Source organism: Dipteris shenzhenensis, chromosome 1 (assembly GCF_047967505.1).
Source record: "Dipteris shenzhenensis isolate YYH24624 ecotype China chromosome 1, Dip_SZ_1.0, whole genome shotgun sequence".
NCBI classification, from domain to species: Eukaryota; Viridiplantae; Streptophyta; class Polypodiopsida; order Gleicheniales; family Dipteridaceae; genus Dipteris; species Dipteris shenzhenensis.
In genome coordinates, this window is record NC_141596.1 from 13,563,242 (window position 1) to 13,684,793 (window position 121,552).

At 43.2% G+C, this 121,552-nt stretch overlaps 2 protein-coding genes and 1 pseudogene across 3 annotated transcripts; 1 reads left to right on the forward strand and 2 right to left on the reverse strand.

The window, feature by feature from the left end:
- The window catches only part of LOC147905416 (pentatricopeptide repeat-containing protein At1g06140, mitochondrial-like), a 2,536-nt pseudogene extending 1,096 nt beyond the window's left edge, over positions 1-1,440 (reverse strand).
- A 10,494-nt stretch (positions 1,441-11,934) lies between these two features.
- On the reverse strand, positions 11,935-13,525 carry LOC147905417 (uncharacterized). Its single transcript, XM_087380813.1, has 3 exons — positions 12,335-13,525; positions 12,177-12,230; positions 11,935-12,090 (listed from the first exon to the last, which is right to left on the reverse strand). Exons 1-3 carry the CDS (start codon positions 13,523-13,525, stop codon positions 11,935-11,937), a joined length of 1,401 nt encoding a protein of 466 aa, XP_087236939.1.
- A 28,038-nt stretch (positions 13,526-41,563) lies between these two features.
- On the forward strand, positions 41,564-89,010 carry LOC147905418 (receptor-like serine/threonine-protein kinase At1g78530). Of its 2 annotated transcripts, XM_087380795.1 has the most exons (14): positions 41,564-41,792; positions 41,974-42,109; positions 44,052-44,123; positions 44,246-44,317; positions 44,422-44,493; positions 44,658-44,729; positions 53,985-54,056; positions 54,476-54,547; positions 59,349-59,455; positions 81,844-81,984; positions 87,602-87,934; positions 88,144-88,398; positions 88,550-88,680; positions 88,774-89,010. In XM_087380795.1, the coding sequence occupies exons 1-14, from the start codon at positions 41,711-41,713 to the stop codon at positions 88,981-88,983; spliced, it is 1,827 nt and encodes a 608-aa protein (XP_087236921.1). In that variant the 5' UTR covers positions 41,564-41,710; the 3' UTR covers positions 88,984-89,010. The 2 variants fall into 2 exon arrangements, with proteins under 2 accessions (XP_087236921.1, XP_087236927.1); XM_087380801.1 differs by lacking the exon at positions 81,844-81,984.
- Positions 89,011-121,552: the final 32,542 nt, after the last annotated feature.

Consider the following 121,552-nt stretch of genomic DNA (forward strand, 5'->3'; position numbering starts at 1 on the left):
TCGAACACTTCCTGTGCTTTTGGAAGCAAGCCACACTTGGCATACATATCAACCAAGACGTTACCAACAGACAGATCTCTTTCCAACAAGCCCTTTCCTGAAATCTCAGCATGTATTTCTCGGCCCTTGTCTATGGCTCCTATAATGCCACAAGCTTTCAAGCTGCAAATAAATGTGACCGCACTTGGAGAGACGCCCTCCAATTGCATCTGTTCGAAACAGTTCAGTGCGTCCTGACCAAGGTCATGTTCAGCATACCCTGCGATAAGTGCATTCCACGAGACTGCATCTCGAACTGGAAGTTTGTTGAACACTTCCTGTGCTTTAGCCAGCAAGCCACACTTGGCATACATATCAACCAAGGTGTTACCAACAAAAGCATTTATTTCTGACAACCCCTTTCTCGCAATCTCAGCATGTATGTCTCGGCCCTTGTCTATAGCCCCTATGCTGCCACAAGCTTTCAAGCTGCAAACAAATGTGACCGCATCAGGAGAGACGCCCTCCAATTGCATCTGATCGATACAGTTCAGTGCGTTCAGACCAAGGTCATGTTCGGCATACCCTGCGATGAGTGCATTCCAGGAGACTCCATTTCGAACTGGAAGTTTGTCGAACACTTCCTGTGCTTTTGCAAGCAAACCACACTTGGCATACATGTCAACCAAGGTGCTTCCAACAAAAGGATTTCTTTCCAATGACCCCATTCTCACAATTTCAGCATGTATTTCTCGGCCTCTTTCTGTATCTCTCAGCCTGGCACAAGCCTTTAGTAAGGCCACGAACGTAAAGCCACTAGGATGTACACAGTCCTCCTGCATTTTCTGGTGCAGCACGAAGGCATGCTCTAACTCCCCACATTCAATATAACCAGTGATGAGTGAAGTCCAGGAATACTCATTCCGATCAACCAACCTATCAAAAACCTGCTGGGCATCACACATGCTTCCAACTTCCACCAACATAGGGACGAGGTAGTTCCCGAGTGACTTATGAGCTTCCAGCCCACTTTTGCGCAGGTAGGCATGCAAGCGCAGGGCATACACTGAATTTTTGTGTTTTCTGCACTTGCGCAAGATGCATGTCAAGTTTTCAACGGAAGGCCGCTGGGGCATGCGTTCCAAAGAAGCGAGTGCCTCCTCTAAGCTAAGCTCTGGCAATTGTGCTATGGGGTTGTGCATGGCCTTGTTTGCAGTCTCCATTTTCTCGAGCGTGCCTTTAACGCAACTTGAATTGTACCAGGCGTCTATCCAGAGCCAATCCTTGGTGAGTTTCTGCTTGAAATCTGGGCTCTTGGGCTGCAGACTCGTCAGAATTAATCTACAGCTAAAAAAGTTGAGTTGGGCTCATCGTGTTTGCTGTTTCGATTGTCAAACCACTGGGAGGTACTCCTTCCATAAGTGCTCGGTAGTACAAGATTGTCGTACAGTAGTTGTCAGCATTGGCACACAGCCCTCTGAATCTGGCGAGCGGCGAGCTGATGGAAATAGCGATCCAAAATCATCATGCAATGCAAAGTTCATTAAAAAATCTTGCATGCAATTGCCCAAAATAATGAAGACACCACCCAAGTTAAACTCAAGTAAAGCCAAAAAGAAACTCCAGTTTGGTATTCCAAAAAATCAAAATAATACATAGATTTTACAATACTTGGTCCAAACACGTCCAAATGCCTTCCAATTCCACTGTCTCTAATGAGCCATTGCTAATAAATGTAGACCCCTTTATTCTTAGCTTGCTTGTTTAGTGTGTGACCCATGCATTTTCTCATGCTTGGTGGTTCGTAACCACACTAAGGTTGATAATACTCACTGGCCATCCTCGAAAAGATGGTGTAAAGGGATGATTTCCCTTGTTGGTCCAATGGTCCCAAGCACTAACAAAGAGATTTGCATCCAACCCATGAAGTCTGTGCACTCCATGGCCAACTCTTCCAACTTCTACACAAATCACACGTTGGTGACAACTGTTGGGTGATGTGAGCCACCACATCCACCAATTCTATTTCCTCTTTCATATGCATGCAATTGGTCTTGACCCACCTTGTAGTAGTCATTGAGGACCTCATTTGCTGGTCTCTAGGTAGTTAATACTCGTTGCAAGAGTTGGTAGAACTAGGCCGCATAATCCTTGACATCCTGATCATCCTGATTAAGGCACTCTCTAGAGTTTGCAGAATTGTCTTTTCATTGTGAAACCGCCTCAAGAATGCTGCCTTGATGTTACGAATTGGTCCACCAAATACTCTGCTAGCCACCTTGCTACCTTACCTTTGAGAGTAGACTCAAGCAGTGCCTCCTTGTGGGCTGCATTGACCACACTGTTCAGTGTGTAGACTTTGTTGAATTGTTGAATGTGAGCGTCCAGATCTTCCTTTGATTTTTCGACAAATTTTGTGTACTTCACTTGCACTTGTGTTGCCATTGGAGCATGCCTTGGACTCGCTAGTGTGAACTGCTATTGTAGGGCTCGTTAGTGAGTCTAGTGCACTCCGCACTCTACGACCATGCTTTTGCTATCGGAGCGGTGGGCATGAACTCGCTCGCCTTCTAGAGACCCTGAGGGTGTGCTCTTTGCAATTCCTCCTTTAGATTGTTGCAAATTTGGGTTCTCTAGCCGAGAAGCATTATTGGAACCACTAGGTCTGGTGGTCCTTTTGAATGTGCGTGCATTGACCTCTCTGAGATTTTCCTATGTGATTCCGTTTAGAGCACGTATCTCATCATGGATAGCACGAATGAGATGTTTGAGTTTCAATTGAGTTTGTTCATCAAAGGAACTTCCCCATCCAAAATGGAGAGGATTTTTTTGCACCAGATAAGCTCCAACTGTGCACGATAGCTCTGACACCGCAAGTGCTGAAGTTTGGATAGGGTCTCAAAAGGAATGGGTTATGTGTTGCTCGGGATCACATGTCATGTGCTATAGCAATGGGAGCACTGATGATTTGACATGATTCCTGAGAAATACCTCACATGAAGAATTGCAATGAGTTGTGGTCACCAAAGTGTAGTGCCTCTACATGGAATACATCTAGAAAACACTATTGGGTAGTATACTATGAGGATGTAGCAAAGAGCATATTCAACAGTACTATAGATATAGGCATGAATACCCAAAGAAACAAGGAAAACACATATGTGGAAAGAGAGATTGTATCCAAATGTCTGATTGATTGTATTCCAGCAATGAGTTATCTGTAGACCTATGGAACAAGAGTATATTGTGGTTCCCAAACGGCATATCTATGCTGGAAGTTGGTTACAACTACTCGCACCTCGAGGTATCCCCGCAAGGATCCGTAAATAAAGGGTTGTTTATACCTTAACATTCTTGTTCTAGTATCTCACTCTCGAAATTGGCACCCTATAGTCTACATCTTGTGTTGTGCTCACATGTCTCTGGTTCCTCAGAACACTGTTGCACTTGCACCACATTCATCCTATGTTCAAACTGTTGTATTAGCTCTAACAACTCGCCTACAAGCCTCATTTTTTCTTTTGATACCATCTAAAACAATTGGTCTACCGTCATCTGTACTTGTACCTTGAATGCTGCAAATAATTTTGCCGATAGGCTCTCCTCCTCAGGGCAACTATTCAGAATTACCATTAGCTCTGCATGTTGTAGAGTACAACTTCAGGAAACATCCAATCCCCATCCTTCGTACTTTCTTGGGTTTGTCTGCTTCTTGGATCCTTTAAATTTCCTTCAAAACTCCAGTACCTAATTCTTGCTAGTACTTCGAGCGCAAGCATCACTCCCTCTTTGGGGTTTCCTCTTACTCTGGGTCTCTAATCAAACCTTTATATTGTCACAACCAGGACATTGACTTTCTCCGATGCCTTTTCTTCTATATATCCAATTCACATGATGAACAAACACATTGACATACTTCATATACTAGATAAAGGCTGTGAGATAGGAAAGTTGATATACTCAATTGAGGTATAAAGACGAGGTTGAAGGCCATGTAAATTTCAGATGATACAATTTCCAAGCGGCAATGGAAGACACATTTGCAATGAATGCAAAGGGAGAGACGCACTAGGAAAAATGCCTCCTTGTTGAGTAGCTAGCCTTAGAGGGAGCAAATGCACCCATCCAAGCAACGCCATCACACCAATTGGCATATTACAAATAACCTTCTCAAAGTCTATGGAAGAAGTGGAGGCATTGTAAGCAATTTGAATGAAAATTCATCTTTTCATTTCAAAGCTCATAAGGATTTTGAATTCTCAATACAAACCTCATACAAACATCAAAATAGCTCAACATAAGCAATTCAAGTTTTTCATTCAAAGATTGGCATGGTCAACTGGGTCCATTCAGTTACACTGAATTTATTCGATACTGTAGGTGATGTCCATAGGTTGGATCCCATAAAACATCTGAACCTTTTCTCCATCCATTCCCTTGTCTCTACATATGTAGGCAAAGGAAGACGGAAGTATCACAAGTCTTCAAATTCCAATTCATTGACCAATCTGCATTATGAGAATCTTCCCACACCCAATGCGAATTGCTATACATCTCTATATGACAATACAAAGCAAAACCATTCCAAGTGCAAGTAGAAGGACAAATTTTGAAGACTAGCATGCTATAGCTTATCAATCTAGATTGCATATATTAAGAATACAACTGAAGGTTGTTCTTGCCCTCTAGTACACACTTCCCCCACAAGAACCAATCCCCATACTAATCTCTATTTACATAGACTCATATCGAACCAAGCAATGATAAATCGGAATGCAAAGGACCATACGGGAATCGTTCCCCACAAGCTTTAAGACAACTGAGCAAGCCAAAAGCACAACAAGCAATCCAACTCTGTTGAATGCAACAATGTCAGGTTGAAATCCAAAGACATCATGCAAGATTGCAAATACACAGAATGACACTTCTTTTATCTCCGCAAATTTTAGCTTTATGGTGGATGAGGTCAAGCCATTGAAATCATGAAGGCCATGATGCACCCTCTCATCCCATTCATTGCACATGCAAGGAATCAAACACAAAGCTACACTACAAAGCCTAGCTGCAGCTTCTCAGTTGAATGTTTACACATATAAAAAATACAATTGAAAGCCACTATCCAATGAAATGACCTTCACTCTAGAACACCCCTACCACAGACACTCTCAAACCCAACAATAGCTAATCAGAATGCAGAGGACCACACAGTGAGTACCACATAAGAATCTGGGTGCAGAGAATCCTATAGCCTTTTTTTTTCCTACAAGATTCAAGACAACTGAGCAAGGAAACATTACAACTAACAATCCAGTGAATGTAGCAATGCCAACTTTGAAATCCAAGGCAACATTGAAGATTCCAAATAGATAGAATGACATAATTTTTTTAATTCCCACACGCTTCAGTTCAAAGGAGGAAGATGAGCCATTCAAATCATGAAGCCTTCCACGATGCACCATCTTAGCCCATTCATTGCACATATTAAGAATAAAAAACAAAGCCACATTATAAAGGTCAAGCACTACCTATCTCATAGACCATGCTTTCGTATCCATCTCATACAGTAAAAACATAGCTACTATATCTCCCACAAAGGGCAAACCCCACTTATTTATCTCTGTCTACAAAGTGCCTTATTGCATAGAACAACAAGAAATTGAAAGCCACATGATCATACAACAATCTGAATTGATAGAATGTTATGATCTCTTCTAAGTTCTCTCTTTTAAGATTCCCATACTTGGAAGTGCTCATAAAGTTGGAGATTCCCCCTTGCAAATCTACAACACCACAAATCCTACCTGCACAGATAAACATACTTCAGAAAGAAAAAAGAAACCTAGCTAGAAATCCTATTCTAACAAAGGCCATATTGCTGCTGCTGCGACCATCCAATTAAATGGCTATACTCCAATCTTTAAAAAATTGATCAAACCCAAGGATGAAGATAAGACATACAATTTTTAGATTATACTGAGCTCAAAAAACCCCAAGGACATGCAGAGTACAGAAAACGACCAATGAACATTTAGATTATCTCGATAAAGACAATAGTAACTTCAATTGTTAATTCCAAGAATTGCATCAAAAGACTATCGACAATCACGTATCAGAAGACTATCGATGGACTAATCCTCATGAATGCAAAGCACAAACTAGAATCAAAGATTTAACCCCGCTATATGAAAAGAAGCACATGCAATTTAATAATCCAATGGATCTCACTTGCACCACCAGAACCTGATGTCAAACCCCCAACTCTCGCACAACTCCCTCATGCAAAGCGAAGACAAGATTCATTGCACCACCAGAAGCAAATCTTCAAAGATGCTTCCTTGCACCAATAGAACCGAAGTTCAAACCCTCCAGATAGAATGTAGACCAGCAGAACCAAACACTCGCCGAAACATAGACTTGAGGTAGACACACTTCACTAATCCGAATCTTGAAGCCAACAACACTGCAAAACGTGCAGTCACACACAAAATACAAAGCCACAACCTTCCTTTCAAACCGCCCATTGCAAGAGTAACTACCACATCTGAAGCAGAAGGCTTCATGCAAAGTCAAACATAGACAACGACCTAGAACTGAGATGAAGAACAACCTTCCCTTCAAACCCTCCACTATAAGAGTTGTCACTAACGGCCGAAGGGGAAACCTTCATCCAACCACATCAAACCTTGGTAGTCGAATGAAGAGCCGTCTAGATGACGCTAGAGACCCACCAATCCTAACAATACACACAGCCACCTGAATGCTAGAGGGCCAATGGGAGGTCGAATCATGAACCAAGCACCACTAGGCAGAGTCATGAAGCTAGACAGCCACCACCAGTCAAAGAGCCACCACCAGGAAGAACTACTTCTCCTCAAACCCTCCACACAAGCTAGGCTATGTGTGTTGAGGGAGAGCCGCCAAGAGGTTGCCTCCTCTCAATAGACACAGCCCCCCAATAACCCTAACAATAGCCTAAGTTAACACAATTGCCACCACCAAGCCTAAGTAACAACCCTAACTAACTTAACCAACCTTTAAGACTAACTTTGACATTGGCACACTTAGGCACACTTCCCATAAATAACATGAAAATCACCAACGTTCGCTTAGCCCTTGCCTTGGTAGGCTAAAAATACCAAAATAAGAAGCCCTACTCCTTCATGGCAGGCCAAAAAATGGACTAAAACAAGAGCGCATAAGTGGGCATGGGTGGGGTTATTAAAAGGCAAATTTTATAGGGTATTTCATAAATGGCAATTTGTAAAACACAATTACCTAGCCATTAGGCCACACATGGCCCCCATATGGTGTCCAAACCAGGACCTACTGGATAACCGAGCTACTCAAATGCCTTCTCTTTATATGGAGGGCTTACAAGTAGAGTTAACTAGTTCTCGCATAGTTACATGAGAGTGGAGCATTGATATCTAACAGCCCCCCTCAATGTCCACCCGCAAGTGAACTTACTTTTTTGGCCCAATGCCAAGTCGATGAAGATGCCTCTCCAGCAAGTCTCTTCCAAGAGCTTTCGTGAAGATGTCTGCAACATTCTCTGTAGTCAGAGAGTACACCAAGTCGACCTCTCCATCCATGAGAAGCTCGCGTACAAAGTGATATTGAATCTCAATGTGTTTTGTGCGAGCGTGGAACACAGGGTTCTTTGCAATCGCCATGCAACTCTGATTGTCACATGATAACTATGTAGGCTTGTTCTGTACTGCACCCATGTCCCCTAAAATCCTCCTCAACCATACTACCTCACAAGAAGCAAAACATGTTGATTTGTACTCAGCCTCGGTAGAAGAAAAGCAACTGTAGGTTGCTTTTTGCTGACCCATGACACAGCTCCAGATCTAAGTGAGAAACAGTAACCTGTCACTGATCTCCTGCTGTCCACGTCTCCTGCCCAATCCGAGTCACAGAATCTGGTCAAGATGTTGCCCTTGGTATAAGTGATGCCATAATCAAGTGTGCCTATTTCAGCACCCGCATCCCTGCCCTCCAATGGGTCTCCCGGGGCTTATTGGAAAACCTGCTTAGTACACCAGTCTGGAGTATCTAAACAAAAGATGGTGTTGAGATGCAATCTTTATTTTCATTCAATATAGCATACAATAGTTACGAACCCTTATTGGCTCACGCCATGTGGAGGAGGAGTCATGGAAAGGTCCCAAATTTGCTTCCAATCTCCTACAGTGAGTGACTGTGGGAGGACTTCATTCCAAGGGGTGACATATCTAGGATGATCAGGTGGGAGAAATTGATGGTGATTCTCATAGATGACCTTATTCAAGTCCTCTGGCCGTGAAGCAACTAGCAAAGGACCACAAACATGACATGCATGGTAACCCGATGTAGTGAGACCTAAACAATAGACACAATTGCATAAGCAAGGTGGGTTCCCAATGCCACATCGATTGGCTACTCATAATTAAAAGTTCAATGCTTACCTGAACACTCGCCATAGCCTGGGAATTCATGCATCATCCATATCAAAACTGCCTTGCATGTGAAGTCTCATGATGACGAGGGAGGCCTGCTTACGTCACGCACCTCCATACCTCTCCAAAGTATCTCCAGTTCATTAATCAAAGGCTCCAGATAAACATCCACGTTTTTGACTTTATGTTTCCCTGGAATTAGAAGGGATAACATAACATGTCCTTTCTTAATCGCCACAGAGGATGGAAGATTATAATTCATCAATATCATTGGCCATACACTGTAAGAGGTGCTTTTGAGACCAAATGGGTTCACACCGTCCATATCCAATCTAAGTCTCAAGTTTCTAGGTTCTTCCTTGAAGCTTGGCCACGTGTCTTCAATATGCTTCCATGCAAGAGATCTCCACTTGCCATCGGTTGATCGATGGGAGGAATGCTATGACATGAGCTCTGCAAATGGATTTGCACTTGATCCCAAAGGCGAGTGCCCATCGTAGTAGCTCGTCATGACATGGCAGTAGGCATAGTAGCAAGGAGAGCTCTGGTACAGGATGCATGGCACATTGCTTTGGGGACATCACTCGGGGCGGGGAGGATTCAGATGTAGACGTGCCAGAGGGTGATGGTACGATCTACTATGATATCACTTAGATAGGCGACATCTTGCAGGATGCATAGGGGAAGGGTCCTTCATGCGCTATGTAGTTCATAACAACTATAGAGATTGCTTTATTCCATTCAAAGAGCAAAAAGAAAGTTTGGTTGAGGATACCATCAAGACTATACGCAGGAGGTATCCCAATCCAGAACGTATTGAGTTCACTAACAAATAGGAAAAGACAAAGATTACCACTATTCTTGCCAATAAGAGGTCTTTGCTTAAGAGGCAAGCAGTAGCCGAGATTACCTAGAGAGGGAGGACAAGCACCAAGGGACTAGCCATACACTGCTCATAAGTGTGAGTAGAAGAAAGCGATGAAGGTAGCGAAAGAGGACCTCAATCTGTAGCACACGGAGGCACGACGGATCTAGATGGAGCGATATGGAAACGTGCATTTTGAAGCAGGGGGTATTGCATCATGGGAGGCCCAATTTATAAGCATCGATCTCAAATTATATTGTGTCTATGTGGTCTATTAGGAGGTTGTTCCTTTGTACTAACCCCTCTGTAAATTGTGTCATCTTGCACCTTGATATCGTGGACAAATACCCTACTCCTGCCGAGATAACCTACCATTGTGGACATCGCAGGCGACATACTTGGAGGCACTTCTATGATGAGAGTTGATTACTAAGAACTCAGGAGTAGTATATCCGAGCTACTAGAGTGTCCTTGCAGGTATTTAAAAGTACATAAAAAATATCAATGTCGTAAATAAAGATTTAATTTTTCATACATTGATACATGTTATCCCTCGTTTACAGGGTCCTAGGGATATTGAGGAGAAAAAAGATGAGGATACTGAGGAGGAAGAAGGAAATGAAGAAGGCTCTGATGATGGAAGCAAGAACGAGAATGCCTTCGATTAGTCATAGAAGTACTGCTAGCTATTCTTTTTTGTACTTGAAGCCACAAGATGCTTGGTTTCGTGCTATATGTATATATAAGCACTTTTTGGGCTATGAATTAATATACACTCCTCTTATTTTCTGTACTTGAAGCCATAGTGGCTTGGCTTCGTGCTATATGTATATACAAGCACTTTTTGAGCTATGCATTAGTATACACTCCTCTTATTTTTTTGGCATTCAATTTCCTTTTGCAATGTCTTATCAATGAATGTTTTGTGTTTTGGAGTTGTAATGTTTTATTTGAAATTGTAATCATTGGCTATGGACGTGCGTGGAGTCATGTAAATTAAAATGCTGTTAGCTGTAAGAATTATATTACACACTGTAGAAGTGGGGTTTTTACAACCACATAGCATACACAACATTCTATTCAATCACACAACATTCTATTCAATCACAGATCATTCAGTTTTTTTAAAAAGAAAAATTCTACAGAGCATCTATAAGCATGTCTTTTCATAAATTTTTTTTTTTTTTACAGAGCGTCTATTAGTGCTTCTATACGCGCATTTCTCTGTTATATAGATGCGGGTCTATAGACACATTAATAGACGTGCTAATAGACGCGTCCCTCAACTTTTTTTTAAATTCAAGAAACGCGTCTGAAAACGTGTCTATGGATGCAGTGTTGTTGCGTTGAGTGGAAGAAATCCAAGGATGATGAATATGATTCATTGACACATAACAATACATGAAATTTGGAATCATTACCAAAAGGAAGAGAGGCCATAAGTTGCATAGATGGGTGTTTAGAAAAAAATATAATACAAATCATGGAAACCTACATAAATAAAAGGCAAGACTCAAAGCTAAAGGGTATTCACAAGTGCTAGGGTTAGATTACAATGAAACTTTTTCACTTGTAGTAAAACTCAAGATAGTTTCTACTCTCTTGGCATATGTAACTCAATGTCAAGATCTATAAATTCATCTTGAGTAACATTTTTGAATGGTGATTTAGAAGAATTGATATACCTAATGCAACTTCAGGGATAATTATGTAGATAAGGATAGTTTGGTTTCTGCTTGTCATTGATAAAATTCTTTTTGTGGCTTCAATGCAGGTATCTAGAGCAAAGATGGTTACTTATTTGGAGAGTGTGGGATTTCACTTATTTGAAGAGTGTGGTATTTCACACTTCAAATGTAGACACCCATCTCTCTATGTGAGTTTTAATGAAGGTGATGTATTACAACTCGCACTTCATGTAGATGACATGTTTCCTTTTAAGAATGAAATAAAGGCTATTGAAGATATCAAAGCAAAACCGCATGGTTTAGTGGATGTGGGGGAGTGTCTAACAAACATATAATTCGTGTTTCATAGCGAAAATATATGGAATGCAGTATTGTAATGAAGTAGTTACTCCCATGGAGACAAATTGTCCTCTCAAAGCGAAAGATGATGCTGGGCAAAGGTACGACCTGGAGTTCAGATGATGCTCTCGAAATGCAAGACATGGTATGTTCTGCTTGGAGACCAGAATGGCAAAGCGTGTCCTGTGTTATTTGAAAGGCACATACAATCATTGGATTTGCAAAGATGCAAACTCGGGTGGAGACAAAGACACTTGCACGTCAACATGATGATCAGGAGAATGTTTTATGTTATGCAATGCTACTGTTAGTTTCGGCCGAAATGCTGTCCTACGTTTCTGTACCATATTATTACATTCCATGGAGGTAGGTTTAGTTAATTTGTTAATGAATCGAAACGTTCAAACGTTTATCTGCTCTTCCATTGTTGCATCCAATGTTATCGATCTCTCCCTCCTTGCGATTGATCATCAATATCAAACAGCCTTTACAACTGGTGAAAACGCGAACGCGTGAAATGCTTAGCAACAACACATTATACAATGATGCACGTGCCGAATGCCAGCATGATTGTCCTCTACCCCTGCCAGTTTTGAAGGGTTTAAAAGACTCACTTGGACTTTTACTCTTCTGGATTCAATTGATGAAGGCATCGAAAGAGCTGAGAGTGGAAAAAATGCAGTTCTTGATCGAAGTCATCTTCTTCAAGTATTCGAATGATCCGTCCAGACGAAACGTCTGTTTGACCTTCCTTTATATGAAACAGGGACCGTCCAAACTGCGCGCAATTCAGCCTATATTAACATCGAAATCTGATGAAAACGTGCGATGAGCAGCCCCACGAACAACATGGCTATGGCTTACTTTTGTGAGGTACGACTTCTCACTAAAAAATATGGCCAACGTTGCGTCTGGGATCTGCAAGCATCTAAACGCCAAATCCTGAGAATTGTTTGAGACATCTAAGAATTCTTCGTGGGAGTCCAGATGCAGGTGCGGTATTCAACTTGAGACTAAAATACCTCTAGTATTTCGGTCCGCAAACACAGCCTAGCGCAAGCTCCCGCTATGCGCATCAGGCTTTGCAATGTTAATAACGACACATCGTCTTCTTCCTGCATACACTCCTTGTTCTTCCTCATGGCAAGGTAATAAGATCGAATCAGTTCGTGAGCTCCACTAGTTATACTGATTGACACAATGCTCGAGGCTGCAAACAAATGTTGTTGCAATTCTGTTGAGAGATTGCTTTTCTTTGTGCTGTCGTTAAGATCCAAGATTAGATCTTGCAGGATCTCGCAGTCGGAGTGTCCATCACCCGGATCAGCCAAAATAATATCAAAACTTCGCAGCAAAGCTGGATGGAGTGGTTTTGTTTTGGGAAATGCAAAAGCTTCGCAAAATGGAAGTGGATCATTGGCGCGGTTTCTAGGAACGTCATGCGAGGCCCAGACGGTGATATTCCATGGCAGAGAAATGTCAGGGCTCCGTTTCTGTTTGATGGCGGGATTCTCCATTGCATCGCATAAGATCCTAGACTTTGATTTTGAAATTACTGATAGATCAAGAAGGAGAACGCCCCCGCTACTCAGCATAAGGCTGCCTGAATAAAGCATGTGCTTGTCTTTAGAAGGATCTTCAAGCTTGATCTTATTCAGAAAATCGTCATTTCCCGAGCTGTCATAAACGCTTCTGGTCGCATAGAGCGCTGCGCCTTGCAAAGATTGAAGAGAAACATTGGAGGAAAAGCTGGGGGTGGCAAGTAAGACATGAATTTGTTTTCGACATGTTTTGGCTGTGGGCAAGTCGAACAGGCTGTGAGCGACATCTGGATGAGAGCTAGAATCACTTGCTATCAGACTCAGCAAAAGAGCGATTGGCAAGAATTTAGGCCAAAGTTTGGTCCCCGGACCATGGCAGATGGCATTGCTGAGTTTTTCTAGGGAGATCATACCGTCCTTTCTGCGAAATTGGCTATGAAGAACACGGGAAGCGAAAAGTTTCAGAGAGTTGAGATTGTATGGAGCGATGATGTTGTTGGCCTTGATTCGTAATTCGGCAAAACGGTAACCGTTCGTAGGCAGCGGTGCTGTAGCAACCATAGATGCATGACCAATCACTGCCACGCAATCACCGAGTTGAAGCTTGTCTGTAAGATCGTCAAAGAGAGAAACCGGAATCGTCCGAGAGAAAGGTCTCCCTGATTCCTGCATTGCGACGGTTGGCACCGGACCGAGCAAAAGCTCCTGTGTTCAAATGTAAGCGGGTTCTTATAAGAAAAGCTCCCAAGATTCCGGTAGAGTAAGGCTGAAAATTGCAATCTCGATATTACACAGATTGGCAACCTGGTGCGGAACGCAGTCGTGGGAGCAAATGTCTTCTTGCAGCCGTGTGTAACAGCAGCCCGAAGGAGGCCGGAGTTCGGTGCCGTGATAGAAGTCGCATGCCTGGTTGCAGATTTCGCAAACGAATCTCCGCCGGAAAACAGTGCGAACATAGTTCGTCAAGGACAAACGTTATTACTCTCGAAGACAAGCACGCTGCAGCAACGGGACCATTAAAACAGCCGGGGGTAGATAGAGATGAAGATGTTGGTGCTTCAATTAACCAGAAGAGACGAACATCTGACGAAGTCTCCAAACACCACGATGCAAGGGAAAATATATTGGACAGAAACGTTTCGACCGTAGAGTCCAGATGAAATAATGCAAAAGTACGGTCGCAGAGATTAAGGAGGCGGGATGAGGACATGCAAAGCTCATGGAAAAATAGAGATCAAAGGGATATTACTACTTACGATTGTCAAATCGCAGCTCTGCGCATGAGCGGGAAGCAAAGAAAATGAAGAATGCCGAAACAAACATGCAGGTGTTGGAAGAAATCCGAAGGTGCACACAAGAACCGAGTTTCGGAGGCCAGTAACATGAGCATAAGTTAAACATGCAGGTACCTTAAACATGAAATTGCAGAGCATACCTTAAGCATGAAATTGCCGGAAGAAATCCGGAAGCCAATTCCTAGCATGAAATAGCAGTACTAATTAATGGCTTCAGAAGTGGAAGGATATGTTCTGGAGACGGAAGAAATGGCGTAGACGACGCCGTAGACATGAACGAGATGTTCCCGGCCTGTGAATCCGGCAAAGCTTCGATGCTGGAGGGAATCGACGGGGATGGCAGGGAGGGGGACGGAGGAGAGGCGGATCCAGAGGCGAGAGCCGCGAGCGAGGCCGCCATGGCCATGGATGCAGGAAGAAGGAGGGGCACCGCGCCAGAGCTGAAGATTTGCAAGAAATTGGAGGATGTGCTCCATGAGGTGTGTGGCAAACGCATCAGGATCAGAGAGCAGGGAATTACCGAGATGTTGATCATGCTCCAAGAGTTCCATGGCGTCAAGGTTGAGCACGTCCATCTGCTCATCGCTGCTCGCAATGCTCTCCATGATCTCCTCCATCGTCTTCCCTGCAGCCAGTTTCTGCTCCAGCCATTGCTCCGCTAGCTTCTCCACCATCAGGCTCCAAGAATCGCTGCTGCTGCTCGCCTTTGCTGAGTACATCGCCGCCATAGCCGATGTCGGCATCGGCATTCTCCCCTCATCAAACAGCTCCCCGTTGTCTGCCTCCTCCTCCTCCTCCTCTCCTCCCTCCTCCTTCTTCTTCTTCTTCTTCTTCATCCCTGCAATCCAGCTCTGCCTTCCATCACTCCCGTGCTTTGATCCTTGCTTGGTTATCCAAGACATTTCGACGCTTGCCATGGATTTCCCCCCGATCTCTGCCTTGTTCGGCCTCTTCCTCTTCATCTCTGTACCGCGACTGCTACGTTCCATGACTGTGATGCCGCTGCTGCACGATCGTGCTCCAGAATCGTTCATCGCCACCATCCTGCAATGACACGCCTCTCTCATCTCCTCTTGGCCGCAATCTAGTTGTAGGCTTCTTATAGTGAATTTAATCTAAAATTTAAAGGCTTTCGTTAAAAAATAAATAAAAATAAATGCCCACTTATATTGCTAGACAGGGGGAGGGGGAGTACCCCAATAAAACTCCCTTAACACATAGGGGCAATGCCCTGACCACGCATTTCAATTGCGCCAAACATTGGCCTTCTAAAGATTGCGTGGACTCAAGGACCTTAGAGATGTCCACTAGGGATGTCTTAATACCAGCCAATATGAGACCCTCAATGAACACTGACTCCCCAATATTTCAGAAGGCTAACTGATTCCTTACCAGCCAGATAGAGCAGCAAACCACACCCCTGATATACGGCCAACATGCCTTTAGGGTTGAGGGCAGCCCATGAGAGTCACCAAGCGGAACTAATTTCCAGTTGCTACCAATCTTGAACTTGGTCATCAACCCCGATTTTCTAACAGCAGCCTCTATCTTACCCCAAATATTCCTAGACACCGAGCATCTCCACATCAGATGTTGAGTAGACTCAAAGGCCACTTCTAAACAATGGGCATTCAAGATTTACACAAATCCTTTTCGCTAATTTTGCTCTAACCGGTAACGACAGGTGGATCGGCTTCCATAAGATAAAGCTATATTTACCACAACGACTACCACACCAAATCTCTTTAAATTTGGTTCTCCACCACCCGGCTGTTCTGCATAGACCCCATTTGGTATTTAAATCATATGCCACCAACTGACCATTCATCAACCTCTTATATAGGGTCCTTGCCATAACTTTCCTTAACTGAACCTTTCCCACATACCACTGCAAGCCACGCCTATCCAAAACAGTTGGAAGGCCAACTCTCAGGGATTGTTTTCAGGATTTGATGCATGAATGCAGTCTCTTGAACTGTCAAATGGAAGTTGCAGCTTATATCAACCAATGGGTACCGATCTCCCTTCCTGGGATTCCAAATCTAAAACCAACAGTGCAAACCTTCTTAAAGATACTTCTGGCAAGAGGCAAATTCAGACATGCTACCGGCTAGTTATTGAGCATCACCGCCTTACTCCACCAAATGGACTCATATAGGCTTGCATCCCCCTCAAGCCTTCGGAACATTTCCAACTGTATTTCCCTATAATCATCTTCCAGGCTGATACTAAACCCCCAATCAAGTCAGAACCATTTATTTTCATTGGAAAATCAGAAAAGAGGCAATCATATGTGGTAAGACCTTTCCAAAACCCCACTAAGTTTGGGTTGTAACCATTCTCAAGGAACCACCTAGTCAACTCAATCCAAGGATCCACGTCTTTAAACATACGGGGGAGCCACTTATCTATAAGAGAGACATTCTCGAGCGCCACATCCGAAAACCCTAGGCATCCTTGAAATTCAGCAGCTTTAAGCAGATTCCAGGGAATATAATGCATCCTGCACCGCCCATTATCCTCTGCCCAGAGAAAGGAGCGGAGTACCTTCTCTATTTCTAGCCACTAGCTATTACGAAAGTGCCATACCAATGCTAAGTAGGTGGTGCTTGCTGAAAGAGAATGCTTAATCACTAAAGCCCTTGCATTCCAGCCCAGCGGGAGCCAGCTTCTTAGTTTCGCTTTGATCCTATTATGAACCACTCAAAGCGTTGTTTCATTGTCACTCCAATGCCTAGCGGGGCACCTAGATATCTTACCACTTTACCATGCGGGATTATTTGAACTGGTAAGGCATTCATCCACTCCAGGATATTGTCTTATGAAGACCTCATAGCATACGACTTCAGCCAACTACAAACTAAACCAGAAGCTTTATAGGAAATAGCAATAATATCCTCCAAAACATGAAAGGATGCCTGCTCCTCTTGGCTGAGAGCCACCAAATCATCAGCAAACATTTGGGTGCAGAATTGTCTACTTGAAGGTAGGACTAAACCTTTCAACCTACCAGCCTCCTTAGCCATATTGATACCATTCAGTAGCGGTATAGAAGCAAGGGCATATAAAAGGGGAGCTATAGGACATTCTTGCCAAATTGAATGTGTGAGATTGAATGACCCAACTACCCCACCGTTGATGCAAAGAGCAGCCGAAGTAGAGCATACTTATCATTCTTAGGAATTCTTTCCCAAACCCAAGCCTTTCCATAACACCAAGAATGAATTCCCAACACACATGGTTATACGCTTTGTCTAGGTCGAGCCCTAACAGAAGACACTTTTGACCAGCTGAATGGGCATAATCCAGAGCAGCACTAACATTCAGAATATTATAGAAAATATCACGACCCTTAACAAAACCCACTTGTTCTCTATCCACCACTTGCTTGCGTACCTCCCTGACTCTCAATGCTAGGGCTTTAGCAATAATTTTATAAGAGGTATTTAGCATCGAGATAGGGTGTCAGTCCCCCACATGTAACCAATCTTGTCTCTTTGGAAATAGTTTCACCAATCTTGTATTGGCATCCTGTGACAAAGACCCCTTGCAAGCCGAGGCATTAGCCATCTTCACAACATCTTCACAAGGTTACTGATACATCCAAAAAACAGGCATAAAATTCTGTAGTAAGTCCATTTGAACCAGGACTTTTATCCCCTTTCATCTTAGACAGTGCCATTTTTAGTTCATCCAATGAAAAAGGAACATCCAACTTCCTTCTCTAAACCTCAGAGACCCAGGGGTTTAAACCCTCTAAGCATTGAGCCATGTCTGTCTCCCAGTTGGAATCACAAGGCTCCCTTGCTCCTACTAAATTGCTAAGATGAGAGAGAAATATATTTGCAATGTGCCAAAATTCAGTTTCAACCTTACCCTCAGGTCCCATAATCCTATCAATTGTCTCCCGCTGCCTTTTCCTTTTAATTGCCTGGAAAAATAGTTTAGCTTTAACCATAGCTATCTACTATAGGTCCTTGCCTTAGAGGCCTCTTCCAACTCCCTACACTGGATTTCATGTTCTAATTCAATAAGTAGGGTCGATGAAAACTGATCTTCTCGATTTTCCCTCAAGACACCCATCAGAGAGTTCCTTACCCCAATGAGATCTTTGAATTTCCAGCAATTAGATCTCTCTCTCCTCTCCCAAGCCATAGCTTCCTTGACCACCAATCTAATGGAATAGTCCCACCTGGCACAAGGCTCTTCCACTTGAGCATTGTCAGACCTCCAAATATTTCTGATATGGTTACAGAAAGCAGTAGAGGCTAGATATTTATTCTTTAGTTTGAAAGGCATGTCATAGGACTTGCCTACCCTAGAGGGAATGCAGAAACTCCAGAACAGTGGTAAGTGATCTGATAAACAAGTCGAAGTTATGTATCCCCCCCTCATAGGGGCATCCACCAACCCTCTCCAGAAGCATACACCCTATCAAGCCTTCCCGATCTGTACTCCCCTCCTTTCCTTCTATTGCTCCAAGAGTGTCCTTCCAACTCACCTGGAGATATCTCCGCACAATCTATTAACCCATGCTTCAAGCATAATTCCTCCCACATCTCCAGCTCCACAGTGTTGGAAGATCTCGAGGGCAGGGACCTATCTAAGTCTCCCTCCATAAAATTCCAATCTCCCACTATCAACCAATCATCAACAACCACAACTGTACTCAGCTCTACCCAACATTTCAAATGATCCCTGGGTGAGTTACGAGCATAGACACAAAGGACATTAAAATGGAACCCATTGATCCCAACCTTAACATCAATGTACCAGCCCTCTTTACTTTTCGCCAATTCTTTGCCCTCCAAATTATCCTTAATCAACACAGCTGAGCCTCCTTTACCACAGGCTAGACAATTGCAAAAGGTAGTGTATCCAAGCTTGTTCACCATGAACCAGTACTGATCGTGCTCCCCACATTGTAGTTCTTGTAAGCATACAACATCCGGGTTCACCTTCCTAATCACTTACAAGTATCCACTCTGTTTAGATTTCATTTCCTTTGTGATGCATATCGAGCTATCGTGATCCTCCTCTGATGAATGGTAGACGAGATGATTTAAACTCGGTCAAGATGCTCTCTTGGAACATAAGGGGCTGCTGTAAAATTTAAAGGCTTAAGTGTTTAAAATGCTGGCTATGTTATAATAAACAAGAGGGACCAGGTGCAGTAGCTTTGAGGAGACAGCCGCCAGAGATAGAGACGTAGGCTTTGCTGGCAAGAGCGCGGACATCTTCGGGGACAATCGTTGCATTAAGCGGGTCTGAGCGAATGCATATGAGAATAACGGGAATAATTTTTCCTTCGCCTGGGAAAAGAGAAATGTGACCATGCAAGGACAGAAACCCAAAATACACTTTTTCTAGAAAGGCTAGTGGTGCTCCCAAATGGAAGCACCGTGGGTAGAGACCCGATTGTTTGCTCGCACGACAACAAAGTAGGTTTGATGGTAATTAAAAAAAGAGGCAGAGGTGGGGCAGTCAATGTTGTGAAAGGGAAGTAGGTGTTGATTGACGAAAGGGAGCCATTGCAAGAAGAGCAAGTGGACGACAATTTGGTCTACGCAGAGCAATAAGAGCAATTTGGTATGTGCTTGGCAAGGACTCGTGGGAATGGTGTTCCTCGGGACGACTCACCATGGTTTCTTACTTCATACGAGCCATCCCCAGTGTCAGGGACATTTGTTAAAAGGCAGTAGGGAATCGACATTGGGAGCCGATTCCCGGGAGGAAACCGGTGGCACCCGATGATAGGTAGACCGAGAGCTGGTGGCTCGATTTTCGATCGGATATCAGCGGTGACCGATGTTGATTTCTAACCGTCAATAGCAACAGCAGCTGGGGGAGTGGGAGGACATATGTCAGATAGTGGTTGGTGGACTTGACGGCCGTCATTGGTTGGAGGACACATGTCGTGTGCTATATTGGTGACCGTGAGCCGTTGGGGGAGTGGGAGGACACGTGTGTTCTTGCAGTTGGTGGATTTCGATGGCATGTGGTAGTAATGTGTAGATGCGTGTTTCTTTGGTATTCGTTGTTTGGAACGTGGGGTGACTGGACACGTGTGTTGGTTTTGTGTGATCCATGTGCTTCTTTGTAGTTGGTTGCCTTTTTTAGTCTAGGATTTTCGATGTTAACTGTTAACCGTTGGATCTAGATTGATCCAATGGTTGTTTTTGTGGTATTTTAAGGTGCTTATGTTTGTGCTTTCTGCGGGTGTCATTTGAGTTTTTTTGTGCATGGTGATCAGATGATCAGTGTTTGGTTCGTCGTGCATTCTCGAAGTGGTTGTCTGTTCGATGAGGATTGTGGGCTACATAGGAGAGATTTAAAATTTCAGAGGCAGTCGATCAAGTAAGTGATGTCGAGTGAGCAGGACCAAATAAGCAAGCAAAGCAAAAATGGTTAGGCTACCAACACATAATCTCACTGTATGTATGTACTCATCATTAATAAATATTTATAGTGCTTCCTCAACATTGAACATGATTATAACATAAAATTGCAAGTGCACATTAGTAATAGTGTTCTATATTCTACGAGATGAGTTTAAATAGAAATACTTTGGCTATCAACAACAGGTACTATATAGTTGAAGTGCATCACTTGAGAAAAACATAACCTCACTATATGTATGTACTAATCATTAATAAATCTTTCTAGTATCACCATAATTTTGAAGATGATTATAACATAAGCTTGTAAGTCTACATTAGTGATAGTGTTATTTAGTCTCATAAGATGAGCTTGCATAGAAATGCTTTGACTACCAATAAGTAGTATACACTTGAAGTGCATCATTCAATAAAAACTTTAACATTGAACATGATCATAACATGTTATTGAAAGTCAACCTCGGTAAAAGTGTTCTATATATTTCCATCCGAAGAACTTGCATAGAAAACATTTTATTGTTTTTGTCTCAATATATAGATAGAGTTCTAACATGCTCTTATTATGAGCGGCCTTGCTCTAAAATCTAGTGCAAGAAACTAGAAAAAATTCCATTCAATTAAATTTTGATGCATCAAGTTTTACTAAACGGTGTAAGAGGTCATAATAATCATTTAAATCATGCCTTGCCATTCGTTTTGATATGTAACATGACCCCATTTGGATTTGTAAATCAAAAGATACAGGACATCAAAATTTTCATCTTTTGGACCAAAAGTGGTAGTGCGTTTAGGACATCAAAATTTTCATCTTTGGCCCAAAAGATGAAAATTTTGATGTCCTGTATCTTTTGATTTACAAATCCAAATAGGGTCATGTTACATATCACTTGTATCTTTTGATTTACAAATCCAAATGGGATCATGTTACATATCAAAATGAATGGCAAGGCATGCATCTTAAATTCTCATCTTTTGGGCCAAAATAGGCATCGCGTTAACGTGCTCCCTCTTTTGGCCCAAAAGATGAGAATTTCGATGTCCTGTATCTTTTGATTTACAAATCCAAATGGGGTCATGTTACATATCAAAACGAATGGCAAGGCATGATTTAGATTATTATCATGACCTTTTGCACCAATTAGTAAAACTCCATGCATCAAAATGTGAATTTAATAAACAATTAGCCGGTTTCTTGCATCTGATGTAGAGGAAAGATTACCTAATATGGACCATGTCAATATGTTATCTATTTTGGCTTCTACCACCATTGATTTTTATAAGCAAAGATTGATTTGTTTTTGGAATTTAATTCATTTTAAAGAAAGGGATGTACTTACTCTTTAGATTTTGTTGGATTGGTGGGATGTGAGAGTGATTCATTAGGGAGGGTTTTTTTGCAAATAGAAAAACATGGGTTTTGTTCCAAGAGTGAATAGAGTTTCAAAAACCAAGCATTTACACATGCATGCAATGTGGACTATTCCACTCAGAAGTCTTATGAAACTTTTGATTTGTGTGGAAGATTTCATTGGTGTTCTCACTTATGTTGGTGGAGAGAGAGAAAACTTGATTATAGAGGATTATAAAAAATTGAATGAGTAAAAGTGAGCGAAGATTGGGTGCATCGTTACTAATGATGCCTTGACAATGACATAGGTCCAACTCTCTCATGGATTTTTGAAGAAATTAGACAGCTGCTAAAATAAGGATTTGTCAATCTATTATTATTTTGTTTTGATTGTTTTTTAAAGCTCGCTCACTTTTCCTTGCTCACTTTTTTGGTTCGTTGACTTTTCCTCGCTCGCTTTTTGGTAATCTCAAAATTTCATTAAGTGTCTTTATATATGGCTCCTATATGCAGATGTTTTGCATGGTTCTCCTCAGGACTAGATGGGCTGGATATTTTGTCTTTCTCGTTGGGTGTTCTGGAGGTTGGGGTGAGTGCGTGCATTTTTTCTATTAGTCCATCGGATTCTGCTGTGCGTCCTTTTGTATGTGTGGGTTCTCTTGCATCTATTGGCAGTGGTGCAGCGGGTGGTTTACGTGTTTCCTCAGGTGGTGTAGTGGGTTCTACAGATGTAGAGAGTGTTGGTGTTCCTTTTCTTCCATTGGATGAGGATGAGGAGAGATTGGTTTTTGAGGTCGGTTGTAATCGTAGCTTGGCTAAGGATGAGTGGGCGAGGCGTAGGTTCGATATTTGGAGAAAGAATGGATTTTATGACATTGTGATGATTGAGGAGCTCGAGATGCGTGAGTTGAATGAAATATTGAAAAGCTTCTTCTTGTAGGTTGTGAAATGGGACGGTTTGCTTTATCCTCCTGAGTCCATTATGGGACTGTTTCATTGCTTTGATTAGATTTTGAGGCATGCTCAAGATGTGTGCATAGCATCTATGGGTGTGACTGAAGTCCCATTTGATATTGTGAAGAATCCGATGTTTAAGGCTTCATAGAACGTGGTGGTGATTTTGATGAATCGGTCTGTTCAAAAGATTTCTTCAAATGAAAATGAGAAGGAGTGTGTTGTTGGTGTGGGAGAGGAGCTTAAGATCTTGGATGACATTGATTTCTCGATGTACCATCCTCGTGGTGTTCAAAGGAGATTTGCTTATTATTGTCTCTCCAGATTTTGTATTCGAGGTGGCAAGGCGCTTCATTCTGTATTGAGATCTGATTTTCGTTCTGATACTAACTTGATTTTTTTTCTGCATGTCTGGTTGGTTTTGTTGGTATTGTAGTCCATGTTAGATTTTGTTTGTTGTGCATGTTTGGTTAGATTTTAGTTTCAGTGGTGTAATGCAGGTATAAACGAGAGGATGAGAAAAAACTATGTCGTGAGCTTAACTTGCTATCAGAAGAGCGATTTTCATCCTGGAGTCCGTGTTCACGAAGTTGATGTGGTTCGCACATATGTTCAGCTTGTATGGCATTTGCCTGCTATTGACGAGTCTTCTGCGAATTCCAAGTTCTTATTCTTACAAGTTATTGACAATTTTCGAACAAAGGTATGTTGTGTTGCATTTGTGTGTTTTGTTTGTGTTCTGATTTGAAAGTGTGTGCAGGTTTGATTCAATATTAATTGGGTGTCTGAGAAGTCCCTAAACAATCTTGTGCATTCTATGTTGGCCACGATTGGTGTTCGTGGTGTGAGGAGAATGAACAAGAGTATCAGGGTATTTACTGCTACTAGGCTGAGTCTGTGTCAGGTGCCCGAGGAGGTGGGTCAGCTCGATACTATGGACATAAAAGGCTTTTTCTTGAAACTTGTTATTGCTCAAAGTATCATCTCAAAGCCGTATGATGATTTTGGTGCACTGAGGACCTATCCAAAGGTTCTTGAGAAGAATATGAGGGTCTGTTTGGAGAAGGTGGATGGGATTGTTTCTTGACATGTAGATGTAAATGTTTCAGGTTTGATCTGTAAAAATTCTGCAAAAGGTATGTGGTTTTATTTATGATGTTTTGATTCTTGTTTTTTTTCTTTTCGTTGATTTTGTGTTCAAATGTTTTAATTTTATTTATGTTTTGCGGGTTTGGAGCTGGATGTTTCTATTGCTCCTGGTGCAATTGAGCATTGTGATGATCTTGATTTCTTTGGTAGGAATTCTTCTGGTGCGGTTGGTGGTGGGAATTTTCATGTTGATAATACTTGTATTGGCATTTCGGATGTTTGTGGTTCTCCTTCCCCTGTCGTTTTTGGAGGTGGTGGAATTGATCCGGGTGGCCACTGTTCCTGTTGCAGTTGCTACTGTTGTTGCTGCGGGTGGTCTTCGCGACGGTGGAGATCTAGCTAATGGTGCTATTGGTGATTCTGTAAAAAATGCCGATTATGGAGGGAAGTCTTCTACTTCTACGGAAGGTGTTGTTCCTGGTGGTGCTCTTCCTGCCGGTGTCGCTGCTGATGGACAAGTTTCTCTTGGTATTGGCATTCATGATTTCGATTATGGTGCTCTGTACAGTGGCGATGATTCGCAGATGCTGGACGAGTTATCTCATGTTTCACCAGTTGATGTTCGTGCTTTGGGACTTTCGTATCACGGCAGGCCTGTTGTTGTGTTGAATGGTGCAATTTTCAATAACTGCGTTGTGCAGTTCGTGAAGAAAGAATGAACTGTGTGCTGCTTCTGTTGTTAGAATTTTGATGCCGTTTTTGTCTGACGACGAAGTTTTTTGGGATCAGATGGATGCCATGGGTTACCGGTTTAGCCTGTTATTGTAAATATTTCTATATGGAATAAATTCTAAACTCTTGTAAATATATTTTGATGCAATAAAATGACTCATGGTTTGGCTGTATTTTCTATTTTTTTAATTTTTTGTTTATTTATTTATTCATGAAATAAAGTGTGTAATTTAGTCGGTGATCATCTTATTTAAAATTACGTCTAAAGATGTTTTTAAATCGTATGGTTGAGATTAAAACTCCCGCGACCCCCGCCGTTGTTGACGGATTAGAAGAAGGCATTGAGTGGAGATTTGAGTTATGCTTGGACAACGAAGAATTGAATGTATGACCACCGCATACGAATAGGTTAGCCAATACAATATTACCTTCATTCTTGGTTTTGTATGCTCCGCGAGCGTCGTCTGAAATCTTGGCCTTCCCTTTCTCTGAGGGCAACGTTGTTGCTTGGTTCTGAGAATCTTCGACTACATCTATAGCACCAGGTGCGATTTTAACGGGAGGAACAAACCAACGGAACCACTATGAGAATCGGCCGGAATAAACAAAGAGAACATGAAAGCGAACAGCGTATTCAAACATAGGAAATGGAAAAATGACCCCGGTAACATGAAGTAGCTTCTTCAGCGCATCCTGCTCGGCTATGCTCATCATGTCTATGAGCAACCAACAAAACCAAAAAACCAAACGCAAAACGTGAATATCGAAATGAAATTTGCAAAGAAAGCAAGCATGGAAACTAGAACCAATCGGTACCGTTTTCAAATTGCCCACTACTAGTGTCCATTGAATCTCCAAAGCCTTGCCGTTCTGAATTCGCGGATAACTCATTCTCTTCGACATCGCCACCCATAATCAGGAACAGGACAAGGAAACTGTGTAGCGCTACCAACATATGAGGAAGCTGTACTAGTTCACGAAATGGACGACATCTTGTACCCCGTTTTTAGAATGGCATGTTGGAGGCGTTAAGGCACTAGACACCCACATAGTAATTGCAGCGTTGAACCATCCGCAACTTCATTACAGAAACAGAGCAACATTGTACACTGCCCCTGCTGAGGAAAGCACCGCTGGTAGAAGCGAAGAACATATTCTGGCCAAGCCCATGCTGAGATATGGAGAATGCCTTTCCCATCCGGCATCACCACGGCGAAAATGAAGCAAGCAAGCATAAACGGTTGCAAAGAGCCTCTCCAACGAAAAAGCCAAGGTGGTGAAATGATGCAAGAGCATACAGCCAGGTTTGGTGCAGGGTCTTGGGAGGTTGGCACGTGCCGAGCCATGCATGGCGTGCGGACCTCACATTGCGTGGCCAACAGGTTGTGGGATAGCCACCAAATGGAACCAATGGTAAAGAAAATCCAACTAAATTCTTTTTCATTCTTTAGTTGTGGCCTTCACTATGACCTGCACCCACGGCAGGCACCCACGGCAGGCCAAAAAGGGGGGTTAGTCCCACGTAAAACCTATACAAAATTTGGCTCGTGATGACAAGTGGCAAGCCTGGAGCCTATGCTGCAAATTGATGTCATTCGAGGTACAAGCACGATTTGATTTCTAACAATGCCCTACTAACCACCGGATATGATCCAACTCATATCCCTTATGTTTGCACTGGTCTGGGCTAGGATAGCCGACTCTTTAGACACCGACTCTCGTTGTTGGTCAAATACCAATGGTTCCTGCTCTCCCAAATGGCCGCAATTTACTAGTTCTTAAGTGCTTAGTGTGTCTTCTCTAATCTTATTTTTGTATGATGAGTTAGTCTATGCAACTCTTGTGAATCTCCAAGTGATTTTTTTAAGAAATTTAAGTAAATTGTGTTTTACAAATTGCCATTTATGAGATACCCTATCAAAAATTTAAGTAAGTACACTGCCAACTAGGCTACATGCAAGTGTGGGAAGGCATCCCATGACTAATCGCACTGAGGGTAGATGGAGCATTTCCCGAGGCAGTCCACTCTCGAGTTGCGGGCCCATTTGGAGCCCCAAATGATCTCAGATGGAATGGAGACCATAGGTGTGTTGATCTATTTTGCACCATGGTTCTATCGTGTGGTCGGTGGCCTATTTCGGGGATGACCCCTAATCGGCCGTTTTGGGCGGACTGGGTTAGTTACCCAATTGGGTCTAACCGACTACGACTAGTCGCTATATAAGAGCAAGCCCGTGAAGCCCATTTCATCACTGGTTACAGCAACCCTGATTCCTTAGCATCCAGCCTCCATCTTCTACTGTTTCTAGCACACCATCGAAGTTTCTCTCATAAGAGCGCACGGTTGGGAGGCAGCGCCATCTATTGTATCAGTTTTACAGTAATCAAATTTTTTAGTCTCCATACTATCTACTTTTCTCTCTTGCATGTGAGATCCTGTTATCTGTTGAGCACAGACGTTGTATTATTTTCTTACATGATCTTGAATGTAGCATTTCTAACATCTTCTTGTAAGCACCCTTTTATTGTAATTGGGAGGATGAACTATCAAAGCAACAAAGATGTCATGTCAACAATACAACATAATCATAATTATGCCAATGCATCACGATTATCGATACACTAATCCTACAGCTTAGAATACCTGTAAGACCTTGTGCCAATCATGGGACTTAAGCCCACTAAGCTTATCGTTCTTTGAAAATGCTCCTTTCAAGCAACACATGTACCTAGTGGGTGTTTGAAAAGAGGCAATGTCTGCCTTGACCGCTACCTACTCCCTCGTAGAGAGGATCCACGTTGCTTTCGGGAGGATAACTTTTCCTGAAGTATGCACTTGGGGCCACAAACGAGACATCCGATTCATAGCACGCAAGTCTTCTCGCACTCCTCTCAAGTCTTTGGAACCAACCACAAGTGTGCCCAAATAGTAGCCCCCACATTCTTGAAGATATGCATGGGATCTAAAAGATGATTGATTTATAACTAATTCGAATAAGGAAGCTCATGAAAGATCGATAGCCTCTTCATACCAAGAGGAGGTTCCTCTCCATTTGCCCTCCAAACCTGAATCCAGTCACTTGCCTTCAAATATGATGGTGGTGGATCAAGCTGACCTCCACGCACGAGATGGGGTCTAGCAGAAGGTATCAAGCATGACCTTCATAAACATTTTTCCTCATATATTTGGAGTATCGTGCAAGCAATTTTAAACCCGGTCCACAAACAGGACAAGCATGGTACCCACTTGTAATAAGTCTTGCACGCGGCATGAATGTGTTAGTATAAGACATGCGTGCGAAAGCATAATCCTATATTATACATGTAGAGACACAACCACGTACCTGCGCACTCTCCATATCCTGGGTAGTCATGCATGGTCCACATCAAGATACCCTTGACCAAAATATCATTGGTATGTCTAGGAGCTCTGGAAATATCAAAGACCTGCACTCCTCTCCATAATATATGTAACTCCTCTATCAAAGGTGCCATGTACACGTCCATATTTTTTGCCTTGTACTTCCCTGACACAAGTAGTGCAAGCATGAGGTGTCCCTTTTTTATTATTAGCCATGGTGGGATATTGTAATTCACCACGACTATGGGCCATGTTGAGCGTAACCCGAAAGGATTCACGCCGTCCATGGCGAGCCCAAGATGTAAGTTGTGTGGCTCCCTTGCAAAGTCTGGTTGTCTATGTGCTTCCAAGCTGTGCTTCCAAGCTGCACAATCTGCGAGAATCCTCAATGTGTCATCAGTGGACCGATGAGATGCATGCCATGTCATCAACTCCACTATGGATTTGCATCGGAACATGTGCTATATTCTTGCAATGATGGGAAAGTGTCTCAAGATCTTTACCGACCTGCAAGTCATCTCTATATCATTGTTCCCCACATTTTGGACAACTAGCCAAATCTCCATGCTCACAATGAAAGAGAATACAGTCATTACGGCAAGCATGGATGGTATCATAATCCATACCCACCGTTGTTAGCATCTTCTTTGCTTCATCTCTTGATGCGGCATGGTATTTGGTGCAAGCAACATCTTCTGAAGCAACCTATCACAATTCAAACATACATAGGCTTCGAATAATGATGATTCGGTACACTAATCCATACATGATGATTCTCAAAACAAACAATATCCAAATAATGAGTCAAATTAATGCAGGAGCTAACCTCATTAAGGCTGAGACACTTGTATCTGACCACACATACTTTACTTGTAGATTCAAGATTGAGAGATAAGCATGTAGTTTAGACATCCTAACACCCTCGTACAACTGTGTTGATTGCAACTCTCGCATTTTGACCTCAGACTCTGACATCACGTGTATATGGGATGTAGTGCCCCTAAAAATAGAATCCATCATGTACCCTCATCATCATCCGAGAGACTATAGTCTTGCTCAAAGTGTAAAGATATATGTGTACCCTCGTCAGCCTCATCATCCTATTTTAAGATTTTGTGTAAATAGAAGATCTTGTCTCAAGGTTTCATATCGTAATAGTATCCAATATTAACCACAAACTCAAATAGCTTTGTCTTACCGATAATCCATCAACATGTACAACACCAACAGTGGGTACTGGTTCGAGCTCCTCCCCATACATCCGTAAGTCGTGCATGATAATATGACATTGATGTCGTACTTCTCGCTTGCAATGAGTGCAATGATAATATAACCTCTTCGTAAGCCACTTTGTGCTCCTGAGCATTGGCACATCATCTGATGAGCTTCCACTCGTCTCTTCCATCTACACACTTCTAAAATCACAACATAAGTTGCAAGGAAATCTATTAACAATAATAAAATAGCCACCTATGAGCTTCTTTTTTAGCTTTTAATAATAAGTGCTCTGAAACGTCGCTATATAGCGACGTTTTGCTCTGTTCCATCGCTATATAGCGACGATTTGCTCTGTTCCATCGCTATATAGCGATGCTTTTAAATATAAGCATCGCAATATAGCAACTGACCAGCGTTACTATATAGTGACACTGTGGGCTAAAACTCGAAACCCCGTGGCACGGCGCTTTCTTTAGCATCTCTATTGTGGGAAAAGCAATTTCTTCTCCCACCTTATATCCGACGACCTCGCTTTCCTCCTCTCTATTCTCCACTCCTCACCACTACTCAACCCCTCTCCTAACACTTGTGCTTCCTCTCCACCCTTCTCCCTCTTTGCTTGTGTGAAAAGAAGTTTTTCAAGAAGATGAGTCTTTTTAAGCAATGTAGGTTCGTTTTTTGTGAGATTTCGTTTTGTGAGTGTTGAAGCATGTTTCTCCTTGTATTGCTAAGGCTATGTGCTAGTTTTCATGCTTGATTTTCAAGGGTTAAAGACAAAAAACGAAATTTTGTGAAAGAAAGAAGACTCACCTCTTTTAGTCTTTTTTGTATTTCTCTTCCTCCTCTTTCTCCTTGTCTCCTCAATCCAATCCCTTTAAGAAGTTGCTTCTTTAAACTCCTCCTTCCTTTAACTAGTTATTTGAAAAATGGTATGTTTCCTCTCTTTTGTAGGGCTAGTCCACAAAACACCGGAGCAGGACTATTCCAGGTAAGAAAGTGCTTTCTCTTTTTTCCTTTTGTTATTTTTGTTATTTGCATTGGTCTACAGCTAGCGCCTTAAGCACTAACTGTAGTGATGAGCATAGGAAGCCTCTCTTCCCCTATTCCCTCTTCTTTCCCTCTTTTCTCCTCTTCCTTCTCTTCTTTTTTCCTCTTCTTTTTTCCCTCTTTCAATATCTTTTCCCCTCTTCTTTTTCCCCCTCTTTCAATCTCTTTTTCCCTCCTTTTCTTTTCTTTTTTCCCTCTTTCAATCTCTTTTCCCCTCTTTCGATCTCTTTTTTCCTCCTTTCCTTCTCTTCTTTTTCCCCTCTTTCAATCTTTTTTCCTCTCTCTTTCCCCCCCTCTTTTCCCTCTTTCAATCTCTTTTCATAAGCATATGTATTTGCCTATGCTTATGCTGATGCATGAGCATATGCTCATATGCTCATGCATAAGCACAAGCTTATGCTTTCTCTCTTTTTCTTTTATGCTCATATGCTCATGCATAAGCATAAGCATATGCTTTCTTTCCTTTTCTCTTATGCTTATGCTCTTTTTCCCTCTTCTTTCTCTTATGCTTATGCTTATGCATGAGCATATGTCTCTTTCTCCTTCTCCTCTTTTCTTGTTTTCCTCTTTTCCTCTCTCTTTCCCCCCTCTTTCCCCTCTTTTAATCTATTTTCATAAGCATATGTATTTGCCTATGCTTAATCTTTCTCTCTTTTTCTTTTATGCTTATATGCTCATGCATAAGCATAAGCATATGCTTTGTTTCCTTTCCCTCTTCTATCTCTTATGCTTATGCTTATGCATGAGCATATGTCTCCTTCTCCTTCTCCTTCTCCTCTTTTTCTCTTTTTCTCTCTCTTTCCCCCTCTCTTTTCCCTCTTTCAATCTCTTTTCATAAGCATATGTATTTGCCTATGCTTAAGCTTTCTCTCTTTTTCTTTTATGCTCATATGCTCATGCATAAGCATAAGCATATGCTTTCTTTGCTTTTTTCTTATGCTTATGCTCTTTCTCCCTCTTTCTTCTCTTATGCTTATGCTTATGCATGAGCATATGTCTCCTTCTCCTTCTCCTTTCCTTCTCTTCTTTTTCCCTCTCTTTTTCTCTTCTTGTCATAAGCATATGCCTATGCATGTCCTTCTCCTTCTCCTTCTCCTTCTCCTTCTTTCTTCTTTCTCTTACGCTTATGCATAAGAATAAGCATATCCTTTCCTTCCCTTTCTCTTATGCTTATGCTCTTTTTCCCTCTTCCTTCTCTTATGCTTATGCTTATGCATGAGCATATGTCTCCTTCTCTCTTCCTTCTCTTATGCTTATGCATGAGCATATGTCTCCTTCTCCTCTCTCCCTCTCGTTCTCCTTCTCCTTCTCTTCTCCTCTCTCCCTCTCCTTCTCCTTCTCCTTTCCCTCTTTCAATCTCTTTTTCCCCTCTTCCTCCTTTTCTTCTCTCATGAGCATGTCTCATTTTTCTCTTTTCCTCTCTCTTTCTCCCCCTCTTCCCCCTTTTTCGATCTCTTTTCATAAGCATATGTATTTGCCTATGCTTAATCTTTCTCTCTTTTTCTTTTATGCTCATATGCTCATGCATAAGAATAAGCATATCCTTTCTCTCTTCTTTCTCTTATGCTTATGCTCTTTTTCCCTCTTCTTTCTCTTATGCTTATGCATGAGCATATGTCTCCTTCTCCTCTTTTCCTCTCTCCTTCTCCTTCTCCTTCTCCTTCTCCTTCCCTTCTCTTCTTTTTTCCTCACTCTTTCTCTTCTTTTCATAAGCATATGCCTATGACTATGCCTATGCCTATGCATATCCTTCTCCTTTCCTTCTCTTCTTTTTCTCTTCTTTTCATAAGCATATGCCTATGCATGTCCTCCTTCTCCTTCTCCTTCTCCTCTCTTTCTCTTATTTTTTCCTCTCTTCTTTCTCTTCTCCTTCTCCTTCTCTCTTCTTTCTCTTCTTTTTTCCTCCTTCTCTCTTCTTTCTCTTCTCTCTTCCTCTCTTTTTGTCTTCTTTTCACAAGCATATGCCTATGCCTATGCCTACGCCTATGCTTATGTTTGTTTTTTATTTCTTATTTTCGTGTTTGTGTCTATGTTAGACATGGGATCACATCGCACGTCCGATGAGTATGGATAGCCTCGCAGGAAGAGACATCACGATCTCTATTCTCCAGAGGACTTTGATTCCTCTCACGCGACACCTCAGGGGCCTACCCCTGTGACTACCCCTGGCCTGACTCCTCTCAGGCATAGCACTGTGACTACCCGTCGAGGAACTCCTTTGCTAGCAGCCCATGGCTTTGTCAAGAGTCCCGATGAGTTTGTAGCATAGAATTTATAAGGAAAATTTTATTGCTTTAGAAGAAATGATTTAGACAAGAAAAAACATTAAATGAAAAGAAAAAAATGAGTAAGGAACTTGAAAATTTACATAAATAAATAAACAAATTATACCTATATACATAAATGTATATATATTTTAACTACAAAGACAAATATAATAGTACATAAATAAAAAGGAACGTGGTGTGTGTAAGGGAAAATGGGTTGGGCGTGAGGCATAAGGCCAATAGTTTGGCAATGCACACTTGCTAGCAAACCTTGTATAACCAAAGACAGCCACCACAAGGAGTGGACTAGAAAGTTAACAATAATAAACTAAAGAGAGCCAATCCTATATATATATATATATATATATATATATATATGAAATACATGAATAAATATATATACATAAGAATGAAACCATAAATAATGAAGCATTAGCCCTTATTGTTAAAGACAGCTATTAAAAGTCAAAGCCATCAAAAAATATCTACAAGAATACGTATAAATATACTTATAGTATCGAGATATTATATGTAAGATTATAAATATGAATAAATGTACAAATATATATATATATATATATATATAATTTCAACATGGACGGTTACCACAAAGGGTTCCCACATACAAAACAGGCAAGCAAGGCTATCAAGAGTAGAGTATTGAGCTACAGGACACGAGCGAGTCACGTAGCTAGCACAACAAGAGTCAGTAGAAGTACCGAGAGCCAACAAGATCCGGTTGAGGTTATGAGAAGGGAGTCTTTCCGAGCAAGGAGGTGCAAGACAATGAGCAACAGAGGACTAAGATCATGCAAGAGTGTGCAGCCAAACCAGCACCTTCGAAAGAAGCAATGCCACACAAGTTGGAGAAACCAAGGATCTACAACTCATGATTAGAGGCGACAAGGCTTTTTACAAATTCGAAGGTATGATCATGAACGTCAATCCCTCGATCCTCAGTAGCTACCCAAGAATGAAAAAGTGGAAAATCGAAGGTATGATCATGAATGTCAATCCCTCAATCCTCAATAGCTACCTAAGAATGAAAAAGTGGCTTCAATATCACCCGCCAACCACATGAAGCAAAAGAAAAAATGTCGTAAGGCCAAGTCATCTAAACATTGCAAATAAGAAAGTAGAGAGCCCTCCAAGTAACGAAACTGAGTAAAAGAACCCTCGAAGAACTTGCCTCATGTGTAAAGCCAAGGGGACGTAGATGTAGCTGTTTGTGTCATGCTCATGAAAATCTACCAAAGGGACATAGAAAGGGTGCGCCAAAAAGAAGGAGAGGTGAAGAAAGAGAGAAGAACCTGGGTGTCATATGGGAACGAGGAGGAACATACACATGAGCCTCTACTTTAAAAAAAGCCCATAAGCTTAAAAAATGCACATAAGCAAAATGCATACCAGCCATCATGTAATAATGGAGGGAAAGATCGTAAAAAGAGACCGTAGCAAGTGTAAGGCTGAAAGAAATCCAATGGAGACAGCATAATTGTGGGAAAAAGTTCATAGCAACACAAACAAATGCCTGGCAATGGTATCCAGAGAAGGAGCTAATGTGTGATCACCTAAGTGAAGTGCGTAGCTACTGAAATGGCCAAGGAAGTGCACAAGTAGCGAAGAGGAAGAGCTGTTGCCAACAAGAAAGTCGAGACAAGGAGGGAAGCAAACTTGAGAAAAGGATGGCAACCAAGAGAAAAGGCAAGTAGAGCGTTGTGTTAACGCAATAGAAAGCGACATCGTTACGAAAGAGGATGAAAAGATAGTTGCAAGAGGATGAATACGAGTAAGGAGGGGTAGAATATAAAGTATAGGGAGCGTTACAAAGAAAACTGCCATGCAACAACATGGTTGGTGGTACCAGAGGGAGTTTTGGGATGGTTTTATTAATTGTAGTGCATTTAGGGGGTTTAGGGGTTTGTTTGATTGAGTTTAGGAGGGATTTGAATCAAGCAAAAAAGTGGACAAAGGGATTAATTAGAGACAGTTATATATATATATATATGGGATTAAATTTTTTTTTTAATGCCAACCATTAAAAGAAAATAGCCAACTAATTAAAAGAAAAAATTCATTCAACTCACCTTCAGGGAGGGTACAAAAGTAAAGGGGTAGAAATATTAAAAATATCATTCTTCAAAACTTAAAAATTATCATTAAAAACATTAAAAAATCTTAAAGGTAGTCCCATATCTAGGGGGTAGTTGGGTTGTACATATTATTAAGGACTAAGAAAAAAGGGGTTGGGGGTTGGGGTTGTTGGGGGGGTGGGGGTGGAGTTGGAAAGTGTATATGTGAGAAATTTTTATTGAGAAAATTTGTGGAAAAAAATGGGGGGCAAAAACTTGGAATGTAAATAAATATTTTTTACATAAACTTAAGAAAGATTTAAGACAAAGTTAATAAAGTACATACAAGTGTGTGTGTAACAAAAAATATTATATATAATATATAAAATTGGCAAGGGGGTATACATTGACAGCCTCTTGACAGCAACCATCAAATGGGGGTTCCTAACTAACAATGATAAAAAGTGTATATATATATATAGGAAAATGAGTTCATGAACAACGAAACAAAGCACTAGGTATGATAGAATTTTGTGTGTGTGTGTGTAAATTTTTTTTGAATTAAATGAAAAGACTGAATGCAATGAAAATGAATCTAGCTATATGCAAGTGGGGAATCCTAATGAACTATTTAAATAAATTTAATCATAGTTAAAATTATAACAAATATAAAAGTATGTGTATATATATTTAAGAATGTTTGTACATATAAATGTGGAAATGAATGTCTAAAGCATGCTGAGGGTTTTTTTTTGTAGAAGCAGATCTACTAAGCCTAGAAGACGAAAGAGGTCGACTAAATAGCTAAGACCACGAGGGGGAAGCTCCCAAGTAAGGTAGGTGCACGTAACACCAGTAGAGCCCGAGCAGCAAGCTGCCAATAGGAAATGCAATCAGACTGAGTGTGCAAAGGGAGCGAACAAAAGGCCAAAAGAGTGGATGGTCTAGAGCAGACGGAGCTACAAGATACATGAAACCAAATGGTGGAACTCAAGGGCACAAGCGAGTACTCAAGCAAAGTGCACAAGGAGCTTGTAAAGTCACCATGGGAAAGAGATGACACAGTAGCAGAGAGAACTAGAGGACTTAGAGCTTACGATAAGCTTGCAAGGAGCTGCATAAAGATAAGAGGAGCAATTAAAGTATAGAGAAGGGTACGTTTAGAGGAAAGCCGGGTCGTGGCAAAAAGCTCTAAAGCACATGGAAGAGAGATAGTGCATGGAAATATGCTCTACTAAAGAGCTAACGTGACTAAAAGCCAAGGAGAAGCCATCGAGGTAGTTTGAAGAGAAACTGAGGCTACCATTGGGTCATGAGGAGCAGCCAAAAGCCAGTGTTTGACAAGGTGAAAGGTCGAAGCTACTAATAGTCCAAGAGAATGATAATCTATTGCAAGGTGAAGACTCAGATCAACTCGATCAGTAGCACTAATAGCGAGGGTACGAGTGAGAGGCCAAGGCTTGGCCAAGGTAGTGTAGATTCTTAAAGAGAAGTGCAACTTAAGAGTACATAAGCAAGAAAAGAGGTCAAGCGAGAAGAACTCCAAAGGGACGTAAATAAGGAAGGAGGGGGAGAAAAAACCGTTACAAAGAATACAACATGGGCAGTGGTAAGGGGTTAGGGTTTAAGTTGGGAAGGTAGTACTAGTTTAGTGCAGTTAGGGGGTTTAGGGGTAACAGCTATTTACCAGACCACCACCCACATATCCCCATGCCATGCATGGTCGTGGAGGAAAGATATATAAGGGTATAGATAATATAAACTACAAGCCATCCATTAGGGAGTAGCTTAGGAAGGGTTTACCCTAAGCAACAAATCAATAAAAGTAAAAGATGATCACAAGCGAAGCTTTAAATCTTAAATGTAGTAAAATTAGAGGGGTTTAAAATTTTAAATGCATGTCATAGAGGTCAAAAAAACACCATGTTCAAACTACATAAGAATTAAATTGCTAGGTGGACACAAGAGCTAACATCAAAAAATTATGGAAAGGGATGGATATTGCAAGTAGCCTTAGGTATGACGGCTTTGGTTAGCAACAACTAGTGGCAATTGGGAGCCTATAAGAACTAACCCTAGCTCGTGCTTAACCAAGCCTAGGATTTTGCCCCTTTGCATGGGGATGCATGTTCGATACCATTAAGGATGCCACGAGTTTTCGCTAATAGATTTTGAGCTTTTAATCAAGTGATTTTATGAGAATAGTTTACACATAGGCGGTTCTTAGAATTTGTGGTACTCTATAGAGAAGGCAGTCAGCATGGCTAATGTATGCTGTAGACTTTGATCTTCCATGCAATTTGCTAAAAGATCCTCTAACTAACATCAACAGATCTTCAACACTCGTTTGAGCTTTGCATTGCTAGACTTCGAGCCATGGCAGTGTCATGGGAAATCCCTCTAAACATGCTAGGACCTAGAAGTATGAGCACTTATGGGATAATTTGGGAGTCGGGTCCCCTGGTTTTGAAGGCTTTACCCGTAATCTTGGATTGAGGCATGCAAAAAAGATGGTGATGTCCAAGCTAGGGGGTACTTTTGGGTGGGTCAACGTTTGCTTGGGTGTAGCCAAACTATTTTCAGGGCCATTGTGGGGCCACGATGCGATGTGCTTTTGGGTGAATATTTGAACCTTGCGCGAACCTACGCTCTCACCGGAAATTTTCTCGACGTCATGAATGCGTACTGGCATAATAATGAGACAATCTTATCATGGTCAATAGCGTAGAGCTCGACACATGGCACTTTATGCATTTACTCATGAGCATAGAGACTATTGCTCTCTGACTACATCACACATCCTTTGCCTTGCCATGTTTGCTTGTGCAGCTTCGCCATCTGTCACTGTACAACACAATCTTTTGCTGCGTTGACCATCGTGTTAGTTCAAGCACAACAGTGTTGGCCTGACAACAACACAAAACTTTTACCTTGCCACCTGTCATTACGCAGCTTCGCCATCTATTATTGCACAACACAATCTTTTGCTTTGCTTACCACCATGCTGGTTCAAGCAATGATGTTGGCATGGAGAGACCACCATGTTGGCATGAAGACCACCGTGGCATGTCAATCTCTAATGGGACTCCTCAAGGTCCATATCCACAACCACTGCGTTGGATGTTGGAGCTATTTTCGTTCTAAACCAAGGAAAATAGCGTTATTTTAGAGATATTTTAGTCGTATTACTCCTTGTGTAACAATTTCTCAACCATCGCATACGTTCTTGGAGCTATTTTAGTTCCAAGCTAAGGAAAATGTAGACATTTACAATTTAGTATAGTTTTCTTGCAACCACCGTGCTGGTTATTGGAGTTATCATAGTTCTAAAGCACTGCGCTGGTTATTGGAACCATTTTCACTACAATAAGAATAGTTTTTTCAACAATTTCTTGTGCAACGATCCCTATGGTTGCATTAAAATCTAAACGAGGGCAGAAATATGCCATTTGTTCTTCATTAGAGCCACTTTCACTACCGAAGTAACAGCCAACAATAGTTTTGGTGATAATGGTACTACATTGAAATTGAAATAAAAGAAATTACATTCGATAGTTTTTGCAATAATAGTATTACATCAAAATTGAAACAAAATAAATTACATCCAAAGAAAAAATTTAACAAAACAGATTGCATACAAAGATGCTAGCACTTTGTTTTTGTGACACTTCTTTAAGCACTTGTCAACACCAACACTACGGCAGGACTAGGTGTCACTTTTTGCCCTTATTAGCACTTTCTTACACTTTTGACTAGGTGCCTTGTATGCAAGGGACAATACGAGCACCTCGTAGTGCTATCGTATGTAGGACTTTCTTACAATTTTGACTTGGAACTCCTCGTATGCAGGGGATAATATGAGCACCTCGTAATTGAAATAACCTTTTTCATAACAACTTCATAAGTCAAGGCACTGGAAAAGGGAACTCAACTTTGAGGTGAGCTCAATCGAGCATAGCATTCGACAGCGGACAAGGAACTCAATATGGTGGTGAGCTTTAGCACACTGACGCATGCTCTCAGTGTGTTAGAGCTGATCACCAAGTTGAGTTCCTTCCCCAGTGCGAAAGGTTGTGCGCAATTACGAGAGGCTCAACACCAAGTTGAGTTCTCTTCCAGTGCCTCACAGAACAACGACGACCCGTTTCCCTTGGCTCCCCATCCTGCAACATGGTTGGTCATGAGGTTTTTCTTTCAAGTCTTTCAAGGAATTGCCTTTGTCATAGCAACTTCTTTCAAGGCACTACCGGGGTTATCAAAGAATTGCTTCTTTCAAGCACTGGCAAAGAGAACTCAACTTGGCGGTGAGCTCAATCGAGTAGAACATTCGACAATTGACAATACTAATAGGTTGAACACTAGGTCTTGGGCTACAAGGCAACTGAATGATCAAACGTTAGAGTTGGCATTGCAAGTAGCCTTTGGTATGATGACTTTGATTAACGGACTCATAGAGATTGGGAGCCTATGAGAACTATTGGGTACCCTAGCTCCCCCTTAACCCAAGCCTAGGAATTTTCCCCTTTGCATGGGGATGCATGTTTGAGACCATTAAGGGTGCCATGAGTTTTTGCTAGTAGATTTTGAGCTTTAAATGGAGTGATCTTATGACACATAGGTGGTTCTTAGAATTTGTGGTATTGTGTAGGGAAGGCAATCGGTGCCTGATGTGTGTTGTAGACTTTGATCTTCCATGCAATTTGATGAAAGAGCCTCTAACTAACATCAACAGTTCTTCAATGCTCGTTTGAGCTTTGCATTGCTAGACATCCAGCCATGGCAGTGTCGTGGGAAATCCCTCTTAACATGCTAGGACCTAGAAGTATGAGCTCTTGTGGGATAATTTGGGACTTGGGTCCCCTGATTTTGAAGGCTTTACCTGGAATCTTGGATTGAGGCATGCAAAAAAGATGGTGATGGAAGCTATACTATCCATCTCAAGTTGGCGAAAAATGAATTTGAGTCGTTAGATTGAGCCCCTTTCATAATGGTAAATTGAGGGGTAATTGTGGGCCCTACTCACACAAGCTTGCTAAATGGCACACAACCTATCTCCATCGAACCTATAATCAACATTTGATGGCTGAAAATCTACTCAAGTCCACCTTTCACCTCCAGGTAAACATGGCTTGTCGAATCCGCCGCTTCACCATTTGCCTCTTGTTGACCCTTTTTACCCGCTCGGTGATGAAGGGTGTCCTCTAGTTGATCCCTACTTCGTCAATGGCAAGGTTTAGCGGAGCCTAGAATTGCCATCATGTAATCTTTAACCACTGATTTTCAAAACCCACCAACCGACGCCTGTGCCAAACAAGCACCCTTAGATCCAATTCAATCGAATGGCGTGTGCGTTTCGACTGTCTCCAACCTTAGATCTGGGTTCCATCCAACGGTCTGTCCATGCCTAGAGAACAGTGGTACCCGTCGTAGAGCACCCTTCGTGTCTCACAAATGTGCACCAATGGCAACGAGCCACATGTCGTGCACTTTAAATCTACCAATCATGCAATCCAGGTGTGAATGGACTTGAATTCCAATTGAGGGATGCGCTGCCTTGCTGCTGCCATTGATGGCCGAAAATTGACACCGGTTGCCACTGTGGGTCAAAAACCGGGGCATCAAGCTCATGACCTCTGGTTAGTTGGTGGTGGGCCCAGTTTCCTCCTGGGAATTGGCGATTCTCTCTAGATTCGAGAGTTGCTCCATCTTAGAATTGTGTTGCCAGTTGGAGCTCCCATCCAAGCATGGAGTGGCTATGGAAGCCACGATCCGCTCCACATTTCCTCTTTGGCAATGGCCGTGCTCTTCAATGTGAAGATCAGGTCGAGGATCGCGATCTGTAGCTGCCGGGTGTGAGTTCTTGCACTAGCTGAGTCGGGAGGTTGCACATCTAAAAGTATGATGGGGAAGAAACTGCCAGCCTTCCACATTCTGCTACATTTTAGAGACTCGAGATTCGAGATCAACTTGGTTGCGTGGCAGCAATTACGCAAAGATTGATGAGGCTGCAGCATGAGCGTAATGAATCGCTGATGACAAGAGCCAAGTGGACCATAAACTTTGTGCTTTTTCTTGATGCTCATCTCGACAAGGCTGTCGAATTGATAATCAGAGATCCGCGAATGTTTTGTGATGCTTTGAGCCACTAACTGCGGATCAATCGTTATCAAAAGCGGACTCCGGAGGCACGCTGCTGCAGCAAAATCTGCATCTCACAGCCAGCATTATCTAGTTTTTCCGAGATCGCGTGACTAGCTCGAGCGACTCGCGAGTGTAGAATATGGCGAGGCGACCTGTGAGAGCTTGGACTTGGAAGTTGGAGAGTGGAGACGAATTGATACAGTCAGAGATTGCAGCCGTGAATTGGATACGCAGGAGAGGGATGATAATAAGAGCGATAAATCCGAAGAGCGTTAGATACAAAATCATACGATGACAATGACACACGATATACACAAGCAGTGGATCGTCGTCGTACGAGGCTGTGAGCGATCGACGGGACGCGAATCACGCGATGAATCAATGATGGGTGATGATGGGAGGAGCACGTAGGCGAAGGAAGCATCATCAGCTGGAGCCAGGGAGCGTGAGTGATGATGAGATGATGGATACGGATTCCGGAAAATGAATCGTGCTGCCCAGTGCCCTCGTCTGGAGTTACAACTCTTACGTATTCAGTTGTTGTCCTCCCCAGTTTGTCGCCACTCCTCTCTACAAGTTCTCAACATGCCATCCACGCTCGCATATCTCTATTGCAGTAACTGCTCGTGACTGCTACCTCACCGACCACTTCCTCAGTGCTCACGTTGCATGTACGCTCTGCAGTTTCTGCTCTCAGTCTGCCTCGCCTCTCATCAGCTCGTGAATCGCTTCCTTTCCCTTCCTCCCTCCTCTCAGTCAACCCCTTCTTTTCATCCCTGCCTCTTCCCCAGCATCATCATCCACCCCACCTCTTTCCAGAAACGAATCCCCCTCCCGTGTCCCCCTATTCCCACTACTCTCTACCCAAATCAGCTAACCTGTTTTTCTGCTTGCGACTTCCTGCAACTCTTTGTCTAAGCTCCTCCCTGCATGAAATGGCCCATTTCGCGCTGCTTTTCGTTGCCTGTTTGTTTACCTTGCTCAGCTCACCTTCGGCCGAAGCATTATCGCAGGAAGGTACGGTGTGCTCCTATAAACTACATGCATTTTATTGTTCTTGCACTGTGACATAATGGCTGCTGGAATCTCTCTCGATACAAGTAAAATTGAATTCATGCGTCTTTCCTGAGTAGTGTCCCTAGACGAAAGGAAAGAGGACATGTGGACCTCAACATCGCATTGGTTTCATTTTAATCAGGAGCGAGCTTACTGGCCTTCAAAGCAGCGGTGATTGACAGTCGAGCGGTTTTAGCTGACTGGAATCCGTCAGACACATTTCCGTGCAACTGGACAGGCATTTGGTGCGACGCTCGGTCAAAAAAAGTAGTTTCGATGTAAGTTGTTACGCTGACGCGCCTGCGCCCTTTTCGTATCGCTTCTGGCATGTTCGTTGGAGCGATTCCAGTTTCCTTTTGAACTGTTCATTAGGAATGTGACCACTGATGACCAGATAGATCACGTTTTTCCCCTCTGATCAGGTTTAAGCCAACAGAAGTAATGCGGAGTGAATTCTAGAGGGGCCGACAACTTGGTTCATCATCTTTTGCATTGGGCATGGGGTACTGTAGAATCTCTAATTTTTCCCACGTTTCTTACACCGCCACAGTTAGCAAATTTAGGGTAGTGTTGTTTTTGCCTCATCATCTACCTTCTTGAATAGGGTATTTAGGTTATCGAACGATGAAAACATGTCTATACGTTCTGCAGATCCAAGTTAAATCGGCATGGCCTTCCTGTTAGATTAAATGCGTTGGTTAGAGACGTGAAAAACTCCTTGTATGATCAGATATGTATTCTAGAGTTAATCATCTGAACCTGGATGCGTGCACTCTTTAATACCTCCGCCGACGTGTCTGTTGTGCTCAGGCTTGGGATTGAACGGGAGGTTGTCATTGTGAATTAAAGTTCAAGGTGAGGTGTCTGCCAAGTTCACCGTGCAGTGCTTGAATGTCATGTGGGACCCCTGCGGGACTTGTTTAAATCTTGATAGTCACCCTTTCAATTCCATTCTCATTCGTGGAGCTGATATATTTATGCATTAGCCTAGACTGGCATGGTCCAAGAGTACACACAATTGTTCTGGAGACTCTTCGTGCAGGATATACATGAATGGTTGCATTTTAGGGATTATACCTCACTTGGCATCTGATGTGAGAGCCTATGAGACTCAACCATCAAGCGAGATGCAAAGCCAAGGTTAAGTGCAAGCAAATTGAGGGCAGTGCATACGGAAGTCTGACAAGAAGCCCAAAATGCTTGAATGGCATACGATAGGAAGGTCACATCAGCTCTATTTCCAAGGTATCCAACAGTTAAAAGCAACAAAATACCTTGCTCCAAGCTGTACCAACAGCTGGACGCAAATTTTGCAGCAAAGGTAATGTTACACCAGAAAAATCAGGGATTAAAGGACATTCAAGAGCCATCATGGACACCAGGGAAAAGGCCAAGTTCATGCTTTAAATGTGGTAAGGAATTTATACTGGGATAGGGACAACGTGAAATTTTTTCATTTCTCATAGAACTGCTGCTTTTGCCTTGCCAACGGCGTTTGGTTAAGAAGAAGGATGGCTTGCATGTGCATTGATAACAGAGATCACAACAAGGTCACCATCAAAATAGGGTTTTAATCCCTAGGATTCACTTGTTGGATTAACTTGAGAGTTCTTCGTATTTCATGCAGATTGATCTAACATCAGGATACCACAAGATCAAGGTGAGCATGCATGATAAGCATAAGACAACCTTACATAAATCACCTTTGGGTTGACTAATGCACCAGCCACTGATGAAAAATATATTCCCACCAGCAGTTTTATGCGAAGCCCAGCCAATGCATCTTTATGGTAGAAGAGGTTGAATATGTTGAGCATATTATAGGCAAAACTAGAGTCAGCTAAGTTGAAGATCTAAAATTTTGCTTTGAAACTTGACTCATTCACTAGCGTTGAGATGTTTGGACTCTGTTTCATGGTCATTCATCGTAAAGGAGATGAGTGGGCAAAGGATTAGGGGCAGTTTTAAGGCAAGAGCATTGTTGATAGCTTTTGAAAGGAGAAAACTAGCTGATAAAGTGCTCAATTACCATGTATATGACCAGCAGATGTTGGTAATCCTGCATGCCTTCAAAGGTTGGCATCACAACCTAAATGGAGGCAAATAAGATGTGATACCATTCGCATGTCGTAAGTCGTTGGTAAATTGTTTTTTGAAGTGTATCTTACAGCTTTTACTGTAGATTCTCTAAAAGTCTTGTTCCCTATGGTAATTTTGCAGAGACCTTGCTGGTAGTAACTTAAGTGGAGTTCTTGCTCCAGATTTAGGAGGTCTAACGAAATTGCACAGACTGTAAGCCTAAGTCTATCCATAACTATCTTGATGTATTTTTTCTTTTTCTGATCTTCAAGATGGAAGTTGCCATCCTTGCGAATTGTAGGAGATATTGAAAATTTGCTCATCTGTTGCTCCAGGTATTTACAGTATAATAACTTTCATGGAAATGTACCACAAGAGTTGGCAAATTGTACACGCATGAGAATCCTGTAAGAGAGTGCATTTGATCAATGTAACTGATTTGAATCTGGTGTATCATTTTTTTGCAAATATCTGCATCCTTTCCGGGGCTGAGTTGACAGTTTTTGCACAGGAGTCTTCATCATAACAACTTGAGTGGTAGTCTACCTTCTCAATTTGGGAGCTATGGGCTTCTTCAAGCTCTGTAAGCATTATATCTCCATCTTGTGATAGAAACAGATGGACTAACTATAGTACATGCGATTATAAAATTACTTTTTGGTTCATCCATGCCCTAAATATTTTGTCACGGCTGCTTGCTTTTATGATAATAAATATGCGCATGAACTGATGGAGTGGCATTGACAGGTATTTGCAGAACAATGGCTTCACAGGATCTATACCATTGAATTTTGGCAATCTTCCATCTCTTATAACTTTGTAAGTAGCCCTCTTTTTAAGCTTCTATTTAATATTTCCTTTGAGTTTTGAGAGGGTACGTCGTAGAAACACGACACTACCATCAATTCAAGCGTTCTTTATGGCAGATGCTAATTGGCATTGGGAATGTACATTTTATTGGTGTAGTTTTAGTAGACTCTGATCCTGATAAGCTTGATAAATTTGATACAATTATCGATGATAAATTCAATGCTAGGGTGAACTGTCATTTAGATTCTCCAATGTTAAATGCATTCAGTTCAGTTTGCTTATACTTTGCTTTGTCATTCTGTTATTTAGGTCTGTGTTTAAAAGAAAAGCAAAAAGGAAAAATCCATCCTCTTTTAACAAGCAGCTGAGGTGATTTTGTCATGGGCATCCACAAGCCCGTGGCCATGCTAGCTGGTGCCAGCGCAGGCAGCCAGGTTAACTGCCACGCAGGCATCCATACAGCCATGCAGGCAGCCTTGCGCAGTCAGCAATCAGCACACAGTCAACAGGCAGTCAACCCCACATGATCGCAGGTCAAAAAGCACAGATTTGACTTTTAGTTAAAAGTCAACACGGCGAGTCCTTTGACCGGCTTGGTCAACGGTCGGCATTGACCAGCCAACCAAGGTCAATGGTCGGCGTTGACCAAGTCGGCCAGGCTGACCTAACAGCCTATAAAAGGGCAGCCTTTGGCCCTCATTCTTCATCCACTCCTCAGGCCTTCAAGCCTTAGAGCAGCAGAGCCCAGGCCTTGCCGCAGCAGACCAGCAGGGTAGCCTCAACCTCTTCAGGGATCTAGTGAGGATTCACCTCCTCTATGTAGTCTAGTCTTCTGGTTTTGTAGTGAGTTTCAGCCCCTTCATATAGTTGTATTCGGCCCTTTGGGCATTCATTATTCTGTTGTATATCTATTTCCTCTTCGGAGGTTTACTACATTCTCTCCCTCTGATTCTCTCACTCACATCCACAACATCACTTGGTGTATTGAGTGCATTATCTTGCAGTTGCAGTTAGTATTGAGCAGAAGAGAGAGTGAGGATAGTCTATCTTCCGCCACATTGGTATCAGAGCTTCAGTTTTCGTTCCAGAGATGGGGAGAGTCAGTCTAGGGGCAGCTCTATTGTTTTATGGTCCAACGGTTAGGACACCATGAGCACCAGTGAGCAATCCAACACAGGGGGAAGGGTTCAGTGCCTCAACCACCACCACCACCACCCCCACCCCCACCACGGAACCCCGCAGATTCTTCCATGTCTGCCATGATAGCCTTGTTGCAGGCTATGATGCAAATGCAACAACAGTCCGAGGCCCTCTTCGCGTATGACCCAGCTTCAAGAGATGCGGGAAGATCATGAGCAGGCCGTTAGAGAGCGAAAGGCTAGCTAGGAGGCAAAAGAAGAATGTGATTGGTCAGCTCAGATAGCAAAAGACGAACACGATCGAGAGGCTTGAGAAGCCAAGGAATTGTGGGACCATGAGGCTCAAGAGGCAAAGGAGCTCCGCAAACGTACTGCTCGAGAAGAGAAGGAAGAACGGGACCGGCAGCTTCTCATTTCTCTATGCTGATCAATAGGGGGAGAAACGGAGAGACTTACACCTCCAGCCAAGCCTTCCTTTTTGGGGAAACTCAACTTCACATGGTATGATGTTAAGCAAGAACCCTCAGTGTTGACTTCGTGGCTTAATTAATTCGAAAGTTATTTTTCAGTGATGCCTACGAAGGACAATGAGTGGTGCATCCTAACATCCATGCACCTCATAGGTGAGGCGGTCACCTGGCGGCTCAAGTGGCAGAAGGACCACTATGATGCAGACGAGGAAACACCTCTTTACAACTGGATGGAATTCGTGAAAGATCTTCGATCATGGTTCCTGCCACCACAGTACCTAGACAGGCTCCAGAGTCAGCTCTACGAGCTACGATAGGGAGACACTGAGACGGCAAACCATTATGTGAATAAGTTCACTTAGGTGTCTATATAGTTGCAGCTAAAGGAGAGTCAAAAACTAAGCAAATTTTTCCATGGGCTTCGTACAGACATCCAATGGTATGTTAGAAGTTTGGGGCCATAGGATTATGAGTGTGCATACGAGCTTGCTTATAACTTTGAGCTCATGCACAAGGGCCAAGGTTCCAAGCACGTCAACAGTAAGAAGTCCCAAGATTCCATGCCAGGTGATGGTGGGAATGGGTAACGGAAGAAGAGCTGGATGGTGAAGGACAGCAATGGCTATGGCGAATACTTGGATACAGCTACACGAGCACTCTAGACAAAGGAGAACCGATGCTTCCATTGTCACGTGCCGATGCATCCATTGTCACGTGCTGGGCCATAATAAGAAAGATTGCTTGCATTACCAGAAGCTTCTAACAGGAGGAGTTGTGTCAAGTGGTTCAGCAACAGCTTCAACAACCTCAGTAGTCATTGAGGAGCTTGATGAACAGTAGACTATAGGGACAGCCTCTAGTAGTCATCCAAGAGCTTGAAGCTCAGCAGAATGGGGAGCCTCGTCAGTTTGCCAATATGTTTCAGTTTTATGGATAGGTCGGTGGTGAGAAGGTCCTTATCTTGGCAGAGTTAGGCAACTTCGAGGACATCATCTCCACCAAAGTAGCTCAAAAGGCTCAGTTGCCTTAGGCAGTGCCGAGGACATCAGTTTTATGGATAGGTCAGTGGTCAGAAGGCCCTTATCTTGGCAAACTCAAGCAGTTTCGAGGACATCATATCTACCAAAGCCGCTCATAAGGCTCAGTTGCTTCTTATGCCAACAGAACCAATGAACTTGAATGGTGCATTTCCAAGGCAGGAGATAGAGAGCAACATGCAGGTAGCGTCAGCCCCTCTGAAGATCTTAGGGTGGGTACACAGTCGGCAGCTTAGGGTTGTACCTACTCAGGTAGCGGATGTCATCTTGGGAGCACGATGGTGGCACCAGTTCGAAGTCCGACCAAATTGTCAGTACCAAGGCTTGGATGTCAAAATCCCAGACCATGGGTCCAAGTTTATCTATTGGAGTAAGGGTGTTCCACCTCGACCTTTGATATTAGTCATTTAAGGGGTGCGAGACTGGTGCCATCGAGATAAAGTCGTATAGCAAGATACAGGATTACAGTAGCCAACACGGTTGCAACAAGACTAGGATGCCTCTGTGAAACCCAATATTCCTCCATTCCTCTCACCTGGACCGAGGAAAACCACATGAAGCATCATGCTGTAGCATTACCCACAACCAATATTCTTACCAGAAGCTAGCACTAGACCCGGGAATTCCGTTCCTATAGATCGGGCTTCATGAACTGAGAGATCACTTCCGGATTCATGAACGAGGCATTTAGATCAAGATTTATCATCCAGGTATATCACAGATAGTCACCTTTGTCAGCACGATGGGAAGCCCCCTGACAAAACATGTGTGCCTCAGGATCTATGGAGCACTCTAAGGTGGATGGAATCTATGTGGAAACATGATGAAGAGAGTGCTCATGACATGTACCTCAAGTCAATTAGGTTCCAAGATAGATTAGCTTGGACTCATAAAGAGAATCTTGAGATAGTGCAAAGTGCTTGATTGATATTACTTCAAATGAACCTCCCTTTTATAGGTGAGGGTACTTACATCCATATGCTTGCTCACATGTGGGATATCTCCTCCATGTCATGTGGCAGCTTGCCCTTTACTCATACCTTTGCCTTTAATCTATGGCACCACAACTCTCAACACCTCCCCTTGGTGCCATGATCCTTTGGCTACTGCAAGGTGGTCAGATGTGAGTTACGTTCCATCACCTTCCCTTAGTGCATGCATTGCTACTTAAGGTGGTCAAGTGTGGTTTACATGTCAATACCTCCCCTGGGTGCTTTCATAGCTACTTTCAGGTTTTACAAAATATAGGCAAGGTTGGCAAGGTTTTTGTTTCACAATACAGGTTGTTCCTGTCATTTTGCTCATGGCTTGATGATGACTCCACGTAGTTGAATTGCTGGTTCTTCAATCTGCATTCTTCTTCCTTGTGTAGCTTCCTGCATGATGCTTTGTTCTTCCATGTGCCTTGATGCTTTATGTGTGGATGCCATGCTTTCTGCTATGGTCATCTCATGCACTTGTGCTTTTGGCATGCTTTCTGCATTCATGCGTTGCTTTTTCATTTGTTGCAAAGGTCTTACCAATCGATTTCTTTCAATATTGGCAGTGTCTAATTGCATACAATGACTCTGACATGACAGGCGCGTGGAGCTCGAAAAGACGATCACTTTTCCTTTTTGGAGCGTGTCCAAATTCTTCTTGGATTGCAAGTTATGACTTGTCGAAGATTCTGTGAAGAAGAGAGCCTTTGATGATGTGGCACAAGGATTCACATGCTGAATTCCATACTGTGCTTAACAAGGGCCTCTGTGCCTAGGTGGCACTTAAACCCAAATAGGTTTACCCATGGTTACACAAATTTTACCATGGTCCAGTTGAACCTAACCATTAGCTTAACCAAGGTTCAACTTAACCCCACACTAATCCTACCTTATCTGCCATGTGTCATTTTTCTGTGAGACTTTGGAGAAGGAAGGTTTGAGGCGACGACGGCGACGATGCGGTCTGCTGATTGGAGAAGAGACGAGCTACGATGTGGCAATTTGTTGCGTAGCTCGTTTTTTGATTTTCCGCAGCTGTACAGCTAGGCAAGGCTTGCTGGGTCGACGGTCACGGAGCTGTAGATGCGTTGTTGCGTAGATGAAAGCACTCCGTGAGCTCGTGGCTGGCCTAGGAGCTTTGGAGTTTCTGTTGCAAGGAGAGTGCTCTTAGTGGTAGTGAAGGTCGTGGAGAAGCGATGGTGCACAGGCTAGACTTTTTGGAGTCCCGATGGCGGTTGCACGCTCTGTGCAGTAGTCGATTCGTAGAGCCGTTGGCAGAAGGGCCGACTGCATTGAGGCTTGAAGGAGCGTGGATTTGTAGGCTGTCGATGGAGGTTTGGAGTCGCTGACGAGGTTGTATATGAGCTGTGGGCGCTGTAGTTGGCTGAAGTAACTGCCTTTGTGAAGAGCGGTTCTTGGAGATGCTTGGGTAGTGTTGCTCATGGATGGCGTTCTGCGTTGCTTGTCGTGGTAATGCTCTAGTCTACCTTTGCTTTGCAGGAAGGCCGTTAGAAGGAGTTGTTGAATAGAAGCTTGGAGCTAGTTGGCGTAGGCTTTGTGAAGCAGAGAAAAGATGGCCATTGAGTTGTGTGGAGGCTTGGCCAGCTGGACAAATTGCTCGAAGGGCGCTTGGGACTGAAGCAGCTTGGTCGAGGTAGCAAAGCTCTCAACAAACTGAACAAACAGAGACTCTCTTTCTCACAAGCTCTCTCTAAGAAGAAGAAGAAGAAGAACTCCTTACTAATCTATCTCACAAGATAGATCTCTAAAAGGAACTCTCTCTCTCTCTCTCTCTCTCTCTCTCTCTCTCAAGGAATGACAAAAATATCTCAAAGCAATGAACGGAATCTTCATTCAATGGACGGAATCTTCATTCAATGGACGGAATTCTCTTAATCGAAAAACTAAAACTAACCTAGGAGAAAAAACATGAGCTCCTAAGACATGCCTACAACTAATCTAGGAATGGGAGCAATCCTAGTGAACTACTAATGAGCTAAACTAGGAGAGCTAAACCTATGCTCTAATACCATGACAAAACATGTGTGCCTCAAGATCTATGGAGCACTCTAAGGTGGATGGAACCTATGTGGAAACATGATGAAGAGAGTGCTCATGACATGTACCTCAAGTCAATTAGGTTCCAAGATAGATTAGCTTGGACTCATAAAGAGAATCTTGAGATAGTGCAAAGTGCTTGATTGATATTACTTCAAATGAACCTCCCTTTTATAGGTGAGGGTACTTACATCCATATGCTTGCTCACATGTGGGATATCTCCTCCATGCCATGTGGCAGCTTGCCCTTTACTCATACCTTTGCCTTTAATCTATGGCACCACAACTCTCAACACCCCCTTCACACCCTAGTTCGAGTTTCAATAGAAGGGGATGTCACAGGCATCCACAAGCCCGTGGCCATGCTAGCTACTGCCAACGCAAGCAGCTAGGTCCATTGCCATGTAGGCATCCGTACAGCCACGCAAGCAACCTTACACAGTCAGCAATCAGAGCACAGTCAACAGACAGTCAACACCACATCATCGTAGGTTAAAAAACACAAAGTTGACTTTTTGGTCGAAAGTAAACGTGTTGACTTTTTTCATCGACTTGGTCAACGATCGGCGTTGACCAGCCGACCAAGGTCACCGTTCGGCGTTGACCAAGTCGGCCAAGCTGACCTAACAACCTATAAAAGGGCAGCCTTTGGCCCTCATTCTTTATCCACTCCTCAGGCCTTCAAGCCTTCAGAGCAGCAGAGCCTAGGCCATCCCGCAGCAGACTAGCAATGTAGCCTCAACCTCTTCAGGGATCTAGTGAGGATTCAGGTAGTCTAGTCTTCCAGTTTTGCTGTGAGGGTTTCAGCCCCTTCATATACTTGTATTTAGTCGTTTGGGCATTCATTATTCAGTTGTATCTATTTCCTCTTCGGTGGTCCACCACATTCTCTCCCTCTGATTCTCTCACTCACATCCACAGCATCACTTTGTGTATTGAGTGCATTATCTTGCAGTTGCAGTTAGTCTTGAGTAGGAAAGAGGATAGTCTATCTCCCGCCATTGATATAAATGGTAAGCCTTGAGGGCAAATGAGTCCTTATTGCAAGAAGGTTTATACTTGCCTTTGAATGTCCTCGTGTTGCATGAGAGTAGTTCAATAGGATGCTTTATGTGATGGAAAGCTACATGGGATGGGGTTACTGTTGGCTTTTCTTCCTAAACTGGATGATCCTTAAGGGGATCATTCGTGAAGCAAATATGGCGATCTCAAAGGAGACATAATCATATTTGGGCCATTTATGGAAAATTAAGCTCAAGATCGTTTAACCAAGGAAGATATTTATTTGCTTGTATCTAGCTGACCATTGGAATTAGGCTTACCTAAACTCTAGCTGGGACAAGTTAGCTTTTGCCTATGTGGATGAATTGGATCTTGTTGGACCTGAACTCAAGGACAGCTTGCTTTTCTGTACTCGAGAGCATGCTAATGATGGCATCCACACCATCAAGCGGAGTTACAAGGAATTCAAAATAATCTGGATTCGCTTTAGTGTGTGCTCCAATTTTACCATCAATTGCTAAGCATAGACTATCTTTGTTGATGGATGTCCCTTGGCTTGGAACAATCACCCTTGATGGGCAGACTTGAAATTATGAGTGCTCCCATCATCAAGTAAGAAAAGGCAAGGCTGATTCTACCACATTTTAACAAATGATGCTTACCGCATTCAAGAGTATACCTTGGTTCTCCTAAAGTTTGGCTTTAAAAAAAGGGGATTGGCTTCCAACTGAAACCGCTTGTTCTTTTTGTCAGACGAGGTTTTTAGTTATAAGGCCTGAACCAGCACTTCTTGAGTTTCCTTTCTCTATGAAATTTCTGCATTCTTGGTATTTCTCCCCATTGTGTGCAATTTTTTACACAACCTTTTTTGTCACAGATATGGCAGTTTGATTAGAATCCTACCTGATTTTCCCCCATCTTATCTTTGTCATTTATAAAGAACTCAGTAAGGATGGCTCTTTGTTATGAAGCCTGCACGGGGACACCCCTCATGTTGGCCAAGGGTTTGCAAAGTGGGGGGTTTCTATCTTTGTGACTTTGACCTAATGGATGCTTAAGGTTTTCTACTTGGACTACAAGCCCCCCATATGGGACAGCTCTCCTGCTGCCCAAGTGGTTTTTAGCTATGGGAGTGTGGAGCTATGTGCTGCATTCCCCCCTGCCACACACACACACACACACACAAAGTGAGCATTGGAAGTGAAGGATAGAATCACTCTAACCTCACAACCTTTGCAGAATAGGAACAGCTCCGTCTCACTCACCCAATGATGCAGACCACACACTAGAATCTCACTCATAAGATAGAGTATAGACAGCATATATAAGAGAGAATTTGAGAGAGAAGCTCAAATGTATTCCTCCACCAAAATAGTGGGGAAGGCACAAGCTCTAGATGAGCACAAATGACCAGCAAAGGGCTGGATACCTAAAGCCTGAGAGAAACTCAAATGTATTCCTCCACCAAATAGTGGGCAAGGCACAAGCTCAAGATGAGCACCAATGACCAGCAAAGGGCTGGATACCTAAAGCCTGAGGTCACTCTTACTCTTCCTGTTCCACGCTGCCTACTGTAGGCTTCAGTAGTTGCTGTAGCTGAGGGAGAATGGAGGGAGGGAAGGGGGCTTTATAAAGGGGCAGCCAGCCCCTGTTGAGCAGGCCAACCAGCTGGTTGGTCCTGCTATATCTGAGCCGACTGGAAGAAGGCTGGCCGACCAGCCCCAGGGGTTGACCTTAAGTAGGGCCTCCCCTGGCTGCCACTTGCTGCATGTCCTGCAGCCCGTAGCTCCCCCCCCCCCCCCCCAAATGGTAGTCCCGGGGGCTCACAGGTGCGTGGCATTGACCTCCAACACACACACACACATGCACATCCACATGCATTGTAGGCAATCCCTACCACATGAACACCTTCATCCTTTATTACTCTTTCTTCTCACTAATCTTCGTGAAGGAGGAGGGATGTATTTGAATATTAACCTAACATCAGGATAAAAAAGATCCTAAAACGGTTTTTAACTACATGCATTTACAAGTTTTGGTATATTTATTGTCCGTCAGCAGCAAAACTAGCATTATAAGTTTGTCTGGGGCAACCACGTTGACTTTGGTGTTGCTAAATGGTTCATCTCTCTTTCCTATATGTGTGCAAGGGAGAGTAGAAGTTTTGTGCCCCCTTTCTCTATTCAAATAACCAGTCATTTGATGTGTGAAATGTAAAGGGAGAGGTCATTTAGTCTAGACTCTAGATGTTGAGGTTCATTAAAATTTCCAGTCTCATCTTTCACATATCTTTCAGTTGTAATTTTGTAGAGGTCAAATAAATCCATGCTTAAATCTGTTCCCATTTGTGGTCCTTTCCATGCTTTTTTTACATGCATGATAGCTTTCTTTTGCCATCGGGAAATTTCAAATTGGGTGACACTTGTACACATGTAGATCGTATTGTTTCTTTACCAATGCAAATGCTCCCTTGTTAATTTCCAGCACTTAAAGAGAAGGGTAACTCCACCCTTTGTGATTTGAATACAAACGACAGAAGACTAATAAAAATTTTCAACTTGAACTGGATGTGGATCAGGGATCTTTCTCACAACTTTCTTGCTGGTAGTATTCCCTCAGTCATTGGAAACTTGAGCAATTTGGTTTATCTGTAAGTATATTCCAGCATCAAATGACAATCCTTTGCAAGGTCACTTAGGATCATCAAATGACAATATTTTGCAAGGTCACTTAAGATTGTGTTCATTCCAATATATATAAAAAGATATTGAAGATACTGTTTTTGCTAGACAGTCTTTGGATCTTCATGAACTTATTATTTATGTAAACATACTAACATAATTCATATTTTTGTACCAAGTACGACTCTAGATTTCACTCCCATGACTGATTGACAATTACATCAAACAGCTGATTTACTTTATAGATGTTCAAAATGCATTCACGTCATGCCTCTTTGAATCTATGTATATGACCAATCATCCTGATGTTGAAGTAGTTTATTTACATTTTGAATCCATTTAAGACCTTCCATCTTCATTTTGTAATCAGCAAATGCAATGCATGCAGGAATTTATCGTACAATCAACTAGATGGAGCAGTTCCAACAAATGGAGCGTTTTCAAAGTTTGGAGCAGAATCGTAAGCTTGCTATGCCTTTTGTTATGTTATCTTTCGGGAAGCCTTCTTCTGTTAAATTTTCCATGATTATTTTGATTTGATTTTGATTACTTAATCTTCATATCCATACAGATTTACCAACTTTGTGTTTTGTTTCTTTTCCACAACTAAAATAACATACATAAAGGAGGGTTTGCTAAAAAGGGGAATCTTCACACTGAGCAAAATCCCCGCCACAAGGAAGTATTCTTATGCTTATGAAAGTGCAAAGAAGGCCATATTTCCTACAGCTGAGGTGTAATGAAGGGGGAAAAAGAGGCTAAATTAGCGTACTCTAGTGGGAATTAGAGGGATGGAGGGACTATATAAGTGCAGGGGCTTTTTGATGTGACATCTAATCTTATCCTTTCTCCTTCCTCCTCCTACACACCTACTCTCTCTCTCTCTCTCTCTCTCTCTCTCTCACACACACACACACACACACACACATACATTTTTTTGTGTGTGGAATCTTTAAGTCATATATTACAAAGAAGCTATCCCAGAAAGGGAGAGCTATAATACATCAAGAGAAAATCTCACTGTAGGACAAATATACATCATGATCAAAGACACGAGATTGCAGGCAATCAAAAAGCGATTGCTACAAAGAGTGTCTGAAGAAAGAGAAAATGGAAAAAACAGGATCACCAAAGACCCTATGGTTGCGATCCTTCCAGAGAGTCCAGAGTGCCCAGTACCGAATCCAAACAAAAAAGAAATCAAACTCCTGTCTAGGTGGATGTACTCCAAAAAGCCAGAAGAACTTGCCAAAAGCAAGCTGAGAAAACCGAGCTCTCAATATCTGCCCAGGGAAGTCCAAGAAAGAAGTCACGTGACCAAACTTCTTACATTTAAAACATGCACCTACTAACAAGCCCCACTTGAGCTTGTAAAAAGCACTGCCCCTATCCACCTGATTCACCGTAAGAGTGAGAGTCAGGAGTGGGATGATCAGTATCCCACAAAATGCAAAATCGGTTGGAGTCCCCATTTGGCCGCGGAGGGCACACCACCTTACCCAATGATGCTGCACTTTTGGGTAAGAGAGAAGCCAAGCACTGAGGGAAGTCAGCCACTTCCACCCATACTGGACAACAATGGCGAATTAAAGCTTGATAATCCTTGGTGGGCGACCAGGGCAAAACATGCACCATCTGCTGCCCATAAAACAAAGGGGAGTGTTCAAGGAGCATCTGTTTGTGTAGTTCATCTGTCATAATAACCTCAAAAAACCCCCGAGCAGCATGATGCACCTTTCGAACAAAACAACGACCCAAAGTCCTGGTGAGCCAATTTCCCACATCTGCTGCAACAGGCATGCGTCCTGGGAAAAATAAATAAATAGCATGCTTGGCGTAATCACGCACGGGATCAACGATGTCATCCACCTCCACCATGAGCCCAACAGTGGGAGTAGAGTCCTTCCAATCCCGGCGCGTGTCTTCAAAGCCCTCAGGCATAACATCAAAACCCAGTTGAGTCTAAAGAGAGGCGTGCATCGAGTCATCTTGACCCAAGTCCTGTTTCTACTTGTGCATGTATGCCTTGACTGTTTCCATGGGGAAAAGGAAGGAGTAAAAAGGGAGAAGCTGAAAGGGAAAAGGGAGCAATCGAGGCAGACAGCGGACAGGCAGGAGCGAATGGAACAGAGGTAATAAATAAAGAAACTGAATGGAAAGGCAGAGAAAAAGTACGGATGTTCGGCGGGAAGGAGTACTGAGGTACGGAAAACCTTGTACAGACAGAATGCCCTGTACGGAGGTACCTGTACGGACAGAAAACACTGTACTGCAGGCAGGTGTATAGATGTACGGAGAAATCGGTACAGATGTACGGAAAAGGACATAAAAAGCTGCAATGTGGGCTAGAGTACGGATGTACGAAAAACCTTGTACGGATATACAGAAGAGCCTGTACGAAAAATTCTGTACGGACGGTAGACCCTGTACGGAACAGAGGTACAGAACAAGCAAAAAAAAGAACAGGAAGATGGTGAAGGATCTGTACAGAAAAGGTAGGAGAAAGGGGAAGCTAAAAGAAAAGGGAAAAGAGGCTCCAAAAGGTCGGCTAGCAGCAGCGAGCAAGCTGGAGAGGCTGTATGGACCTCAGGGCAGCAGCAGAAGGCAGGTCGGGGTCACCAATGAAGGCCAAGGGCTGGAGACGCCATAGCTGGGGCTCTCACACACACACCACCCACCTCTCTCTCTCTCTCTCTCTCTCACTCACTCACACACACACACACTTTTTTTTTTTTGGTAAATCTACACACACACACACACACACACATCTCCTTCCTTCTCCCCCTTTCTTTCTCTACCTTGCCTCATCCAATCGCCTTTCTCTAATCTGCCCCCTACCCCCTTTTTTACATTGGTATCAGTGCATCGCTCTTGGTACTTGCACTGCATTTTTCCCTCGCCACATTTAAAACTGCAGTTGAGCTCCACCCAAGTTGCCTCGCTGACCATTGCACATTGCTCTACGTCAACCTGCTGCAAGTTCGTGAAAACATATGTGCAACCGACCAAACGCGGTTGCTACACAATGAGCTGCTTCTACACACTGGTGCCTGATTACCAAACAAACTGGTTCTGAACTAGCTGAACCACTGCTTCCCCATGAGCTAGATTTGCCTAGTTAACTGGTACGTGTGTGGAGGTTTGAGGTCCTAGTCAAGGAAGAAGCCCTTGCTACTGACTCTGCACCGAACATGGAAACAGCAACCTCGTTGATTGCTTGCCGACCAGCCCGTTGAGTTTTGCCTGTCGATCGCCTGTCATTGCTGGTCGTCGCCTTCCTATGAAAAGATTTAGTTATTAGGTTAGTTAATCATAGTTGATTAGGTTAGTAGGTCTAGTTATGTTAGTTAAATTCGGCTAGGTTTAGTTAGGCTAGTTGGGTTACTTTACTAGGATTAGACTTGGGTTGGGTTAAACTAACTAGGGTGACTCAAGTGCCCTAACAATCTTAGCAATCTTAGGGTAGTGTCCTAGGTGACAAGACCCCACCCCACCCAAAAAAAAGGAAAGACACAACCCTTTTTTAGGGCCTTCCGTAGCACCTTTTCCATTTTGTAGCCTCCTCATTGAGCTCTCTCTCAAACCTCTCCATCGACATTTCCTGTGTTTTGCACACAACATTTTTACAGGCCTTTTTCAGGGCCATTCACAGCCTTGTTTGGACTCATTTGGGCTCCATTTTGCAACCTCTTCATTGACCTTTCGTTTGAGCCTCTCCATCGACATTTCATGTGTTTTGCACACAGTATCATGTGCTTCTATTTGTCTCAGGATGTGATTGGATGAAATCCATGGGGGTGTTTAGTATTGACATGAATGCCATGATTCTCTGCTTTGCACGTAAGCACAAAGGTGTATTGCAAGGCTTGACAGCCCCAAAAGCGCATATCATTTAAGTAAGATAGTTGGCTGCCATTTATGCATTGAATGTGTCATTGACTCATATAGGTTGCATTCCCCAGGTGGAGGAGGATATGGAAATACAGTAGCTGCTCTCAGATTTTGCTGATATATTTGCTGATATGCCACTCATAGCACTTCTCCCTTTCCTCCTCAGTGCTGCTTGTGAAATGGTTCATACCGCATGTACATTGATTACAGGGATCTCAACAAGGCTACTATAAAAAAAGATTTAAATTCAAACAAAAGCTCATTGAGCATGTCAAACAAGTGCGGAAAATTTAAGGTTGTGTTGGCTTTACGCAAAAACCAGAAAATGTGCTTTTATGGTAGAAGAAGTTGAATACTTGGAAGAGCATCTGCTAGGGAGTCGTGTGAGTATTTGATATTTGTAAGCTTTCTTGATTGAATACATTTTGACTTGTGTGGTCTACGAATTGGAATTCTCTTTCTCTTTACTTTCTCTGCTACTATCCGATTATTGCATGCAAGTATATTCTCCATTTTCCAATAATTTTGAGGCAAAAATCTATGGGAAGGGATTGTTGTAATGAAGGGGGGGAAAGGTGCTACATTAGAGTACTCTAGTGAAATTAGAGGGAAATGTGGAAGGACTATATAAGTGCACATCCACCAATCATGTAGGGACTTTGTGATGTAAATTCAATCTATTCTATCTCCTTTTTCCTCCTATGTGCCTACTCTCTCTCTCTCTCTCTCTCTCTCTCTCTCTCTCTTCCCTACCTCTGTCTCTCCGACCCCATCTCCTTCCTTCTCCCCCCCTCTGTCTCTCCCTTCTGCTTTCCACCCTATCGTCTTTTTCTACATAAGGCTTCATCCCTACCTACTCTATGATTGCATTACACACATAACGATCTGTGTGCTAAGTTGTTTAAAAGATTGCTCTTATCTTCCACTAATTTGGCACTTTATTGTAAGAGTGGGACCATAGCAAGGGACACAACTATCTGCTATGTGATGAATTGGGACCCTAAAAATTGTTGAATTTTCATGAATTTGAAAGGGTGTTTGTTTTGTTTGGGAGGTTATGAATGTGGATAGAGTATATCTAAGTTCCATGAGTAAATTAAGATATCATTGGATCAAGGCAAGGAACATGCTTTTGCATAGCTTTAGATGAGATACATAGAAAAATAATGGGTTCTAGCTATGTTTCTTATTTTTATTACCTCATTTTACATCTCACTAGATTCTTATTACTAGTCTTGGCTACGATGTGGATTGATCTTATGCTTAGCTTTTGTATATTACATAGTAGTATTTAATATGTTAGCTCCTTAGATAAGGAAGTGTCAATTGACTTTCGTGGCATTGTTTTGACTACTTCTCTTGATGTATAGGTTCTTGGGAAATCTTCAATTGTGTGGGAGTCATGGCTTTCTTCCTTGTCAACCTCCTCCTATGGATACAAGGGCATTACCCCTGAATTTTCCAGCTAGAGTGCAAGGTTGAGCCCTTTGAAACTTGCGTCTTTCTCTATTCGAGTTTCAGTTCTTATTCCATGAAGCAAAATAAGTTGGATATCTATAGACGTGAAGAAGGATATATTTTTGCAGCCTAAAGAAGGGAATTAATTTTTTGAGTTTGTTTTATAGGGGGAGAGTGAGAAAGGAATTTGTATCTTGTTTGTGAAAGGCCACGAGTGTGTGTGTGTGTGTGTGTGTGTGTGAGAGAGAGAGAGAGAGAGAGAGAGAGAGAGAGAGTTGTAATAACATCTTTGGAAGGCCTCACGGGTCTATGAGACAAAATACAATCAAGAATCTACCCCACTATGTCTTGGGGCCAACTCAAAGGCATAGAAGTCGTTGACGTGTCACTGTGCTCGATTTGTCTCCTGTGGCACTATCACCTCCTGCTGTGTGATATGCTACCGTAAGGTCTCTCTTTGTCGCTGCATCTCCATCAAATAGAGGACACTACAGACCTGGTCAGGGAAGTGGATCAGTTGGGACAGTGGCCCAAACTCATGTCTCTCCTGAAAGAGAGAGTGGTATTGTCTTCGGATCTCATAGTAGGCGGATAGGAAGTGCTCTTCTGTTTCCACCTCTACCAGTGTGCAAAACTTGCAAAGCCACTACTCTCTAGACTCATGAGGATGCGGTAGCTCCATGTTGGCACAATGGTGTTGCTACGCCAAGCAATGGGGAAGCTGTGGCATACTGCATACTTGAACATCTGTGCCAAGATCAGAGCTAAAATCTCATGCCTATGTGCAAAGTGTAGTAGAATGTTATCTCCAGAACCTAGCTTGTCCCAAAGCTCGCTGTCCTCTCTCTCTCTCTCTCTCTCTCTCTCTCTCTCTCTCTCTATTGATTAGTAAGTCTTGGCCAATGGTCTGACCAATTGTGAGGGTGTGGTACTTTCCGATGTCCATGGGATCCCCTACTTTGTGTGTTGGCACAAATGGTGTTGGTACTCCAAGCTGGGGGGAAGTCGTGGCATATAGCATACTTGAACATTTGCACTTTAAGTTGGGCCAAGACCTTCTGTCCATGTGCAAAATGCCTATTCCGCAACGCCTCATGGTCCTGGGCTCTTCGGTTGTGGAGCCAACTCAGTGCAGCTCACACATTTTTTGTAGTGAACAAGATGGATGTGGCGGGCTTGCACAAAGAGGACATATTAGGTGGTGCATGGATCAGAGACCTCGAAGAGGGATTCCGCATGTGTGTGCTAGATATCCGGATTTATGATGGGATAGGTGAATTTCCCTCTAGAGAATCCCCCATGCAACAGTTGGGTCACCTCCTTGAAAAGATTGAATCACCTCATCATAGTTCCTAGGAGTTTTGGAAACGGGGAAACAAAAACAGGCAGGAAACGGTGTTTTTTTGTTTCGGCCACCCAAAGAAACGGAGTTTCGGATTTTAAGGTTAATAAAAAATATAATATATATATATATAATTATTATCAATACATATGTCATACAACAAGGCCTGAGAGGACAATAAGGAGGAGAGGAGAGGGCAAGGGCTGAGGAGAGCAAGGAGAAGAGGGCAAGGGCTGAGGAGAGCAAGGAGGAGAGGAGAGGAGAGCAAGGAGAGGTTGGAGAGGAGAGCAAGGGGGAGAGGAGATGGCAAGGAGGAGAAGAGAGGAGAGCAAGGAGGAGAGGCTGGAGAGGAGACCAAGGAGGGGTAGCGGGCTGAAAGGAGGGCTGTAGAATGAAAGGAGAGCAAGAGGAGAGGCTGGACAGGGACATGAAAAACTGCCTTACCCTCCAAGGGAGTTCTTACTTGATGGTTGAGGCGGGTGTGTGAGCTCAACCCCGGAGGCACTGCAAACCAAAAAAAAAACTGCCCTATCCAAAACACCGTTTCAGGTTTCAGAAATGGCGAACCGTTTCGGGTGCCCTAAAACGGCGTTTGTGGGCATTATGCACCTCATCCATTCTATTCGAGATCAAACCCTTCCTCTAAGGTGTGTGAGACGACGTGAGGTTTGTTGTGCCTCGGGCGTCGTCAGATGTCCCAAAGCTCGCTCTCGTATGAGGTGAGATCTCATCTCTTTGCACTCATCATCAAACCATGGGTTCTGTGGCATCTTCCTAGTAGGGGAAACCATGGGTTCTGTGGCATCTTCCTAGTAGGAGGGCATGTTGCGGATTGAGTCATGGGTATTGACCTGGGGTGGCATCTTAAACCACTGATACAAGAGTGTCCAAGGCATGGGCGAGGTGTGACTATAATGCGTGCAATGTTGTTCCATAAACATCATGTTTCTCAAGCAAGATGGGCAATTATGCCTCCTCTCAAGCAATCATTCATGATGGACTTGATCTCCATTGGCCAAGTTGCTATGGGTGGCGCTGTTCATGATTTGTCTCACAAAATACCTTGCCACACGTACATTAGAACAAAAACAGCAAATGATCTATTCCCAAACATAACATGGACCAAATATTTCACCCTAAAGGCCCTAGCCCAAGGAATCTCTCTCCTTCAAAACCCTTTCACCTGAAGCCACCCTTGGTTTAATGCAAAGTGCTCAACCTTCTCACAACAACACAGTTGATGCACGTCTGATGCATGGATCTTTATCAAGATCTCATTTGGGCGTCTTTATTCACAATAGGTTCCCTCATTTTTTTTTTCCTCCAAAGTTTTATGCATTCTCTTGGATTGCAAGTTGTTTACCGGATCATTTGATTCATAGTACTTAAGTACAACCCCTGTTGCTAGGTTGGTCTTCAGGCTTAATGTTTGTGCACATGCCCTTGAACTTTGCGAGCAACAACCCTTCCTTGAGGAGTGAAACATAAGTTCCACTATCATAATGCTTCATTCCCAGCACCCTCTCCTTAAGACATTCAAGGTTGGCTCTTCTACTCGACATGCTTTCTCCATTCCTCCATTCCATGAGGCTAGATTTTATGGAGAGGCATCCTTCCTCTCCATTGTAGCAGGGTCCAATTTGGCATACTGCCATGAGTCATATCAGGAAGAAGCAATGGTGTTACGCTCTAGCCGAGGTAGCATGACCTCGGAAGAATCAGTCGACATTTCCCTTAAAGGATCTATCTCTGTAAAATATATGTTTGCGCTTCATGTAAATGATCGGGAGGGATTTAATGTCAAGGTCCTAGGTGAGGGTTGATAGCACCAGACTAGGTGGATCTAAGGCTAAGGGCCTAATGCAAAGAATGTGCCTAGGGGCAAAGGATTTAATGCATCCCAAGAGAGGGGTGAAATGTTGCATTAGGAAGGCCCTATATGGATGACATGTGGCATCTAGATCCATCTAGGGAGATGGGGCTTGTTGAAGCTTGAGAGAGAAGAGAGTGTGGTTTTTCACGTATGTTTTGATTGGTAATTCTCTGTTTTGCTTGAAAGCTTCAACAAGGTTGGCTGGGTGGACGAACTCCGGTGCTGCTCCCGTGATCTGTAGTAGGAATAGTTGTATGTTGTGTGACATTTGGTATCAGAGCAGGTTGAGTGAGCAAGGGACGGGAGACGTTTGTGAAGGGCCTGCGAGGGGACTTGGATCCCTGTAACGACGTGACGTGACCTTAGAAATAAGGTGACAGTTGGTATCATCACGCACGTTGACGAACTTGAAGGTTGGCTGGCCGACGAGCAGTAACGGGCTAATGGCGCATGCAAGCGCTCACAAGCTGGATGTTTGGCATCGCGGGAGCTATGTGATTGGCCCAAGGATCAGCCTTGGCCCGTCGCGTGGGCAGGGATTCATCTGAAGGTCGCGTGAGCTCGTGAAGGACCTGGTATGCACGTCGTCCGGGGCTTTGGCCAAAACTGTCGATGCACAGGTTGGTGGCTTGGAAGAGCGTAGCGGGAGTGCTGGTGGCGAATCACCCGAGGGTGACGACGAGAAGGCTGCCGACGAGGTCCGTGAGGAGCGGCGCTCACGTGGAGGGTTCTGAAGTGATGCAAGTGATTCGACGAAGATAGTCCGTGGGCTGGGAGATATTCGTCGACAGGAACGGATAGTTTAGGGCGACTGCAGCAAGGTGTTTCGTGGGTCTAACGGAGAATTTGATCGACGCTCATTGTCACATTTCTGCGTCTGTGATAAACAGTCCGTAGGTTGGCGTGGACAGCACAATCTGAAGGATACGCGACACCAGAGAAGTCTTTTTACTCATGAGCAGGCAGTACGCAGAGGCTGCAGGATCCAGAGATACCGATTGGACGCAGAGGCGCAGGACTTAACCAGGGAGCTTTCTTTGATCTCCCTTAGCTTTGTGTTGTTTTTTTTTTTTTCTTCCTTAATTAGCTGGGTGACGCGCTACTTCCATAGAAAGGACAGCATGCATGAGGTTTCAGCGTGGCAGTAAGGACGGGTTATGCCTGTGTGGTTCAGTTTGAGTTAATCTGCAGGAATCTCCCTAGTATAGGGAAAAGCGGGATTTGGATATATGCCTGTGTCAAATGCGTAGTTAGTGTGCATGTCAAATTGCAGGTATTCCCTAGTATAGGGAATTGTGTTCAGAGTGTTAGTACACTGAATTGTGTCAGCCTGTGATTACAGTGTTCTAGGGGTGTTGAAAAAAAAAAAAAAAAAAAAAAACCCCAAGACAAAACACCTATTGAATTAAATGGAAGCAGAAGAAGGGGCTTCCAGGAGGGACCCTGGTGAATCAGGAGTCCGGCCGACCCAGCAGGGATCGCGCCCAGTAGCTCATACTTTATCTGGCAGGATTGCATTGTTGGAGGATGCCTTGCAGCAGTTGTTAGCGCAGCAATTACAAGCCAATGCAGGGCAGTCCGAGCTTAGGAGAGTGATACATAGTATGTCTGCCAGACCTTCTCGAGAGGAAAAGGGAAAGGCCCCAATGGAACCGGAGTCTAGCGTTCATTCGAGCCTAGGAAGGCTAAAGTGCCGAATATTGCAAATTACAGACCGGAGAAGTATTCTGGTCGGATGAACGACCGTAGCTCCGATGTCATTGAGACCTGGTTACACAAATGGGACGAGGCGCTCGCCATTTGTGAGATCAGAAATGACATCAAAAAGATCCGCGAGGCCACCCATATGTTTAGTGAGGCAGCGGATCGGTGGTGGATTAAGCAACAAAAAGATGGCATAGCATCCACTACCTGGGAGGGGTTTAAGAGAGAGTTCAGGAAACACTTCTTACCTCCTGACGAAGCATCCCGAGCTTGGGACCAATATAGGAACCTTCGTCAGAGAAATTTATCAGTGGCAGAATACACTGATAAGTTTCGAGAGAGTGTAATGAAGGTTGACGAACCCCTGCCTCAATCAATCCAAGTGAAAGATTTCATATTTGGATTGAATGACCGAATAAAAATGGAAGTTCGGGCTAAGTACGCGAACACGCTAGATGATGCAATAGCTATAGCCCTGAACTACGAGGATGCCAAGGGCAGCAAGCCAAGTGGGTTTGCACAGGTCGGAACCCAGTATGGGTATCCAAAAAAATCTGGGTTTAAGAAGAAGTGGGCTAGCAGAGGGAGTGGTTCGCAGCCGAGTGGTCAAGCCAAGCAGGCGAGACTGGCTGAAACTCCTAAACCAAGTACCACCATTGGAGTGAAGAGGAAAGTAACTCCAATGGCAGCCCGGGCTTGGTCTAAATCTCCCTTGAATCCAGAACAGCGGGAAAAAGCGAGGAGAGAAGGCTTATGCTTTGGTTGCCTTCAACCTCATCAGTGGAGAGATTGTCCACGTAATAAAGATGGTGATCTCAGAGTGCGACGTGGAGATGCAGGGAAGTCCCAGAGCGGAAGAAATGCAGATTCAGCTAGCGGGATCTTCTCAGAGGTTAGTACCTTGTTTGTTCTGTGTGTCTGTTACTAAGTTAGTGACGAGTGCACCTGATAACATCCTATCTAAGCCCGCAACAACGGGGTATACAGCCTTCAATGATACGGAGTTAATTAAAATGAAAGAGCAAGTGGCCAGTCATGATGTCATTGTGTTGTTTGACTCAGCGTCAACCCACAATGTGATTAACTCCAAGCTCGTGAAGAGGCTGAAACTAAAGACCAGTCCATCTGACTATGCGTACACAGTCAGGATGGCAGATGGAAGTTCAACTGAAGTATGGGACCAAAGGGTACCCAGTTAGAGCTTCGGATTCAGGACTATGCTGAGAAGCTTGATTTTGAAATAACCAAGCTTGCTCATGCGGATATAGCCCTGGGAATGGCGTGGCATTCTAGGAATATCAATTCAAGATGAATGATGTGCTTTATGTCTTGCGAGGTGAAAGAGATATACCTCAGGGACCGTTGGTCTCCGTGATGGAAATCAGAAAGGCTCAAGTAGAGTTTTTGTACCTTTGCACAGCATCGGTAGAGTCGATGGATGATTCTTCGACTAGCACTGATGTTACGCAAAGTGGTGAGATGGCCAAGCTGGCTAATCTTATAACAGAGGAGTTCTCTGAATGTTTTAGGGATGAACTACCTTATGGGTTACCTCCAGAGCGGAAAGTTCAGCATAAGATTGAACTGATCCCGGGGGGCAGAACCTGTAAATAGACCTCCCTATAGAATGAGTTTTACTGAAGAAGCGGAGGTGCGTAGACAATTGGAAGAATACCTCAAGTTGGGGCAGATTCAACCAAGTTTCTCACCTTTTGCTTCACCAGTGATATTAAAGAGGAAAAAGGATGATACGTTTCGCCTCTGTATAGATTACAGAGCATTAAATAATATCACTGTTAAACACAGGTATCCGATGGCTCGGATTGATGATTTGCTAGATGCATTACATGGAGCCGTGATTTTCAGCAAGATAGATCTTAAGTGCGGCTATCATCAGATCCGGATTAGAGCTGAGGATGTGCATAAAACCGCTTTTAGAAGCAGGTTTGGTCATTATGAGTTTTTGGTAATGCCCTTCGGACTTACCAATGCTCCAGCGACCTTCGTCATGCTTATGAACGATTTACTACGTCCGTATATCGGAAAGTTCGTAGTACATTTTATTGACGATATCCTAATATTCAGTAAAAGTGTTACTGAGCATCGTGAACACTTAAGGATAGTGTTCAGTACTTTGACGAAAGCCAGTCTTTACGTGAATAAAAAGAAAACTATACTGTGTATGGTTAGGCTTGAGTATTTAGGGTTCATAATTACTCCACAGGGGGTAGAAATGGATCCGAAGAAAGTGGCTGCGATACTAACTTGGCCAATCCCTCAGAGTCTGACCGCGTTGCGATCATTCTTGGGATTTGTTCAGTTTTATAGAAGACATATCAAAGGATATTCCAGAATAGTATCGCCATTAACTGATCTGACCTCAGATAAAGTACCTTTTATTTGGGGACAGAATCAACAGGAAAGTTTTAACACCATAAAACAAGCTGTGGTCTCAGGACCCGTGTTAAAAATAGTTGATCCCCAGAAACCGTTGTTCCTAGAAACCGATGCAAGTGGCATTGCGGTAGGAGCAGTCCTCCTTCAAGAGCGAAGGCCAGTAGCCTTTGAAAGCAAGAAGCTTTCTCCCTCTCAAAGGAATTGGCCAACTCATGAATTGGAGTTGTATGTTGTTATCCATGCTTTGAAAACATGGAGGCATTATCTGTATGCTTCAGAGTTTTATGTGGATGTGGATCATGATACTCTGAAACATTTTTGTAAACAGCCTGACTTGAGGGGCCGCCAAGCTAGGTGGGCAGAGCTCATGCAGGAGTTTAATCTAACGATTCGGTACCGAAGAGGAAAAGACAATAAGGTTGCTGATGCGTTGTCTCGCATTATGCACAACCTGAGTTTCACGGTATTAGAGAGTGCTCTAATGACTGAGATAAGAGAAACTCAAAAGGTGGACGAGTTTGTCCAGAGCTTATGGCCTAAGGCTCATGTGTTAAAACCCGGGGAAAGTCAAAAGGATGACCTGGCATCCAGAAAAGGCCAAACTTATGCGAGATATACCATAAGGGATGGTATGCTAGTTAGAAATGGCAAGGTTGTACTACCTGGTCAGAATGATCTCAGGCAGAGAGTCATTCGACAATGCCATGATAGCCCGTGTGCGGGACATCCAGGTGTCGAGAAGACCTATGATCTCGTGAAACAAGATTTCTTTTGGCCAAAGATGAAAAAGCATATTCATGAATATGTGACACGGTGTTTCTCGTGTCAGGTAAGTAAGGCCGAGCGGGTGAAGCCACCCGGACTTTTACAGCCCTTGGAAATACCACTAAGTAAGTGGGAGAGCATTTCCATGGATTTTATTGTAGGGCTACCTGCAACACAAGGAGGATATAATTCTATCCTTGTAGTGGTTGATCGTCTAACCAAGATGGCTCACTTCATTCCGACTAGAGAGTCTGTTAGTGCCCCGCAAGTGGCGGATTTGTTCATTAGACATATATTTCGTCTGCATGGATTGCCTAAATCCATAGTGTCAGACAGAGATGTCAGATTTACCGGTCATTTTTGGACAGCGGTATTTGAGACACTAAGGACGGAGTTGGGGATGAGTAGTGGGGATCATCCTGAGACGGATGGTCAGACGGAGAGAGTCAACCAGACTTTAGAGGATATGCTGAGGGCATATGTGTCATTGAGGCAACATACATGGGACAATGGTTGCCATTGTTGGAGTTTGCCTACAATGATAGGAAGCATTCATCTACTGGGTTCAGTCCGTTTGAGCTGAACTATGGTTATAGACCAGCCAATCCGACTATAGTTGGAGTACCTCAGAAAGTGCCTAGTGCCGCGAACTTTGTAGTTCAGATGCGGGAGATGCTAGCACTTGCGAGAGCTAATATCCGTCAGGCTATGGATAGAGCCAAGGTGTATGCGGATGAAAATCGGTCTATAAGAGTATTTGAAGAAGGAGAAAAAGTTTTTCTCAGAATTCCTTCGCACTCGAAGTCGTTGACTTCAGGAGAGTGTGCTAAATTATCACCTCGATATTGTGGGCCGTGGTTAATTCTAAAGAGAATAGGCAGTGTAGCCTATAAATTAGAATTGCCACAGGGGTGTAAGGTGCACCCGGTTTTTCATGTTTCACGTTTAAAGAAATTTTTACATACTGGTGACTCACTAATCGAAGGTGTGGTTTTGTTTCAGGAGATAGAGGATATTGCAAGACGCAAACCAACAAGAATCTTGGACCGAGGAACAATGCAAATACGAAATCGGAAGATACCCACGGTGTTGGTTGCATGGCATGGTCAGCCTCTATCCGAAGCTACCTGGGAATCCGTATATCAGTTGCGGAGAGTGTTCCCAGACTTTATGATCGAGGACGCTGATGTCTGAAGAGGGAAGGAATGTTACGCTCTAGCCGAGGTAGCATGACCTCGGAAGAATCAGTCGACATTTCCCTTAAAGGATCTATCTCTGTAAAATATATGTTTGCGCTTCATGTAAATGATCGGGAGGGATTTAATGTCAAGGTCCTAGGTGAGGGTTGATAGCACCAGACTAGGTGGATCTAAGGCTAAGGGCCTAATGCAAAGAATGTGCCTAGGGGCAAAGGATTTAATGCATCCCAAGAGAGGGGTGAAATGTTGCATTAGGAAGGCCCTATATGGATGACATGTGGCATCTAGATCCATCTAGGGAGATGGGGCTTGTTGAAGCTTGAGAGAGAAGAGAGAGTGGTTTTTCACGTATGTTCTGATTGGTAATTCTCTGTTTTGCTTGAAAGCTTCAACAAGGTTGGCTGGGTGGATGAACTCCGGTGCTGCTCCCGTGATCTGTAGTAGGAATAGTTGTATGTTGTGTGACAAATGGCTTCTACTCGATCTCCAACACATCATCTAGATAATCCATGCACAAGAGATCAGGGTTTATATTCTCTTCCTATACAACAATGCATGGTTTGATTCAAGCAATCTACGTGAACTTTCAAATCCACGGGTTCTTCATCAAAGGGTTTATGCACATCTATTTTACAAATAGCAATGGCCTTATTGCCTTGAAAAACCTCACATTTGTTAAAATCTACATCTAGAACATACGCGCTAATATAGAAATTGAAACAAGCCCCCACCCCCCTTGAGAAGAAAGGCAAGATAGTTGTTTCTTACATCAACCATGTGCATATTTCCTCCGTCAATTTGAAGAATTCCCTTGCTACATGGTTATCTATCTATGAGAATTTACCCACAACATCCTTGTCCTTGTCCTAGTAACATAGGTTTTTGCATGCTTTAGAGTGACTTCTTTGGTGGAATATGTGCTCATACTAAAGTCAAACGTCCAAAAGGCTTGGCATTCCTCTATGGGACATAGGTCAAGCAACTTGCACTCAAGATTCAACTACATATTGACACACTAAGCTTAAATGTCATGCCACTTGTTTGTTATGATGCCATTCTTGGACAACGTTGTTGTAATGATTCTAACCATTTGATTTTTTTCCGAAGACATTACATCCAATTTGTTCACAAAAGACAACTTCTAGAGTTAATAGATACATAAGATGCTCTTTCAATAAGCATCGTGTTCATAAAAAGAAAGAAATTATGGTATTTCATTTGGTAATGGGATTTGGCAAAGCACCTATGTATTTGCATTGGCCTTTCTTCCTTACTTATGTGAATAATTTTCAAATGAGCTAGGAGTTGAGCTACTTCTCATCAATTAGGGGACCATGCTTATGCTTTTGATGGTACAAGGCTCAACCTCCTTGTCGGGTTTCCCTGTTACAATCTTAGAAAATCCAAAAGAGTACAAAGTTGCACAACCACGATCGTACTTGATCAAGTTGGAATCCGTTTGTGTCTCAAGTACTCGTTAAAAAACATGACTATGCAAACCTATATAGGCTATTTTGATTTAAGTAAGCTCAATATCCTAGGTCTTACATTGATGAACTTTATGTTCCATTGCTTCATTGCTAGTACTTTTCTAAATTGATCTCACATCTGGATATCACCAAATTTGAATATGAGAAAATGATGCTTCCACAAAAATATGGTCGCCAAGCATGTCTAGTAATGCATTTTGTGTTAACCAATGTCTTGGTAATCTTTTATGCCATCAATGAATGCCACCTTTGGCCCTTCCTCAAGAAACTTCTCTTCATCTCTTTAAATGAAAATTCCGTATTCGATGGTACTTGATTGGAAAAATGACATCTTTAGCATGTCTTTCAATTTCTACATAACCACTTTCTCTTACATTAATTGTGGAAGATTTGATCTGCACGATCTAGAATATTTGAGCCAATGGTTATTTTGACCAGCCAAAGAATTCAAGTTGGCAAGCCCACACAACATCCATGATTTTCACTTTTTAGGTTTGACCACAGTAAAGTTTATGAAATCTATAAGACTGATTGAGCCCCTTAAAAGCAATATAGCTCTTAATTGGCATGTTGATGGAGCTATAACTGAAGTTACGGTTGACACTTCAAATCCTTACTAGAACAACTCTAATAAAAAGCTTCTTACCATTGTACATACCTTCACACATGTACAACGGAAAAAATAGATAAAGACATGCTCTAGTACTAGTCAATCATGAACACTCGACAAGCATGATGGATAGCATTTCTTGGAAATTTCCACTTGGGAACAAGATGATTGCCTCATGGCATTGTTATAATCCATTAATGCCAATTATTGCCAATTCTTTTAATGAGACAGTTCTTCCGGTTTCCATTAGGGTGGCAATATGAACGCCAATTAGCTAATATCACCACAACTGAAGAACTATGTTGAGAGGAGAATAAACGCAAGGGAAAAGCAATACTACATAAATGCTTTTAATGAGATACTTCTTCTGGTTTCCATTAGGGTGGCACATGTGTCATGAACGCCAATTAGCTAGTATCACCACAAAACACATAGTATCCAGTTACAACTAAAAGAAGTAAGTCGAGAGGAGAATGCACGCGAAGGGAAGCAATACTACCTAAATGCTTTTAATGAGATAGTTATTCTAATTTCCATTAGGTTGGCATACGATCGCCAATTAGCTAATATCACCACAAAACACATAGAACTATGTTGAGAAGAGAATGAACGCAAGGTGAACGAAATACTACATGCTAAAAAACACTTTAGACAGCCATAACCCGTGGTTGGAGTTAAAAATATAATTTTTTGTTAGACTACTGACATCAGGCTAGTATCACCACAAAACAAGTAGTATCCAATTACAACTAAAAGAATGAATGCAAGGGGAAAGCGATATTGTATACTTTAAAACACTTCAGACAACTATAATCCATGGTTGTAGATAAAGAAAACACTTTCAGGGAACAATTGCTGAACATTTATGAAGTCGTTCTAGATTGAGAGATGATCTCCACCACTCTGAACTCTCTTCCCGAGTCCTATCTCCGTTTCCACACCTCGCTGAATTTGTCATTGAGGGGGGGCAGCAATCCTCTCTCCTTTCACAAGTTGGTAGGACTTCTGTTGCAGGAGGAACAAACATGCAGAAATATGGCAACCCGGGCTGGCGAGCATGCTATGCTCTCCAAGTTCAAGCCCAAGGGTAAAGGGCAGCACAAGCCACATGCCAATCAGCCCACACATCAGCATAAAGCTGATTCTGGACAACCTTCTTATAAGGCACAGGGTGATACAAACAAGCAGAAAAAGAAGGGCATCTGTCATTATTGCAAGAAGCCAGGTCATTATATTGGAGAGTGCAAGAAGCGCATAGCCAAAGAAAAGAAAAGGGATTCCGGTATGGCTGTATCAGATGCATCAGGTCCACATTGCCATGATGGAGGAGATGTCGCAGCCAACTTGGTTGAAGAGCACTATGCCTTTTTGTCTTGCACTTCAGATTTTTCAGTGGGTAGTTCAGATACTACAGCCACTAATCATGATGACACATATGCTTTTTTGACTTGCAGTTACGATCCTTCAAAGGATGAATGCTCTTTCAGTGTTGATGAAACACTACATACTTGGTATTTTGATAGTGGTGCTTCAAAGCACATCACTTCCAAGAAAAATCTGTTTGTAACTCTGCATTCTTCACCCACCAAGAAGAAGGTAACTTGTGCAAATAATTCTTCTTATTCAGTGTGTGGAGTGGGAGACATTATTCTCACATCCACTGATGGCACAGATTTCATAATTTCAGATGTACTCTATGTGCCAGGTATAAAGAAGTATCCTCACTCAATAGAGGAGGATTTCAGGTTGTTTTTTATGATGACAATTGTGCAGTCAGAGACAAAGAAAATGACTATGCTTTGAGGTTGTCTGGCACTTTGTATCGGGGTCTTTTTCAGCTTGATTTATATGAAAAAATATCCCATCTTGCATTATCAGTTAGCACTCCCACTGCTGCGATGCAGAATGCGGAGCTATGGCATGCCAAGTATGGGCACATGAGCTATGGCAGCTTAATGACACTTCAGAGGCATGATATGGTTGATGCATTACCTCCTTTGGAGTCGCGTCCTCCTCATGCATGTGAAGGTTGCATTCTTGGCAAAATGCATAGGCTTCCCTTCAAGAAGGATGGTGCAGTGAAAGCTACAAGAAAATTGCAGCTTATTCTAAGTGATGTCTGCGGTCCCATGAGGACACCTGCTTTTGGGGGTTATCTCTATTTTGTTACATTCATAGATGACTTTACCGATTACACTTGGGTCTAGGGTCTCAAGGCAAAATCAGAAGTGTTTATGCATTTCAAATACTTTGTGGCTATGGTTGAGAATGAGACAGGACTCAAGGTGCAGACACTTCGCACAGATCGAGGGGGGGAATATATGTCTCATGAATTTGAGACATTTTTGAAAGAAAAAGGCATTATGCATCAGCTTACAGTGAGGCTTATACCTCAACAGAATGGCAAAGCTGAGCGGAAGAATTGCACTGCCATGGAAATGGATAGATGCATGCTCACAAGTAAAAAGTTGCCTCACAGGTTTTGGTTGGAAGGCCTCATGTGTGCCAACTATATTTTAAATCGGGCTCCTACGAAGGCTTTGAAGACAATCACTCCCTATGAGGCATGGCATGGGAGAAAGCCTTCAGTGGACCATTTCAAAGTTTTTGGTTGTGTAGCATATGCCCACGTGCCTGTGGAGTTCAGACACAAGTTGTCAGATAAGGCACTAAAATGCATTTTTGTGGGATATAGTTCACAAAGCAAAGGCTATCGTCTCTACAATCCTGCTACACGCAAGATTTTTGTTAGTAGAGATGTCATATTCTCTGAAAATTCTGCACATACAAATGCTGAATTTCAGATTCCGGCCTCTTCAGATGATGTGTTTGAGGGGATGCTTCCTATAGCATTTGGTTCCCCCGCTGAAACTCAAAATTTACAGCAACCTCCGCCAGCTCCACAAGTACAACTTCAGCCCCCCAGCTGAATTGGTACAACCTCAGGGTGTGGATGAAGTTGTCAGGCAAGAAATTCAAAAGATAAATGCAGCCAAAACAATCCCGCATTGGTTGCTTCAGACTCTCAGGGAGAGTAGGCTTGAAGCTCCATTGCCTGGTTGAACTCGTAGTGTAGTAAGGCACATGGGGGGAGCTCATTCAGTTGAATCAGTTTATGCAGGTACTCTTCTTGATGAGGAGGAGCCATTTGAAGAAGCAAAAAATAATGTGCATTGGATGAATGCCATGCACGATGAGTTGCAGTCCATTCATAAAAATCAGACTTGAGATGTTGTGGATTTACCACCAGGTAAGAATGCCATAGGTACACGGTGGGTTTTCAAAGTCAAAAGAAAGCCAGATGGGTCCATTGATCGGTACAAGGCAAGGCTGGTTGCAAAAGGATATGCTCAGAAAAAAGGCATAGATTATGAGGAGACTTTTGCTCCTACATCCAGGATGACCACCATCAGGTCAGTTGTAAGAAATCCTAGATTTACTATATTTAGAAATGTGCTAAGGAACAGAAAGGAAACTGAAAATAGCAGAGAACAAGGAATATTTGTATTCCATGATAAGTCGATGTCGAGTCTCGCTGTCGATGGTTCAAAATACGCTTAGGAATAAGAAGCACATAATCGTCTTCGATTTCTGGGACATAATCACCTGTAGAAGGAACTGCTTCATCGCCTGGAATGTACGTCTTTAGCCAAGAAATATGAAATGTCGGATGGATTTTACCCCATGATGGTGGTAATTCCAATTTGTAACTTAAAGGTGAATTTTTCTTGATGATCCGGAAAGGTCCATAGTATCTTGGTCGCAACTTAGGAAACACAGAGTTATCGTCTTATAGCGATGTGGGGCTACAAATAATAGCACCATGTCACCAGTGTCAAATTCCAGGTGACGTCTATGTTTGTTGGCAGACCGTTGATACCGCTCTTGCGCTTTTTGCATATGATCCCTGACTTGGAGTAGAATGTCTTGCATTTCGTGAACCAGTTGATTAGCTAGGGCCACTCGATGTTGAAGTATAAAATTCGTTGGTACGATCGGAGTATGTCCATAAGCTGCTTGGAATGGAGTTATGCTAATGGCACTATGGAAAGAGTTATTATAAGCAAACTCAAGGAGTGGTAGATACTCTTCCCAAGCTGCTAGGCGTGACTGAATATAATGTCGAAGCATTTCTTCCAGAACTTGGTTGACTTTTTCAGTCTGGCCATCTGATTCTGGGTGGTAGGTTGAATTGAACAGTAAAGTTGTAACCAAAGATTCGAACAGTGAAATCCAAAAGTGACTGGTAAACTTAGGATCTCTGTCAGATATGATATTCTTGGGCAATCCATGGTGTCGGAAGATGTGTTGTATGAAGAGTTTGGCGATGTCCGGAGCCTGTGGACTTCTTTTGCAAGTAACAAAGTGTGCCATTTTGGACAGTCGATCAACAATTACCATAATCTGAGTGTTACCTCGGGAGGATCGTGGTAGTGTTGTAATGAAATCCATGGAAATACTTTCCCACCTTTCAGTTGGAACTGGAAGAGGCTGAAGAAGTCTTGCTGAAAGTCGTCGGCTTGCTTTCATTTGTTGACAAGATAAGCAAGATGTAACCATTTTGATGACGTCGCTTTTCATCCGAGGCCAGCAGTATGTTGCACTGAGTAACCTATAAGTCTTGTTGATGCCTGGATGGGCAGCATAAGAAACTACATGATGCTCTTTTAACAAAAGACGTCGAACATCCTTGTAATGTGGTACACAGACGCGATCTTGAGAATACAGGTCGTCGTCCGTATAAGAATAGGATGAGAAAATCTTCTGTTCGGAAGTCGAAGGTTGATCTTTTGAAAGAACTTGTATTGCTGTGCCGAAGTCTTTATCATTGAAATACTTCCCTTTAAATGAATTCGGAACATCCACAGATAATGTAGAGATTACCATAGCTGATGCTAGAGTTAACCTGCTGAGAGCCTCTGCAACTACATTGCGTAGTCCTGGAATGTACTCAATGGTCATGTGAAAGTTGGCCAGAAACTCAACCCAGCGTGCTTGTCGAGCGTTCATGATTGGCTGAGTAAAGATATACTTTAAAGAGTGATGGTCTGTCTTGACCACCGAGTCGGCTCCCATGAGATAATGTTTCCAAGAGCGATAAGCATGTACAATGGCAAGAAACTCCTTATCATAAACCGGGTATCGGGTTTGGATATCGGAATGTTTATGGTTGTGAAAAGCAATAACTCTGCCTTCTTGCATCACCATTGCTCCTGTAGTGATGTCGGAAGCGTCGGTCATGACCTCAAATGGAAGGTTGGGTCAGCAATAGCCATAATTGGTGTGGTAGTGAGTGCTTGCTTGAGTTGTTGGAAACTATACTCTGTTTCAGGAAGCCATTGAAAAACTAATGTGCTTTTCAATAATTCGGACATAGGAGCTGCGATTTCGGAAAACTGATAGACCTTTGTATGGTAGAAGTTTGCAAATCCGAGAAAAGAGCGGACATCATGAACATTCTTAGGAGTAGGCCAGTTTCGGATTACCTCGACCTTCTTGGGATCCACAGAGATGCCTTGAGCTGAAATAACATGTCCCAAATATTCGAATTGGGTCTTGAAGAACTCACTCTTCTCAATGTTGATATAGAGAGAATTTGTGCGCAGAACTTCAAAAACTTGGTGAAGATGTTGTTTGTGCTCATGTGGGGATTTGCTGAAAACGAGGATGTCATTGAGGTAAACGATGATGAACTTATCGAGGAAAGGCCTGAAGATGTCGCTCATTAGTGTCATGAATGTGGCTGGGGCATTGCTTAACCCAAAAGGCATGACCAAACATTCATAGTGTCCATACTTTGTTCGAAAAGCTGTCTTGTACTCATCGCCTTCTCGTATGCGAATTTGATGATAACCTGAACGAAGATCAATCTTTGAGAATTGTGTTGCGTGTAGAAGTTGATCGAAGAGGTCATCAATGCGAGGCAATGGATACTTGTTTTCGATAGTGAGCTTGTTGAGGGCTCGGTAGTCGATGCAAAGGCGCATTGACTTATTCTTTTTTTCCACAGTAGTATAGGAGCCCGAAAGGGCTACCACTGGGCCGAATGTGACCTTTGTCGAGTAGTTCGGTCACCTGTCGTTGGATTTCTTCATTTTGAGTGTAAGAAACCCGATAAGGAGGTTTTGACGGTGGATTACTGTCGGGAATAAGTCCGATTGGGTGATCCACTGGTCGTCGAGGTGGTAATTGCTTTGGCAATTCCTGTGAAAAAATATCCAGGTAGGGCTGGAAAAAAGGTTGGTTGAGGTATTCAGGAGGATCCTTTGTTGGTGACTCTACTGCTGTAACCAACAGAAGTGAAGTCTTTACTTGATGTTTATGAACCCACTTCTTTACTTGTAGGGCAGAGGCAACTGGGATTAAAGGAGAGTTCCCAGAACCAGTTAGCTCAATAAGTTTTCCCTGGTGGACAAACTGGATAGTATGGCTGCGAAAACTGATTGATGGATCATAGTCGTAGAGCCACTGTTGTCCAAGTATGAGATCGTACCAAGAAAGAGGCATGATATCGAAGTTCAACTTGTCTGTATAATGTTGGATGCGAAAAGACAAGTTTTTGATTCTGGTGTTGCACAAGAAGGTAGTTCCATTTGCGAGTTCAATCTGATAGTCCATGGAACGAGGACTGGTGGTCAACCGAAGTTTGTCGACCATAGAACTAGCTAGGAAGTTATGAGAGTAGCCACTGTCGATGAGGATAGTGACCGTTGTTCCACAAATCGATCCTTTAACACAAAGTACTTGAGTGGCTAGGGAAGGTTCAGGGTTGCTGGCAAGGCTCATGTGGATGATATTTGCCATTCGAACAGCTTTGCCTTTCTTGTCTTGTGCTGGGGTAGCATCTTCTGTTTGGGAAGTGCTAGGTTCCATATTGGAATTTTGCTTTGGTCGCTTGGGACAATCAAACCATAGATGGTCGCCTGTACAAAGTCCTTTTGTACTGGAGTTATTCTTCTTGTCAGTGGCCGCACTTTATGTTGGGGATGACGGTGATGACTTTGTGAAGAAGAAGAGGCGCGATCCTTGGAGGAGTGCTTTTGTTGGAATCCAACATACGATTTCTGACACTGGTGGGGATCTTGAGACTGTCACTGACCTTGATTACCCGAGGTTTTTCTAAACTTGGGGTTATCTTGAGGGCGAGCACCTTTGGCCATAGTAGAGTTCTGTGTTCTATTAGCACTCTTCTTCCCGTGTTTTGAAAATCAGTAATGCGCTCTGCGTAAGCAATAGCGCCAGCTGTGGTGATGATGTTTGCTTTGAGGACATCAATGCGTAACGAGGGATTTAGGCCTGAGATGAAAGCATGAAGGCGATCATCATCAGTTAAACCATCAATCTCCAGCACCATTGTGGTGAACTGAGAGATGTAGGAAGACAGGGAGTCTGGTTGCTCCAACTATCCAAGTTTTGAACGTGCTTGGAAGTTCGCATTGGCAGGTATGAATTGCTTACGGAGCACGTGTTCAAAACGTTCCCAGGTTAACACACTTTTGCCGTCCTTTAAGCGTCGTTGCCACCATAGGAAAGCTGTATCCTTGAGGAGGGAGGCTGCCAAGGCCATCTTTTTGCCTTCAGTGAGGTCAACAGTATCAAAGTACATGCACAGTTTTGCGAGCCATTGGTCAACTGTTCGGCGATTTCGTTGACCAGTGTAGGCTTTCGGAAGTTTAATGTCAAGTCTTTTAGTTTTGGAAGCTTGGAGTAAACAGTAGAGGGCACGGAGCTCAGTGTTTTCTACCTTTGGTGGGAATGAGTCCACATAGTCGTTTGGTTGCGTCACGTCATCCTCTGTATGTGTGGTACTGCGAGAATCTTGGAGTTGTTGGACTTTCTGGACCAAGTCGGAGATGCTGTCCTGAAGCTTGGAAATTTGAAGTTGAAGTAGTGCTTCGCCTTGTAAGTTGACTTCAAGGGTCTTTTTTAGACTTGAGTCGCTTATCTCCGGAGAGGCTGCACGCGAGCGTTGCGACATATCTGAGATCCCTGTGAGAAAAGCACGAACCCGCGCTCTAGTTTGTACCATTCCTAGAAGAAGATTTGGGCTGCTCCCTGAGGTTGCTCATGTTGGAGGGGGTAGGAGAAGCAGGATGGAACCAGCCGTGGAAATCTGGTAAAGGAGGTCCTGTCTGAGGTAACACTGGTGATGCCGAAATGGGTGTTACTGCTCGTGAGAATACAGGAGTAGGTTGCAGAGTCCACGGATCTGAGAAGGGATAAGGAGCTGCTGTCGGGAGTGGAGGATATCCAGAAGAAGGAGTGCCTTCAGAGTGTAAATACTGTCTTGGGGAAGGTAAAACCTGTGTAGGAGGATACCTGGGAGTTGAAGGAGGTGGAGAGTACCCTGGAGATGCTGAAGCTGAGGGGTAAAAATCTCTCCAAAGATGGACAGCAAACTCGTGAGGAATATCGGGTTTTGGGTATCTACGTGTCTCGTGGAACACAACCTGGACTGTGCTGAGGAAGTAATGTAATTGAGGTGCCTCACGCAGAAGGTATAGGATGTGGTCCAAGTCACTGGAAGGCCACGTGACACAAAAGACCCAGAATGCAAAAGCTCCGAAATGGGCTGGTTGTGCAATTTGAACACGATATTGTGTGGTAGATGATGCCTGAGGTGTCCTTAAAGGGACGGGGGAATTACCAGGGGTTTCCATGCTTTAAGGAGGAGGCTTTCATTTGCTGTAATTTGATAATGAGTGTCAAATAACAATATGAAAGAGAATCCTTAGGAATAGAATGGAAAGAATCCACCTGGCATGGATTAGATCTGCCAATTAGTTGCGTAGCAAGGCTTGAAAATCTCTTGTCTGGAGGTCCATCGATTAAGAGGCGCTTGGTGAGACTTTCAAGGCTGATTGAGGCGTGGCAGAGGTGATAACAGAAGAGGGCAGATTGCGTGGAACGTGGCGCTGTCTTCTGCGTTGAAACTGTGCTATTTGCTGCGTACCATGGAAGAACAGGGCTTGGCCTGTTTGAGTGTGACTGGAAAGGCAGCAAAAAGGCCGCAGTTCAATGGCAAGGGTGGCGAGATGAGCAGCAAGAGGCAGGCTGGTCTGAATCGTGAGAGATGGGCAGCAAGGGCTGCTGGTCACAGGCGGGTATGGTGGCGATGCTCTAGCGAGGGCCGGCTGCCAAGAACGATCCAATAGATTGTAGGATGGAAGCTTGATAAAAGGCGCAGTCTGCTTGCATCTGGCGCTGCTGGTTGCTTGCTTCCAGGGCTGATTTGCGGTAGAAGATGGCGAATTTCTGGCACCTTCGCTGTTTGCAGAAATCGAGGCAGCAAGATGACGACAGAGGCTGCAAAGGGGGTCTGTTCGATCACTAAGTCTTGTAGGCAAGTGCAATAGAGCCGGCTGATGCAGGCCATCGAGAATGAAGCAAGATGGAGGCCTGACGAGGGCACGGCTTGCTGCAGGGATATGGCGCAATCACGTACGGCAGAAAAGGCGAAACGTACTGCAGGAATTTGCGTTTTGATTTGTGCGCCTATTGCTGGGTGGTGGTTGCCAAAAATAAAAACGTGGGTTTGGAGAACCCTTGGGTAGTCTAGGGTTAGGTCTTGGGTATAGGGCTGGTTTTCCTTTTTAGCCATTTTAGGTACCCTTTTGTAGGGTGCTTGGTGCCAAAAGGTGTGCCTATTCTAAGGGGTGTGACCCTTGGAATAGGTGTACCTTTTCATGAAGGGGTGTGACCCTGTTTTAAAAAGGGTGTCTCCACACGAAAAGGTGTGTCCTTTTTTCCACGATGGGGTGTGTCCCTTGGGTGAGGAGTCAAAACTCTTCATCAAAAGGTGTGTCCAATGGTGGAAAAGGTGCGTCCCTTGGTTTTGGGACAGCCCAAGCACATTAAAAGACACGATTGTTGTCGTGTCCATTCACATCAACTTGTGATGTGGGGGAGATGGAGAGGCCACTGATGACTTTAGGTGGGGTTGGCGCTAAAAATTTTTACGCTCATTCTCTCCATCTCTTCCATGCACAATGTGCGCGGATATCCTTCTAGCGGAAAGAGATGTATCAGATAGGCGCTAGAAGGTGGGGGGGCATTTCCTACAGGCAGGAGCGAAATTTGCTCTGATACCACTGTAAGAAATCCTAGATTTACTATATTTAGAAATGTGCTAAGGAACAGAAAGGAGACTTAAAATAGCAGAGAACAAGGAATATTTGTATTGCTTGAGTGTCTGTAGTATGTCATCCATACAGTTGGGCCTTTCTTATATAGAGAGTGAAGAGTCACACATGAAAAGGTGTGTACTCCAAAGTGTATGTGCATGAAGAGGTGTGTATCCCTTGATGAGAGGGTACATTACAATAGGAGTGTCTCTTCCATAGAATGTCTCTTGTGAAGGGTTGTGCCTCATAGGAAGTGTCCTGTCGAAAGGGCATACCCTTCCACAAGTGTCCATTCATCAAACCATCCATAAGTCTAAGATATAGAGAAAGGAATATGTCACAGATCGTGACATCAGTTATAGCCATGGGTGCAAATTTTGAATGGAATGTTCATCAGTTGGACATTAAAACAACTTTCCTTAATGGAGACTTGTTGGAATAGGTTTATGTCAAACAACCTCCAGGCTTTGAAATTTCAGGAAATGCACTTGCAAGCTAAATAAAGCTTTGTATGGCTGAAACAAGCCCCATGTGCATGGTATGCCAAAATTGATGCCTTTCTGACCAGCAAGGGGTTGCATAATAGTCCAACTGAGAGCACCCTCTACATCAAGAAGGATGGGGGGGATATTTTGGTCATCATTCTTTATGTACATGACATGCTGCTCACCGGATTAAATGAGGAAGTAATTGCGGATTTCAAGGCCCAATTGAAAGCTACATTTGATATGTCAAACTTGGGCTTGTTACATTTCTTTTTGGGGATCCAGTTTATTCAAGAGAAACGTGGCATCAAAAAGATAGAAAATAGACAAAAGGAAAGATGCTTCATTGTAATTTTTATTATTAATATCAATAGTAGTAGTTCAATTAAATGACTATTTGCATTGATTTGGGATGCAGGTGCCTCACGTAGGTTGAGTACAATTGCAATTGTTGGGATTTGCGTTGCTTCTTTTCTTTTTTTCAAAGGTTTATGCATCTTGTATCTATTAAGGAGATGGGCGAAGATCGGTGCACATAGAGAGATAAATCTTGGAAGTGGTATGCAGAGTGAGACCTAAACTTGAAATATGCTCCATTTTTATTTGTCATTTTAACTTTCATAGAGGCAACCCGTAAAGGCATTATGTTTTTTAGATTGGTAATTGCATTGATTACAGGAGAACCAAAACAATATATTATGTATTAGCTAGTTCTTGCTATGTGTGATGGTTCACTCTTTGAGCTAATTGTACTCTAATTTTCTTTTAGAGAACGCATTTAGTATTCTAATGGATTTGTTTTGCATGCGTGATATGTGCGCATGCACGGACGCACATTACATACATATGCATAAGCACAATGCACTTGCGCTTGCGAATGCCCGCGTGCATCTAGATAGACACACATTATATGTCTGTGTGTGCATGCACGTGCGTGTGTATGTGTGCATGCACACACATATCATGGGTATACTAATTGTTAGAGGCAGTGGTATGGAATGCGGATGGAAGAACGGCTCTTAAGGTTTAGTTGCGTTAGAGGTGTACCATTTGTATTGTATATTTTTAAAAGTAGAAATAGGACAAACTGGACATGAAAATACTAGCATGCTCATAAACATTAAAGCATATGACCACTTATAAGATAAAGGCTTTATAAACACCATGGATGATATAATATCATCAAAGAATGAAGGTTACAGTACTCACATGACATAAGTTACAAGAACGTGTTGGATGAGGTTACTTTGGAGGAGGGTGATACAACGAGCATCTACGAGAGCCCTTAACCAAATTTGGCAGATTACTTACAAAGTGTAAACATATGAATATTCAAAAGACTCTCAATGAGAATAGAATCTTCACAAGAGTGTCAGAACCTAGAGCTATTCACATTTTGTTCTTTATAAGTTTGCAGTGACTACTAGTCACAAACCCTATAGGAGAAGCTACTTTCTTCATAAAAAAAAGAAGCCTTGGTAGAGGGAGGCCTTAATCAATAAGCGGCATTCTTGAAAGCCTCAAATAAAATACAATAGCTAGGAGAGTTTCCAAGAGCAAGTCTCAAACCCGTACAATGCATCTTTTATGCATGTTTGAAGTAACTCAAACCTAACACGGTGGAGAAAGCAAAACATCAAGAGTGTGTATCAGGTTAGACCACTAAGGGAGGCTGTCTACAATATCAAGCAAAGTAGTCTTTAAATTAAAATCCACATTCTAATATATGAGCAAAAGAAAGCAACTAGTAAGGTTTGCTTGTGGATGGAAAAGACACAATGGCTTCTCACCCGCGGAACCATTCTTGTAGTCTTCCATCAATTAGAAAAGCAAAAGTCATTGCGCCTTTATCAATCTAGCCTTTTGCTGTCAGCACCAAATTCCCCAAGAAAACTTAAATAATAACTTGGTGTGTTGTTGACATCTTCCTCATATTTTTAATAGTTATGGTGCTTGTGTGTAGGTTTTAGAACATGTCTAGAGATCATGAAAGATGACTAAGAGTCCCAAATGGATTGAGTATTCAAGGATAGAGGTGTCTAGATCTAAAGGCATCCATTACCAACAAAGGGGAGACTAAATACCTTGAATGAAGAAGGTTGCCCTTATTGTCATTTTGAATGATAGCTTACAAATAGATGAATGTCACCAACTTTAGTTAATCTTATTTTAAGGATCAAATTCTAGTTTAAGCACTTGGCACTTGTTGGAAGATTCAAGCTTCAAACTTGGTGTATTTGGTCTACTTAAAAGGGGCTAACAACCTAATTGAGCAAGTAGAATTAAGAGGGACATGTGAATTTGGTTCAATTGACTTATGAGAGATTCTACTTGCCCAAGGAAAGTACAAATAAATTCATGATATGGGAGGGACCCCCATGCTATGCCTTGAATGATATTCGAAGCTTACTTGCTGACAAATCTCCTTGTAAAAGCATGAAATTTGAAACTCTCAAAGGTCGTGAGTGTAGAACTCTGGAAATCTCGGAGTACATAGCATCTCTTTGATACACATATCATTGTTGGTGTTTAGGAGATATGTCAGGTTGAATTTCTAGAGTGCTTGAGACCTTTGGATATTAGATGTGGCTTCTTGACTACCATTATGTTGGCTACATATTCCCTTGTTACAATTTTGTGCTTTTGGGTTTTCTCCATTTTAGTTGGCTTTGATTGTAATATTGAGATTGTGCAATGAGGGTCTATTCTATTAGGTGTAGTTACGTAAGTTTGCTATGGCCTCCTCTGGTTGAGAGTTAGGCAACCAAGCTTTTTTTCCCTAGCTCTTTTTTAATAGGGGCTATGTGTCGTATTATGATAAGTTGGTTGAAAAAGAAAAAGAACCTGCCAACCCCAAGTGGCTCCCAAGTAAACTAAGACTCTAAGATCTCTAACTCTTGGTATCGAAAGCCCTTTTCTAGGCTAGAGCAAAAGAGAGTCTTTTATGAAGTGCATGACTTGTGATCACTAGATAGGCAAAAAACGAAAGAGAGCATTTGAAAGAGTGCAAAACAATGGCTCAGAGAATGGAAGATCCATGCCAGCCACTATTCGAGATAGCAGAAGATATAATACATGAATAGCACGAATAGCATAGAGATCTAGCCCATGGTAGAGAACCAAATGCAAAGGTGAAAGTTTTCTTGGGAAAGCTTTGGAGAGGAAGGGAAAATTGGTCTGCAAGGAAAGAATTTTGGATATGCAAGAGAAATTTAAGCAACTTGTGGAGAAGTTATAGTGTTCTAAATTCACTGCCCCCATTGTGCCTTTAAATGTGCTCTAGCTGTAATTTTTGCTATTCCACCACATCACTAGAAGCAATAGTAGGTGACCTAGGTAATGGGATGAGAAAAAATCCCTCTCTTAGAAAGACATTTTGTTTGAGACCAGCATTTCGGTGAGCATGTCTGGCTCGTGAAGCACTTTCCGTAACCACATCAAGCTGCATGAAAGGATTCAGTGGCACTATTTTGTGGGTTGTTTTCATCATTGCATGCATGGCATGTTTTACAAACCATATTCAGGCAAAGAATGAGGCAAGTGTTTCCTTTCTCAAGACGGAATTTCAGAATCCAATATGAATGATGGTGACAATATGTCAAGGCATTTGACCAAGATCCAGGATATAAGAGAGTAGCTCTTGAATATTGATGAGATTATCTCTGAAAAAGATTTGATCTCTAGAGCATTGCAGCCGTTGTCGAGTCCTACTCGAGTTTCCACACTTCTCTCACTTTCGTTTTGTCTTTGAGGGGCAATACTTAGCCTCTTGAGTTTGGGGAGCTAGTATATTTGTTGTTGTAGGAGGAACAAACAATGAAAAATAAATCTTCCTTAACACTTTTCTCACTTTGTCTCTGATGGGCAATGCTCAACCTTTTTGGTTTGAGGAGCGAGTAAGTTTGTTGTTGTGGCAGGAACAAACAAGAAAGAATAGGTCACATTGTCTTTGAGGGGCAATGCTCAGCCTCGTCAGTTTGAGGAGCTAGTGGGGTTGTTGTGTCATAGTTGTTGTAGGAGGATCAAACAATGAAGAATAGTTCTCTCTCTTGCCATAGCAATGATGAGGCACTTGTTGTCCATGATAGGTGTCGGTGCAAGCATAAAGGTGGCATATATTCTAAGGGTGCTTAGGACAGCCATGAGATTATGGGTTTGAACCTTATGAGTGACTATCATGAGATTGAAACTGCACTATGTGTTGTATTTTTAGAGGATGAGTTTGGGCATGTTCCTGGATCCATCTAGATATATGCTTAGAACAGCCATCTAACCAGGCTAAGTATGATGTAGGCAAATAAAAAAAGAATGGAAGGTGTCATTATTGTCAAAAGCCAGGTCATTATATCAGTGAATGCAGGAAAAGATTGAAAAAGGAGGAGGAAACTGGAGTGTCAGTCTCAGTTTCTAATGCTTCAGCAAATTATATGGCTGAAGTGTGGTCCTTGCTATTATGTAGTTATGATTCCAATCTTGAGATTAATTCACTCAGTGTGAGTGATACCTCGTATGCAATTTAGTATTTTGACAATGGTGCATTCAATCATGTTGGCTCTAAGAAACATTTATTATTGATTTGCAGCTTGCTTCTATTGGCAAAGCGATCTCCTGTGCCAACAATTCTTCATGTCCTGTAAAGGGACTTGGGAAGATTATGTTGTCATTAGTAATGGAACTGATTGTCGTCTTCTAGATGCCCTTTGTGCTCCAAGAATAAAGAACTTGTTTTTGGTTTCCTCTTTTGGTAGAAAAGGATATGCTCCGTACTTGATGATAATCAATGCATTGTAAGAGAGAGAAAAAGACTATGAGATAGTCACTACAGATCATGGTTTATATCAGTTGGATACACGGATGATGGTTTATATCAGTGTGGAACAATAACTTCTGCTTTGAAAGGTGCAGAATTGTGGCATGCACAATTTGGCCATGTGAACTACGGCAGTGTGCAGTCTCTCTCCCTTTCTGTCCCTCTTTCTCCCTCTGTGCATTTCTTTGCTGAGTGCTCTCGCTCACCCACAGTGTGTGTCCATTCTGCTGCGCACTCTCACATAATGTTGTTTCATTGCCTGCTCATCATGGCTGGAAAGTGCATCAATCGGACATTAAAACAGCCTTTCTGAATGGAAACTTGCATGAGGAAGTCTCTGTGAGTCACCTATTGGCTTCAAGCTGCTTGGTCGGGGGGAAATAAATTATGCAAGCTGCGTTAGGCACTTCATGTGCTCAAACAAGCTCCAGAGGCTTGGTATAAAGAATATGTATCAGGGAAGATCTCACTAAGGATATCTTTCGTGGCTAAAAAGGCCATTTGGCTAGACAATTTAATATTTCTTTTCGTGTAGATGGGAAGATCACACCAAGGATGTGTTCTTGATGTGGCTTTGGTGAGTCTCCTGTTTCAAATAGGGTGTCTTCTACTTCATATAGGAATTTCATTGTATATTTAGTCTGCTCTACTGATGTAGTCTATCTACCAAGAGCAATAATCTACCAAGGTCAATAATCTGCTCTACTGATGTAGTTTATCTACCAAGATCAGGGCTTCATATTAGAGCACTCTAATAAAAAAAAGCCAGGAAAGGTAAGTCTTATCTGACAGAGTCCTGGTGTCATTTCTGTCCTGTTTTCGCCCTGTGGTGTTTTTCTGTAATGTATTCATCTTTTTTTCGCCCCTGGTTGTTCAAGCGTATTCTACAACTGAGCATTGTGGGCGTTAATCCCCCCATGAAGTGTGATTGTGAATTCTAATGGCCACATCTGTCAATCCCTCTCAGTGGTGTTTTTCTGTAATGTATTCATCATCTTTTTTTCGCCCCTGGTTGTTCAAGCGTATTCTACAACTGAGCGTTAGGGGCGTTAATCCCCCCATGAAGTGTGATTGTGAATTATAATGGCCACATCTGTCAATCCCTCTCAATTTTACGTTCAGCATAGCAGAGGTCTCTCCTATGTAGCATTTGGCACTCTCTCTCTGTCTCTCTCTGTCTCTCTCTGTCTCTCTCTCTCTCTCTATCTCTCTCTACATTTGCCTCTCTCTCTCTCTCTCTAACCATATTTTACTGTATCAACTTATTTGAGGGTCCGTTTTGAATGCATGTGTTTATTTCTTTGGGGCACGGGAATCATGTCATCCACTCTAGATTAGGGATTAATTTCTTATGATCTTTCCAAAGGTGGAAAACTGGTGATGTTTCAAGGAGGCGGTTCAGTATCTTCATCTAGAGAATTATTGAGATGCCTCGGGAAACTGGGTCACAACGATATAATTGGGGAAGGTGGCTATGGTGTGATCTATAAGTTGGTGCTGAAAAACTCCAGCACATTCGCAGTAAAGAAGTTAAAGCAGTGTCTGGAGTCTGTACGTGGATTTGAAGCAGAGTTGGAAACTCTTGGTGCTATCAAACATCGAAATCTTGTGAAGTTGCTGGGATATTGTACATCACCAACAGTGAAGCTTCTCATCTATGAATACCTTCCAAATGGAACACTGGAACAATTACTCCATGGTAAGTTTTAGCTAAGATTTAGATTGTGATTCTTTTGTTTCAAAAGGCTGCACTACAGTTTTCTGTATGTAGGATGCAGGGAAATTTAAATTGGAATGTGGTGTCTGGTCTATGTCATGTTTGTAGATCTAATCCTTGCAGCTTGCATTATGGTAAGGGGTCTATGCATTTATGCTAACCTTTTCTTTTCTATGGAGCGTAAACTACAGGTCGAGCATCTGACCAGAACGCTGTTGATTGGCCCACCAGGCACAACATAGCTTTAGGACTTGCTCGGGGTTTGGCATATCTTCACCATGATTGCAATCCACGGATCATCCATCGTGATGTAAGTGCACCTAATGTGCTCCTTGATGGCGATCTACAACCACATCTTGCTGATTTTGGTCTTGCACGGATCCTTGGCCTATATGATACACATGTAACAGCTACTGTGGCTGGGACTTTTGGCTACATTGCACCTGGTATAACTCGAGAAACATGAATTTTCCTAATTAAGCGATATGACTTTAGCGAAGATGGCATATAAACATAGTATTAGATTGTTTCATATAATGCGATCAATTGAGCAAAAGAAATGGATAAGCTGAATACTGATTAGTTGTATTGCATCAGAATATGCTGAGGGTGGGAAAGCCACTGACAAAGTGGACGTCTATAGTTTTGGAGTGATCTTGCTTGAGATTTTAACCAGAAGGAGGCCTTCAGATTCTAGTGATGAAAAAGATATCAACCTGGCTACATGGGTAAATAAGCTCTCACTAATTGACTGCTGCAATCCTGGAAAGCTGTATCTTGTCTTTTGCGAACCTAAATTTTTCATTCTGTGCTGGATCCAGGTGCGTAGATTACAGGAGCAAGGCAAAGAGGCAGATTCCCTTGACAAATATTTGAAAGCTACTGCACCTGAGGGGGAGCTTCAAACAGCGCTCCTTGTGGCATGTCTATGCATATCCAAGAAACCTGAAAACAGACCATCCATGAAGCAGGTGGTTGAATATCTTGAGATGGATGGTTTGCACCATCAAAAAGTAGATGTCGAGGGATAATTGTTAAAATTCATGTAGCTCCAAGTGATTTTTAAAAAAAATAGAGATTTTATTGCATAGTTCAGCAGTGATCGTGCACGTGTACATACATGCGACATTTTTGTGAGGAAAGATTTTTGTTTGTTGAAAATCAGCAAATTGAGCCACTCTTACAATAAAATCTCTCTCTCTCTTGATGGTTTCTCCAAAGCTCATGAACGCTCAGCAATATAGCTTTGAAACAATAACGATTTTGAAGTGCCAAGAAGAGAAGCCTTTCTAATAGTCATATTAAAGATTGGTTCTTATTGTCCGTATGGAACTCCCAAGGTGCAAAACTGGGTCTCACATGCATGTAAGCAATTTAAAATGTTACAAAAACGTTGATATGAACTCTTGTTGAAATGAAAATCTGTAGTACCCATAAAACATTTTTCCACGCAATAAGTTATAATCATCGAAGTCACATTATCAAGAAACTTGATCCTTGGATATAACAATTAAGGGAGCTTATTGTTCTTTCAAGGCAAGCTTTTAGTTTGACTCCAAAATATTCCCCCCTACTCAAATTTAAATCGAAATTGTCATTAACTAGTCCCTAAGTTAAATAGGTCCCTTCAAATGATTGAAAAATTATCCTAAGTTCCCTCCCCAAAAATTAATCTGGCCGCCTCTCTGCCTTGCTTTCTATTGCCTTCCTCTCCCTCTCTTTGCCCTTCCAATGCCATTGTGCCTCCTTCCCTCTATCTTCCTCGCAATCACGCCTCCTTCCCTCTCCTTGCTTGCGGCTTGACCTCCTGGTCCCTCTCTTCGGTGGTGGTCCTGTTGCAAGGGTCACCTCCTCATCTGTAATCCCTCATATGAGGAGAGCATGGGGGGATGAACCTAGTGTTTGAGAGAAGGCCACACGGGCAGCACTATGGCTGCCATGGGTGCAGAGATTAGAGAAAGAGAAAAGAAAGAGGGGGATGTCAAACGGGCATCACCTCACATCAAAAGAAAAGAGGATACCTGGTTCTACGGGAGCATAAGGCGGAGCAGAGGACAGCAGTTGGGACCCAAGAGGAGAGGCGTCTCATGGCGGGGTGATGCAACAATAGAGGCGCACACGTTGATAAGAAAAAAAAACCAAAAAAAAAAAACCCAGGAATTATGTACACCATGTCAGATAGGTGAGACTTCATAGGGATTAGCTGCAATGTGGGCTCTTAGATGATGAGCTTATGAACCAGATTTGAGAGTATGTGTCTTTGTATTAGGCATCGAGAGAAACCCCCGACAAAAATTGATTGAACATGGATCACACAAACTTAAAGAGAGACAAAAGACTACACAGCTCGAAATAGACTGAACTTAGAACTGAACTTCCCCCCAAAACTCAGAAAACAGTCAGCCTCAGTATACTATGAACCCACAACCTACATGAAGGCTATCTTCGTGACTCTTCAAGATATCAACCCACAAGCTAACCTTATCATATCTTTCCCAAGATCATCATCGAGCACTAGCAATGATGCAGCTCGCCATCTCTGGAGATTCGATCAGTTGAGGTCTCTGCAACAATACCCGGCACCCGCCTGTGGCCAAAGGCCTCACTCTTTCCAGCTTTGAAGCAACTGAGTGCTCACACCACAACTAGCCAACCCGTGCGCACATTGTAGCACCCTCTTACTCACACAAAACCTCCGTCCAAGGACCTCCAGCCAGTAGAAATGGCGCCACAGCCATATAGCTCCTTCGAAAGCAAACTGCCCGCATAGTCATCCTCCTCAAATCCAGCAGCTCCCCAGCAGCTCCCAATAAGAGCAATAGCCAGTGCTCTCCACGTTAGCTTGCTATAGCTCGTCGCTCATCTCCACCTTCACGACTTCTCTCATGCTCATAGAGCTCATGGAGCTCACGCCTCTTCAAGGTCCTTCAGCCTGCGTAGTAGTGACGCCTTCCCCATGAAACCAAGAAGCGCATGGTGCATACTCTCTGTCGCTCACAGGCCTCTTCGTCGCTTTGAACCTCCAGCCAGTAGAAGCACCTCAAGCAACTACCATAGAGTTTGCTACAAGACTTTAGCCAGAGCCAATTGTGCCATAAAGTTCGTCAACATGAAGCACCTAGAGCCCATCTACTCCAAGCTCCTCCATTCGCAATCCCAGACGTGTCACACACATAGTCACCACCACAACTTCCCTAGCTCACAAAGCTCTCTTTGTCAACACACGATGTCTTCATGCACAGGTTTCAGCTTCCTGCTCATGCACGACCTCCCATCAACAACTGCGAGCCTCTCCCACCTCTCTGATCGTTCCACCTTTATTTCTCAGAGCCCCTACCTATGTAGATTCTTCCAGAATAAAACCGAATCTGCTCCGAGTCGCCATCTCTACGTAGCTCCAGCTCACAGCCTAGAAGCTCCCCTTCATCCATCACATAGCCACCTTGCATGTGCAGGATGCCTTCCCAATCAGTCCAGCCACGTTAGCCTAATTTGCCACCTCATCAATGATATTTTACCACTCTCAAGACATTTCCCTCAAATCACATTAAATGCACATTTTGGACCTTTAGTCACACAATTCCCACACACATTAGCATGCATATTAAAGCTTGCATGCAACCCCGTACACACACATGAAAAGCCCTTTGACATGGACACCATAACATATCAAATTCCTCTAACATGCAAGTGCACATTGACTCAGGAAAATATAAAAAAACCCTTCATGGCTTGACTTTACATGACCCCAAAAACATTTCGCTTGATCACACACTGGACACCCTTGCTTTGGAAGTCTGGTACAACCACATTGCATTTCATCATTTCCCATGAAGTCCCTACAAAACATACTTTATTATCTCAAAAAACTATACATCAGTCCATCATGCTTGTGAAAGAAAAATCCACAAATGCCAACAGCCCACACCTACCCTAGATGTGTACAACTATGTGCCTACCCATAGCTATATACAGTGCTCAAAAACTTGATACAGATTTTGTCCTATCATTTTGCCCATCCCTAAGTCTGCAGACATTTATATCTTGCAGATAGGTGTATCTAAGATTTGCATTTCTTCAGAGATATCCTCATCCATGAGGTCTTCCGGCTTGTCTGGTTTCATCACAGTAGGTCCACAGCTGCCTATACTCATGATCCTATGAAAGTATTTCTTTAGTCTGAAGCCATTGACTCTATTCTTATGTTGCTGACCATCCAAATCCTCAAGTTGATATGATCCATTTTTTAATTTCTTCGTTACACGAAAAGGTCCATCCCATTTGGTCACAAATTTCTTCTTGAAGGTAGAATCCAGACTACTGTTGTATCTCAAAACTAGATCACCCTTCTTGATTTTCATCCCTGAATTTCCTGTTTGCTCTCTTCTGATTCTCCTCTTGAATTAAAGCATAATGTTCCACCGCCTTTTGTCTATCTAGTTGTGCTTCTTGCAAATCCAATAACCGGTTCTGGAAAATAGAATTTGAATCCTCGTTTATCTTCATTAACATCTATAATGCAGGAATTTCTACTTCCAAGGGTAATAGAGCTTCTTTCCCGTAAACAAGATGAATTGGTGAAAACTGGGTGCCTTCTTTTATTGCAACTCTGTAAGCCCGTAAAGCCCAGTGCAAAGCAAGATCCCACTCCTTCTCATAGGTTCTCATGATCTTTCCCATGATATTAGTACACACACCATTAAATTTTTCATTCATTCCATTACATTGGGGATACTAGGGACTTGCATATCTGTGTTTAATCTTTAGGTTTCCACATAATAAATCCATCAGTTCACTCTTGAAACCTGGACCTCTATCAGAAAGCAACTCCAGTGGTATGCCAAATCTATAGCAGATATCCTCATACATAAATTTACATACAGATTTTGCATTGATAGCCCATACTGCTCGTGCTTCAGCCCATCTCATCAAATAATCCACAGCTGTTAGCATATAACAATTTCCCCTAGCTGTCATGGGTAGAGGACCGATGGCATCTATTCCCCATTTCTCGAAAATATTATAAGCAAGCATGATATTTTTGAGTTCTGGATGTAAGATCCTCTTACTCATCTGCTAACACTGTAGGCATGACCTACACCAATGTCTTATGTCTCTCTGGAGGGATGGCCACACATATCCTTCTATAAGTATTTTCCTCAGCATGATTTTGAAAGCAAAATGTCCTCCACATACTCCCTCATGATTAGCTTCTATGATATGAAAAACTTCCTCATGCCAGGGAATTTTTCTGAGCACTAGATTAGCCCCTTTCATGTAAAGAACATCATCTATTAGACAATAATAAGTACAGCTTTTAATAAATCTGTATTTTCTTTGTTTCGAAACTTCTTCAGGCACTTTACCAGTTAACAGGAAGCTTTCCTCACAAGCTAATGTCTCCCTTCCTTTGTATAAGGGCTCCTGCACTCCTACTGCATCAACATAAGCTGCTATAATTTCCTACGCAGCATCATGTGCATTTACATTCTTACCTCTTTCAATATGCTGGAGTGTCCAGGCATCCAATTGATTTAACAATTTCTTCACCGCACTTATCCATCTCTTTAAATGAACATGCTTAACCTTCCAGACACCTAAAATTTGCTTCACAACCAACAGAGCATCTCCCTTAATCATGAGTCTCTTAATACCCAGACTAATGCATACTTTCAAACCTCCGAAGAGGGCTGCATATTCAGCTTCATTATTATTGTTGGCTTCGAGCTGAATTCCCATTTTTCGAATCTCCTTTCCTCCAGGATCATAAATGAAAATTCCTCCTGTACTTTTATTTAAACTTTTTTTGTAAGATCCATCAAAGTGTAAAACAAATGCATCCTCTAGTACTTTTTCTTCATTCATGTCAGTGTTCTTCTCCACATCTTCAACTAAAATAGGTCCTTCCTTATAGGTGAGGAGATCAGCCAAGGAAGCTCTGGTAGAGTTCTCAACCAAGAAGGTAAAAGAGTACTCCTGTAACTCTACTATCCATTTAATCATGCTCTTGGAGATGTTTGTACTATTCAACATATGAGGTAGTAGTGAACATGAGGTGAGAACCACAAAAGGTCTGGACAATAGATAAGACCGAAATCTCCTACAGGCATACAAGAGGGTAGCTAGGACCAATTCAGCCACTGAATACTTCCTTTTTACTTCACTCTTCACCCTGCTGGCATAACAGACTGGCCTCATATATCTGGAACCCTCTCCTTGCTGCAAAAGAATAGCACCAATAGCATCTGGTCCTACAAACGGATTCACATAAAAAGTCATGGAATAATCTGGTGGCTTTACACTTGAAATATGAGTCAAGGATTCCTTAACTACCTCAAACACCTCTTCACTCTATGTCGTCCATTTCAGAGGCTCAGATTTTACCACTTGCTGAAGAGGATACAAAATTTGAGATAACATATGAATAAATCTCGACAGGTACCTCACCTTCTAGAGAAAGGTATGCAACTGCTTGGTATTCTCAAGAGAGGACAGCATAACTAAAGATTTTACTTTACCTGGATCCGCGGCTCAATCCCATTCTCAGATACAATATGCCCCAATATTTTAATGCTGGTCCAAGCTAACTAAGTCTTCTTAGGATTTAATTGACCACCATTACTATCAATCTCATAGAATACCTGATCCAGCTTTCCACAGTGCTCCCTTCTTCCACTGTAGACATAGATGTCATCGATAAACACTTTACAAAATTTATCCAGGTAGGGTGATAAAATCAAATCTGAATTCTCCTGATAGTGCGAGGGGCCATTGGTAACTCCAAAAGGCATTTTCCTGTAACAAAAATAGCCCCAGGGGGTAATGAAGGTAGTCTTGATTTGATCTTCCTGGGCTATGGCTATCTGGAAGTACCCTGAATATCTGTCACACAAGCTGTACATTTCATGACCTGCCACTTTATCAAGAATATCATCCAAAAAAGGCAAAGGATAGTGGTTTCTCTTTGTCACTGCATTCAGAGGTTTGTAATCAACACAGACTCTCCATTTGTCTACACCTTTTGGCACTATGACCACAGGACTTATCCAATCAGAGTGAACTACAGGATAAATTATTCTTGCCTTGAGAAGCTTACGTACCTCTTCCTTCAGCACATCTCTCTGTTCTAGGCTTAATCTCCTTATTTCCTGAAAAACAGGTTTGGCAACTTCCTTCAGCTCAATCCCCAGAGGCTTCCCTTTAAATCCCCTGATCTCCTCATAAGAGGGATAAACAAATTGGGGTATTTCTGCAACATCTTCAAATATTCTTCTTTCTCCTCAACATTGAGATTAGGATTCAATGATTGCTCAATCAACACCTGGGTTGATTCTTGAGAACATTTGGGCTACATTAAATCCTCGATAACCTCAAACCTATCCACCTCTTCCTCACTGAACCCTGCTGCTCCCACAAAATCCACCTGTGAATCCTCATCTACCAAATCCACCAATGCTATTGTTCCTTCATCACTTTTTGAAGTTACCAGACTCTCATTCTCATTGCTGGTTTCACTTCTCTCTTCCTCTTCACTTGCTGAATCTAAAACTTCAGCCTTGCTTACCATATCGAAATTCAATTTCTTCCCATTCATATGTACAAAAAAGATTCCTTTCTGCCAATTCTGAATTGCACCTACCTTCCTCAACCACGGCCTTCCAAGAATCAGAGGATAGGCTCCTAACCCCGCAAGCATCACATGACAATCCACTCGACATGAAACACTAAATGCCTCAACCTCCAGGCCAGGTACTATCCCTAAAGTCTTCACCTTGGAGTGGTTTTCCATTTTGATGTGATAACTAGAGGAGCAAGATATCTTCAGTCCTTATCTCTCTACACAAGCCTAGGTAATCACACAAATCTGTGCACCCCCATCTATATAGGGCTCTCCAAAACCCTTTCCTTTATGCCAAGCTTCTACATCAGGTAAAAGATTTGGCAACTCTGAGACAGACATCAGCTTAATTGTACCTTTATGAGAGTTCTTCTTTGCTGGATTTATAGCCCGCCTCCATTCTTTTTTAAGCTTTGGGCATAGACCAATCATTTGGGCAAATGTAATGTCTGGTTTCCTCGCTGAAAGATCTTCCACCAAATCATAATCTCCCTGCTCCTTCCCCATGGGATAATCTGCAAATCTGTACTTCCTTCTGGGCTTCCTGCTCTTCTTCTTTTGGTAGGTCATCATCTCCTCAAACTGCTTCCCCTTCTTTGCACTCGGATCAACCTCCTCTTCTCTATCTCTCTTCCCTAATGGCATGACATCTTTAACTTCCTCTAACTCCAACAAGCCAAATGTAACTGCCTTACCTTTCCCTTTCTCTTCTGCAGTTGCTTTACAGATTCCAAAGGTACTAGGCTGACCTGCATCTTTTACTTCTACACTATGATTATTCACCCTATTATTTAACCCTGTTGGCAATGGATAAACATCACCTCCAGCACGAGGAGGCTTATCACAGTGTGTGCTATAATGTCCCCACTCTCCACAATTAAAGCACTGGACACAAGGTGCAAATGACCCTTGACCTTGTCCTGCTCGGGCCTAAATTATTTGAAGAAGGCATGCTGCCTCTGCCGTAACCACCCAATGATCTACCTCTTCCCCTACCGTTCATTAAGTTCAAACTCAAACTCTTCATAAGCTTCGACATTTCATGAATTTCTTCTTTTATATTCTCCTCCTTCTTGAATTCAGGCTTTTGTATTTCTGGCTTCACATGAGAGAAAATTTCAGGCACATGTTGAACGATTGGCATCTCTTGCATCATTTGTGACAATCTTATTTGCTTCCTCTCCTTCTCTTTTGCTACCCTGAGAGCATCCTCATAAGTGACCAGCTCTTTACATTCAATCTTTATCCTAATCTCCAGCAATAAACCTATCCTTTTTTATGACTCTGGGAGGAACTTCAGGTAATAAGGCCACTTGCCATTTATTCCACAACATAGTGAACTTACCAACATACTCATCCACTAACTGAGTCGGCTGTTGTTGCAATAAACATAGCTCTCTCCAAATGCCATCAGGATCTCTAACACACATAAACCTATCCAGGAAAGCTGTCCTCACCTCTGGATAAGCAGGTTTCTGTGAGCACCCTAATCATCATGCATCCTTGCAGAGAAAGTCTGCAGCCAAGTTCTCGCTTCTCCCAACAGACAAAAGGTTAGAATCTGAAGAAGGACTTCAAGAGCATTCCTGTCTTTAATAAGAGCTGTGAACTCCAAGCGCTCTAAAAACCTCTCTGGTTCTTCATTGGGCAACCCGTGAAATCGAGGAAATTCATGAGCCATCTCTCCTCTTGACTAACTTATCTCAAACACACTTCCAACCAGAAATACCACCCAACCTCTTTTGGGAAGAAAACAAAAATAATCACTCTACTGAAGAAAACTTACCCTGCATCTGACTGGCATTCTTCTTCCTAAGAGCAATCACTTTTAAAGCCTTTTGAACCTTAGCATGGAGATGTATCACCCGAAGTTCAACATCAAGGCATCTATCTCTCCTGTGTCCACACTCCCCACATAACTCACAATGAATCACTCTCATGCGAGGCTTTGTCTTCATAGTTTCATTCCCTAACCACACAAAAATTTAAGCAACATTCCCCAGCCAATTCTTCTTGGCTGTTTTGTCTTGAGTACCCAATCTCAATTCAAAACTCCTCCTGTCCCGAGTAGGATCGCCAAAAAGATGATAAGAAAAAAAGAAAAAAAAAGACAACCAAGAATTATGTACTTCACCACGTCAGATAGGTGAGACTTCATAGGGTTCAACTGCAATGTGGGCTCGTAGATGATGAGCTTATGAACCAGATTCCAGAGTATGTGTCTTTGTATTAGGCACCGAGAGAAACCCCCCACAAAAACTGACTGAACATGGATCACACAGACTCAAAGAGAGACAAAAAGACTACACAGCCCGAAACTGACCGAACTTCCCCCCAAAACTCAGAAAACAGTCAGTCTTAGTATACTATGAACCCACTAAGAAAAAAAAAAAAGACAACCAGGAATTATGTACTTCACCACGTCAGATAGGTGAGACTTCATAGGGATCAGCTGCAATGCGGGCTCGTAGATGATGAGCTTATGAACCAGATTCTAGAGTATGTGTCTTTGTATTAGGCACCGAGAGAACCCCCCCACAAAAACTGACTGAACATGGATCACACACACTCAAAGAGAGACAAAAGACTACACAACCTGAAATAGACTGAACTTAGAACTGAACTTCCCCCCAAAACTCAAAAAATAGTCAGCCTCAGTATACTATGAACCCACAGTCCACATGAAGGCTATCTTTGTGACTCTTCAAGATATCAACCCATAAGCTAACCTTATCATATCTTTCCCAAGATCATCATCAAGCACTAGCAATGACATAGCCTGCCATCTCTGGAGATTCTATCAGTTGAGTTCTCTGCAGCAACACCCGACACCCGCCTGTGGCCAAAGACCTCACTATTTCCAGCTTTGAAGCAACTGAGTACTCACACCACAACTAGCCAACCCGTGCGCACATTGCAGCAACTGCCCGCATAGTCATCCTCCTCAAATCTAGCAGCTCCCAATAAGAGCAATAGCCAGTGCTCTCCACGTTAATCTGCTACAGCTCATCGCTCATCTCCACCTTCACGACTTCTCTCATGCTCATAGAGCTCATGGAGCTCACGTCTCTTCAAGGTCCTTTAGCCTACGTAGTAGCGATGCCTTCCCCATGAAACCAAGAAGTGCATGGTGCATACTCTCTATCGCTCACAAGCCTTTTCATCGCTCTGAACCTCCAGCCAGCAGAAGCACCTCAAGCAACTACCATAGAGTTTGCTACAAGACTCCAGTCAGAGCCAATTGTGCCATAAAGTTCGTCAACATGAAACACTAGAGCCCATCTACTCCAAGCTCCTCCATTTGAAATCCCAGACCTGTCACACACACAGTCACCACCACAACTTCCCTAGCTCACAAAGCTCTCTTTGTCAAGACACACGATGTCTTCATGCACAGGTTTCAGCTTCCTGCTCATGCACGACCTCCCATCAACAACTGCGAGCCTCTCCCACCTCTCTGATCGTTCCACCTTTATTTCTCAGAGCCCCTACCTATGTAGATTCTTCCAGCATAAAACCGAATGTGCTCCCAGCCGCCATCTCTACGTAGCTCTAGCTCACAGCCTAGAAGCTCCCCTTCATCCATCACATAGCCACCTTGCATGTGTAGGATGCCTTCCCAATCAGTCCAGCCACCTCAACCTAATTTGCCACCTCATCAGTGATATTTTACCACTCTCAAGACATTTCCCCCAAATCATATTAAATGCACATTTTGGACCTTTGGTCACACAATTCCCACACACATTAGCATGCACATTAAAGCTTGCATGCAACCCCATACACGCACATGAAAAGCCCTTTGACATGGACACCATAACATATCAAATTCCTATAACATGCAAGTGCACATTGACTCAGGAAAATATAAAAAGCCCCTTCATGGCTTGACTTTACATGACCCCAAAAACATTTTGCTTGATTACACACTGGACACCCTTGCTCTGGAAGTCTGGTACAACCACATTGCATTTCATCATTTCCCATGAAGTCCTTGCAAAACATACTTTATTATTTGAAAAAACTGTACATCAGTCCATCATGCTTGTGAAAGAAAAATCCACAAATGCCAACAGCCCACACCTACCCTAGATGTGTACAGCTATGTGCCTACCCACAGCTATATACAGTGCTCAAAAACTTGATATAGATTTTATCCTATCAATGTACAGGGTTGGGGTTGGGGCCTGCACAATGGCCTGTGGATGCTAGAACAGCTGTAGCAAAGGGCAGCTTAGTAGTAGTCCAAAAGGGCCTGGCTAGGGCCCTTTTATAGGGATGGTTGGGCCAGCCAACCAAGTCGGCCATGGGGAGGAAGAGAACAGACCAGCAATCGGCCATTAAAGGTTGCTGGGTCAGTAGGTTTTCCCAGCCCTTGGGGGCCTATAACAGGAGAGGCCTCAGGCCGTATCTCACATCACTTGGAGTAGCAATTCAGGGAGCAGAAGGAGAAGCAGATCAGCCATCTGTGGGTCTCTATCCAAAAGGAGACAAGTGGGCTATAGAGCTGCAGACCTAGCTCAGAGTGCTGCCCACCTAGGTTTGTGCAAAGACAGCAAGGTGGAAGGGATCTAAACGGAAAGTCTACTTACGCTCGAGGATGCTCAAGGTGGAGCATGCAGGCTCGAGTCTACAGATAGCCGGTAGATAGGAGAAGTACCTATTGGTAAGATCAGAGGACCACACCATTGGTGGGACTTTGGATCTCTCTCTTTTACATTGTGTCCATAGCTTTTGGATAGAAATATATTATTTTGGTGTCTTCTATATCTGGTTTGTTCATATACTATTGATGAGTTTGCACATCTATCTAATGCACATAAGTTTAAGAAATGTGTGATTCCACACTCCCACACACACACACTGTGCGAACTCTTAGGCTATTATATCAGTCTTCCATTGTGCCTACCCTCTATTGGTCCATTTCCAACATGATATCAGAGCCCAAGTAGGAGGCTCAAAGGTGTGGGAGCTTGTAGGCAGGGACCTTGTTGAAGCATGACCCTGATTCAGAAGCTTTTGGGAATGGACTTCCATGAGTGGAGGACAATGCCCTTGTGAGAAGGAGGGTGACTCTAGTGCAGTCAGGTGCATTTAGAGTTCTAGTCTACAGAAGGTTGAGTTTGTTCGACTTTGTTGTGTGGTTTAGCAGCAGATATGTCAATCTCTTCAGCCTCTTGAGCCCTTGCTCTCCCTTCCTCCTCCCCCAGATTTCTTTCTTTCACCATCCCTAACTTTGGAGAGTCTGGAAAACTGGATGGCTCAAATTACCCGATTTGGAAGGTGAAGATTCACGGAGTCATTTAGTGGCTTGAAAGCTGTGGACATTAACAACAGGAGTGCAGGCGAAGATGGAGGATATGGTGGACAAATAGGGGAAGATACTCATAGATGGAGAGGGGCTTGAAGCTTGGGAAGATAGAGATGCTCATGCCCTGGCATTGATCATAGGGACTATGGCGAAGTCTATGCTTTCTCACATCCAAATGGCCGAGATGTCTGTAGAGGCATGGGTCATTCTGAAGGATCTGTACGAGATAGACAACATGTCCCTGATCTTGCTTCTTCAACATCAACTCTACAACCTAGATATGGATAAAGGAGATTCGGTACATGACCACTTGACAAAGGTCAAGGTGGTGAGGGATCAATTGGCAGTAATTGGTTAGAAGGTGGACTCGTGCCATTTGGCCTTGATGGTACTGAGGAGGCTACCTCAGAGCTTTAAAAGCTTTGTTACGACTGTGACAGTAGGACAGAGGACCTATGTTACCTTGTGGCAACAAGGGCTAGAAGTACAATCTAGAACAACAACTATGAGAGCATTGTGTGTGTAGAGTAGCGGCAAAGTTCCGTGTAATATCTTGAGTCTGAAAGATGGTATGATAAATCTTAAAGGATGAGGATAGCCAAAACTCTCTCTAGAAAAGATCCAATCATACTTGCAAAATCAAGATCTAGAGAGAGAAAGACTAAATTTAGAGAGAGAAAGACTAAAAGCCTACACTTTCGAAAAAGAACCCCCTTCAAAAGACCATTCAAGATACATTCCTCAAGGCAATGGAGTGAAAAAATGCTTCCAAATGATGCAAAAGGATAATGTTGACTTACAAAATCACATTAATACACTAAACACTCAAAATTAACCCTTAATCCCCCACATCGTATAAAACAACACCAACCCCCCTCACTTCTTTCCCCACACTTTTGCTAGCCACTTCCTTCTCCAAATTCTGTTAAGCCTCCATATTTTTCGTCTATCTCTATTTTCCGTCCTCCAACTTCTGTCCACCCTGCCCACCACCACCACTACCACTTTTTTCGTCAACCCCTCCCTCCACCACCACTTTTTTTGTCACCCCCTCTTCCATCTCCACCTCCCATCATCTTCCTCCCCACCACCTCCAATTTTTCTATTGATCCCCCATCTCCCCCACTGAAGGTAACCATCCTTTTTCCCCCCACCATCTCTCTACCTCTCTCTACATCCCATCTCCCCTTTTCCACCTCCACCTCCACCTCCCATCTCCTCCACCCCCCATCTCCTCCATCCCCCCATCCCCATCACCCTCCACTCCACCATCTCTCTACCTCTCTCTACCTCCCATCTCCATCAACCTCCACTTCACCATCTCTCTATCTCTCTCTACCCGCCATCTCCTCCATCCCCCATCTCCATCAACCTTCACTCCACCATCTCTCTATCCCCCCTCTCCTTCACCCCCCATCTCCATCAACCTTCACTCTACCATCTCTCTATCTCTCTCTACCCTCCATCTCCTCCACCCCCCATCTTAATCAACCTCCACTTTACTGTCTCTCTACCTCTCTCTAGACCCCACCTCCCCTTTTCTCCCTCCATCTCCACAACCACCCCCCTTTTTCCCTTTCCCCCCTCCACCCCCCCATCTCCTCCACCACCCCCCATCTCCATCAAGCTCCACTCCACCATCTCTCCACCACCCCCCATCTCCATCAAGCTCCCCTTTTTCTCCTCCCCCATGCTCCAATCTCCCTTCCCTCCCCTTCCCTCCCCCTCCCTCCCCCCCCTCCCCCTCTACCCCCTCTTCCCTCCCCTTTCCTCCTCTCCCCCCCCCCCCCCCCCCCCCCCGTTTCCTCCCATTCCACCCCCTCTTCCCCCCCCTTTTTTTCCTCCTCCCCCCCTCCCCTCCCGCTCTTTCCCCCCCCACCCCCTTTTTCCTCCTCCCCCCCCCCCCCCCAATCCCCAACCCTCCCTCTCTCCCTAACTATAAGGCCTTAAGTCCTTGGGCCTAGGCTGCCCCATGGGCAGCTAGCTCGCTAGCCAAGCGTGGCATCCGAAGAGAGGTGGCACTTGCGCACCACGTGGCAACAGCATCCGCCCGTCGCCCGACCACTAGGCCTTAAGGCCTCCACCACCTTATTGCCCCTTCTAGCCGTGGGCCTCCTGGCCCCCTCTTGCATTTTTGAAAACCCCCCCCCCCACCCACCCCACCCTTAGCCGCCACCCACCGTGCCCCCCCTCCCTCTCATTTTTTTTTGAATTATTTATATTAAAAAAACCCTAACCCTAACCATAGACTAACCTAGGTTAGGTTAAATAGAATCTACTTAGGTTAGGAAACCTCGATTTAGTTAGTTAGGTCCTAGTTAGGTTAGACTAACTGTACTCTAGTTAGTGGCCTAACTACAACTAGTTAGGATAGTTACTGTAACTACACAGTTAGCCTAACTAGCAATTAGCCTAACTTCCCGAGTTAAATTAGTCCATCCTAGTTAGAGTTTAGGATCATTCACACCATACTTAAGGCCAAGGAACCCTCCCACAAAAAAGGACCATTTTTACCCCTACTTTAACCCCTCGTAACTCATCCGTTTGGGACCCGAATTGGACCTAGATTGAACCATAAATTCACACACAGAACCAATGAGGTACGAGAACTTTTCCCAGCCAATGCCACACCATTTAGGCATCCATAACACATGTCAAATTGCACCCCCATGTGGGTCCCTTTTTTGCACTATTTTGCTAATAAGATTCCATCGTGACCTCCAATTGACAAACTGTCTGACCAGCACATTTCCGTACACACATGGGACAATCCTAGGCACATTTTAAACACGATGGTCCCTACTATACTCATGCACCTCTAACACCCCTAACATTTTCTACTCCTTTGGGAGCCCGTATCTTGGCTGTTTGAAGACCAAATCGCACCTAGTCTGACGCCAAGATCCACTCACACAATGCCCAATCTCAAATGATAATTTTCAAGTCTTTTTACCATTGTTTTCATTCTCGGTAGTCACTGTTACGTAGGCAGTGATTTTGACTCGTCGATTGCATATTTTTTGCCATTATTAGGCTACGAAGATCGAAATCAATTGCAAATTTCAAAGTCAAAGGCACTCACTTAAAGGATACACTTAAGCATTGTGTTTGCACCTCATATCTAGATGAAGACTAGCACCTGCATACTTTTGCGAGCTTCTTTGGCCCTCGACGCTCTCCAAGAATTCAACCTCTCACCATTGACAAGCAGCATGGAGGACCTAATAGTTGAAGAAGGAATAGGTAACGATAATCTGCATCTTGTAGACCCCCTTGGAGAACAACGCAACTGCAACCAGAACAACAATGGTAGATGACACTTTGTTAAATTGGAAATGCCAAAGTTTAATGGACGAGGGAATCCCGCCAGGTTCCTTCAACTCTTCGGTGCAACATGTTGTGCGGGAGGCGATCAGTCAAATGAAACCAAAGCCACCTGGCTCCCAATGGCCCTAATGGATAAGGCTTCGGAATGGTATCTCGACCTTCTCATAGAGGAAAGAGCAACATGGGAACTGCTATTTGAGCAGTTCAGAAGAAGATTTCAAATAGAAAGATTGCAAGATGATCTTGCATTACAACTAGGCAATATAGATATGCACAAGAAAAAATTAATAGCAAAGTGTCATCCCCATCCGGATGACAAATACCTCATAGCATGGTTCATCTCTAGCCTAAAAAAAATCGATTCACAAGGACATGAAAAAAGTCAGCAGCTATGCACATTTCAATGATGCTCATGAAGCTGCAATTAACATTAAGGATGGCTTGATCGATTTTGACAGCGACAGTGATGGCTATAAATCAAGTCAATGTGACAAGAAATCTTCGAAGAAGGGAAGCTCTTCCAACAATGATCGCACCACCGAGGACAAAGTGGAAGCACCACCGAGGACAGAGTGGAAGCCATGGATGCTCAAGAGCAAGAGATACTCCACTCCATGTGCTTAATGATAAATTTCCAACAATTCAATCCTCTAAAGCGCGCATACACCTCCACATTGAGTAAATATAAAGACAAGTGCATGGAGTGGCAAAATCAAAAGGTAATAATTTCCAAGTTGGAAATTCAACTACTAAGTCAAGCTAGTGATGATGCGGAGGGGTCAGCATAGGATCTTTTGCTACAAGGCATCACTACATTATACCAAGATCTTGTTACAGTCCTCCAGCAAAGAGGATCACCTTGAAGGAAGAATATGCATACTTTGGAAACACTTGCAAATCAAAATGTTACATGCAATATTTGGTCTTGATTGGACTAGACCAGTAAGAACAAAGACTCTACGAGATCTATGCCAGCATATGGATGAAGACGAGAAGAATGTCTTCTGTCTCTCAGTGCATGCAAATCTCATACGATTAAAGGCTGATGCAATACTACTATATTAATGCTTGATGGGAAGCACCCCTCTTCGAGTAGTAGCCAGACTCCTACCCTTACTACAACATTTACCAGCAACCTCCATGGGATATAACCCAAGTTGGAAATTCAACTACTAAGTCAAGCCGATGATGATGCGGAAGGGTCAACACAAGATCTTTTGCTACAAGGCATCACTACATTATACCAAGAGCTTGTTACAGTCCTCCAGCAAAGAGGATCAACTTGAAGGAAGAATATGCATACTTTGGAAACACTTGCAAATCAAAATGTTACATGCAATATTTGGTCTTGATTGGACCAGACCAGTAAGTGAAAGCCAATAGTGACAAGATACTGTCCTATCTTGTCAGACCATGCTCTAGGTGCTTGTTTCAAGCCATACAAGGCTTTCTTCAACCTGCAAACAAACTCAGGATGAACAACATGAACATAACCTGGTGGCTGCTCCATAAAGACCTCTTCTTGCAAATCACCATGCAAGAAGGCATTCTTTACATCCATCTGATGTAAAGACCATCCCTTTGATGCAGCCATAGCAATGACTGCTCTTATGGTTGCCATCCTTGCAACCGGACTGAATGTTTCAGAAAAGATCATAACATACTAAGGAAGAATGACTAGAAATCTTTGAAGAAGGGAAGCTCTTCCAACAATGATCGCACCACCGAGGACAGAGTGGAAGCACCACCGAGGACAGAGTGGAAGCCATGGATGCTCAAGAGCAAGAGATACTCCACTCCGTGTGCTTAATGATAAATTTCTAGGGCATCCAAAAGTAGCTCAACAATTCAATACTCTAAAGCTCGCATACACCTCCACATTGAGTAAATATAAATACAAGTGCATGGAGTGGCAAAATCAAAAGGCAATAATTTCCAAGTTGGAAATTCAACTACTAAGTCAAGCCGATGACGATGCGGAGGGGTCAGCACATGATCTTTTGCTACAAGGCATCACTACATTATACCAAGAGCTTGTTACAGTCCTCCAGCAAAGAGGATCACCTTGAAGGAAGAATATGCATACTTTGGAAACACTTACAAATCAAAATGTTACATGCAATATTTGGTCTTGATTGGACCAGACTAGTAAGAACAAAGACTCTACGAGATCTATGCCAGCATATGGATGAAGACGAGAAGAATATCTTCTCTCTCTAAGTGCATGCAAATCTCATACGATTAAAGGCTGATGCAATACTACTATATTAATGCTTGATGGGAAGCACCTTTCTTCGAGTAGTAGCCAGACTCCTACCCTTACTACAAAAATTACTAGCAACATCCATGGGATATAACCCCCAGAAAAATCCAACATTTAAGCTATCGATGCCTACAAGAAGCGACAAGGAGCTGCCAGACGAATATGTGGTCTACCTTCAATCTAATCTCCCCTATCTTGCCACACTCTATTTTGATCTACTCACATCCCTCCCTAACTCCAATACTATCCTCCATACCTTTCCAAAAATCCACCCTAACCCGTATTCCTTGACATGCCTCTTTGCCCATGCCTCTCAACACTATCGCCTAATCCAAGAATCTAACTCCTATCGTCCAGTTACACCTAACTTTTTTACAACACTTGACAATCCATCCCTTGAGGATTATAATCAATTTTCCTTGCTCTCCCTCCACTTTCCACCAACATCCCTACTTCTACCTTCTCAAATTCACTACTTGCTTCGACCTCAAGCTTTTTCCCTATAACCTCTTCCTCTCCCCCAAGACTGGATATTCCTCCAATCTCCCTTGAGTTTTCAATGGAAGACACCATTAATGATTCCATAAATGAGCTTCAAGAATTGGATAATCCAATTCCCACATGCACACGGGAGTTACAACAAGATACACATGATAATCCCATTGGTGATTTTTGGAGGCAATACCCAAACATGCAGACAAGAGGAGGATGGGAACTCTCCAGAATTTCAATGAGTATGCACCAAGCACAAATCACTCCAGAAATCAGCATGAAATTAGAGCCACAGCCTGCTTGAAGTAGACCAAAGCTGCTTAATGAAAAGTACCTCCTTGAAAACATATAGGTGTGAAGATAGTGGGAGAGAAGGAAGGAGTCTCACTTGCGGCTTTCTCACATACACAATGGGGGAATACACACAAAGGTGGAGGCTGAAAACAGTTTTCCTCTTCTTAGTTGTGAAAGCCAAAAGAACTCTAGTACAAAGAAATAGAAGAACCCTATATGTGGGTCTCAAACCAAACTCAGCTAGCTAAGGTGGCATACTAACTGAGCCATGAACTAGAGTAGATAAGGATAGCTGTCATCCAGCTATTATTCATGGGCAGTGTACCAACCGCATCTGCAGCTAACAAGTCGGTGACATAAATGCACAACGGTCACCGTGGCATATCACGAGTGGAGCTCGATATCTCAACACTCCCCCTCAAGCTCAATCCCGATTCCTGCACACCAAGCAGGTCTCTAAACTTGTGTAGCTTCTCTGCACCCAATGCCTTCGTGAATATGTCAGCTACCTAATCCTTTGTGCTGACATAAACTAGATCAATAAGACCTAGTAAAACCTTCTTCTACACATAGTGATAATGCACCTTAATGTGCGTTGTTCTAGCATGATAGACTGGGTTATTTGCCAAGTGTATACTGCTCATGTTGTCACAAAAAATGACAACTGGCCCATCTGTAGACTGATGCATATCATAAAGTAGCTTATGCAACCAAGCTACCTCACATGCAACCATTGCTGCACCCCTGTACTCAGGCTCTGTGCTCGTCGACAAGGCAACTGTAGGCTGTTTCTTGCTACTCCAAGTGACTGCAGCACTCCCAAATGAGAACACATATCCACTGGTAGATTGTCTATTAGAAATACTACCAGCCCAATCAGCATGAGTGTATCCATGCAACTGTATCTGAACCCCAGTTTCATAAAATAGTCCATACTGCAATGTGGACTTCACATACCTAAGTATGCGTCTAGCCGCATCCAAATGTGGTTTCCTTGGAGCCTGCATAAACTGACTTACCAATCCAATAGCATAGCTCAAATTTGGCCTAGTAATAGTCATATAAATCATACTTCCTACTATGTGTCTGTACATAGTAGGGTCTTCCAGAAGCTCACCTGCGTCTGCACTCAGCTTCACATTCTGCTCCAAAGGAACTGAAATAGGCTTACAACCTGTCATCCCATATTTGGACAGCATGTCCAATCCATACTCCCTCTGCAAGAGCCATATCCCACTTGGTGATCTAATCACCTCAATGCCCAAGAAATAACGTAGCTCTCCCAAATCCTTCATCTCAAACTTCTGCTTCAATAGCATTTTCACATGGAGGATATCTTCATCATTATCACTTGTGATGATCAGATCATCAACATAAATGACAAGCATCATAATACCTTTCTCTGTTTTTCTCACATAAAGTGAGAAATCTGCCTTGGAAATCTGAAAGCCAATAGTGACAAGATATTGTCCTATCTTGTCAGACCATGCTCTAGGTGCTTGCTTCAAGCCATACAAGGCTTTCTTCAACCTGCAAACAAACTCAGGATGAACAGCATGAACATAACCTGGTGGCTGCTCGATAAAGACCTCTTCTTGCAAATCACCATGCAAGAAGGCATTCTTTACATCCATCTGATGTAAAGACCATCCCTTTGATGCAGCCATAGCAATGACTGCTCTTACGGTTGCCATCCTTGCAACTGAACTGAATGTTTCTTCATATGCTATAAATCCATCATATTTCAACCTATCCACAAGATACCTAGCTCTGGTAGACCTGCGCAAAATAGGCTCACTTCTAGCTGCTCTCAAAACATCCCTAGTCTTCATTACTCCAGGTGTAACAACAGAGGGAATACCCAACTCATCATCAATGCTCTGTTCTGAGCCACTGGATTCACCATCCACATAAGAGTGACCTACATTCACTGATCTACCTACTCTTTTCCTTTTCGTGATACCTGCATACCACTATCTACATTGCTTTGAGGAGATTCTCCTGATCTCAATCTGCCTGTCCATGGTGAAGTATGTGAACCACTGCTAGAGGACACTGTAGGTCCACTAATATTTTGTGATTGCTGCTGTGAATTCTGTGCAGCATTACCATTTTGTGCATCTACATCATCAATCACATTTACTGGTTTATACCAGTTGCTCATCTTATAAAAAACAACATCTCTACTCACTGTAAACTTACGAGTAGAAGGGTTATAGCATCTATACTCTTTCTGCTGCAGAGAATAACCAATAAAGATGCACTTCTCAGCTTTTGGATCCAACTTGGACCTCAACTCATCTGGCACATGAACATGTAAGAAAATAATACGTCTGTGCTCAACAGATAACAGGATCTCATACACAAGAGAGAAAACAAGATAGTATGGAGAATCAAAAATTTGATTACTATAGAACTGATACAATAGATGGCGCTGCCTCCCAACCATGCACTCCTGTGAAAGAAGCTTCGATGGTGTGCTAGAACAGTAAAAGACGAAGGTTGGATGCTAAGGAATCAGGGTTGCTATAGCCAATGATGAAATGGGCTTCACGGGCTTGCTCTTATATAGCCACTAGTCGTAGTTAGTTAGGCTCAATTGGGTGGTCGACCCATTCCGCCCAAAATGGTCTCGAAATAGGCCACCGACCATACGATAGAACCGGTGTGCAAAACAGAGCAACTGACCTACGGTCGCCGTTCGGCCCAGAGCCATCCGCGATCATTTGAGGCTCCAAACGGGCCCCGCAACTCGAGAGTGGGTTGCCCCGGGAAATGCTCCATCTATCCTCAGTGCAGTCAGTCAAGGGATGCCTTCCCACACTTGCATGTAGCCTAGTTGGCGGTGTGCCAACTCTATCTGAAGCCGTCTAGCCATCAGGCCACACATGGCCCCCATCTAGTGTCCAAACCAGTACCTACTATATAACTGAGCTACTCAAATGCCTTCTCCTCATATGGGGGCTTATAAGTAGAGTTAGCTAGTTCTCGTGTAGTTAGATGAGAGTGGAGCATTAATATCTAACACCCCCCCTCAATGTCCACCTGCAAGTGAACTTACTTTTTTGGCCCAATGCCAAGTCGATGAAGATGCCTCTCCAACAAGTCTCTTCCAAGAGCCTTCGTGAATATGTTCGCAGCATTCTCTGTAGTCGGACAGTACACCAAGTCGACCTCTCCATCCATGATGAGCTCGTGTACAAAGTGATATTGAATCTCAATGTGTTTTGTGCGAGCATGGGACACCGGGTTCTTTGCAATCGCCATGCAACTCTAATTGTCACATGATAACTGCGTAGGCTTGTTCTGCACTGCACCCATGTCCCCCAAAATCCTCCTCAATCACACTGCCTTGCAAGAACCAAAGCATGCAGATTTGTACTCGGACTCGGTAGAAGAAAGAGCAACTGTGGGTTGCTTCTTGCTGACCCATGACACAACTCCAGATCCAAGTGAGAAATAGTACCCTGTCACTGATCTCCTGCTGTCCACGTCTCCTGCCCAATCCGAGTCACAGAATTCGGTCAAGATGTTGCCCTTGGTATAGGTGATGTCATAATCAAGTGTGCCTTTGATGTATTTCAGCACCTGCATCCCTGCCCTCCAATGGTTCTCCCGGGGCTTATTGGAAAACCTGCTTAGTACACGAGTCACAAAATTGATGTCCGGCCGTGTGTTGCACAGGTAAATCAAGCTGCCCATAAGCCTTATGTACTTCGCTTCATCCACCAGTGGTGATGAATCCTCGTTTGAGAGCTTCGTGTCAACCTCCATAGGGGTACTAATTGTCTTGCACTCAGCCATGCCAAATGCCTTCAGTATCTCTCCAGCATACTTAAGCTGTGAAATGAAGATCTGTTTCGGCTCCTGCCAAACTTCAATCCCCAAATAGAAATGCATGAGTTCGAGGTCTGTCATTTCAAACTCTCTTCCTAGCAAATGCTTCGTCTGCAAGATCTTCTCTTCATGGTTCCCTGTTATGACAAGGTCGTCCACATAAAGGACCACGATCATAGACCTGCCTCCTTCTCTGAAGATATACGAATTTGCATCAGATGGGCTCCTCCTGAACCCATTTTGCAAAAAGTAGGCATCAATTCACTGGTACCACGCTCGTGGGGCCTGTTTCAGCTCGTAAAGTGCCTTCTTCAGTTTGCAGACTTTACCTTTTGAACCAGGGATCTCAAAAACTGGTGGTTGTTCCCCGTATACCTCCTTGAGATCTCCATTCAGAAAGGTGGATTTCACATCCATCTGAAACACGGGCCAACTTCCCTGGGCAGCTAAAGACAAAACACTGCGAATTGTGGTTAGTCGAGCTATGGGAGGAAAAGTATCTTGATAATCAAAACCATGTACATGTGCAAATCCTTTTGCCATGAGCCGAGCCGTCAGAATTGTACTTGGTCTTCTACACCCACTTGGTTTTGATTACCTTGTGTTTTGGTGGTCGATCCACAAGGTCCCAAGTGTTGTTCTCCATACTCCGACTGCATAGCCTCCATCCACCTATCATCACCCTGTGCCTCTTCAAGACACGGGTTCATCAGCACGGATGACTTCTGTCATCAAAGAATAGTTGACCAAGTGTTCCTGCGCCCTTCTTTGCTCCTCTAATCTCTTGGACCGGTGGTGTTCGGATGGTTCCTCCTCTATGGCTAAAGGTTCTCTACCATCCAAAAGCTACTCTACCCACTTCGGGAATGGCCGTTGTCATTGTGGTTCTATAGGCTCTTCTTCATCTTCTTTATCTTGAATCCTCCCAAGCACCGTTGGGGGAGTTTGGTCTACTATTGGTGGCGGTACTGGATGGATATCCTGGTCCTGGTTGTTTTGTAAGGAAGCATCCTCCTCCAATTGATGGTAGTATTCTGAGAAGACCACATCGTGACTTACAATTACCTTCTTGGTAACAGGGTTATAGAGACAGTAACCCTTCGCCTCTTCACTGTAGCCCAAGAAAATGCACTTCCGGCTCTTTGGTTCCCATTTGGTCCTGGTAGCATCAGGGACATGCACAAAACAGTCACATCCAAAAACTCTAAAATGTGCAGCTGAAGGTTTCTTACCAGAAAAGGCTTGCAGTGGAGTCATCCCGTTCACAGCCTTCGTGTAGCTACGATTCAGGATGTAAACTGCAGTGTTACATGCTTCAGCCCAGAAAGTCTTTGGCAAATATTTCCCTTTCATCATACTTCGGCCCATTTCGCAGATGATGCGCATCTTGCGTTCTACTACTCCATTTTGCTATGATGTATGTGGCAGGGGTTTCTGCCTCTTGATCCCATGACTTTTGCAGTAACTTTCAAATTCAGTCGATGTGAACTCTCCACCTCTGTCTGATCTCAGCTTCTTCACCTTCCTCCCCGATTCTTTCTCGACCATTACATGCCATTCCTTGAACCTACTGAAAGCCTCGTCTTTTGTCTTCAGGAAGTATATCCATATCCTTCTACTCTAGTCGTCGATCAGCGTCATGAAGTAGTAGGAACCACCCAAAGCTTCCGTCTCCATCTTTCCGTAGAGGTCCGTGTGAACAAGCTCTAGAGGAGCCTTTGCCCTGCTGGCCTCTTTAGGAAAGGGATGCCGATGCTGCTTGCCCATCATGCAAGCTTCACATACATCGGGTAGATCTGAAATTTCTAGTAGGTCTACAATCATTCCACTTTTATGCATCTCCTTCAAAGAATTAAGGTTTCAATGACCAAACCTCTCATGCCACAGTTTAGTGTCCTTCACGTCCGCTCGAGCACTGAAAGCTGAGAGTTCGTAAATGTTGTTGTGTTGTGTACCTTTGCCAATGACCTCCCCTTAAAGATCCAGGATCTATGCACCATTCTTATCGAATTGAACTTTGAGGTCCCGATCCGTGATCGCAGAAAGGGACAACAAGTTCCTCTTGATATCTGGCACATAAAGAAAATCGGACAATTGTTTTACAACTCCATCTGACTTGAGAGCAATCGTACGTTTTCCTTTTGCTAAACATTTTGCATCATTGTCGACTGCTACCAGGATGTCATTCCCTACTGGCTGTAGAGAGGTATACCAATCCTTCCGACTGGTCATGTGGTGCGATGCACCACTGTCAATGATCCAAGGTTCATCCGTAGGTACATGAACTGCCTCCGTGCAAATCTCCTCAATTGCTACAAACAGCTCTATTGGTACTGCCTGCGCGCTATTGCTGGACTCTTTCTTTACTCCGTTCTTCTCATCTGCAATCTTCTTGTGGCACTCATTTTGCTTGTGCCTTGCCTTGTTGCAATAGAAGCACTTGATCTTCTTCTTTCTCTTTTTATCATCAAAAGAAGATGGGTTACCAGAGTCCTTACCCTTACCTTTCTTTGATCCAGTCCAGAAAGCCGAATCTTCTCTAGTCCTCGTCTTTTGACGCATCTCCTCCTCCAGAAGCATCGTGTTGAAATCCTCAAAGTTGAGGGGCGGATTTCTGTTTTACGTATTCAGCACCATAACAAGACCGTCGTACTTTGGTGGGAGAATCTGTATGCACCTTCGTGCTAGATTCTCACTCGTGATGGTGATTCCAATCGCAGTCATCTGATCGCGTAGATTCTTCACCCTGGTGATGAACTTCTCAGTCGCTTCAGACTCAGACAACTTCTCGTTCGCGAGTTGAGTCTCCAGATTCTGAATCCGCATCTGATTCGTGGTCTTGTACTGATTTTTCAAGACCGTCCATGCCTCCTCTGCTATGGTGACATGTTGAATTAACGCCATGACAGAATCACTAACACTGCAGACAATAGAACATAGCGCATCTGCATTTCTTCTTGTCCATGCAAGAATCTCATCCGCAGTTGGTACTATCTATTGTCCTACATTGGCTGGATCCGGTCTCACAACCAGCCTCACATCCACCCCAATAGTAGTGTCCCAAAGCTCGTATGCGCTTAGAATGGTCTTCATCTTGAACTTCCAGAGTGGATAGTTAGAGCCGTCCAACTTTTCGCTTTCACCGAATGGTGGGATTCACAGTCTTGCGGCCTGGGCCATCTCTCATAATCTGCTCGCAAACAGAAACACACTACCAAATCTTCTTGCTAGAGTCCAGGCTCTGATACCATGTAAGAAAATAATACAACGTCTGTGCTCAACAGATAACAAGATCTCGTATGCAAGAGAGAAAACAAGATAGTATGGAGAATCAAAAATTTGATTACTGTAGAACTGATACAATAGATGGTGCTGCCTCCCAACCATGCGCTCCTGTGAAAGAAGCTTCGATGGCATGCTGGAAACAGTAGAAGACAGAGGCTGGATGCTAAGGAATAAGGGTTGCTGTAGCCAGTGATGAAATGGGCTTCACGGGCTTGCTCTTATATAGCCACCAATCATAGTCGGTTAGGCTCAATTAGGTGGCCGACCCAATCCACCCAAAACGGTCGACTGGGGGTCGGTCTCGAAATAGGCCACCGACCATACGATAGAATCGGTGCGCAAAATAGAGCAACTCACCTATGGTAGCCGTTCGGCCCAGAGCCATTCGGGATCATCTGAGGCTCCAAATGGGCCCTGCAACTCGAGAGTGCACTGCCCCAGAAAATGCTTCATCTACCCTCAGTGCGGTCAGTCAAGGGATGCCTTCCCGCACTTGTATGTTGCCTAGTTGGCGGTGTGCCAACTCTATCTAAAGCCATCCAGCCATCAGGCCACACATGGCTCCCATCTGGTGTCCAAACATGGACCTATCAGATAACCGAGCTACTCAAATGCCTTCTCCTCATATGGGGGGCTTACAAGTAGAGTTAGCTGGTTCTCGTGTAGTTACACGAGAGTGGAGCATTGATATCTAACAGAACATAGGCAATGCAACAAAAAATTTTCAAATGAGAAATATCTAGTTTCCTACCAGTATACATCTCCTCTGGCATCATGCCATGTATTGCTGCAGTGGGAGTCCTGTTCATTATGTAAACTGCTGTAGCAACTGCTTCAGCCCAATAATAATCTGATAGGTCTTTTTTATTTAGCATGGCCTGAGATACCTCTCCAATATGCCTGTTTTTCCTTTCTGCAAGTCCATTTTGCTGTGGGGTATGACTGCATGAATATTGCTGCTTTATGCCATGCTCCTGCAGGAACCTTTAAAAGCTTTGAAATGCCCAAACACTTCACTTTTCTTTTTCATAAAATACACCCAAACTTTTCTGCTGTAGTCATCAATAAAAGTGACAAAATAATGACAGCCTCCAATAGATGCAGCTTTAGTAGTCCACACATCAGAGTGGATTAATTCCAATGGCTTCTTACTCTCTTGAACATGTCTAGGAAATGGTTTCCTTGCCTATTTTCCAAATTGACAGGCTTTCATACCTTATGCATTTCTGCAACCTTGAATTTAGGCAATCTTGCAACAATATTTTGGGCCTGCATTGATTTAAGTCATCATACATTAACATGACCAATGTGTTTATGCCAGATATCAATATCTGCAACTACACCGGTCCCATGTGCAAACATTGCTGCACTCAATTCAGGCATGTCCGCATCCAACGTAAACATCCTGCCCTTCTTCTTTCCTTTTGCTATCAAGCGACTGTTATTTTTCATATCCTCAACAAAGCATCCATGAGGATCAAATCTGACCTGCAAGCCCTGCTCAACCATTTGACCAATAGAAACCAGGCTCTTGGTGATATTCGGGACATGAAATACATCAGACAGGTATTTCTTTTTCCCATCCTACACAGACAAAGGAATTTTACCAATCTGCACAATAGAATGTGCAGTATCATCACCAGTCTCCACAAATCCTAGTCTTTCCATTTTCCTTGCATCTTGCATCCATTCTGCATGACCTGTCGTGTGGTTTGACACACCTGAGTCAACATACCACACATCATTGCTTTCTTCTGCACTTGTCATAGAATTGCTCATGTGCTACACCATAAACAGATGCTCATTTCTGTCATCACCCTGTCTACTAGAAGATGCATAATTCCCTTGCTGCAATTTTCCATTCATGATGTCATTCTGCTTTTTATAGCAGTCTTTAGCCATATGACCCATTTTACCACAGTAGTAGCATTCAACATTGTTGTTTGCATTTTGGCCTCTCTGCCATCCACCATGACCTCTTTGGCTCCCCCTGCCTCTAGGGTTACCACGTCCTCCTCCATAGGACTAGTTTTCTTGAGTTTGCTTATTCTAATTTCTACCACGGCATCCAAATCGGCCTACTCTACCTCTACCTCTACCTCTTCCAGCATTTGAGTAGAAGACAGTTTCTTTTGAAGTTCCTCCTGAAGAAGATGCACCACCATTTCTCTGCTCTTCAGAAATTAGAAGAGGAGCAAACAACTCCTCAAAATCAGGAAATTTTTCACAGACGGCAATGGATGTCCTGAACTATGCATAATCCTTTCCTTAACCATCCAAGGAAACAGAAACTAAATCATCATCTTCCACTGGCGACCCAATGGAAGCAAGTGCATCTGCAATTTTCTTCACGTTCATGTGGTAGTAATTGATGCTCATATTTTCTCTCTGCACATTGTGCAACTCCTGCTTGAGCTGCATTTTCCTGGCTTGCATATTTGTGCTATACATTTTTGCCAAAGTATCCCATGCCTCCTTTGGCATACTTGCATCTTAAATATGCACAATCATAGTATCTGAAATACTGATAGACAGCCAGTACATAACTTTTCTGGCTCTCTCATGCCATCCTTTAAATGCCTGCATTTCCTGTTGATTGGGAACATTAGGAAGAACTGGTTCTTCTTCATTTCTTGTAATGAACTCCCAATAGCCTTTTCCCATAAGGAAATTTGTCATTCTAAACTTCCATGCCTGGAAGTTGTTCTTGTCAAGCTTTTCAGTGACAATCTGTGAAAGAGAATTAGACGCCATTACAAAACACTACAAAATATTCTGTCACTGCAAAAAACACAGCTTCTGCCTCACAAGGGCAAATTTGCAAAACTAACGAAAGTGGTATTTGACCACACAGTCACTTTCTAGTGACGATTTTGCATCAACAGGCAATAAGGATGATTCTACAACTCCCAATATCTCTGCGCACAGGCGTACGAGGCAATTTTTAAGGCAACTTTTCACCGAGCTGCAGAGTAGTGGTCGCATAGCAAAAACAGGGCCTTTTTCTCAGTACTTGTGGAGAACTTCCACCTCCAAAATGGACCTCGAAATGGCCTCGAATCAAAAAAATAAAGTCACTAAGGTCTTTGCCCTTACCTGTAGCATATATTGCCCTCTCGCCACACCATGAAGGGCATCTCAATCTGAGACAATGCACTCTTGCACTTTTCGACTGTACTACCTGCAGAGATTCGCTCCCAAACTCAAAAAAGGAAAGCAACACTGGTCCTTTTACCAAGACACCGTGAACTTGGTTTGCTTTCTTGAGCTCCTTACCACGAACCAGGCTCTGATACCATGTGAAGATAGTGGGAGAGAAGGAAGGAGTCTCACTTGGGGCTTTCTCACATACACAATGGGGGAATACACACAAAGGTGGAGGCTGAAAACAATTTTCCTCTTCTTAGTTGTGAAAGCCAAAAGAACTCTAGTACAAAGAAATAGAAGAACCCTATATGTGGGTCTCAAACCAAACTCAGCTAACTAAGGTGGCATACTAACTGAGCCACGAACTAGAGTAGATAAGGATAGCTGTCATCCAGCTATTATTCATGGGCGGTGTACCAACCGCATCTGCAGCTAACAAGTCGGTGACATAAATGCACAATAGTCACCCTGGCATATCACGAGTGGAGCTCGATATCTCAACAATAGGCTCCATCTTCCTTTCGCATGCATTCCACATTTGATGCGGTACCTCGTCGCTACCAATGGGATGCCAATCATCACGATCTAGACAATACGGAGGCTCCTTGCAATTGGTTGTAAATCAATAGAAACTCTAAAATCAAATGGACAAACCAGAAAACACTCGTTAGAGCCTTGGACAAACATGCATCAATTATGCAAAGCAGTTATGACAAAACACTCAAGGAAAGTGCAAGATACAGTGAAGCATTAGCAATCATCTTGGAGGTGTCCCTCACCATTGATGACCATTTGCTTAAAGCTTCATTCCAAATCAACAGATAGATGCTCAAACAACAAGTTGCCATTTTCAAAGGGCCATGTCTATTTAAGGGCATTATGTGTGTTTGTTTGAAGAAATGGTTAACACTGGCTTCTTAAAAACTGAGCAAGCAATCTACGGTGTTCGTGGATTACAAGGAAAAGATCGACAACAAGCTCGTTCCATCTATCACCGCTGCCAACTTTACCATACTCATTGGCTAAAGACAACTACAGCACAACATTGTCTGCACACCCAACCATAACCCAAGGACGGGTAATCAAATCGGTCTAGGGGAGTTGTTAACCCTATGGCAACAAGGGCCACAAGTGCAGTCTAGGACAACAACTATGAGAGCATTGTGTGTGTAGTGTAGCGACAAAGCTCCCCTTGTAATATCTTGAGCTTGAAAGATGGTAAGATAAATCTTAAAGGATGAGGATAGCCAAAATCCTCTCTAGAAAAGATCCAATCATACTTGCAAAATCAAGATCTAGAGAGAGAAAGACTAAATCTAGAGAGAGAAAGACTAAAAGCCTACACTTTTGGAGATCCCTCCACTTTGTGTAGAGACCCAAAAGGTCCCCCCACTTTGTGTAGATACCCAAAAGGCCCCCCCACTTTGTGTAGAGACCCAAAAGGTCCCCCCCAAAAGTGGAGGGACTCCTGTCCAAAAGGTCTCGTCTCCTACAAAAGAGGTCCCACCACGGAGGTACCTACGGATTGTGTAGAGACCAACATGTATAAATATCTCTCAATGGAATGAAGCTCCCACTCTTTGGGGTTTAGTGTTCAAGCTCACTATTGTGTTCATGCGATTGATCTCCATTGCATCCATGCTCTCTGATACTATCGTGTTCTGGCATGCCCTTACCCTTGCACTCTCTACCTTTATCCTCCCTCCTCCTCCTCCTCCCTCCTCCTTCCTCCCTCCTCCTCCTCCTCCCTCCTTCCTTCTCCTCCCTCCTCCTCCTCTCTCCTCCTCCTCCTCCCTCCTTCTCCCTCCTCCTCCTCCCATCTCCTTCTCCTTCCTCCTCCTTCCTCCCTCCTCCCTCCTCCTCAACCCTTACCCCTCAAATTCACAAAGGAGATTGGCTCTCCACTCCTCAACCTTGGACTCCTCCTTCACCTTGCAACCCCCTCTGAACCTTGGAACTCCTAGTTAGCTCTCTCAACCCTGTCTCCCTTTCGAACCCTGAAATCCTCTTCTAAACCCTTGAACTCCTGTGGAGGTGAGAGCCTCCATCCATTGTTATAATCAAGCCCTCTATCTCACCCATGCATGCATGAGATTTGCTTTCCATGCTTTAGCCTACACCTGTCACCGAAACACAACTCGAGGACCTATGCTACACTTGTGAATACCTATGCTACAACGAGCAACAACACGACTATAGGTGACCAACACCCTTGGAACATGCACTTGGGAGAAACAGTGACAACAATGTAACCTCTGACTTTTGAGGAGTTGGGTCCATTACTACTACTGAAAGAAGTTAGGGAGAAGCTCTACAATGACGACAAAGATGACAAGGCATTTCTAGCAAAGGGAAGGGCAAGCCTAACATTGGCAAGTCCAAGAAGGATGACTCTAATGACAAAGACAATTTTAACAAGAAGCAAAAGAAAAAGTGCTTCTACTGTGACATGCCAGGCCGTTTTGTGAAGGATTGTAGAAAGAAGAAGGCAGATCAGAAAAACAAGAGGAAGGAGTTCGACTTAGATTCAAAGGGTGACACAAAATCCAAAGCTAATGTGGTAATCAAAAAGTTGTTCTTGGTGACATCTCCGTGTGATACAGAGGTCAAATATGTCAACTTAGAAACCATAGTGACAATGTATGACATTGAGATGTGGGTCGACGAGGAGTCAGATGCCTTTGTGAAGGTGAAGGACACCATGGAGTGCTTGGTATCTTTCAAGTGCGTGGCTATTGATACTGACATGAGGGTGGATTCCATGGAGTACCTTGGGGTTTCATGTTTAGATGGATGGTATACTTCAAAAGGGGATGGTATAGGATTACACAGGCTATTGGTATGTGCCTCGATGAGGTGCATGGTTTGCTTTCAGAGCAAGCACATAGGTAGTACCACGATCTAATGTGAGATTGGAAGGAATTGGCCTTCTTTGAAGGCAGAAGGGGAAGTGTAGGTGCTTCTTGAAATCTCAAACCCAGATTGCTGGAAGGTGATGGACAACTTGTACTAAAGCCAAAAAAGTACGTGTTTGAGAGCTCAATGAGAGTTCGTGGTCCAGATTGTTTGGAGATACTCATGTGTTTCGGACCTTGCCAAAGCAAGGATGGGTTGAGACAGACCCTCAGAGCATGGTGCCTGGAAAACTCTAGGTCGTCCATTCATTATGAGGGGGACAACTTGAAGATTATGGTAGCTGGATTGCTCGAGTTCAAAGGCGAGAACATGGCTAAAGGTGGTGGTGTGAGGAGGTGCCACCAAGGATTGACCTGTGTACCAGGATGGTGTGCGAAAGTGGAACCAGACCTGGTGGATCAGGAGCCACTGCATGAAAAGTCAAGAAGAGATTTTGACATCGAAGTGTTCTAGAGGACTACAACCTGGGTGTCACTGGAGCATCGCCATTGACATGTTGGCATTGGGCCGAGATGTGTCGGTGAGAGGGGGTGTTGGAAAAGTCACCTCCCCATCTATAAGCCCCATATGAGCAGAGCATAAGGGGGGTGAACCTAGTGTCGGAGAGAAGGCCACATGAGCAGCCTATGGCTGCCATGGGGGCAGAGATCAAAGAAAGAGAAAAGAAAGAGAGGGGGCTATCGAACGGGTAGCACCTCACATAAAAAGAAGAGAGGAGGGTACCTAGCTGATCTACAGGAGCATAAGGTAGAGCAGAGGAAAGCAGTAGGGACCCAAGAACAGAGGCATCTCATGGCAGGGTGCTGCAACAGAAGAGGCGCACACATGCGACAGGATTGGGGCCTGCAAAAGGGCCTATGGATGCTAGAACAACTACAGCAAAGGGCAGCATAGCAGTAGCCCAAAAGGGCCTAGCTAGGGCCCTTTTATAGGGTTGGTTGGATCAGCCTACCAAGTCGTCCAAGGGGAGGAAGAGAACCGACCAGTAATCGACCATTAAAGGTTGCTAGGTGAGTAGGTTTTCCCAGCCCTTGGGGGCCTATAAAAGGAGAGGCATTTCACATCACTTGGAGTAGTAGTTCAAGGAGTAGAAGGAGCCATAGATCAGCC

Excerpts from the sequence above, each read along its gene's own strand:
- LOC147905417 (XM_087380813.1), bottom strand. The coding sequence starts at position 13,525 with ATGCAGGAATCAGGGAGACCTTTCTCTCGGACGATTCCGGTTTCTCTC. Across the intron at positions 12,231-12,334 it reads TGCGGACCGAAATACTAGAG|ATCCCAGACGCAACGTTGGC; the intron begins GTATTTTAGTCT and ends AGATGCTTGCAG. Across the intron at positions 12,091-12,176 it reads AGAAGTCGTACCTCACAAAA|TTTGGACGGTCCCTGTTTCA; the intron begins GTAAGCCATAGC and ends AATTGCGCGCAG.
- LOC147905418 (XM_087380795.1), top strand. The coding sequence starts at position 41,711 with ATGGCCCATTTCGCGCTGCTTTTCGTTGCCTGTTTGTTTACCTTGCTC. Across the intron at positions 44,730-53,984 it reads CTTCCATCTCTTATAACTTT|GGATCTTTCTCACAACTTTC; the intron begins GTAAGTAGCCCT and ends GATGTGGATCAG. Across the intron at positions 81,985-87,601 it reads AGAGATAAATCTTGGAAGTG|GTGGAAAACTGGTGATGTTT; the intron begins GTATGCAGAGTG and ends ATCTTTCCAAAG.